This window comes from Haemaphysalis longicornis, unplaced genomic scaffold, assembly GCF_048455015.1.
Source record: "Haemaphysalis longicornis isolate Haplotype H1 unplaced genomic scaffold, Haemaphysalis longicornis Haplotype H1 scaffold_12, whole genome shotgun sequence".
Lineage (NCBI taxonomy): Eukaryota > Metazoa > Arthropoda > Arachnida > Ixodida > Ixodidae > Haemaphysalis > Haemaphysalis longicornis.
Genome location: NW_027526225.1, coordinates 45,423,676 through 45,567,854, shown reverse-complemented (window position 1 = coordinate 45,567,854; position 144,179 = coordinate 45,423,676). Strand labels below are relative to the sequence as shown.

At 49.2% G+C, this 144,179-nt stretch overlaps 2 protein-coding genes across 2 annotated transcripts; one reads left to right on the top strand and one right to left on the bottom strand.

Moving 5' to 3' along the window:
* Positions 1-24,826: 24,826 nt before the first annotated feature.
* On the top strand, positions 24,827-25,963 carry LOC144161582 (exonuclease GOR-like). The gene has a single exon (XM_077692227.1). The coding sequence runs from the start codon at positions 24,827-24,829 to the stop codon at positions 25,961-25,963; it is 1,137 nt and encodes a 378-aa protein (XP_077548353.1).
* A 7,013-nt stretch (positions 25,964-32,976) lies between these two features.
* On the bottom strand, positions 32,977-125,044 carry LOC144161937 (uncharacterized). Its single transcript, XM_077692494.1, has 8 exons — positions 124,949-125,044; positions 98,637-98,652; positions 94,969-95,098; positions 90,145-90,538; positions 82,051-82,206; positions 39,603-39,642; positions 35,202-35,351; positions 32,977-33,222 (listed from the first exon to the last, which is right to left on the bottom strand). The coding sequence occupies exons 1-8, from the start codon at positions 124,985-124,987 to the stop codon at positions 33,170-33,172; spliced, it is 978 nt and encodes a 325-aa protein (XP_077548620.1). The 5' UTR covers positions 124,988-125,044; the 3' UTR covers positions 32,977-33,169.
* Positions 125,045-144,179: the final 19,135 nt, after the last annotated feature.

Genomic DNA, 144,179 nt, shown 5'->3' with positions numbered 1-144,179 from the left:
TCTAATACCTTATCTACTGGCACTACGATTGGCTTCTCTGGCAGCAAATCCCAGTGGGTCCTGCCTAGCCTGATGCATGCGCTCAGCGCCTTGGGCAAGCTACGTGCACTTGCATTTGCACAAGAACATAGAAACCTGGCAGCGGGAAGGCAGTTCGAGGTTAGTGAGAAAATTATACGGGACTGGCGCAAAGTCACCAGCGTGCTCCAGACTATGAAATCTACAAAGGAGGCCAACCGCGGCACGAACGCACGCTGGCTGGAGCTCGAGGATCGTCTGCGCATGCGGGTGCTCGAGCAACGAACCGAAGGCAGGGGGCCGTGTACAGTGCAGCTCGGTCTCAGAGTGAAGACACTTGCAGCAGAGGCTGTTGGAATTACAGGCGGTCCGTCGTGGTGTTTTCGCTTTATGTGGCGCAGCAGTTGAAGCTGGGTTCATAAGGCCGGACTGGTCCCGTCCGCAAGTGGTGACGATGTTGGCGAAGAAGACATCAGTTAGTCGGAGGACGACAGCGATGCGCCTGCGGAACTCCCTTTTGAAGTTGCTGAATTATGTGTTAGCGAGTCGGAGGTAGAAGGCTTCGATGGTTTTGCCTAAACGCCGTCTGTAAGTACATAGAATCTGTGCATCAATAAACCATTTCTGAGAAGTTAGTTCTGTCTAGACTTAGGACGGGAGATGCACGTGTCTAGGACTGTTTACCGGAGGATGCGTCAGAGGCGGCGGCCGCCGCAACGATGTACTTTCGCCGCACTTTTAACGAAGTGATCCTGTATAAGTTAACCTAATTAACAAGCGCGTCTTGTTAATTAGGTGAATGAAGTGTTGCGCTGGTTTTTACTCCACTACAGCTGGGCATGTCACTTTTTATTCGGGCATCCATCTTGCTAAGTTTATTGGCAGCCAACAAAACCAGCACCACTCCTGCTCTTCATACAACTTGTAGCTATAGCACCCCCAGCCGAAAAAAACCATTGGCCGACCAATTGGACCAAATGGCCACCCAATGGGTCTAAATGGAATCCCAATGGGGCCAAATAGAAACCCAATGGGTCCAATTGGACCTATTGGAGAGATCCGAATTGGGCCCATTGGCTCCATTAGGATGGCCAGTTGGTCCAATTGGACCCATTGGCTCCAACCATAAAGTTAATAATACTGACTGCTCCAACATGATGTACCAATTGGGGAGCCATTTTGGACAGTATTTGGATAGTATTCAACATGGAGGAAGAAAATGTTCTTTCCTTCATGGTATTCAAGTACGACAACCATTTGCTGAAATTTAATTCTCTCTCTCACCCATAATTTGAAACCTTCAGAAATGTTCAAAACTTCAACCTTTACAAATGTATATTTATGAGGCAATTATATTGATATTACAATCAGCGATTCAAGATAAAGTTCTCAAAAAAACAACAAGCAAACAATAAAGAAAACTTTCCGACACGAGTAGCAAAATTGTTTTGAAATAAAACCACGATCCAATCCAATCGAATCCAATCCATAGACGTACAGTGGATAAGTGGTATTCAACGTGGTGCTGGTGCTGGCGTGCTGGTAGTGTAGGCGTGTTGGTCGGTTGCACACGCAGTCTTCTCTGACTGTGCATTGCATTGGAAATGTAAAGTGGTCTGCAAGAGTGTGAGAAGTGGCGACGATGATGTCGCACACCCGAGAGAGAGAGAGAGAAATGACCTTTATTAATTCGTCCTGCGAGAAAGGTGCGGGTCAGGCCACGCAGGGCTTCGCTGCACCTCGTCTAACTACCTGCGCTAGGTAGCGGGCGGAGCCCGAGGCGTCGTGCCCGGCCGGCCGCGCGGGTTACTCGGATCGCCCGCGCCGTCGCCGTCCGCTCGACCCCCGCGGGGGCCGGGAGGCGAGGGGCGCTGGCTTTCCTTTCGCCGTTGCAGCGCCAGAGCTGCCTCGAGCCGCTGGACGGCCCTGAGCTGGTTGCCGTGCTCCGGGGAGCCGATCAACTCGCGAATGTCCGGCGGGAGGCGGTCGCCTCCGTCGCGCGCGCACTGTTCGTCGCAGCCCCACATGATGTGGGCCAGGTCCGCGGGCACTCGTGCACACACACAGCACTCGGTCCGCTCGTAGAGTTCCGGGCACACGTGGCGCGCCAGCGCCGGCGTGAGCACGGTCTCGGTCTGTAACTGCCGCAGGAGCACCGCCTCCTCCCGGGACAGGCCGGGGTGTGGAGGCGGAAAAGTCCCTCTTTCGCGTCTGTACCACCGGAGCACTTCGCCGTAGGCGACGAGGGGCTCCCCTGCGTCTTCGTCGTGGTCGTCGTCTGCTTCCTCCCCGGAGTCTTCCGGGGTTCGGTCGAGGCGGGGGGGCGCGGTCCGGCACGTGGCGAGGACTCGGGCCGCGGCGTCCGCCTCTTCGTTGCGGTTGCGGTGGCCGTTGGGCAGCTCCCGGCCCGCATGGGCCGGGAACCACCGGATGCTCGTGCTGTTGGCGGCCCCCTCCCGGATCCGAGAGAGGAGCCGCGCGGTGCTCTTGCACACCGTGCCCCTCGCGAAGTTGGAGACCGCCGACTTGGAGTCGCTGAGGACGGTCCGCGTGCCGGGCTGGGTCAGGGCTAAGGCGATCGCCGCCTCCTCGGCCTGCCGGGCGGTCGTGGCGCGCACGCTCCCGGCGTTGAGCAGTTCTCCCGAGGTAGCCTTCAGGACCACCGCCACGAAGGTGTCGGCCCGCTCGCGGTGCTTGGCCGCGTCCACGAACACCGCTCCCTCGTCCTCGTTGTACGTTCTGGCGAGCGCGCGCGCCCGCGCCAACCGGCGTTCGACGTTTCGCTCCGGGTCCACGTTCCTTGGGAGCGGAGGCACTACGATACGGCGTGCGACGTCGTCTCGCAGCGGGACCAGCTCGTCTTCCGCCGCGGGACCGAGGGGTGGGCGGAGGCCCACCCGTTGCAGGATTTTGCGCCCGGACGTGGTGCTGCCCAGGCGCTCCAGCTGCGATACGCGCTGCGCTTCGCTGATCTCCGCCAGGGTGTTGTGGACCCCCAGGGACAGGAGGGCGGCGTTGCTCGTGCCGTTCAGGAGGCCCAAGGCCGCCCGGTAGGACTTGCGGATGGCAGCGTCGATGCGCTCCCGTTCTTGCGCCTTCCACTGGTGAAAGGCGCCCACGTAGGCCACGTGGCTCACCACGAAGGCCTGCAGCAGTCGGAGGAGGCTGGCCTCGCGCATCCCCCTCGAACGCGTGGAGATCCGCTTCACGAGGCGCGTGGCTATGCCCATCTTCGTGATCATCTTCTCGATCGTGGTGCCGTTGCCGCGGTTCGCGTCCACGTGCATTCCCAGGACTCGAACGCTGGGGACCGTCGGGATGCCCGTGCCGTCTGCCGCTCGTACAACGATGTTGCGCTCCGCCTCCGCGGCGGCGCGCTTTCGATACCGGCCCGGCGGGGGTAGGATCAGCAGCTGCGATTTTTGCGGCGAGCACCGCAGACCCGTGCCCGCCAGGCCGGCCTCGATGGTGCGTACCGCCTCCTGCAGCGTCGACTCGATGTGGCCGTCACTGCCGCCCGTGACCCACAGGGTGATGTCGTCGGCGTAGATGGAGTACCGGACGTCCGGGAGCTCGTCCAGGCGCCGGGCCACGCCGATCGTCACCAGGTTGAACAGGAGCGGCGAGATGACCGAGCCCTGCGGGGTGCCGGTGCTTCCGAGCTCGCGCTCCTCCAGTTGCGTGCCCCCGACCTCCAGCCGCGCCGTGCGCCGGGACAGGAAGGCTCGGATGTAGTCGTAGGACCTGCGCCCCAGACCTAGGCGCGACACCTGGGCCAGGATCGCAGAGTGCCGCACCTTATCGAAGGCGCTCTGCAAGTCCAGGCTCAGGATCGCTCGGTTGTCCGCCGTGGGCCCCTCCGGGAGCGCCAGCACCTCGTGTTGCAGCAGCAGCATGGCGTCCTGCGTGCCGAGCCTCGCGCGGAAGCCCAGCATCGCGTCGGGATACAGCTCGTTATCCTCCAGGAACCGCTGCCACCGGGCGTTCAAGACGCGCTCCAGCACCTTGCCCACGCACGACGTGAGCGAGATGGGGCGCAGGTTCTCGATGCCCGGCGGCTTGTTCGGTTTGGGAAGCAGGATGGTCTTGGCCTTCTTCCACTGCTTGGGAAGGCTGCCCGATCTCCAGCACTCGTTGAAGTACTTGGTCAGCGTCACCACCGCCGCGTCGTTCAGGTTGCGCAGCGCCTTGTTGGTCGCGCGATCCGGGCCCGCGGCCGAGCGGCAGTTCAGGGAGCGGGTCGCCTGGCGGACCTCCCACTCTTCGATGTCCCGGTCGAGGGTGGCGTTTGGCGGCCCGGCGTAGTCGGCATGCGTTTCGTGAGGGGTGGTCGGGAGGTACTGCTCGTTCAGACGCTTGTGCACCTCGTCTTCCCCCAGCTTCTTGGTCGCGGTGTACAGGATCTGCGCCATGCGGTGACGCTGATACTCCTTGCTCTTGCTCTCGTCCATCAGGTGCCGCAGCAGCTTCCAGGTGCCGCCCCGGTGGAGCTGCCCGTCTGCCTCGCCGCAAAGCTCGTACCACTGCTGCGCGCACAGCTGGCGGCTGTATTTCTCGATCTCCCGGCCGAGCACCGCCACGCGCTTGCGCAGCGCGCGGTTGTGACGTTGGCGCTTCCAGCGCAGCTGCAGCGACCGCCGCGCCTCGAGCAGGTGCGCGAGGCGGGGATCCATGCACGGCGTGTCCTCCGTCGTCTCGATCGTCGCCGTCGCCCCCTCGGCTGCGGCCACGAGACCCTCCGTCCACTCCTCGATGTTCTCGATCTCGCCCAGCTCCGCTTCCCGAAACGGTGCCAGTCGGTCAGGCGGTGCTGGACACGGCCGGCGCCGCCGCCGTCCCCGTCGTCAACGGAGCAGAGCGGCACCGTCACCTCGACGATGTAGTGGTCGCTTCCCAGGTTGTGGCCCGTGTTCCTCCACCGCGCCGTCCTGCCGCCCGGCAGGAGCGCGAAGGAAAGGTCCGGGTTGGTGTCCCGGGCCGTCGACGTGCCGATGCGCGTCGGGTGCGACGGGTCCGTGAGCAGCACGTAACCGGCCTCGGCGGCGTCTTCCAGCAGGCTCCTGCCCTTGGCCGACGTCGCCGTATACCCGAGCTCCCGGTGCTGGGCGTTGAAGTCGCCGCACACGACGACCGCTGCGTCCCTCTGCCCGGAGACCGCGTTGCGAGCCTTGTGCAGCAGCGCCCGGAACTTTTGCTGGCGGTGCTGCGGGTTACTGTATACGTTCACGACGAGGACGGCGGTGCCCGTCGCCCGCTTCTTCCGTCTGCCCGTGACTATTGCCAGTTCGGTCGCACAGTGCTCGATGGAACTGCCGCGGCCGCCCAAGAAATTCTCGTGTTTGACGAAGGCGATGCCCTTGCGGACGAACGTGCACACTCCTTGCGCCGCGCCCTTCCCGCAGGCGCGGGCGCTCGGCGGGCTGGCGTGCGCTCTGTAACCTGGCAGGGACGTCGCGTTCGCGTCTTCGGCGTGCGTTTCCTGCACCATGATCACGTCGGGGAGGTCCGGCGCGGTCAGGGAGCGCAGGTGCTGTTGCAGGACTGCCTTCCGGCACCGGAAGCCGTTTGCGTTCCAGTGCCAGATCTTCAGGGTCGTGCGGTCGCGGCTCGTCATGGCGAATGTTGCTGAGAGGCTCCGTTGTCGAAGTGTTCTTGTAAGGCGTTCATCTCGAGCGTCTTCATGTTTTCGGGACTGAATTGTTGCTGCAGCTGCTGCTGTAGCTGGGTCATCTGGCCGACGGCCTGGTTGACTTGCTGCATCATTTGGTTGAGGGCTCGGTCGATCCTGTTGGTGAGCCGCTTCTCCATGTTCTCCAGATCCTTGCCCCAGCGGTTCATCTGGTTCTCCAGCCGACGGCAGCGGTTACTCAGACCCGCGTAGCCCGGTGTCTTCGCGGCGCCAGTCGCCTTCGCCGACGCCGACGAGACGACTGACTCCGCGTCGTCCTCGTCCGCATCGATCTCCTCTTCGGATTCTTCGCGCTCTTCGCACTCCTGCACCCGTGTCTTGGGAGGGGTCGGGGAGGTCTGGCATGCCGCCGGAGACGGCTGCTGCGGTTCCTGTCGCTGCCCGGGGGTGGGTTCCCGTGCCGCCTGTTGTCGCTGGGGTTGCGGCCGCGGAGCCTGCCCCTGCGCGGGGCGCGCCGCCGTGGTCAAAGTAGGCTTCGGGGCCTCGGAGGCGGGAGCGGCCTTCGCCTTCTCCCACCCCTTCTTCGGCAGTCCCCGTAGCTCTTCTAGCTGCTTGGAGAGCCGCTCGATCGTGATGCGCTGTTCGTGGATCGTCGCACGCATTTCGTTCACCATCTCGCGTAGCTCCGCGTTCTCCGATCCGTTAGGCTTCGCGGCCGGCCGCCTCGTGCTGTTGTGGCGCGAACCGGAGCGGTTCGCGCGCCTTCCCCTAGACGCCGATCTCTCGCACACCCGAAGCAGTGTGTTTCAAGATGCATCTTTACGCTGAACGCCGCTAAGCCTCGCACCGAAGGAAGAGTGCCTCTGTTTATGTGAGTAACATAGCTGGTTCAGTTTTCCTTGCCATTTTCACTCCTCATAGCGTGAGCGGTATTATTAAGAACTAATTTGTCTGCCTAAATGTATTTCAGGGCTGTTCATGTTACGATTGACGGGTTCACGACATCGCCACGCAACGGGGTTCGCCATGCATGGGACGTTGTTGAAGAGGTGAGCTCACGCCACTCAACATTTCAGTGCCTTGTTGTTTTAATGCGCGAAACTGCGGTTCGCGTATTAAACCTATTGTTCGCTTTTGCCACTCACTTTGTGAAGGTCCAGCCAGCCTGCGGCGAGCGGAGCACGGCATGGACAATGGCCTGTGGAAAATTGCTTAAAGGACGAACTAGTCTGCATGCTGTGTATACAAACAGAGAAATAAAGATATTCATCCATTCCAAGAGTTCTATTTGTGATACAGGTAACCAACGCACTGCAGCGGCAGCTCAGATGGAGTGGCTGCAGCAATGGGATAGAACCAACTAAAAGTGCAACAAGTAGGCGGCCAATGGGAAGACCTATTGGCGGTCCAATTGGTCGGCCAATAGGTCACCCAAATGGCCGGCCAATAGGTCGTCCAATTGGCCGGCCAATGGGAACGCCAATGGGTGCCTAATACATTATTGGCCGCCCAATGGGCTGGCCAATTGGCCGACCCATTGGAATTCCAATTGGTCGGCCAATGGTTTTTTTCGGCTGGGCCACCAATGCATGAAAATGCAGAACAGCATGCCCCCCAAAAAAGACAGGCTTGATTTGTCTCTGTTTGCAAGACAGGTATTGCGCAACGTAAGTAGGTGTAGTTTTGCTAATGCTTTTTTCACAATATTTTAGTTAAGTGTCTGGACCAGAGTGCCGTTATAAGCAACCAGTCATGATGCCTGAGATGCACTCATAGCTTTTTTCTTTCACCCTATCAACCCTCCTGAAGAAGAAACAACGAGACGCTCTTGAGTCTGATGCTACTAGCCAGGGCGCTGCTGCACCCAGGGCTCAAAAGAACCCCAAGGGACGACGCCGCGATGTGCAGCAACTGGCGCAGACTTTTGCTGATGCCATGCGCCTAAATGAGGAGAAAACAGAGAGGAGGCACAGGGAAAAAAGGGCCCATCTCCCCGCGAGGGGGACTCGAGTAAATGCGTCGCATAGGGGGTGGGTGTATTGCGTTAGCGTTTAGTGTTTGGGGAGTTGGTGGTAGTGAATGCGTTGTATCAGCAGCTTCTTGACGTAGTTTGAATGAGTCAAGGATATAAGGCGCGTTCGTATAGCCTTTCATTCTGTGTCGGTTTTGTGGCGCAGTGGGAAGAGCACCATGTACCTCGCGTTCCGCCCACAGGTAGTGAATGCGTTGTAGTTGCTCTGCAGTGTTCACATTTTTACTTAAAACTCGCTGACGGTAATGCTTTGACTTTTTCCTGTAAAAACTACTTAAGGCCAGCACCACATCTGATGGAATTTATGTATGCCTGTTTAGTTGCAAAAAGCCTCTGGCATGTTCAAACAAAATATTGTGGAAATATCAGCACCTTCTTGACGTAGTTTGAATGAGTCAAGGATATAAGGCGCGTTCGTAGCCTTCCATTCTGTGTCGGCTTTGTGGCGCAGTGGGTAGAGCACCATGTACCTTGCGTTCCGCCCGCAGGGTCGTGGGATCGAAACCAGGCGCCGGTAAGTATTATTTTTTTATATAGTGTAGGGGGAGGGGTGCGGACCTGTTGTTGACAGCGAGGAGGGTAGCGTGATGCAGGAGAGAAGGAGTGGGGGAGAGGGCGCACCTCGAGCGGCTGTTGCGGACTCCGAGGCACGCCGACAACGCCGGGTGACATCGTAAGTTAAAGAAATGCTCTGCATTTAAAAATGGAATGTAGGAAAACCACAGAAGATTTGTTGAGAAGGCTAGTGGAGGCAGTAGAAAAAAAGACTAGCGATTAGTTTTTTTTTTTCTTCTGCTGGCAGAGGATGTGAGGCTTCTTGACGTGTCCCGTTTTCTCCTCTCTCCACAGCTTCTGTAGTATCAATTTTTCTTTCCGTTTCCAGTGTTCTTTTTGATGCAATGTATGACTAGATATATATTTATGTACCTTTGTGGGTGTGCTGTGACCAATGCTTACCAGCTGGAAATGTTTTTTTTAGGACCAGTTTATATGACTGTTTAGTTTTGCACCGCGAGCTACAGCTTTCTGTACGCGTTGCATGTGACTATGCACAAAAGTGCATTTTTCTGCACACTGAAACCGTACCTCCACACCCAGCACATGTGCATATGTATGAAGCCTAACTCTCTCCGAGTCATGCACAGGAGATAAAATGTTGTATTGAGCAAAAGGCAACTCTTTCTTTTTAGCGAATGGATGTGTTTATATATAATTCCGTAAACAGGCAAATAACTATATTCCTAGAGCTTCCCTTCCAGTTTGTACATGTATTTCCTAATAAGTGCGCAAGTAGTAGTGCAGGCATATTCCTAAAGGTTACTTGCCCGGTAGTTACTTGCCTTTTGTTTTGAGTAAACAGTGGTACTCAATGAAGTGTGAGTAAAAAGCATTGCTTTAAAATAAAAGTGCCCATCAGCTTGTGCCTGCAGGGCCGTTTGCTTTGCACGAGAAGTTTTAAATGCAGAGCATTTCAGTAACTCACGATGTCACCCGCGTTGGCGTCCGTAGTCCGCGTCCGCATCGCTCCCCCTACACTATATAAAAAAATAATACTTGCCGGCGCCAGGTTTCGATCCTAGGACTCTGCGGGCGGAACGCAAGGTGCACGGTACTCTACCGGGAGGTTCCCGTTTGAACCCATTCCCATTTCACCCTTACCGCTTGTTCCGTCCCGTTTCAACCCGGCGCAAAACGACCTTCTCGTTTCGCCCTTTCCCACTTGGCCCGTTCCCGTTTAGACCCGTTCCCATTTCAACCCGGGGCGAAAGAACCTTCCCGTTTCGTATTTTCCTATTTAGCCCGTTCCCGGAATAACGTACCTAGTTTATGAAACGTTATAAAAACATTTTCATATCGTTTTTCATTTATTTCCGTTTGTTCACAGCCGCTCCGATAGCATGCTCAGTACATCCAGAGTCCTTGACTGCTTTTCAAACCTGGGCTTCACTTTTTGAATCTATAGACGACGACATTTGGTTACAATTCGTCATACCAATTAACAAATCTTTTAAATTAACAAAGCCTAACAAACAAATTAACAATTAACAAATTAATAAACATATCTTTTGAATTAACAAACCAAAAAATGATAAAATCAAAAAGCCTAGCAAAGCACCGCGGAAGCACAAATAAAAAATCGCAAAAACACCCTCACTTTGAAAGAAATCGTATTTGGCAGACTGACAAATTCTAACATTATAGTAGCACAAGTGTACATCAATGTCGAAAATAAACAGATAAAAAATTTAAAAGATAAAAAGATGTATAAAAATAAAATAACCCTATGTATCTGGATACATATGCCACATCTGGCTAAAAAAATCGCTGTCATGAGAAGCGGCGAAAATTATAAACTTAGCTTTGCATTTTATTGATTCTGTTTATTCCCGTCACTCTAGCGTACTCAATTTGCATGATAGGGCAAACCTTCAAAAACTGAAGCAGCGCAGGGTCGTCTCTAGCCTAAATTTTCTTTACTACAGAAACTTCAAATTGTCGCGGGAATACTACCTCCAAGGGCCTTTCAGACGTTCAGCGAGAAGACATCATAGTAAGACTATTAGGCAGCCAATCAGCTGAATTACTATTCGAAAGTTTTCTTTGTTTCCTCGTGCAATTTCTTACTGGAATAAGTTAACTGAACGAACAGTGAACTCGGTATCGTTAGAAGAATTTTCCCCAGGTATTGTAAATATGTGTTCTGGTTGAATCGTCGTATTTTAAAATTGGAATACATTACGAATGCATATCCTTGTTTGGACCCCTTTGCGTCTATTACATATTTATGTCTTTTACTTATTTGTGTGGGGCGTTTTTAAACTACGCCAACCAATACTGATGTGTTTTTATGTTCACTCCTGCATGAGCCCGACTAGGCCGTAAAGTATCTGTAAATAAATAAAAATATCTGCCCATTACTCACGTAGGAAAGGCATTTGTAGCCAATTCTCAGATTTCTGCACATGATTTTGCCTTTTTTAAAGTCTATCCTACGGACATCTTTGATCTATAGATCTCTCGAACTCGAAGACAAAGCTACGCTCAAACAATGAGCTTAAGAGCGGCTGATAAATAAATTTCAGCCGCACGTACGAACACCAACTGCAGAAAAATCCAATGCGTGCATTCCTCAAGATATTGGGTATCTTTATAGTACACTTTCGCCGCTACAAATTTTGTGTCAAGAGGGCAGTACTATCGGTCTAAGGCATTCGGAAACTTTTATCGGCCGGAAATATCGGTCGATTCTGGAAAATTTGGTGCATACAAGTTTTTGGTGCATGACCCGTTTTTTGTAAGCACATTTTGGGGAACAGTTTTGAAGACGGCAACGCATATTTTCAGAAATTCAAATGGGTTGCAACGATGCGGGTTCAAATGAGAAGTGCGCTTTGGGAGCGGGTTGTAACGGGAAGGGCCTTTTGGGAACGGGCTGAAACAGGAAGCGCCCAAACGGGAAGGTCGTTTCGGGAACGGGCGCCCACGGGACGGGTCAAGCGGGAAGGGCGTTTCGGGAATGGGTTCAAGCGGGAAGGGGTCAAACGGGAATGGGTTCTTTCGGGCTACACCCACTCTACCAACTGTGCCACAAAGCCGACACAGAACGGAAGGTTACGAACGTGCCTTATATCCTTGACTCATTCAACCGTCGGCCAGAGGTGCGCCCTCTCCCCCGCGTTCTCCTCGCCTTCTCTCCGCTCGCAACGCCCTCCCTCGCCGCGTTCGGTTCGGGCGCACAACAGGTGGGGATGTGCGCAACACCCTCTCTCGCCGCGTTAGGTTCGCGCGCAAGAACAGGTGGGGCGCTCGCATCGCGCTCTCTCGCCGCGGTCGGTTCGCGCTTAAACCACATATGTCGTTCGCGCGCGCTGCGGTCGCTAACATCTGTGGCGTGATCGTGACGTCAGCATCACGCGTTCGCGTGGTGGCGATTTCGGCGCTATAACACTCTCTCGTGAGGGGCATTGGATTGGATTCGATTGGATTGGCTTGGATTTAGATTGGATTGGATTAAAGTGGATTGTGTTGGATTGTGTTGCGTCATAGCCGCGCCACGTTGCGTCATAGCCGCTCCACGTTGCGTCGTAGCCGCGGCAGGGGGTTCACGGCACGTTTCACCATCGACTTCATCGACAATGTCTACGCTGGAAGACAACAATTACAACAACAACAACCAATACGTAATCCATACTACTTGCAGGCGCGCCCCCCCGCAGAAATGCTCTGCATTTGATCGTGCCCCTCGCGAGGGGGATGTTTTTTTCTCTCTACTCTCTTTGTAAGGTTCAAGAATGTTAGCAGATCATTTATCAGTGTGTTTCGTGGTTTTAATGCCAGCTTAGTTGATGTAGTATACAAGAGGTGTGAATGGCAGCCACAGGAATCATTCTTGTCTTCGTGTCTTTCGCGGTATGTTTGTAGGAGACTGAGAGGAGAGGAGTGACTGTTATTGACAGCTATTTTTTTCCCGTTTCCTTTGGGAAACCAGAGGAGTGTGTTTTTTGTCAATTTAATGAGGTTAATCATCGCGTTACAGCATGCCAGGAATAGGTGTGTTATGTTAGCTAGAGCTACGAGAAGTCTGAAGTCCCTCAAAGGGGTCAGGATGTATGAATGGAGAGCCGTAACACGGTGGCTGGAAATGTTCAACTGCCCAAAGTTACGGGGTGGTTGGGTCCACAGCTGTGGCTACGCTTTGCATTGACAAGGGAGTCATGGTTCTTTTGTAAAAAGGGTGCGGTGAATGTACGTTGACAACAGGGATGGGCTAAAATAGAATGACATCATTTGCTTGGAGTGCAATTTAAGGCATGAATTCTATGTACACTTCTTAAGGGGTTTCACGGCCGGAGGTTTCATGGTCGTAGCTGGGAGTTTGCAGGTGTTTGGTTGTTTTGCTGGTGGTGGTGTTCACATTGGATTTAAGGCAATCTCTGTATTCCATCATGAGGTAGGAAGTGTTTCGTCACATACTTGTTTGTACATACACATATTCAGTTGTTGTTGCCAATCGGGAACAAATGTGCGTTCCTTGATAGTCCCAGCTCAAGCTCTATTGTGATGTCCTTTTGGGAGGTAGGAATCTGTTCGCAAACCGTGGTGTTTGGTGTTTTGAGGAGAGAGGGGAGTCATCGTGGATGTGGGCCTGGACTTTGCCCATCCTCTGGTCTCCTAAGCTATTCACTTTAAATATTACCTGTGAATTGTTTGCATTTTTTTGGAATAGACATTCGTCTGTAAGGCACCTTCGACCATGAGCCAATCACGATCGATCGATCAATTCGAGTCAGCCCATTTTTAAATTTTTACCCTTTCGCAAAAGTACCACTGTCTTGGTACTTTTGTTTATAGGGTGCATTCGGAACAGCGAAGCGGGCTCGCAAAATTAACGGATGACATATGAGCAGCCGTTAATGCGCTTTTATTAAGCATGTTTTACACTGTCTGCCAGTTTGAGCAAACATTTATTCAGAGAACAGCGGTCAGTTGAAGTGAGTGTTCCGGAAGCAGCTCTTGCAAGCACCAAACTGCGTCGCGTTAGAGCAGGTACAAGACTTGCATAAATCGCTGCTTGGTTGATAAATCTCTAAGAAACTCAAATCGGCTTGTGTAGAAAGCCTAGATTTCCAATAGCCCGTTTTGCATTTCATGGAATGTTCCGCGCTTCGGTAGGAATTCATCCACAGGAACCGAAATGTGGCTCGGGTTGGCTACGGTGAAGCTAGAACTGTGCTGGTAGTAAACATGCCGGCAAGCATATTGGCAAGACACATAGGAAGGAATACATGCCTGTCACATAATGACATTTGTGAACAGTGTGTACATGGACTGATCAATGAAGCATGAGTTGTATATTATTCAAAAAAAGACGGAGAAGTTTTAAAAAAATTATCACAGTGTTATGCTTAAGATTCAGTTAGCGTGTTCCCACTACTCAAGCAAGAACAAAATCTTGAAAATTGTGCATATGCATACAGTTACAGGGGACAACCAGGCGTTGTTACAGGGCGCACTAGGGAGACCCAGAAAATGTGTCTTGAAGGCCACGGTATCTTGTAACGAAAAATTGTAAACACACTGAGGAGTCGCCCTGCATCAGTTATTAAGAATGAGTGGCGCAGTTTTCTTAAACATAGCACAAGAAAATTGGTCATGCTGGCCCAAAAAAGTCATTCAAAGTAGTTTTAGTGACTACATTGGATTCCTTCTCAACTCGTGGAGGTAAAGCACTGCCCTTTGCAAGCCTGGCTACTGCTCACAATAGTGTTAAAGTGCTCAGTGATGGTTATAAGCCTCAACTTCCCGCACTTCCTCCACTGCAAATATCTTCATCGGCCTCCCCTGGTTCTTATCATCCGGAGCAACATTTACTTGCGTGAGGATCACATGATCTCTAAGGTATTCGAGTGCACAAAGGCAACCATCTGCAAACACAAATTCCTCAAGAGATTCAAAACTCTGCGGACTTTTGATTGCAAAGCCACGCTGCATCTTCAAGCCCATAACCCACAAAATCCTTCACATATAAGCCCTTTTTTGCGTCATGCCTCTGCTAAATAGCAAAGAATTTGCTCTAGAAAGGTAAAAAATGCTGTAAGTAGCAGAGGCATCTTTTGTAACCATGTCTTTTGTATGCAGTGTTGGTAACCGCTAACATAGGGAAATCAACCAAAATGTTTCGTGATGTTTCTCATAATGGAGCATCTATTGCAGCAGTGCCTCGTGTACTAAGGTTTTCGAGGGGCACTCACGCAACTATCCAACAACACAAGTATAAATGCAAGATGAGCTTGCATATCAAGGTAAAAAAACATAGCGACTGGAAAACTATGAACCCCTGGTGAAGGCGAAGCGCGCACACACTTCTGTATCGAGGCTTCAGCAAACTGTAGAAATCCCCAATAGTCGAAATCGATCCGAAGCCCTCCACAACGGCACGCTTTGTAGCCTAGTTGTAGATTCAGCTTGTAAAAACATTAAACTTGGATTTTTCATTTTTAAGCTATGCACTTTCACAAGCTTTTCACAGAAGCAAAGTCAGCCCTACCATTTGGTTAAGTGTGGCAGTCTGCAATGCACGCAAAAAACACACATACACTAAACAGTACATGCCAGTAGATATAACAGTGACAAAGAAATCACAACACTCGGAAAAGTAATACCTACCACACGCAGACTTTTCTTGTGTATTAAAATCAACGCGACAATCTCTCCCAGTACCATGCGTGTACAAAGGATGCGTACAGCGCAGTTGTTTGTCTTGCCCGAAATGACTAGAACTGATGGAAAACAGACGTTTCTTGTGTAAGAAACTAAACACGACAATCTTTTCTAGCACCATGCGTGTACAAAGGATGCGTACAGCGCAGTGGTTTGTCTTGTCCGAAATGACTAGAACTGATGGAAAACATACTTTTCTTGTGTAAGAAACTAAACACGACAATCTCTCCTAGCAACATGCGTGTACAAAGGATGCGTACAGCGCAGTCGTTTGTCTTGCCCGAAATGACTAGAACTGATGGAAAACAGACGTTTCTTGTGTAAGAAACTAAACACGACAATCTCTTCTAGCACCATGCATGTACAAAGGACGCGTACACCGCAGTGGTTTGTCTTGCCCGAAATGACTAGAACTGATGGAAAACAGACGTTTCTTGTGTAAGAAACTAAACACGACAATCTCTTCTAGCACCATGCGTGTACAAAGGATGCGTACAGCGCAGTGGTTTGTCTTGTCCGAAATGACTAGAACTGATGGAAAACACACTTTTCTTGTGTAAGAAACTAAACACGACAATCTCTCCTAGCAACATGCGTGTACAAAGGATGCGTACAGCGCAGTGGTTTGTCTTGCCCGAAATGACTAGAACTGATGGAAAACAGACGTTTCTTGTGTAAGAAACTAAACACGACAATCTCTTCTAGCACCATGCGTGTACAAAGGATGCGTACAGCGCAGTGGTTTGTCTTGTCCGAAATGACTAGAACTGATGGAAAACATACTTTTCTTGTGTAAGAAACTAAACACGACAATCTCTCCTAGCAATATGCGTGTACAAAGGATGCGTACAGCGCAGTGGTTTGTCTTGCCCGAAATGACCAGAACTGATGGAAAACAGACGTTTCTTGTGTAAGAAACTAAACACGACAATCTCTTCTAGCACCATGCATGTACAAAGGACGCGTACACCGCAGTGGTTTGTCTTGCCCGAAATGACTAGAACTGATGGAAAACAGACGTTTCTTGTGTAAGAAACTAAACACGACAATCTCTTCTAGCACCATGCATGTACAAAGGACGCGTACACCGCAGTGGTTTGTCTTGCCCGAAATGACTAGAACTGATGGAAAACAGACGTTTCTTGTGTAAGAAACTAAACACGACAATCTCTTCTAGCACCATGCATGTACAAAGGACGCGTACACCGCAGTGGTTTGTCTTGCCCGAAATGACTAGAACTGATGGAAAACAGACGTTTCTTGTGTAAGAAACTAAACACGACAATCTCTTCTAGCACCATGCGTGTACAAAGGATGCGTACAGCGCAGTGGTTTGTCTTGTCCGAAATGACTAGAACTGATGGAAAACACACTTTTCTTGTGTAAGAAACTAAACACGACAATCTCTCCTAGCAACATGCGTGTACAAAGGATGCGTACAGCGCAGTGGTTTGTCTTGCCCGAAATGACTAGAACTGATGGAAAACACGTTTCTTGTGTAAGAAACTAAACACGACAATCTCTTCTAGCACCATGCGTGTACAAAGGATGCGTACAGCGCAGTGGTTTGTCTTGTCCGAAATGACTAGAACTGATGGAAAACATACTTTTCTTGTGTAAGAAACTAAACACGACAATCTCTCCTAGCAATATGCGTGTACAAAGGATGCGTACAGCGCAGTGGTTTGTCTTGCCCGAAATTACCAGAACTGATGGAAAACAGACTTTTCTTGTGTAAGAAACTAAACACGACAATCTCTTCTAGCACCGTGCGTGTACAAAGGATGCGTACAGCGCAGTGGTTTGTCTTGTCCGAAACGACTAGAACTGATGGAAAACATACTTTTCTTGTGTAAGAAACTAAACACGACGATCTCTCCTAGCAACATGCGTGTACAAAGGATGCGTACAGCGCAGTGGTTTGCTATGCGTACGCACGATGCTGTGCACGATACTGCGTGCGTACAGCGCGGTGGTTTGAGTGGAACTTACAAACTAAGAGCTATTTCGTCCCTGAGGTCTCCCGCACAGGGCTGAAGGTCGCTGTCGTCGTCAGGAAGAGGAAAATCCAGCCCTGATGTGGGCAGCTCGGTGTTGTCATCGTCACTGGTGCCTATGCACAGGTTGTGCAGCACGCAACTCCCAATGATGATAAGGACGGCTTGCTTGATGGACAGTGCTTTGACATAGAACAGCCTCCGGAAACGATTCTTCAGGAGACCAAGGGCACCCCCAATAGTGACCCTTTGCTGGCTGTGCAGCCTGTTGAAGTCGTCTTCGTGCTGTGCGAACCCTCTTGTACTTTTGTACGCGGGAAGGAGCCAGAGCAGCAGAGGGTACGCTGAATCACCAAGGAGGTAGCCACCTGCGTTACACATGTGCAAGCACATCACGCATGAAACTGCGTGATGTGCTTGCACATAAGTATAAGCATTTCTGGAAGTTGAATGCCAAAAAAGAACAAAACGGTGTAATGACCCTCATCAATGTTGCGCCAGAAAAACCTTCTAAACACCCCACAGAGTTAATTATTCTGCATATATGCTCCTGTACTCATGTTAAAAAAAAAGAATGCTTTTATACTATTTTTACATCGGACCTTACACTGTACGTGCAACACGCTGTTGAACATTGGCAAGCTCTGCTATTGAATTATTATTCAGGGAACGATGAAGCTAGGAGGACGGTGAGCAAGCAGCTGTAAACAAAACATTAAACCCAGCACCAACTTTTCCACACCAGGGCATGTCTTTAGCAAAAGTAATTTAGCGTGCCAAAGCACTGACATTGTGCTGAGGAGGATTGTCGTTTGTCGCTCTTCACACAAATAGCGCACTCAGAGTGACTAACCTGTAAATTCAGCAGTGGTAAGTGACCCATTCTCGATGAGGTGTTGATTAAAGATAGCTAGATGACGTTTGTGGTGCCTTCAGGCGTTCGTTTGGTGCAAAATCGGGTGTTTTCCCACAAACTGCACTACATTGCAAGATGAAGAGGGTTTATAATTTGTATACATAGTGGATACGTTGGGCTACACAATAACCCTGATTGTACTTCGGCATAAATAGTATGTTCGTATCCGTGCCATTTCGGTAAGTCGGGGCTGTTCCGCAAAGTTTCAAAGAGTTGTGATGATATGCGAAGCTGATCGATCCTTGTAAACATTGTTGCCGCAGTTGTGATCCTCCGCACGGCGAAGTGGATGATCTCTGCGCTGCCAAACTGATATCGGGTTAACGATCCAAAGAGCAGGAAGTGGATTATGCGAGATGTAACGGGAACTCAATACATGGTATTGGTATCGAGGGGATCCTTCGAAGGATCGTAGGTCTGGCTAGAAACGCGCTTTATGGTGGTGGGGGCGTTTTAGGGTAACTTTTTAATAGTTACCCTACAACAGTGCCCCGTTCCCGTGTATGTCGCTTGCTAGTGGCTGTTACGTGGTGACATGAGTGCCCCGTTTTATCTGTGGCTCCTTGGTGCCCGTAGCAGGTCAACTATTCCGTGTCACCATGTCAGCCCAGGAGACGCCATTTTGAGTTTTCTCTTTTGGATACTGGGAACGGGCACTCTAGCTGAACAGCGCGAGTCCACGGCAAGGTGACCCTCTTTTTTCGCACGCAGCGCAAAAGAGATTCCGGCCACACGGGATTCCTTCATCGTGGGCCCGTCCACAGTCTCTACAGACCTGCTGGTGCGGGCAGTGCCTCGCCATATGGCCGCTTTGGTGACATGAGAAGCACACGATTCGCTTTGGCTGATATGGCGAGACTGACTATCACCACGTAATATTTTACAACTTGTGGGACTTCTGGGCCATCAAAAGCTAGGATGGCTCTGTTTGTTTTCCATATTATTTGGGCTGAGAGCACTGCTTTCCGCTCGCATCAGACCCAGTTGAGAATTTCTTCATTCCATTCACCTTCTTCTACAGTTATAACCCCTCTTAAAGAGTTGCTACGATTGGAAATGTGCCGAATTTAAATCGGAAGCGTGACAGTCTGGCCTTTTTTTTTATGGAAAGTCAAGCTGGTCGCCACTAAATTGCGGTTTGCGTGCTCTTGATTGTAGATGGTGATCTGTACGCAACTTACAGATTTATCGTACCGGCACGTTGCCAATTCTGCCATTTCTGTGCTTGACGCTAGTGTCCCTATCAAGTTTGCCAATGGGTTCTTGGGTATGACATGTATGCTGAATTTCTTCAGTGGCCTTAACGAGAGAAGTGCCCGAGGGTGACTTACCCTGTCAATCCGGTTGACGTCGGTCTTCCGGTTGGTCCTCTTTCTTGTCTAAATGTTCCACTTGCCCTCTGAAGAGTCGTATTCGCCGTTTTGGTCCATGTCAGTGTGCTGTTCATATACAGGAGTGGCCACGGGTTCGCCGTTGTCGCGCAATTGTGCCGGTCTGAGACGCAGCTCCGCGATGCCCTGAAAAACGCTGGGGCCGACATGGCGGAGCTGCTGTCGCTGTGCTGGGGCACGCGCCTATTGCTTCTCGTGGCTCCTGGCTCGTGCCGGCGCTTTTGCCAAGTGCTCGTTGTCGGTGGGCTCGCAGGGAGCAGTCACGACGGGGTACGTAGGCACCAAGCCTAACCCAGGTGCATACCGAAAGAATGTCTACTAGCGTCCAGTAAGAGAATTTCACCTGGACGAGTCAGGTATCTTCGTGATGCTGGTCACTCTATAGGTTCACTCTGGTAGCAAAGGCAGGCCGAGAACCGAAACAAAGCCGAACTTATTGCCGTAAAAAACAGGAGCCACGCCAGGCACGTCCGCATTTGAGAACGCAGGTGGCGCCCCGTGGCATTAGAAAAAAATTCCCGGGCCATCTCCACTAACGTTAGACCTGAGGTGGGGCGAAGCATGCCGTGTATAAGTGTACTACTGACACCTTGGCGTTTATGCCCACGGAGATGAAACTGTTGGGGAGTGGAGGTATACAGCCTTGCTGTAGGTCTCGTGTCTTTGAAGCATGAAGCGTTCCATCGCAAGTCGTTGGAAAACGAGTGTCCCTACTCCCGGTGTTTTAGTACCGTGGCTACATGAGATGAGACGACGATGACATAAGACGCCAACAGCCTGATCCCCTAAGGGGCTTCGCCCCTAAAATCGTAAAAACTTCGAGGAGCGAGAAAATGGCGAGCGCTCGTTAGCACTTGCCTAGCGGCGAGCGCGGGGTCCCTGGCTCACGCAGTTGCTCTGGCAAAAAAAAAAAAAAAAAACACCCTCCAGCGCTCTCAGCATTCCCATGATGAAGCGCTCTTACTTGTAGAAGTTGTAGAAGGAAGGCAACCCGCGTGACTGCTGTTTCCCTAGCGGGAAGGCTAATCTTCTTTTCGTCGTCTCGACAGACTTGAAGTTAACTCTTTAGTTACATGTACTCTTTAGTAATAAAGGTTGCTTCCCCGCAAAAAGCCCCTGTGTGCAGAGGTGCACCCATTACAGGCCGCTTGCTTCGTTGTACCGGCGTCACTTCCGTGGCGGATATGACGTCAACGAAATATTCGTGTATCCGGTAATAAAACACTTTAGTGTTAAAAAATACGTCCAGTGCTGTCAGCAATCCAATGATGAAGCGTTCGTACTTGTAGAAGTTGTAGAAGGAAGGCAACCTGCGCATCTGTTGCTTCCCTAGCGCACACGCGGCTTTCCTTCTATAATAGGTTTCGCCGGCAAGTGATACCGATTCCCTATAGTGTTCAATGGTAGCATGCAGGCAGTCAGCGAACGCGGCTGTACAGGTGATCATAAGAAGGGGAGGGGAAGAAAGCGGAGAGGGGTATGTAGCCTGAGACACCTGTAACGGAGAGAATTTTATTTGAGCCTACCGTGAATAGCAAAGCTGTTTATATTTTTATTTATGGGGACTGCAATCCCTGGATGCACTTTAGAAGTGGGTACAAATGAAAAATAAGCATACATAGCACAAGGACACAAATGGAACAATCACTCATATTTTTGTAGTAAGCAGCCATAGAACGCAAAGCAAAAAAAGCGAATACGCAAGCAAAATTGTTTCTGTTTTAATCCAGGCCAGCGGCAAAGTATGCGAGACATTGTTTTGTGGCTTGATATTTGTTTAAACCATTGGAGGAGGAGAAAAGCGAAAGGAAAGGCCGAGAGGTTATCCAGGCTTAGAGCCCGGATTGCTACTCGGCACTGGGGAAGGGGTGTTCAGGGGATAAAAGAGATGGCAGGCGAAAAAGGGGGTATAGGAGCGGGGTCGCGCACACACTTTAGTCCCTTCGTGGGCACTAGAACCTCTCAGCTAAACCTGTGCCCTTCATAAAACGCAGAAGGGCTTTTGTTGCCTTCTGCGAAGTCGATTGTAGGAGTCTTTGTCCTAGAATAGTCTTTAGCTTGAACTGTTGATTGTTCATTCTTCTGAGCTCGGCTGATTTAAAACCATTGAAATCCTGCACGGTTTTAGGGGAAAAACGCATATGAAGAAATTGTCGCGGGTACGGAACGGAGTTATTGTAGGGTCATGGCGTTGTCTAGTGGCGTAACCTGAATAAAATGAAATAATTTTCGGATATCTATCTTGTAATTCCTATTAATAAACTGATATAGATATTTTAAACATGATACATGGCTTCTTTGTGAGAGTGAAATTAACTTTGCTCTTACTAATAGTTCAGTTATGGAAGTTCGACCGTAACTGTTATGTATGAACTGAACTGCTCTTCTTTGTATTCTTTCGATTTTATGAATGTTAGCTTGAGTAAAATGACCCCAGATGACAGCGGAATCATGAAGTATTGGCAGCACTACCGATTTGTGTGCACGAATGCGAACTAATGGAGGTAAACCTTCAAAGCTTTTCATAAAAAAATAGTTTCTTGTTAGCCTTAGAAGTTACTACGTCAATGTGCTTTGTCCAATAAAGGTCGTTTGTTAACAACAACGCAAGGTATTTGCAGGAATCAACTTCAGAAAGAACGACATTATTTGTTGAGTTTTAAAATTTTAATTTGATTTTATTATGAGGAATGGACATGTAAAGGGAAGATCAAAAGAAATGCCAACAACGGAACGCACAGCCTCCGACTCATGCTGCATCATCTGGCTGCAAGGTCAGTAAACTGGGAGCACGCGCACTTCTTCGAGAGCGTTTGAGAGTGTGGCCTACACTTATGGGAAATACTTAATCAAGAAGCGACGACGGTCGTTTATTTCGATGCGCCTTTTCACGCAGCGTCGCCACTGAGCAGCCCGATCGTTGAAGGGCATCATGCTAGCTGCAATTAGACTGCTGCGCACCTGGATTCTAAATTTAGGAGATAACAGGATACTCAGTGGCGACAGAGCGTAGAAAGACGCCTCAAAATAAATGACCGGTGTCGCTTTTTACATACGAAGCTGTTAGTATCTGGTTGGTCGGAAAATTTCGTGTCGTAAACAAAAACTCCCCCCACCTCCCCGAAGGGGATCGTGCGGAAATGCGAATGCATTGGGTGCACCGATGAGTGCGCTGCGACAAGCAGTAACGGAGAGAGGCGTGCACTCCACTGCATTTATATACATTTTCCGAGCGCAGCGAGCGGAGAGAGGGTACGCGGAGAGGAGAGAGAGACCCGCGCAACACGCCCGCCCCGCGCGCGAGCTCTCTCTCCCGCCGAGCTCCGCGATGTGAGCGCCCTCACACGCCTGAGCACGCTCCTCTCCACTTACTCTCCGCTACTCCGCCCGAGCTCCGCGATGCGAGCGCCCTCACACGCCCGAGCGCGCTCCTCCTCTCCCCTTGCCCTCCGCTACTCCCGCCCGAGCTACCACCTGCTCCGGTTGCTAGGCGCGCCACAGCTGTTGCTAGGGGCGAGGAGCAGCGCGGAGAGATAACACCTGCGGGCGCACGCCGACGGAGCACGACAACCCCCGACTGTAGCGGCGCGGGTCCGCCGCGCCGAGACGACGACGGCGACGACGACGAAGGCAGAACTACGAGGCGCGCGCTCACGTGCGCTCGCGCTGGAGGAATGCAGGCGCACGCCGGCCAACGGAGCAAGGCAACCCCCGGCTAATAAATGCATTCGCATTTAAAAACCCAGGCAGGACCCAGCAGTTCTCGCCTAAGACGCCGAGCGCATGCGTCAGGCTAATCGGGCATACAGCATAGGGCTCAGTATTCATTTAAAAAACACAAAACAAGCATCTGAATCGCATTACGGATGATAAGGCGCTTATGACCAATGGGACCCCCACCCCCAAGTGTTCCTGGTAAAGATGATGTTTGCCGAATACATTTGAAGGCTAGGCAGGACTAGTGTCACTAAATAGAGCAATTCTTGCAGAAGATGCCGAGCGCATGCGTCAGGCTCGGCACGCTCCAGCATTTGCCGCCAGAGAAGTCGAGTGCAAGCGACACGCCCGCCGAGACAACGAGGAACATGCCATACCTTCCCCCATCAACATGTGTCGTGGTTTACAACAGCTTCGATAGGCATCCACTTTCGCAAAGCGGGATGGCGACCATTTTTTTATCCAGCATTTATCCCTAACAGTAGGCCACGCTCTCAAACGCTCTGACCTAACTGCGCATGCGCGCAGTTTCCTGATAGTGCAGCCAGACGGTGCGGAATTCGTCGGAGGCTGTGTGGTCCGTTGTTCGTATTTCTTTTAATCCCCCCTGTACACCGCTTTTTCAAAGTTGATTATTTGGCAAGCCTTGTACAAAGAAACAACATTGTTTAGCGACTAGTTTAACAAAACTTGGTCCTTGTGGGATTCAATTTCAGAGTATATACCACAATCGTTGTCATAAAATCTAATATTTACAGGCCTATCAATTACTATGCTGTTAATGAAGTAAATAAATAGAAGGGTCCCCAGCACCAAACGTTGAAGGACGCCAGAGTCAACGGCAACTATTAGTGAGGCCACTTCATCATCCCCGGAATTCGGCGTCATTCTTTCATTGATTGAGGGTTTGCACGTTCTTTCCCTTCTTCTCTACAGTCGCTCTTTACTTCCGCTCGTCGTCGCCATCTTATTTCTATCTCTGTCCTCGCGTTTGAGAGGGATTTTGTGCAACCTGCACATCACTGGAGGTTGGGGGGAATATTATGACCTGAACAAAAATAAAACAATCATGATTCATGGATATTCCATTTTCCCACAAGCACAGAACCACCACTTCCTGCGCTGTACAAAGCTGCAATTGATTTCGATAGTAGTATGGGCACTGCACCTGAAAGCTCCCTAAAAGAGATCTAACCACCGTTATTTACGAAAAACTTGTGTACAGTTAATTTGAAATATTTTCACCTAAGTATCACCTGAGCTCAAAAAGATCCTAAGACTGTTCCTCCAACCAACTGAAGTCGAACGGCGAGCTCCTAAAGCAGTTGGGCTAAGGATGTAGGTAGTCTTGAAAGGGAACTAGTAGTCGCGCTAGGTGCTTGCACAAAGGCTGGGCTAGAAAATTTTCACCGTCGTGTTGCAGATGCTTATAACTGCACGAACATCATCATCACCATCTACTGTTAGTTCTATGCCGGTTAGGGACAGCTACTTTGCTGGTCGCTGAGTGGAACTGGAGCATGGCTGAGGAACTCGGATTCTTGACTGGCAGTGTGTGAGTGGTCATTCTTTCTGCTCTCCTCGGCGCTCTGATCCTCTTACTCTTCTTCGTGCCCAGCAAGGAAGAAGATAATGCAGAGCAGAAACCGTCGGAGACAGACTGAAATTGCTTAAGGGTATTAATTAATGGGTAATTAGGATTTTAATCATGAGGAAGTTTTATTTTACGGCATCTGTCTTTCCGGTAATAAAGTACTATTTTGAGGCCTTCACGAATTTTAACAAGTGAGTAGTCTGGGCCATTTCGCACTGGTGGGTACGTTCCTAAACCTTTGAGGGCATCGTCATCATCACCATCACGAGGAAGAAGAAACTGCCCCGAAAGATCGGCAGGAGGACCGAGACATGAAGGGCCAGCACCCGTCCTCACGCAAGACCGCCACCCGGCAAGGAGAGAAGGCCAATGCTCGTTTCGTGGACGCTCATCGTAACAGAAAGTACCCGTTGGCTACGGGTGATGGCGCCTTTCTGCAGTATGCTTCCAGCGCCGAGGATGATTTGCAGAAACCTTCGAAAGAAACCTCGGCTACACGGCGCAGTGCGGGCCAACTCGCCAACAACTCGCCCCTCCCGCTTCGCACCCATGACCTCTACGACCGGCTACTGCGCTACGTGCTCAGCCCTCAGGAACGGGATCGCTGTGGCTACCCCCGGCTATGCCGTGTAAAGCCCTGCCACGTCTTTTTTATTCAGGGAGGCGAAAAGGCGTACTCAGGACGCAAGATGTGCAGCCGCCTCCGTGCGTCCTTCGTGATCACGCACAGCGCCGAGTACTGTGCCAAAAGCGCCCGCTTCTTCCACACCGGACGGTGCAGCGCAATCGGGTTCAGCTGCTGTGGGGCGTGGGCCGACCACCCCGGATGCAACAGTTCCTACTACCACGTGTGCCCACTCGGGGCTCGAGACAAGTGGGCCACCGCGGCGTTGTCTTTCGTTTGCTCACATCGGCGGCACGGTGGCGTCCGCGAAATGAGCGTCACCATCCGCGGCTTCGAGGCGGCAAGGGTGAGCGTGGTGGACTGCAAGGGCAGAACTGTGTACGACTCGTCCGTGTGGTCCGGAAGCCCAGTGCTCGACTACAACGCGGCTTTCAGGGGCATTATCACAGTGCACCTACGCAACGTGCACCCCACGCTGAAATACGTACAGACGGCGCCCCTGCGACTCTCAAACGCCTCCACGGTGTTAGTTGGCCAAGCGCTGGAGAACGACCTGCGCGTGCTCAGGCTGGTCCACCACAGGGTTGTGGAAACGGCCGTGGTGTTCCCTCACCTCCGGGGCCTGCGACATCGACGGTCGCTGCGGTCGCTGGTCGTTGACTACCTGAATCGCAGGGTTCCGAACGGACCTCTGGTCCACGACAGCGTCGAGGATGCTAGGGCCTTCATGGAGCTGATGCTCGGGAAAGCGGCACATGATCAGGAGCTGCGTGATAGACTAAGCCGATGCGCCGGGGGAAGGCTGAGGCAGCCGTCCGAGTGAGGTGGTGACGTGGACGCTCTTTGCGTTGCGGCCGGGTGGGTGGGGACCGAGGGCTGAGAATAGCCGGGTGCGCTGGGAGAAACAAAGTTTAATGCTCTTACCGGCGCCTTCGACGGGAGTGAATACGGACGAGTACGCGCCTCCTCGTGCGCCTGCTGGCATCGTGATTGGTTCTGCCGAGGATGTTGCTGCATGTCGCAGGCTAGGACTGAGCTATTTTCTTATAACTGGACCGTGACCTTCTTCGGTTGCAGCGGTGGCCCAAGAAGACGCCGTCGATGAAACCAAATCTCCCCGATTAAACAGCGTGTCATTCACTCGTTGCAGTGTTTTGTCATTCCTTATGTTGCCGAGAGATGTCTGCTAAATGCTGTCTCTCGTTTAGGGCGCAAACACGGGAGCCGCAGACCCGCTGGATTCGTCGTCGTGATGGACGAAGCCGGCGGGGCGCGCCTGCGCACTCATAGCGCCGTCACGGCAGCGGCGCGAAGCATGTTCGAGCGGGCGCAGAGGCCTCGTGGCAGAAGCGCGCGTGCATAAAAACGATTGATTGTAGGGTTTTAACCCGCCGATGCAGCGCAGGTGATGAGGCGCGCCGTAGTAGAGGGCTCCGAATTAATTTTGACCACGTGGGGATCTTTAACGTGCGCCGAAATCTCGCACACACGGGCGTTTTTGCTTTTCGCCTCCATCAGGAAAGCGGCTGCCGCGGCCGGGAATCGAACCCGCGACCTCGTGTTTAGCAGCGCAACCCCTTAGCCACTGAGCCACCGCGGCGGGTCATAAAAAAAACGAGTTGACGTCACGTTGAGGGAAACGTCTTTCGCAGCGGGCTAAAACAAATGCGAACCAAACGTGTGTTCTGTCCATGGAGGAAAGAATACTCAGGAGAGGCCCCTGGCATCCCAAATGCATTGCAAAAAGTGTGGAGGAAGTCACGTGATTTTTCTTGAGCCCATAGACAATGTTGCTTACTTGTTTACAACTGCGGCGGCCAAATTTTGGCGAATAGAACGGACAAATTTTTAAGGCGCTTGGTATGTGGCTGCCTCGCTACGCTTGCAAACCAGCGCAGTCGCTACGACAAACGTTTTTAGATTAGGCCAGTTCGAAAACTCTGCCGTCGGAGGCGTCTGCGTTCGCCATCCCGCGAGCCTGTTGCTATGACGACGACAAGCGCTACTTTGCCAGGCTTAAGAGCTGAAAAATCGTCCTCCTATCTCAAAAACAAAGGCCGTTTTTCGATTGAAACTTTGGGTGAGGGTTAGAATGGGCAAATTGAAGGCGAAATCAACAGCTTAGAAGATGACATCGCGCCGAGGAATTAGCGACGAAGCTGTTTTCGCTTCGAAGCGGGAGGGCAGGGCGACGCCATAATAGTCAAATCAAACCGGAGACAGCAAAGGATGATGGGATAGAGTGCTGGGCTCCGTGGGCTCAAGTCATGGCGGGACTTGGCTTCACAAATGTGACGTCAGGGCCTCTCCTAACCTTTTCTTTCCTCCATGGTTCTGTCATCCTAATGGTTGCTAGAGCACTTACAGCAAAGTCGGTTGTTCTTATGCAATGCATAGGGAAATTTCTGGGGTCGGTATTGAATAAAAAAGGGATAAAAGCGTTCACCGCGGAAGTCCTCGCTCTACTTTATTTTGCTGATCGCCCTAAACATCTTTGGGGATATAAACTCAAATAAGGGGACAAGAACATACGGTACACTGGGCTCATTACTAGTGTGGGGGCCCTATTTTCGAATTCCTGAATTCTACATGAATTCGCGAATTCACCACAAGCTTTGTCTGATTGGCATTTTGTTTTGGTCACGTACTTCAGGCTCACAAATGGCTGTGTTTACTACACCACTGGCACCAGTTTTAAAGTTTGCCTTATTTCACTGAACTGGAAGCGCATAAATCTTGTCCGGCATTGAAAAACTAGACGAAACTAGACCGGAACGTACGCCTGCGTTACCTATTCAACAGGAATATGGCTTGTAGGTCATGCCCACTCTGTCATTTGCTGAGAAGACGGGACGTAATAGGAACAGTTAGCGGGCACGTATACGTCACACATTGGCAACTTCAGCGTGCAGAAAAGTGACGTGAAGTTACGTAACAGCTCGCAAATAGCGACTGCAGCCCCGTAAATTAGGAAAAAAAAATCACCTAACCTCGACGGAATAAAACCCTCTTGAATTTGCAACAGGCTCAGTTTCGTACGACGTGCGATTTAAAAATGTTTTCTAGTGGATTAAATAATAGTTTGGAGTGCTTACAACTAAGCAATAACGGAGAATAAAAATAACCTCCCGTGTTTTGTTTTAACGTTCAGCAATAACATAGAAAATAGATTTTTGCGTAGCAGCAAAACAAGAGGACAGTACAAGCCTTTCTATTGTAAAGAACCTAACGCATTGCATTTGTCCATGCTCCTTCTAGTAAGTTGGTGGGTCACATGATCAAATTCAAGATACCAATAGAAAAAATACTGATTGTTGTATTCATTACTGCGCTGATTGAGTTCGACCTTGACTAATGAGTGGAGACCGGAATTTTAGGAAACATGCCTATTTTCCCCTTGAGTCCTAATCAAGCCTATTTAACATATTAGCATGAAAGAAAGGGAAGGGAAGCATTTTAAGCGATAGTTTATTGGGCTTGTAAGTGCCTATTTGAACTTTATTGGCATATGTGGGCTTTTTAGTGCCTAAAAATGCCGGTTTTGTGTTGCATATTCCGCTTTTGGTCTTTTGAGTCGATGGTCGGCAAGGACTGTTCTCGTTTTGTAATCCCGCAAGGGGGTTTTTGTCGCAGCCAGTTTGGCAGAAAAATCTTCGAGCCGTGCAAAACAAACCGAGAAACGCGAACCGTGCACCAGCCACCGCCGCCACGACCTTGCCACATCGGCCGAGCCACCAAAGGCCCGTTGTTGCGACTGGCCATCCGAGCGCAGTCACCGGTGTAGCGGCGTCGCCTTGTTCCGTCCTACCTATCGACGCGGCGCAGAGCAGAGCGATGAAGTTCTCGAGCCGACGAAAAGTCGAAGCAACATTTATGTACGGTATCTACAACGGTAACAACAGCTTTACATGGCTCGCACAAACGCGAGAGCACCTCTCCACTCGGTGTCTCCGAAAAGTGCCGCCGAAGAATGTTATTGTTGTTTGTGGTTGGCGGGAGAGGAAAAGGAAAGAAAAGGCACTGGGGATACTTTGAGCTCGGGCCCGAGAAGTTTGAATGGCTCCAATCAGGACTCTAGCTGGCCGAAGTTTGAAATCCGACGAATAGAGGCGGAGAGGTTGCGTCAGCCGAGCCGCCACGATGGGGAAAGGGAGGGCGACGCCATCGCCGTCTCAGCGAAGCCGCCTCCGAGCAAGCAGCCGCATGTCGGTTGCCGGTCGTTCACCCGATGCATGATTCGGCCGAGCCGCCGCGACGCAAAAGGGCCAGGCAACTCTGCGGCGGTGCATGTTTGGGCCTGTCGGCCGCGGGTGGTTTGGTCTGTTTTGGACGAGGCGTGAATCGGCCCCGCTGTTGGCGCGTCGCCCCGTGCAACACATTTGGGCCGGGCGCTCTGGCACAACACCGTACGCAGCGCCATCGCAGCCAACCTCACCGACACCACCCCTGTCCACACGGGCTGTTTTGTTCTATGTCATTCCAAGTCGCTGTGGGCGCGGACGAGTGACGAAAACTTTTGCCCATGTGCCCTCTTCAATAATAACGTAATAAAAAAAATTTAAAAAACGAAGAGAATGACCGCGATGCAGCGGCGCACATGCCACTTAATGTCCAAGACGGCTCCAAAGGGAAAACCACGTGAAAATGCCGTATTTTCACGTGGTTATATTCATATTCACAAGATCATATTCACACGATAAATCAGGGGATAGAGAAGTGCGCTTAGTATACTGAACCCCTATATATAGCCTTCATAGATTATGAGAAAGCATTTGACTCGTTCGAAACCTCAGCAGTAATGAAGGCATTGCGGAACCAGGGGGTAGACGAGCATTACGAAAGAGTACTAGAGGATATCTACAATGTGTCCACAGCTACCATCGTCCTCCATAAGGAGAGCAGTAAAATACCTATAAAGAAGGGCGTCAGACAAGGAGACACAATCTCTCCAATGTAATTCACAGCATGTTTACAGGAAGTATTCAGGACGTTGGATTGGGAACAGGTGGGAGTAAGGGTTAATAGAGAATACCTCAGTAACCTCAGATTTGCTGATGACGTTGCCTTGCTAAGTAACTCGGGGGACGAATTGCTAAGCATGCTTTCCGCACTGGACAAACAGAGTAGAACCGTCGCCCTGAAAATTAATATGCAGAAAACTAAAGTAATGATCAATAACCTCGGGAGAGAACAGCGGTTTGAGATAGGTGGCGAGGCAGTGGAAGCGGTAAGCGAATATATCTACTTGGGCCAAGTAGTCACCCTGTATCCCAACCATGAGGCAGAGATAATTAGAAGGATAAGAATGGAATGGAGTGCATTCAGCAGGAATTCTCAGATATTGAATGGCAGCCTACCATTGTCGCCGAAGAGGAAAGTGTATAACAGCTGCATCTTACTGGTACTCACCGACGGGGCAGAAACGTGGAGCCTCACTAAGAGGGTTCAACTTAAATTGAGGATGACTGAGCGAGAATGGAGCGGAAGCTGATAGGTGTAACATTAAGGGACAAGAAAATAGCGGAGTGGGTTAGGGAACAAACCCGTGTTAAGGACATATTGGTAGAAATTAATCAGAAGAACTGGGCTTGGACAGGGCTTGTAATGCGAAGGCAAAACAACCATTGGTCGTTAAGGGTAAGAGAGTAGATCCCCAGAGATGGCAAGCGTGGCAGGGGCACTACAAAGTTAGATGGGCAGATGAGATGAAGAAGTTCGCGGGGATAAATTGGTCGCAGTTAGCACAGGACCAGGATAATTGAAGATCGATGGAAGAGGCCTTTGCGCTGCAGTGGGAGTACACAGGCCGATGATGATGATGATGATGATTAGTAGCCCAAGAAAGACTATCACCTAGTAAGGGGGGCGTATACGTAAATGTTCCTTGTGCGCACACTTGAACAGGGGCGAATATAGTGTTATAATATTATCTGCGGGGGTGCGCCCTGTACAGGTGGCGCAGTTTTCTCTTGGCATTTTTTCGCTAACGCCACAGGACCAAGCTCAGTCTTAAAGAGCTCTGCCGTCAATAATTCTAGAATTCACGCTAGCTCAACCTCACTCCCACTAAAACTCGCAAGGCTGAGGTGGAGTCAGATCTGATGTAACTCATTCCGCCGGTCATAACGTTACCCCAACTCTACTTGATATTATAGGGCAGAGTTAAGGTTCATCAGTGGCTAACGCTGACCCCCTAACATTAAACCTTGTGAGGTTGCCCACCTGTGGTGCCAGGCTTTCCGACAGGCCAAATTCGGACGCTCCCAACTTTTCAGTTGATCGGTTCTGTCTTTCGCTTTGTAGTTGTGTTAAATGCCGAGTTTTGTTTTCCTCTCGTCCTCTTACAAGAATAAGTATAGTTAAAGCAGTAAATGTAAATAGTTACGTACATATAGAAGCATGACCTAACGCATTTTTGTTGTCTTGTCTCTGTTGTTGCGTTAGCGTAGTGGAGGTATGTGTCTGTGTGTATTTTTTGTTCTTTCTGATGTTCAACTCTGTCTGTTTACCCGCAGGCTTTTTACGGTATTTCTTGTTTCGTATAAGTAAGCTTTTTCCTAACTCTACAGGTTTACTAACCCTCAGGGTCGTTCGATACGTCCATCCTGTATACCTACCCGATGAAACGTCCACACGCTGGTGTGCTCTCCCAGCATCGCTCAGGCACTCTGCGCGGCCAACTAACCTTTTTAGTGCACATCACTTTGGCACCCGGTACAGCGGTTTGGCGGCGGCGAAGGTGATGTCCGCGTAACCGAGCGAGCGAACGATACACCCAAGGCAGCAAGAAAACAAAAGAGAAGCGTCTCCCGAAAGTATGAGGGGGACGGCGGCCCGCGTTGCTATGGCGTCATCTCCCAGCGCGTCGCCACGACTCAGTATGACTCACTTCCTCTCCCTCACACTTTCGTCATACGCTCCTCGTCCATTCGTGGTTCATCCGAACCCCGGGACATTTGCGCGGGAGGTTCAAACACGATTTGCAACAGCATGCCCGGCGGCGGCGACGCGCTGCGATATAACGGCAGAGTAGCTCTCGCCACCGTGCGTTCGCTGATCCCGCGATCGCTTCCTGACACGCAGCAGCTATGCACCGTGACTGAGAAGACTGCAGTCGGCGCTGCGCACGAAGTTCGCATTAGGAAGTACAGTAATCGTCAGCTGCTTTTTCGGTCCCGTGGGACACCTCTCAGTGCACGTTCAGACTCTACAAACTTTTCCTTCTTAGTATCCCAAACATCAAATTCAGGTAGACATGATGTTTTGTCGTCATAATGACACTCTGGAACTGGTATCACTATCTAGAATATGATTGAGTGACGTAATGGGATTTACTAGTAGCATTCCGTTGCTTCTCAGAATTGACGGCAAGAATACGAGGGGCTACAGAGTAACGGTATTCTAGGGCACTCTTAAAACTGAAGTTAGTTATTCTGAGACGCTCCTTTGTAAGCAGGAAAGTTTTATAAGCCAGGGCGCATTGAATTCCTTGGCATTGACGACTCATGTGTTGAATTTAGGTGAGTGAGCGTACAATTTAGCGCGTGCGAACAAGTTGTTTTCATGTTTTTGTTGGGATTTTGTCCCTTTTGAGGTGCTTATAAAGGACAGTCTTCGATTAATGAGGTTCAGTTGTGGTAGTGCTTTCTTGCGTCTTTTTTGTGAACTACTCGAAGTACACAATACAATATATATATTTCGCGCACCACGCTCCAATCTCACACTTTCATGACATCAACTTCCAGTGTCACAGAGCCTTACGTAGATTCTCTAACTAACCAATGGTTATTCCGCCTTAGCGAGCCCAACGTCGTTTGTGGCAGACAACGGAGCTTTTCGTTTACATGGCGTTCGCTTCAAGTAAAACTGAGACCACGCACACGAGAACTGGCAGAAGAAGCCTTTTTTTTTTCTTGGCAGGGCATCCCTGGCAATGTCCCGTTCCTGAGCGTCGTGGTCCACCCGTCCGTTGTACGATGCCTGTGAAGTGTCATTTGCCGTTCCACTGACGTCCGCCTCGGAACCGGTCTTACTTTCCCCACCCGTACATGCCTAAGCCGTATAATCCGCCGAATCCAAGGCCTACGAGAGAAACCATAGAATCCAGGAGAAAAAAACGAATGAAACACGTGGCTCTTAAAACACAAAACAAGAATTAACCCTGCTTCATGGACTTGACGTCGCGAACGCTAATGTAAGCAGCGAAGCTGTCTGGCGCTCCCTAAGCGCAAGAATAAGCTTCGTAGCAAATCTCAAAGCCAGCACATCGCTTCCCGTTCGCGCGAATTCAGTTTTTCCGTGCCCCGTTGCCAGCACCATCTAGTGGAACCTTCCGCTATTTTTAAACTGTGTTCACGGCGACGAGGCGGTGCCGCGAGCGTTTTTTTGTATTTTAACGTCAAAACATTTATCAGACGGTTTTTTATTTGGAATCGCAAAAATTACGCGACCATGTAGTTTTAATTAAGAAAACAATGCAATTATCCCTTCTGGGGTGATGGCTTGCCGCAAATGTGTTTAATGTTTTCTTTTTGCTTAACAGGGTGTTTAAGTATAAACAGTGCCACCGCATTTAGTAGTTTTGAAATGCTGTAGCTATATAAACGTCTCGGTGAAAAATTTTAACTTCATGCATGCGTGTTTCGCGCTTGCTTTCCTCCTCTCTCAGTTTAGCCCTCTCCACACCGCTGCACCCGAGTTGCCATGCTTCGCTCCATGAAAGCCTCTTCCAAGAACAGCTCCGTTCTTACTATTGGGTGTTGAAAGGCTTTCCTTCCGGAATCTTGACCAAGTTTGTACTTCAAGTGGCTGTTGAGTTCTACACGTGCAGCCAACGATTATAGTTTTTAGAGCGATAGCTTTACTGCGCTACAACTTTCAAGGTCATTCATCGCCTCGTTCAGCGGCCTGCGCGCAAGGAGCGCCTTACTTTCTAATTTCTCCGCTCGCTCGGAGCCTCGCCGCTGCGATACCAGAAAGCAAGCGAGGGTGAAACGCCTGCTTCCCCAGCATTTGAACGCTAAGCGATGGCTAGGCCCTTTGTGCCTGCGCTTCAGACGTAGTGAACCATATAACTTAGAAGGGGCTTACTGGGCTGCTTCATCGGCGCTTGATACCCTGTCTTGCCATCGATGGCGCGCCAGCTGGGCTGAGCTGGCGTGCTCAGCTCAGTATAAGCGAAAGGATGAATCCAGTCATCTAGTAAATACAGCTATACGGTAGGCTTAGAAATCTCAATCAAAGGCAGACTTCCACGAAACACCGTGTGCATAATCTACTTTTGGTGTTGGTAACTAAGTTTAGAAGGGTGAACCCTGAGCCATTTTTTTTCATGGAAATCTTGCTGATCGCAACGAGCGCAATTAAACGTTCACATTATGTCTGAATCACTGTCGCTGTCGTGATGCAACTTAACACACAATATAATTTATTCGATGATGTATCGCACTTTCAGAATCGGCAGCAAACAGCACCGATTCATTTTAAAATTGCTTTCTATAAATAGCCTCTTCAGGGTAATAGTAAGCTATTTAGAGAATAGCTATGTGGTTTTTTTTTTACCCGCCGCGGTGGCTCAGTGACTGAGGCGTTGTGCTGCTGAGCACGAGGTCGCGCGTTCGGTTTCCGGCCGCGCGGTAGCTTTTCTGATGTAGGCGAAAAGCAAAAACGTCCGTGTGTACTAGATTTCGGCGCGCTTAAAGATCCCCAGGTGGTCAAAATTAATCCGGAGCCCTCCACTACGGCGCGCCTTCGCCTGCGTTGCGTCGGCGTGTTTAACCCCCACAGTCAATCAATGTGGTTTTTATTAGCCATGGTCCCATGCCGCCTGCGAACATTAGTTTTTTCCATTTCCTCTCCTCCTCGTACTCTTCACCAACATGAGGCGTTCGGCCTCTCTTAAATGAATTATTGCATCACCATCATCATCATCATCATTACCTTACTATTATTTACATTATAGTTAACTAGTTAGTTGTGAATTGTATAGTTATTAGCAGATGAAGGAAAGGTTCATACGACACCTATTATGCTTCAACAGCGTTCGCGCCGTTAGCACTCACCCATGCCGTAATAGTCGTAGTCAAGCATACCGTAGCCCAAGCCACCAAAGCCTAAACCACCGTAGCCGAAACCGCCGTAACCTAGGCCGAGGCCATAGCCCAAGCCGCCGTAGCCAAAGCCGCCGTAGAAGGGATAGCCATAGAACAATGCTGCAAGGCAAGAAAAACGACAACCACAAGGGAGTGTTTAAACAAGAACGGACAATTTCAAGACGTACAGCGGGCGGCACTGCCTGCTCTAAGAGGATAAGCACCCGTCGTTTGGGTTAGTACAGCAAATACATATGTCGAAGTACGACGAAGCTGCCGTGGTGCTGCGGAGATTCTTACAGCCTAAGTCACAAAACCACAATCCCCGAACCTAAAAAGCATGCCATATAAACCACAAAACATTATTCGACTAACGTGATAAAGTTTACTGGTGCGGCACCCTGTAGGTGGGTGGGTGGGTGGTTGGGTAGATAGATAGATAGATAGATAGATAGATAGATAGATAGATAGATAGATAGATAGATAGATAGATAGATAGATAGATAGATAGATAGATAAGATACATACATAGATAGATAGATAGATAGATAGATAGATAGATAGATAGATAGATAGATAGATAGATAGATAGATAGATAGATAGATAGATAGATAGATAGATAGATAGATAGACAGATAGATAGATAGATACAGTCAGATAAATAGATAACAGAGAGACAGATCGGCCGAGAGATATATAGGTGGATGGATGGATGGACAGGGCCGGACGGTCAGACAGAGAGACAGATACAGTCTTCTTTATCTCACGGACGGCCAGATACAGACACGCAGACAGACGGACAGACAGGCAGAAAGACAGAAAGGCAGATAGACAGGCAGATAGACAGGCAGATAGACAGGCAGGTAGATAGACAGATAGATAGATAGATAGATAGTTAGATAGATAGATAGATAGATAGATAGATAGATAGATAGATAGATAGATAGATAGATAGATAGATAGATAGATAAGATACATACATAGATAGATAGATAGATAGATAGATAGATAGATAGATAGATAGATAGATAGATAGATAGATAGATAGATGGATGGATGGATGGATGGATGGATGGATGGATGGATGGATAGATAGATAGATAGATAGATAGATAGATAGATAGATAGATAGATAGATAGATAGATAGATAGATAGATAATAGATAGATAGATAGATAGATAGATAGATAGATAGATAGATAGATAGATAGATAGATAGATAGATAGATAGATAGATAGATAGATAGATACAGTCAGATAAATAGATAACAGAGAGACAGATCGGCCGAGAGATATATAGGTGGATGGATGGATGGACAGGGCCGGACGGTCAGACAGAGAGACAGATACAGTCTTCTTTATCTCACGGACGGCCAGATACAGACACGCAGACAGACGGACAGACAGGCAGAAAGACAGAAAGGCAGATAGACAGGCAGATAGACAGGCAGGTAGATAGATAGATAGATAGATAGATAGTTAGATAGATAGATAGATAGATAGATAGATAGATAGATAGATAGATAGATAGATAGATAGATAGATAGATAGATAGATAGATAGATAGATAGATAGATAGATAGATAGATAGATAGATAGATAGATAGATAGATAGATAGATAGATAGATAGATAGATAGATAGATAGATAGATAGATTGGCACTATCTCTTGTCGACCAACTTTTCTGTTTTCGATTCTGATAAAACAGTCCATAGTACTATCGACAGTGGCCAATCGGAAGACTATCAATATAACATTACAAATAGCTGTCGTTTTTAATTATTGAGGGCCGGCTATTGCCGAACCATTCATGTGGTATTACCGATTGTTCACTACGGTGGAAAAACCGACATAGTAGTATTTTAACTACACAAATTTAGGTTAACGATACCATGTTGACAGCTTGCGGAAAAGGCCTCCTTCACCTAAAGTCGATTCTCGTAGAAATGTTGATGTAAATAAAACCGGAATAATTTTTGGTAAATATCCTCAATAACGGAATAGCTGTTGAACGGGCACCATTTTGTGTACTGACGGCTCGGCAGTCGGCCATCTATACAATATCACTGGTGGATAGCCGTTTACTTTTCAATATTATCGGGACTCGTTTGCTTTTAAACTGCTTCCTAAGCAGCGTGTTGGTTGCGGCCAAGGAAATAAAACGTATAGTATCGCTTGTTACTGAACTATGCAATTCCGAGACAACTATGTCCCAAATCGCGCTAATGCCAGGTATAGAAATTTCCCTCATCCCTAAAGATACAATTCGCAAGCTTAAGAAACATCTTCGTGGCTTTCGGGGAAGCAAACGGCAAAACCTAGAAAGAGATAGTTACTCCTGCTCGCGCTGTCACGTGTAACAGGGCCGGATGTCGGTATAAGGTTAGGATAGTTTACCTCCAGTCACTCACTAGCTTTCATAACTTTAGAGGTCGTCACGTATTCCTCGCCCAAGGTTTCGTACGCTTTCAGTCTCACTTTAAAACAAAGAGGCAGGGAAGGCAGCAAATCTGGTGCTGAGGCACTTATATCGGCAACAGGCGAATATGCATACGATTAGAAGGGAGACGTTGCAGCCTGCTACTCTCTAGTGCATTAATAGGCTGCTCATTGTACGCGCCACGTCAGCGACTGCAGTTAGGTTTTAGGACCGCTGATCATGTGATCTTTAGCTGTCTATCGTACAACTCTTGAGAATCAACTTTTCAGCGGGTTTATACTCTACCAATTGCCTTAAAAAAACTGTTCATACTGTCGATATTGAATTTACCACTTGCTTTTCGAAGCGGTTGTTTAAATTAGGGCTGCGTTTAATCTGACGGCAGCCGTGAGAATTACCTCCGGGAAATTCTCACGGCAGTATCTATAAAAGCTGTTTGGCCTAAAATTCAGTGGATAATATTACGTCCCAACGTAACCTAACAAATCATAGGGCTGCGTTTAATCTCATGGCAGCCGTGAGAATTACCTCCGGGGAATTCCCACGGCAGTTTCCATAAAAGCTGTTTAGGCTAAAATTCGGTGAATAATATTACGTCCCAACGTAACCTAACAAATCATAACCTCACCGAAACTAACGTAACCTAAACGAACGCATCATAACTTACCCCAATCCAGCCCAACTGCAACAATCTAATCTAACCCGGCCGAACGACACAGAACACAACCTCCACTCAACCCATTCTAGAAGTCCTGTGCGTCGAGCTCTTGATATAGTAAAAACCAGATTAAAAAAAAACATTAACAAATTACGATGACCGAAATATTGAAAACTAAAAAAAAGAACCCCGAAATTCCGGACTCGAACCTGAGCTTTCTTATTATACCACAGCAATATAGGGGAAGCTACAAGCACGGATTTTTTGGGAATATTTATCCCATAGAATCTCCGCGTAGCGTGATAGCCACTGAGAGGCTTCTGCCGTGAGAAATTTCTGATGGTAATTTTCACGGTTGCCGTGATAATAGACCCTACATTAAATTAGCATATAAAGCTTTATTGCGCTTTCCGTTCAATCATTGCTTGAACGCTTCGCGTAGCACACGCGCGAAAGGAATTCGCAAGTAACCCTCAGTATTAGATACTCAATTATCAAAGTAAAGAATAGCAGCAGAAAATAATGGACATTTGTCTCCAAACACGAAGGCCTCCAGGGGGATAACGAGATGCATTGTGGGAAAGCATGGGGCGTGGCGAGTGTGTGCAATCCGCATGGAGGACTGCTTAGGACTGATTAGGGTTGTCTGAGATAAAGAAGAAGACGGGTTTGCATGATATGCGCTTTACCGAGACATGGTTTGTTCCGACACCACGCAATAATTATGATATGCAATCACTATCTTATGGTATTCCACAACTGCCCAACAAATTTGAAGCGTAAAACATTCATAATGCTCTTTTGCCCCCCCCCCCCCTCCAAAAAAAAAACCTTTTCATAATTTGTTTATTTGATACGCTCACATATTTGATTTCTTTTGTTCCGCAACTCATGTTACAACTGTACAAGACGAAGTTGCAGAGAGACGATCCTTTTGTTTCTTTTTGCTATCAGGAATAGGCACATAGATCATATATTTTTATTTTCATGTTCAGTTGTGTTCAATTGAGACTTCAATTGTGTTCAATTTCGTGTTCAATTGCGAGTTCAATTGTATTCCTCCTTGCGTTTCTGATGTGTATGCTGGATTAGGTTCCACGAATGGAAATGAATAACTACGTGCGAGTATGTGCAACTTTACTTTTCTGTTCAAATGTGCGCCCATCACTCGGCCATCCACCGCGTAAAGCTGCTTGAAGCTTTTTGTGATTGGTTCATGCTTTGTAACAAAATAAAAAAATTAAGATGTCATGTGTTTAAAAAATAAATACCTGCTCCAAAAGCTGTTGTCCAGGCGGCACTCAAGACGACCTGCACAGAACCAAACAAGGCGTACTTACGACACATATCCACTTACAGATTACGAGGTTTAACGTACCGAAGCTACATGCAGCCTATGAGGCGCGCTGTAGTGGAGGGCTCCGGATTAGTTTCCACCACCTGGAAATCTTGAGCTTGCGCCTCAATATTGACAACCGCTCTTTTTGGCCCCTACGGCACAGCCGCCAGGTATTCCTTGAGGTCATGGCTCAATGCGACAAATTTAGTTTAAAAATTTGTGCCATACGATTGTGGTTTACTGCTGCTCAACCGCTGTTGAATCAAACAAAGTTATTCGAGTTTAGTACAAGAAATTCAGGGGCCTAACCTCTGTGCGGTGGCGCAATACCCAAAGAAGCTGTGCCGGTTTCATTTCAAGAAGCCGGAGGACACCTAAGCATGCCCAGTTGAACGCCTAAGACTCATTTCTCCCGCATAGAGTTTTTGTAGGCCTTTGTAATCCTGCCGCTTGAGACTATGTGCTTTGCAATGCGCTTGATCACTTTCGAATTGCTTCGATCGGTCTCCTACTCGTTGTGCCGCTGCTGATTCTTGCAGCCGCGTAAAGGGAGAGTGTACGACGATGGTGAATTTCGCTGCTTCCTGTTACGCTCCCTTCATCGGTGGTGAAGGGCCACCTTTTGAGTTTAATCGCATGCTACGGAACACCTTGTGCTATTGAACATTCTCGCCTCTTCTCTCCCTATTACGATTTCGGTGCGGTGGAATTTTTTCAACTGCACTCCGTGACAATCCATGCGGGGAACGCAAACGGGGGCTAGTAGTCAACAACTTCGCCGTAGAAACCAGGAATTAAAACTGGGTATATGAAAGGACACGGGTGCTTGGCCGGTACGGCCATTTTGAAGACTTCCTTTCTTTTCATCCACGAGAAAATATCAATTAACACAAAATGAAACTTCAATAAGAAAACTATAAAATATTGGAATATAAAAAGCAACGCTATTTGTCTGAGTAAACCAAAAATCTCAAAATTGTGAGAATGTCCGACGACACTTAAGCACTTAGGCTATGTAAATGCGGAAGCGTCATTCTCTAATTCAACATTGCTGATTGCTTCATTGGAGTTTTCATTAACGACAATGTTCTTCGAGCCTTCGTGCGTTCGCTTTTGGGTTTTTGCGAATGGTTAGGCTGGGTTATTATGGCAGGAGCACTGGTTCACTAGGTAGGTCGAAAGTTCAGCGTCTTGCTAAGCGCTAGAAATTGTCCAGAGAATTACCGACTGTGGAAAATGAAGAAAAATAAATTATTTGAGTTGAAACAAAACCTTGGTTAATTTCAGCCTTAATGAAAACTGCACTCACGGACTCCGAAATGAGAGACAATCACACTTTAAAAAAACCACCAAGCCACCAAACCTTTAACACTCCGGGTGACCAAACGTAAACCTTGCGATTTTGTCGTGTAGGTCTACGTTGAAACTCGTGTTGGAGTCGCGTATTGAAGCCTCCATGACTCCTTTTAGCCCGCTAAAGCAGAATTAGCAATTAAGCGAGTAGCCAAGTGCGTTCAAGGAAAATGTTTCCTGTGCATTGCATTGCGAATGTGGGCATGTGCCAACTTGATGTGAACAGCGCGGTCATCCGGCATCCACTCAAACCTGCGATCGTTTGGCGCCCGACGACGCGAATGCGGGTGTAGACGCCATCCTGACGGTAGGCTAAAGTTACGCTCTCAGCTCCAATGTCGTAAAATGATACCCGCAATTTGACGTCCACTGAGTGTGGCGTTGATTGTGACATCGCAAGGCTTGGCGCTTCCGCTAAGTAACGCTAGCTTCGACATAAGCATCACAGAGGTGATCCGCCAATGGTCTCTGTCAAAACAACACAGCGCAAAAAGATAAAAACTCGGAGGATAATTAACGGCGGTTCCTTCGAACTTTCCCAGAACGTGTATGCGAAAGCCACGTTCAAACTAATTCTAACCTGCTCTTCAATTTTAGAACGAAAGCTCTACAACGCTGTCACGCAAGGTCATTCATCGCGTCGCAATAACCTTGAGCAGTCTGAGCGCAGATGTGGTAGGTGTGACGTCAGGTCACGTGATCTGCTGCGGAGAGGTGTCGCAGCTGTGCTCGCTCGCAGCCTCACCGCTGCGGTGCGAGCGTTTTATGGCTGCTTCGCAAGGGCTTGGACGCTCACCCTCGCCATAAATAGCGCGCAGGCTGAGTCGTCTGCGCATGCACTTCAGCGCAAGCAAAAAGCTGAATCCAATTATCCATTATCCTAGCTTTAGTGAGCACTGTGTGCACAGTGTTTGAAAAACCGATTCGAACATACCTTGGCTCATGATAACTTGGTTTACCAGTAATCAACATGATACATTTTGACTGTACTTTCATGTTGCCCCTATCGGGCCGCTGCGGTAGCTCTAACAAAGGCTCTTCCTTTCGACAAAGGTAACTACGAGCGGTATTTCTAGGTGCTCAGCCTCTTCCGCCGTGGCCAACATTTCCGGTCTTCCCTGCCCGTGACACATATTGCGCCGTGGTCCGTAGCTATGTGGAATTCAGCTCGGAGACCTCGCGGCGACAAAGGCACGTCCACAACGTCCTACGGTCCATTGCTCTTTCTCAGAACGTTTTCTGCTGTTTCTATTTCCCTGCGTGGTCTCCGTTACTTATTCTCAGAAGCCTGTCTTTGCGTGTCTGTTTTCGTTCGCAGGGATCGAAAACAGACACGCAAAAATTCGCAATGATGCTACCAGGGTGGCCAAGTAGAGGCCCACATCTCGGTTTTTTGTAGGTCACGTGACCCACTCAAGGGCCCTGGTGACTCCCACCAGCTGCTCGGCGGTTGGCATGGAATATGGGGTGCATGTGACGGGGAAGCGGTTTGATGCGGATGAGCGCTCCGATGTTCCGAAGAAGGGAGTGGCAGCTTGTGGATGTCGTAAGGGATGTATGCCTTATGTTTTGGAGTATGTAATGGCCCGTCGCTGTGGTGAAGAGTCCGGTGAGCTGGGCCGTATGGCTGGCCTCGAGAAGTTCAGACATGGTGTTATGGATGCCTAGTGACATTAAGCAATGGGGGTAGGGTCCAAGGGACGGAGGAGATGGGTCGCGCGATATGCTTTGCGGAGCATGACATCCAGGGCGGGCGTGCGTTTGTTTTAGTGTTGGGGATATACACGTAAAGGAGGCCGTAGAGTATGCGGCTGATCACAATGCTGTGTACTAAACGTAGTCTGTCCAACTCCGTTAAGCCGTGATGGTGGTTGGCTACGCGTTTGACGGGATGGGTAGTTTGGGCTGTGTATCTCTTTATGTGGTTGAGTGCGGGAAGCGTATATTTGTTATGTGTAATAGTAAGACCCAAAATTCTCAGCCTGAGCTTATGAGTCAGGGATGGGGATGCCATTCGAAATATTCGTATTGGGGGTTGGGGGAAGGGCGGGTTTTAGGAGGTCACGATGAGTAGGGCCGATTTGGTGGCTGAGCACGTTAGTCCAAGGGGGTAATGTGTGTGAGGACGTGGTGTATCCCGGTTGGTAAGGGGTTTGCTATCTGGCTATCACTGCCCCGGGGAACCCTAGGGTAATGTCACCTGCATAAATGGTGCTACGAAGTTTGGGTGTGTTGAGCAACTGGTGAGCAACTGGAATAACTTTTAGCGGCGATGTTACACCAAAACGTTCTGCAGGAAAGCCAACTTTGCACAATAGGTTTCCACAGAGACACATCAAGGGCCTCAAGAAGAAAACGTTTCCTGTGGTCGGAATCAAACCTAATCAAAGGCGAGGAATCAAAGTTCCTCGCCTTATGAAGTGGACGCCTATCGAATTACGCCATTCCGACATGGTCCTAACAGTTTGTATTTTGAACTTTCATTCAGGCTGCAGGGGCCAAAAACTTCGCCTTTTAACCATCGTTCTCTTAACAAAGGGGGTTCGGTTTTTATAAAAATGTATGCGTGCAGGACAAAAGTGGTATGCTTATATTTCAGGAAGCCGTGGTAGTTTCCATCAAATCGTTTTCCGACGAGGCAGGATAAGGTTGGAGCTACGAAAGATGTGTTATGTACCGATATGTTCCCTCTGTGCGTGTGTTTTACTAGCACATCGTAATCTTGATCAAATGAACGTACCTTCACTGCCGCGAAGAACCGAGGTAAGGATAAGAGTGTATCCCCGTCCACCCGTCGTAAAGGAAACTCGGGGTCAGCGGGCTCCACATTCCGGGAGACGCTCACTTTTGTGCCAACTACCTCCATGAACAGCGACGAAGATGAAGGGGTCATGAAGGCGAAATACCAATTTGCTTCTTCAGACTTATTGTCTTGAAAACAATGAGAACACTTTCATCGCAAACTTCAAACAAATAGTGGAGAAATTGAAAACGACAACATGTAAAGCAGTGGCGACTCAGAAGCCACTTTCCAGTAACTTTTCAATGACGTCACAGAACCTTGCTTATGAAATTTGCGGCCGCCGAACTAAGGCACCGGTAAAAAAGATGAGTGTCCGATTGTAATGAGGCATCTAGTTTCGTCTTATCGCATCACTTGAATCTAACGTGCAGCTGAAACAGGGATAAAATTACACCATCTTCCCGTAGGGGAACCCTGAGTAGTATGCGAAGCAAGCGTGGGGTCGACTGAAGTTCCCATTAGTTTTCAGTTCGTAGTTTCCCTTGACGTTCAACTTCGCGTGCCTTCGTTGTATCAGTAGGTTCTTGACGTAGTTTGAATGAGTGAAGGACACAAGGCGCGTTCGTAGCACATGCTCCCGTCTCGGTTTGTAGCGCAGTGGGAAGAGCGCCACGTACCTCCCGTTGCGGCCAGAGAGTCGTGGGATCGGAAACGGGCGCCGCCTAACTATTTCTTTTTATAGTGGACTGCGCTGACGTCAGCCCAAACGCTGACGGGGCTGAAGAGACGCGCATGCGCAGTATAGTGCGGACGGCGGGCAACGACAACGAGGGAGGGAGGGACACAGCCCCGAGCATGAGATGCTTCGCATCTAAAATGTTTTCAGGGCTGGCTTGTATGACGTCACGCCTGCCCGTAACACCTCACTGAAGCGCAAAATTTGATCTTTTTTCAAGGTTTCCTGCGCTTCTTCAGTTAAAAGACGCCTTGCTGAAATAGTTACCAAAGGTTAGTTCTTTCAAACAGAACACGGTTGTATTTTTTCTTCATGACCTTATTAGAGCTCAAATACCTTCCTTCAGCCTCAAACAGCACAAACAGCACAAAAACAGCACAAATACCTTCCTTCAGCCTCAGCCAATTTTCTGTGCTTCCTCACGAAACGTTACAGTCGGTAGAATTACAATTGATGACTTCCATGTGCCCATAAGTTAGTTGAGCAAACTCTTGTACCTGAAACAGCGCTCATAGCAGTATGTCTGATTCAACAGTGGCTGTGCAGAAATTCTTTCTACATCACTGAAGACCTCCACAGTAATCATTCCTGAAAGAAGTCCGATAACCCGGGAAGGTGCACCTGAAATTTCCAATAATAATGTTCATCCAGGCTCATCAGTGGTGTTTCCATGGGACACAAGTGCGATGTATGCCACGCGGAAGTGGCGGAAATCTCCGCCTTAGCCCTACTGGAATGGCAGACCTAGCCCGTGTCCACCTTTGGGCACATAGCAGCACTCCACTCCGTCTGTGCGTTACATCTTTACATATTTACCGCATTAACCATTCTAAGCATTTGCAACGAAACCTAAATGCACTCGCGCACAAAAACGAAAACATTGGCGGAACAGTGGGTATGATGGGCAAAACTGCATACCATATATCTCCGTAAAAAGCACTACTATGCCCACAGTGCACGTCCCCCCCCCTCCCCCCCAAGTCCTGGTCGCGCCTTAAAAGGTAATACCTTCCGCACTGCTCCCACTACAAATCAAAGGACCGTCGCCTCCTCAACTATTTGAAAGGAATTGGGCTTAAGAACCAAGAGCGACTTCAGCGAAAAGATATCGTTTGTTTTCTATGGACATCTTTTTCCCGAAGTCCCTTTCATTCCCGGCCGCGGCGGCCGCTTTTCTGATGGAGGCGAAAAGCAAAAATGCCCGTGTGTACGAGATTTCGGCGCACGTTAAAGATTAATCTGGAGCCCTCAAAATTAAAATTAATCCGGAGCCCTCCACTACGGCGCGCCTCATCGCCTGCGTTGCGTCGGCGCGTTAAACCCTGCAGTCAATCAGTCAATCCGAAGTACCTTTCGGCGCTTAAACCTAATTCATGTGAGGGTATGCCAATTAGCCCACATCGACACATTGATCCAGTATTTGAAAGGAACGGCGTATTCCTTGAGTAGCGGCCATGTGAACGGTACGTAGTCAGCGACTTTTGCTTTTGCTACCGGTCAGCCATTGCAGCACGTCCTAATCCCACACAATAAAAGCGGCGCGTTCCCGCGTAGTTTCTTTACACGCACCAGAAGAGAGGCGGCATTCCGGGACAGCATCTTGAAGGACCTTTCTTGCTTGCCTCCGTTGGCTCTTCTTCCGCTAGGAACCCTTCTTCACTACGGCACAGCTACGGCGCCCTCTCGTCCGCGGCACTATCGAGTGTCTAATAAACCACGGTCCGCCGCGACTCGCGCCGAGCGCTGCCTCTCTCGCGCCTTTTAAAAACCACGGCGGCGCCCACCCCGCTGGAGGCCACGACACTGCTCTGAGTGTAGTTCTGGCGAAAGAGACAGCTACGGGGCGCCTAACATTCAAGCCCCAAGACGCGGTGAACTGCGATTCGCATCTTTCACATCCATCTTCGGCTTCCGTGCGCTCTCTTTCTCATCAATCCATCTCATCTGTCTATCGCAGCTCTTTCACAGAGGCGCGGCGTGACGCAGGAAAAGCCGGCCTCCAATCTTGGCCCCCTCCTTTTCACGCCTTAAGGGGGCTGCGCTAAAAGCCGTCCGTCGTGAATACGGGCACCCACAAAAGGGGACCCGACGCTCGACATAAAGCGTGGCGCTTTGTGTGTCCACGCTGAAATGCTCCCACACACTCGCACCTGTTCGACTGTCCTAATAAATCAGCGTGTGTTCGCGTAAGCAAGCACGTCGCAAGAAAAGGAAATGGCGTCCCATTTCTATTTCACGGCATCTTCGTTTTCCCCTACTTGTTCATACTCCCGAACAAACCTAAAAGCCGCGACAAGCCGCTGTCCGGAATCCACGTCATTAGCCCCGCATTCCGGGTGGTCAGCCAACGCGGCTCGGTAAGGCCTTTGACGACTCGCGTCGTGCGCCGTTTAAAAGCGCGGCCTCCCTTTCTTTGCTCGTCTTTCTGTGTCCCAGTGTATGCGAGCCCCTATTCAGGCTCCCAAGCAGCGCCGCCACGTGAATATGCCTGCTCACCTTCCCCTCCCTCTCTTTCAATCAAGAGTCTTTCCCAGAATCTCGGCAGTTTCACGCAAGACCTCATTGGCACGAACGATGGCCCACGTGTTTTCTACGCGAGATATGCCTGTCCAGAGGGTTCAAACAGTATTCCAAATAACGTCCCTTTACTAAGCGCGTTTCAAAGCGGCACGCAGCCTCTCACGTCTCAACGTTTTTTTTTTTCAGAGCTCAAAGCTGGATAACGAACTACAATGGCAGCGTCTAGCAGCCCGCTCTTCTTTGGGAGACGCTTGTATCTGAGACTGATGACATCTAGAAACCCCATATTTCACCGGCCTGAAAGCGCACCGCACTGAGTTGCGACTGTAGGCGGCGGGAGAAGAGTTTAGCGAGCTTTGTGTCCGATTCCACGCGAGCATTGTATGTGCCCATGCGATGCCATGTCCACAAGCGCAGTAGCTGTAAAACGTACAGGTCTGTTAGCGGGCGCCCTTAAGCTTAACGTCTGAGGCGGTCGACGTGTTGAAATCGTCACTGCAATAAAATCACTGAAGGTCTCAAAAAAGGCCGTAAAAGATGGCGAAGGCGGATTACGCGAGCTTCCGCGTTTACGGACGGGGCTTGAGAAGAAAACAAGGCAAACGGGCGAAGAAAGGGCCCCGTAGGTGTATAGTGCTGTAAGTCACGCGCCGACATTTCGCGAAACGCGGGTGTATAGGTGACACCTTCATGGTCTGTTTGAGACGAAAACAAGACACACTGACGGCGAAGGGGCCACGTAGCTGTATGCTGCCGTACGTCACGCGCCAACTTTTCACGAAACACGGGTGTTAGGGTGACACCTTAATGGTTTGTTTGAGATTGTCGTGGAATTTTGGAGGAGCTAAGGACGTACACGAACTGCGAGCGCCATGCGGTGAGCCGACGCTCGTACCACGTCCTCAAGCTAGTAAAAACCTTGAAAGGCATAACGTCGGTGATTCCCTTTAGAACCATTGGGATTAGGGCTAGTCGGTTGAACATAACCGTGCATGATACCCGACAGCTTTTATTTCGAAAATACATCAAGCCAATGGAAGGGACGCGGTACACAGAAACATGGAGCCGCGTGCTTTCCAGCCATCCAACATATTTTCAAAACCGGGAACCATTTGCCCCAGTAAGCCATGTAGAAATATTTAAATTCACGTGTCATGAACGTGACGTCTTTCAATGTTAAAGCATTAGTTAACCGTCGGCACCTCCGGCACGCAGGCGGTATAAAAAATGGTCGATGGCTCAAAGAGTAAAAGCCACTGCCGAAAGCAGTGCATGTAGTCCAGGGCTATGCTTTGAAAGGAAGAATGACCTGTTCATCGGAAATATCAGACCTCCTGGCTGTCACCAAACATAACAAAGATCAGGTGCAGAAACAACTAAAAGTTTATATAAATGGCATGCTTCTTGCCAAAGGCAAAACATGGAGGTTTTGGGACCGACCATTGAAAACAACGGTAAAGCTAATTTAACAATAGGCAAGCTCGTGAATCAATGCAACCGAGTCATTCACATGCTGGCTAGTATCCCCAACAGACACACGGTTTTAGGGAAGAGGACGCCTTGCGAATCGAAGAGGCGCTTATCCGTTCCAGAATGTTGTACCATCTACCGTATCAAAATCTAAGTAAAACAGAACTAAAAAACCAGAAACCGGTCTACGCAAAGCACATAAAGTTGCGCTAGGCGTTCCTGTCTACACATCAATGCAAGCCTCGGAAGACAGGGGCACCACGAACACGCTTGGCGAATTGATCACTGTGCTCAAGATCAGCCAGCTTCAGCGACCCCGGGATTCAGAGCAGGGCATCCAGGTTTTTAAAAGCCTAGGGTATGAAGTGACAGAAACAGAATGCCCTCGCAAGGCTCAGCTCACTCCCAACACCAGAGCAAGTATAGAAGTAGCTTCACTACCAGCCAACATGACCAGCACGAGGCACAAGGACAAGAGAACGCTGCGAGCCAAGGCCACCCTAAAAATATTGAAAAACGCTTCTGTAGACTCGAATACTGTACACGGATGCCAGTTTTTCCAAGGAAACAGGTGTCATAACAGATCGCAACTCGGGATTGTAACTTGTCTCTGCCGCCACAGAAAAGGAAATGCATAAAGCGGCCGACCTCCAATCATTTCATTTTATTACCTTAAAGGTCTGTTAAGGGACATTACATAAGGGGTGGGGTTACAAAAAACGTGCAAGAAAGCCATGAATTAGCTTGAAAAAAGGATTGTGACACTCTACATAAATGTTAATGGACAGGTGATTGCTGCAAAGGGGTGAGGGAAGTCATTCCAGACTTTTGGTGAACGAAGGAAAAATCAGGCAGCCAAAGTAACTGTGCGGGTACGCCGACGCGCAACTTGAAAGCTATGGCCAATTCGATATGATCTGCGAAATGGGGAGGGGGGGATGTAAGGTTCTATTGCAAGCGGACTGTAAAAATGTTTATGACTCAAGCAAAGGGTAGCAATGCGGCGGCGGGAAGACAGAGGGGACAGGCTAATATTTACTTTTAAAGACGACACGCTAATATTATAGGCATATGAGGAATGAATGAATGGAGTGGCACGGTTTTGAAGTGATTCGACGGCAGTAATGAGAGACGCGTGTTGTGGGATCCAAATTGACGACGCGTATTTGAGCTTGCTCCTTACGAGGGATTGATAAGCTAGTAGTTTTACATTGCGCGGTGCGTTGCGCAGATGACGTTTTAGAAAACCGAGAGTAAAATTATCCGCTGCGATGATATTCTGGATATGTTTAGTCGGAGTTAGCTCACAACAGAAAGTTAGACCAAGGTATTTATATGAATGCAGCAGTTGAACATGAGTGTTAGAAATTATCTAGGACGTGGTCACCGGGTTATGGCGACGCTAAAACGACATTAGTTTACATTTGTTAAGATTAAGTTCCATTTGCCAGTGTTCACACCAACACTTCGCTTGGTTAAGGTCACTTTGGAGACTAATTTGATCGAATACATTGGTTACTGTGTGGTACAAAACGCAGTCATCTGCAAACATGCGTATGTTACAAGTTAAATTCGTTGGGAGGTCATTAATATGTATTGTAAATAACAAGGGGTGAAGGACGGAACCCTGAGGAACACCTGATGTAACTGGAATGAAATTGGAGAGCTGATCATTTACAAGGACAGATTGGGAACGGGTATTTAAAAATTCTTGGATCCAGATTAAGACTGCGGGGTGTAAGTTTAAGTGGAAAGTTTCAGTAGCCGGCGTTTATGGGGTACCTTATCAAATGCTTTGGTGAAATCTAGAAATATGCCGTCGGTTTGAAGGTTATTACCGAGGTTGAAATGAAGGTCATCGACAAAAAGTGCTAGTTGAGTTCCGCATGAAAACCCTTTTCGGAAGCTATGTTGTGCAGGATGAAAAAAATTGACCTTCTCGAGAAAACACATAATGTGAGTGAGTATGACGTGTTCGATGATTTTGCAAGGCACTGAAGTGAAGGACATGAGACGATAATTTAGAGGCGAGTTTTTGTTACCGTTTTTCAAGACTGAAATGACCTCCCAATTTTTTTTTTCAATCTTCGGGTATGTGGCCTGTTGAGAGTGACTGCGAAAACAATAAACAAAAATATTCGGCACAGACATCTACAGTGTTTTTTAGGAACTTGGAGTTAATGTTGTCTACACCAGCGGAGGACGGCAGCTTTAGGTTGTTTATTATAGATATTATACCAGATACGGAAAATGGGATGGATGGCATGATGAGTTCGACAGTTGAATTCGGCAGGAAAAATGGAGGGTCCGTTTCGTTTGTGAACACTGATCCAAATGCGTTATTAAAGATGCTTGCACAATTCACATCGCTCACTGGTCGGCCGGCATCATCGGTGAAGTTAGTAGACCGCGTAGGGTGAGGGTTGATTATTTCAGAATGTTTGGCAAGCTGCAGTTCACAGTGAACTTTTTTACACCCTTTTAGCCAAAAAGGGTGTAGCATAAGTGGGAAAAAGGGTGTTGGGAGGCCTTTACACCCTTTTTCTTGAACCTCAACACCCTTTTGCCAACTCTCCACCCTTTTTGTGCGAAAAAAAGAGTGTTGATCAACTTCAACACCCTTGGTTTTTTTAGGGTGTTGAAAGGGTATTGAAAAGGTGTTCAGCTGTTCATTGAATAAGGCCATGCCTGGATGCATAATAGTACTGTAATGAAGGAGACATCCCCTCATATACTGCTCTACTCGCAAGAAATTTTCAAACGCAAAAAAATAATTGCTCGTATCCAATGATCGCTCGTTTCCTTAGTTGCACCTCATGCCCCAAGTTTAGCTTTGGCACGGGAGACACGAATTTGAACCTTCAAAATTAAAAACACTATAGTCGTGCGGCGAAAAAGGTGTTTACCGACTGCAACACGCTTGGCTTCCTGTAGGTTGTTGAAACGGCGTGAAATGGGTGTTCAGTTGCAAAAAAAGAACAGCGGAGCTGGGGGTCGACCTAGTTTCTTCTGCTGTTGCTAAGTTTTGTTATGTTTGCTAAGCTTTGCAATGTCCTTTCTAAGCTAGGATTACCGCTGAAGGGTGAGGCCAAGTTTAACCGGATCTTACAAGGCTGTTCCAGTGTGTGTCCCCTCCCCACCCCCCCACTGCCAGGGGATCCGAGGGGCAAACAAGCTAGGTCGGCCCCCAGCTATGCTGTTTCTCCACCCTTGCATCACTATTGCAAGCTGCGCCAATTCTTTTGCCTTTTAGAATCCAAAAAAAGACTAGTACCTTTGAAATGGTATAGTAAGAGGTGCGCATCTAACAAGCTCGAAAGCCGACTTCACTGTTTTAGTACCCTATCTGCGGTGGTCCACCCTTTACAGGTGTCGCAGATCTTTTTTTTTGTTTTTTTTTTGCTAAAGCCACCACAACTAGCTCAAGCTTAAAAAGCTTCAGTGGTAAAAAATTTTGTAAATTCATATTGCTTTAATTATCGTGAGGAACAAAACACCCCCCCGCTTGTAGAAAATGGTCAGTCCACCCGTGTAAACAGGTACAAAATGCCTCCAAAGTTGGAGGTCTCTTCACCTTTTTTCTTAGTTGGTGGTCTTTCCTTACACCCTTTTTCTTACACCCTTTTTCTTTACGCCCTTTTTCTTAGTTTCGAACACCCCAATTTGTAGCATTACATCCTTCTGAGAAAAAGGGTGTTGAAATAATGAACACCCTTTTTGAAGGGCGTTGAGGAGGCGGGGAAGATTTGTTTGGTTTTGAATACAATTCTATAAGTCATGGAACACAAAAACTACCTCGTGATTAAAAAGTTTTTGCAAATCCGCGTGTTGATTTGTATATTCTCATATTAAAATCCATACTTCCAAAATTAGCGCTAAAATATCTGTTTTTTTACGACAAGCCCACCGACTCAATCGGGGGGCTTTCCACTGCTGGATATAAAAGCAAGAACAGCACATGTACTACTAAGTAAGTATGCACTCCCTGTACCGCTTCTATCCCGTTAGTTTTCTTGTTCAATTGATTTGTGTTCAACTGTAACTTGTGCGTATTGACGGTTTGTATTGAATGCTGAGCGCTCCGCCGATTCACATTGCCACTGCGCACGCAATCACCTTAAAAAGGGTGTGAGGATGCTTAGCCCCGCACAACAGAGCAGCGAGTACGTTTTGCAAATTGTGTTTGAATCTCCCACGCAAATGTCATGCGGTTTGGATTAGCGGAGAAAGGAACAGCGTCTGGAGAAAGTGTCAGGGGGAGGGCACTCCTTGGTGGCGACGCATGAAACATGTGTGATGGAAAGGCAGTGAGAGAAATGACGCCGTAGCCGCACGTGTCGTATTCCACCCCACCTTTGCAAGACGCTCTTCTCCGTTTTCTTTCTTTCGTGGCTCCTGCGTTCGCTCACTCGGTTACGCGGGCATAAACAGAGGCCGCTCCCGCGAAGGGCAGGTAACGGTTGCGAAAGGGCTGCCCCTTAAAACCACAGAAATTCGCCGTCACCGTTTGCGTTGAAATTCCACTTCGCCAAGTAGCTGCGAATCCCTCTCGGTTGAAAAGAAACTTGCCCAGTTGGAACGACGGCGTGAGCCCATATTTCTTTTTCAGGTTGGACGGCCTTCCGAGCGACATCTTCGCCGGTGTCTTTCACGCCTAAGTATGCGCCATCACCGGTTACCGATTTATGCGTGCACGGTTTGGGTGTGGAAAAGGGGGGGGGGGCGTGCACGCAAAGCTAGGCTTCATGCCGCTACTGATAAGATGCTGGTTGTGCTGGTGGGAGATTTAGATGTTAAAATTACATGACTCAATAAGCTTAGTGGGCTGTCCTGCTTAATCGAGTGGTTCGGGCGTGGGTTGATGGGTTACACATCTTACACAGCCAGTAAGACGTCTACGAGGGGGAAGACAAACGGACAGCCACTCGCTTGTACGGGAGAATAAAGCTGAAGGGCTTCCAGGTTTCAATTCGTTATGGAACGGATGCATGCCGTTCGTTTGAAGAAAAGCAAAAATTGAAGCGTTGGCGCGAACATAAGCGCGAACGGGGCGCAAAAACAACGAAAAACTGCTGGCGCCGCCATTACCACCTCAAGTTCAGCTAGTCGCGAGTAGCGGCGAATCCCTCCCGGATGAACAGCAACTTCCCCGCTTGAAACGCCGGCGTGAGAGGGCCTTCCGCAGATACTTTCGACCGTGTCTGCCACTTCTAAGCACGCGCACAAGACCGTTGTGCGCGCGCACAAGACCGCGCACAAAACCGGCATAGACCGTTGCCGGTTTATGCATGCGCAGGTTTGTAGCCCAGAATAATCGGAGGGAAGAGGGGGGGCGTGCACCAGCAGCTATAGGTTTCATGCCCTTAATGATGGATGGCACATCCGTCGTGCTGGTACGAGATTTAAACGCGGTCTTTAAACGGTCCGATGGAACATGTCCAGAGTCGTTAGTGGTGGAACGAATTGCGTTCGTGTGTTGCACAAACAGTAAGATGCTTACGACGTCGGAAGGACACAGGCAGCTCCATGTTTGTCTGCAAGAAGAAAGCTTGGTTACTTCGAAGGTTCATTCAGCTAATTGGCTAGGAAGTATGCGCCATCGCAAATTACAACAAACGTGATTCGTTTCGTGCACTACATGGTTTGCGTCCGGCTTTGCAGGTCATCCTTTTCAACAGAGTGGAAAGGCACTAATTTTTTCTATGTAGTCATGTTCGGCTGCACAGTATTTTTCCTATGCGCACTGGCTTCCCTTTTGTTTAGCTAAACGAAAGAGGTGTTTATTTTTGTTTTCTAAACATTTTAAAGTCTCAGTGAACCACGGCTTTTGAGTGTCGAGTGCCGCCAATCTTATGCGCACAACTTGATCGACATTTACTAACACGCGCAGTTCAAGTGAGCGGTCTTGTTTGACTGTTACCTGCCGCGGTGGCTCAGTGGCTAAGGCGTTGCGCTGCTGAGCACGAGGTCGCGGGTTCGATTCCCGGCCGCGGCGGCCGCTTTTTTGATGGAGGCGAAAAGCAAAAACGCCCGTGTGTGCGAGATTTCGGCGCACGTTAAAGATCCCCAGGTGGTCAAAATTAATCCGGAGCCCTCCACTACTGCGCGCCTCATCGCCTACGTTGCGTCGGCGCGTCAAACCCTACAATCAATCCAATCAATCAATTGTTTGACTGTTGCTGTCCAGAGTTACTTGGTGGTTGCTGCCGTGTGCTGATCGTCTGCGAGATCGTCAGAAGTGTCGTCTGCTCACGTATCGCTGCTCCAGTAGACTTGCGAGCGTATTGTTACGCGGGCAGACGATACTTCTGACGTGAGTTAGCTACGGTGCTCTCGGAGGCGATCAGCTCACAGCACACGGCACCAGTGTATCAAAAAAAAATTCCCCCGCATTTCCCCGAGGGGGAGAATGTGAAAGTGCGAATGCACGGTTGTCGGCCCGCTTGCGGCGCTTGCGCTCGGCCCCCGCAGCCCACCGCCTCGCCGCCTTCTCTTCCATCTCTTCCATCGGGTTTGTAGTATCACGTGTACACCACGCAGTTATCAAGCCGCTATAACGCCGCTGAGTCGCCAACGCACGCCGCTGACGACGTAGTTTGAATGCGTTAAAGATATAAGGCGCGTTACTCACACTGATATCAGCGTGGCTTCCGTGGCTTAGTCGGTAGCGCGTCGCGCTGCGGCCGCAAAGTCCTCGGATCGAAACCTGGCGCCGGATGCTGTTTCTTTTTTAAATGTAGAGGAGCACTGCGGACGCCGCCGACGCCGCCGCCGCCGCCGCCGCCGCCGGCGGTGGATGGTTTGGGGTCGCTTATAAAGTGCATTCGCACTTAAAAACACCGCTCGCTTGGTCTGCTCATGTAAGTGTGGATTAAGCTGTGCGAATATTTTGTACATAATGGACCAAAAAACATTATTTTTTCACCACCCCACACGCAACGAAGTCTGCAAAGGTGCGCCTAATTTCGCACAAAACACCTCTGAATGACCTTCTGACAGCTGGATTAATTTGGTTGGTGCCAGGAATAAATTGGTTGACACTTGGATTAAATTTGTTGGCGCCGGGATTAAATTAGATGCCATTTGGATTAAATTAGGCGGGAAAACCTGTAGTTACGAGGGAGCGCTTGTGTTTGTCGTCTTTCTGTCATCCTTGTTGAATCGCGCTCTAAGTTTTACCAAATTCTAAAATATATTTTTAACTTCACTGCAAGCTGTCTAAATATGAAGTGTAAACGAGACTCGGCATTATATTTGAGTCGCCATAGCGGCTAATTGTGATAAAATATTTCACCGTATAGTTTCGAGAATGGAAGAGTTACACTCTTTTTCTGTAATAATACCAGCCACGTAGATGACCATTCGTTTACAACAGCTACGAATTATGTAACGTTTACGGCCTGAATCGGCACTAAATTAGCATGAGAATCAAATACAGCATATAGACATTTTATTTAGTCTGTTTCCGTTGGCTAGTTGGCCTTTATGTGCATTTAAATCATGTACTATACACGTTAATCTACCTGATTTTTCGTCGTTTATACCGTGGCTACCCCTTCTTTGCATTAAATGATAGCCCTTTATTGTAGCATCTGAGTTGTTTTTTTATATTACTCGTGGCATTTTTAAGATAAGATAAGATAAGACAAAACTTTATTTCCGACGAGCGGGGGGACTCGGAAAAAAATAGCAGTAGCTTAGCTCGGCTTTGCCAGGATATACGTAGCGTGAGCTGAGGTTCAGCTGGTTATTCTTAGGTTTCTTGGTTGCCTAGGATTAGCTGATTATCATGCTTACTGCTGCTAAAACGATTTCCGATCCAATCCAATCAAATGTAATCCAGTCCAGTACAATCCAATCCAATCCAATCCAGTCCAGTCCAGTCCAGTCACTGCTCCTCGCGCATGCGCAGCGCAGCACGGCTCTCCAGGAGCCGCGTGAAACGGCAATCAAGCGGCTCCAGCGCACCGTCAGACTTGGCTACTGCGCAATGGAGGTGCACAGGTGGGCACGCGCCGGCGGCAGTGCGTCTGCCGCGGCTATGACGTCACTCCTCTGGAATGCGCAGACCGGCGAATGTGCAGACCCAATTTTCTACGCACCCGTACTCCAACTGGATTGGATTTCTAATCCAATGCAATTGAATTCAATTCAATCCAATATAATCAAAATTCAATCCAATCAAATACAAGCCAAGCGAAGCCAATCCAATCCAATCCAATCAAGAACAACCTAATCCGATTTCATCCAATGCTCCTCGCGCTGGCGCAGCGCGGCCCTTCGAGGTACAAGCGAAAGTGCTCAACCTCGGCCAGGGTAGCTTCCGCTATAAAAGTGAAATTAATTCAATTGACGAAGTCCGAGCCGGAACTACAGTGATGCTGCGGTGTGCTCATGCAGCGGTCCTACGGGCCTATTCAGCCGACCACATGTATCGCCTTTCACCCGTGAGCCGCTGCACAGTGCTGTACTGTTGAATACGCGAATAAAATAAAAATAAGTAAAACAAAAAACGAAACTCGCTTTTTAATATATTCGTCCTAGCGGACAATTTCAGCGCCATTTTTTAAAGGTACGTGCATTTTATTCATAGATACAGAGCATTCAGGGGGCAGTTGGCTTTGCCGTCAAATTTGTCCACACAGTTTCTGTCTACGAACGGTATTTTAGATGTGACGCATCTCTTTCACTCGCCTTGTCCCTCCGGCGTCATCCGGCGTAGTCCGCATCCCTCCCCCATTCTCCTCGCCGCGCCAGCTGCGCTAGCGCCGCTCTCACCGCAGCGCCATCTGCGTGTTAGCGCTTGCCGGTGCTCGCTCCGTCGCCGTGCCAGCTGTGCGTGGGTGCGGGTTTGCGCGCAGCTTGCGCTCGGTTAACACATGCGCATGCGCTGCTATGCGCTGCTCTCTCGCATTCCGCTGCATATAAACGCGGCAACTGCGCCGCTCCCCTCAGTCGTTCCGCCACCGCTCTGCCGATGACATCCTCCGATGACCACCGATGATTTGAATGGAGACTAACAGGCCTGCTATCGCGATGGTAGGCGCAACCGTAAAAAAATTTACACCATCTTCCCGCGAGGGGAACCGTGGGGTAGATGCGACGCATCGGGGTGAACATGCTGCGTAAGATATGGACACACAACAACAATGGACACGCTAACATAACGGAAACGCAACGGAAACCCCCGATGCGTCGCATCTACCCCGTGGTTCCCCTCGCGGGAAGATGGTGTAAATTTTTGTTCAAAACATAGCCTATAACAGCTCCGCTGTAAAATGGACGACCTCCGACCTAAGTGAGCAAAAGGAAGAGTGGGACGGGGAGAGACAGGAAAATGGTTGCAGTTCCGCTCAACGTGAAAAAGCTGTCGGAAGTGTGGAGGGGTGACTTGTGTTATTTTTGGGAGTACCTTGTATTTATCTTGTTTATTTGTGTTTTGCTTTTGTTTTTCTGTGTTTTATCTCTTTCTGTGTTCTTAATTTCTGTTTGCTTGTGTTGCTCTTCGTCTGTGTTCTGGTTTTCGTTGTCGGTGCATTGTTTTTATGTATCAGCTTTTAGCAACTCGGGCGCAATAACCGCTTAAATTGCCCGATTTCTGGCCAGCCTCCCAGACGGGTACGCGCCACGAAGAGAGGCACAAATACAATCATCCGATTAGGCTGCTGGCGACTCACCTGCGGCGCCTAGAACTGTAATTGTCTCTTCCAGTGCTTTTGCCTTTCGGGGGCAGAAAGAAGCTGCGCCATTTTCATAGGGATGCGTGTCGCGCCGAGCACTCCTTGTTCGCTTCAGATCAGGTTGATGTTTATTTTGTTTTCCCACTCCTTCTTTTCTTCCTCTCTCTTGAACTTACAGACGGGATTAATTTTTGTGCTTCCTTCCTTCTACCAGTTTGGGCTCAAATAAAGTTCCTTCTCTCTCTCTCTCTCTCTCCTTATTTTGCATTACCCAATTGGTTTTGTCGACTGAAACAAATTGTTCTTGGCGAATCCCCATAAATGAGTATGCGTCATTTGACTTGCGTGACGCCCAGCGACATTGGAAGTTGCTAAATATTTCTTCATGAGGATACGTGCTGATGGCAGGGCACTCGCGTGGTGCAGTGAATCCGTAGTCAGTTGAACAAGAGTTTGTACATGCGTAGGAAAAAGACGGAAACGAAATATAATCATGATAGTAAAAAATGGCTGACGATTACTATACCCCCTATAATTCGAAATTTGTGCGAAGAGTAGCTACTGCGTTTCAGGAAGTGATCTCGTGATCAGCGAACGCACAGCGACGCGCGGTACTCTGCCGTTATCTCGCAGCCAGCCGGAGCCGCCGAGCACGTTGTTGTAGATCGTGTTTAAACATCCCGCGAAAATCTCACGTGGTTCGGATTAGCCATGCAACGAGAAGCATCTCTCACTGCCTCCCCCTCACCCTTTCCCCAAAGTCGCCGGCGACGAGCGTGTCATGCGGGCGCAGCATACTGCCCTCCCCCTCACACTTTAGCCACAATTTCCTCCGCCGTTTTCTTTGTGCCTTCTCTCCCTCAGCTACGACACCGTATCCGGCGCCAAGCCACAGCAGCAGGCGCCAAAGTACTGCGCACTAAAAGAAAAGTCCAGCTGTTGGATGCTAATGCTTTCGCATTTACCGCTGGACGTGCAGGGCACCAAAGCAGCCCGATGGATGTAGGTGCAAGGCGGCATTCGGCACTGTCGACAGGTTTTGCCGAAAGTTTTGGCAACACTGCGACGAGAACAGCTGAGCGTGCGTTGTGTCGGGCAATGTCGGCATGGGCAATGATGGCTTGTGCATATCTGAATGGCGGCGTGGTGTTCTAATAATGTGTCCAGAGTCAAAGTCCATCCTGGGAAGAAATGAAGTGAAGGCAGGCGGTACTATTATCACGGGGTGAGTTATAAGCGATTGTGATGTAAGCCCCAGCAACGTTCCAGACGCCATGGTTCATTGGAACGTTGATATAAAACATCAGTTAAAGCCCGGCGAAGGCCGTTAGAATGTAAACTAAGGCCGTTCATTTGTTGATAACAAGAACTAGTAAGTTTGAGAGTCGTCCCGCAGGAGCGGAGGATGTCCTGACAGAAAGCATCGTCCGAGGTCTGTCGATAGGAGCACATTGTGTAAGATAACGTCATGTTATCTTAAATGATAAACCCTCGGATGGCCTTCTGTTAGCAGATTGTGGTGCTGGTTGAGGATACCGAAATGAAGGTGCTCAGTCTGCAGCTCAGGGCGTACGTTCTGACGATAGAATACACCATCCTCGAGTTGGAATGACCGCAATACAAGATCTCAAGGGGAGGTGTTTGGACTTCCACTATTCTGTCGCAAAAGACATCTCGGCAATGCTCTTCACCAATGTGGAGGAAACCAGAATTTGACAAAATCAAGCAAACGCGTCTGAACTTGCCGGCTTGTGATACTCGATGGTGTTAATAGAGAGAGAGTGGGCGTCCTTGTTCAGACGACCGGATCTCTAGGCTACAAAACCGGACTCTACCGCCAGCAGAGAGCCCGGAGACCCAGACGCCCTATCAGATGTTTCAAGGGTGGAAGGCACCAGGATAGCGGAAAATGATCTGTCAAGAAAAAAAAAAAAAAAAAAAAAAACCGCCGCGATGTCTTAGTGGCTAAGGTGTTGTGCTGCTGATCCCGAGGACATTGCTCGTTCGATCCCGGCCTCAGCGGCTGCTTATCAGATGAAGGCTAAAAGCGAAAATGCCCGTGTACCGAGACCCGTGTTCTCAGTTGGTCTAAATTAATCTGGAGCTTTCCATTTCTGCGCGCCTCAGAGTTCAGGTGTACCTTCGGTGCGTCAAACCATACAATAAATCAATCAAAGAGGGAAAAGATCAGCCATGGAGGTTTTGACATAGTTCTTTCTGGTCAAAAAAGCGAATCACTCCCGTTCAGTTATAAGAAAATTTTTTTAGCTGGATACAGAAAAAGTGGCGCGTAGATTAACCACCTGCTTAGTCAAAGACCAACCACCTGCTTGGGCCAAACATAAGCAAGGACGATGTTGAAAAAGCCCTGAAAGGGATGAAAAAAGCCAAAGATCTGAAAGATGAAGGCATCACAGTTCATTTACAGCACCATGATGGAGACCTTGTGATAGGTGAAAGTCGTGGAATTGCTCTCTCAGTGCCTTAGCACACCGAAAATGCTAAAAGGACAGAAAATGCAAATCTTCCTCTAATTCACAAGAACGGCGATGTCGAAGGTCGTAAAAATTACGTGCAGTCAACATTTCCTTTGTGTATACGTAAAAAAATGATACTTAATCGAATAAGTCACAGGTCAAATATTTAACAACCAAGGGATCAGGCTCGCTTTAACTAGGGTACCACAAGAATTGATGACCTTCATGCAATCAATCATGTAATGGAAAATTTGGCGAGCTATATAAAACAGGTATATACGGTATTTATATAATAAAAAATTTGACCTTGTGGCTAATACCTGGAGGGTGGAACCTAAGAAATCATGGGAAAACAGGACGTCTACGGAGCGCTGCTCGACGATATTATTATGTGGCTGCAGGACAAATATTACACGAACGACGGGATGGGGTGAAGCAATCTATGTAAATTATGTGCACAGCGGCCATGACAGAGCTCACGTAATGGTGATGATGAGGCCCTCAAGGTTTTGATGATGATGCCCTCAATGGGAGATGGGCCAGGGCTAACTCCATTGTTGAAATTCGGGAGGACCTCAAAATATAATTTATTTCCGGAAACACAGACGCCGTAAAATAAAACTTTGTCATGAATAAAACCCGAATTACCCATTAATTAGACCCTTCAGCAATTCAAACGACCTGTAGCAGAAAGAAAATTTTGAATACACCTAAATATATTCCTTTTTGCATACCCCAAATTGTTGCGCCAATAGATAATATAAGTGTAATCCATAAAGTCAACCCCAAACGCTCAATTGCGTAAGGTGGACGCCAGGAACTTCATCGTCATCGTAATCGTTCTTTGGTGAAGGCGCTGTGAGGCACTGCCCACCGGACTGCCCTTGTAGTGCCACTATCATCATCTTCCTCAGCGCCACCATCATCATGAGCAGATTGGCCAGCTGGCACGGAGCGCTCGGAGCACTCGGCACCCAGTCTGGACGGCACCCCGTTTCTACTCGCCTCGTCCTGACAATGGCGCGGCCAGCGCAACCTAAATAAACGTGGGCTCGGCCACACCGCCTCATCGGCCGCCTACAATTTGGTGTGTCCTCCGTGCCAGCTGGCCAATCTGCTCATGATGATGGTAGCGCTGAAGAAGATGATGATAGTGGCGCTACACCCTAACAATATTTACGATGGATACACTAATACCCCAACTCTTTATGCGAAGACTGCATGCCAATCGGAACGGGAGTGAGAAAGGGAGACACACTATCTTAGACATTATCTGCAGCCTGCCTAGAAGGGACGTTAACAAAAAATCCACTGGGAAAATCAGCATTTACATCACTGAAGAAAACTTGAGCCGATAGAAATTTGCAGATGACAATGTCTTGTTTCGTCAACCTAGACAAAAGACTCGAACGTAATGCTTAGCAACCATGCAGGAAAACGTGTTTCGAGGTATTTAATGACATACTGGTACAGATACATAACCGTCTTAGGCGTATATTGTTCGCACTGATCGACTCATGGAAAAAAAATTCTACAGAGAATTATTATAGGCTGGGCTGTATTCAGTAATGCAATATTCGGGGCTAACCTACCAAAGTCCCTTCAAAAAGGTGTGTACCCAGTGTGTGCCTTGTGTTACGGCATACGAGGCGAAACTTGGGGTCTCACTAATCGCTAAAAAGAAACTTAGATCAGTTCAATGAGCCATCGAAAGAAACGTTATAGTGGTAACACATAGGTACAAGAAAACAGAAGCGTGGGAGGGGAAACGAGCTCCAGTAAATGAGATTCAAGTGTAAATTAGGATAAAGAAATGTAGTGGGGTGCGTTATGTAATGCCGATTGCGGAAGGTCATGGGGACAATCCTGGTAACAGAATGGCCGCCAAGAGAAGGTACATAAAGTGCGGGGAGAATAAAAGTCCGATGGAGAGAGATGGCTCAGGCTCCGTTCCTGCTGTTGCGTGCTGCCGTTCCTGCTTCAGCATGACCGTACTGGAGGCTTACGCGCACTAGAAGCGTCTTCGCCGTTTTTCCACTCGTCCGGGCCACTAGACACGCGACCCACCGAACGTGAGACCACTTGCTTATCGGCCATTGTTCTCAGACTTCCCGAACTGTCAGACTGCGTTGGAACTTTCGAACCACTCGCTGTTCTGTCCGTGTGAACCGAAACCGTACTCTCTGTAACGTCCCGTCGTCTATTATCTTCACGTCCTGTGCACACCCTTCGACAGGTTAAATATAGTCGTCACCGTCTCAACCAGCGTTCGTCTCCTGCCTGCAAGGTCCTTGACCCATTCTTAAGAGTGGTGATGATGGTTATAATAACGGTGCTGATGATGATTATGATGACGACAAAGATGATGAGGAGGGTGCTGATTATGACGATGACAACGATAATAACGACGATGACGAGTAGGGTAGGAGGGTTTGATAGTGGTTATGATGATGGTGTTCTTTTCTCATCCGTTTTTCATTGTTCCACATTCCCTACAGTGTTGTTTTTCTTTCTTCCTCTTCTTGATCAGGTTCTCTTCCTCCATCTCATAATCCAGTGCCACTCTTCTCTCGTCCTTCCCTTCCCATTATCACCCATCATACCGCCCACCGACGATCGGTCCCCTCACATCCACTCCATCTCCCCATTTCCTTCACCACCGTCCATGCTTCTTCTGCTACCTTCATTCTCATCCTCCTACTTTCCATCATGCACCGAGTTTCCCTCCACCTCCATTCAACTGCCTCCATGTTCTTTCACAGAGGGCCCAGACGCGGTCATAGTCAACGAAACCGAGAATCTGTGAGCATCAGTGTATTTTTTCAGTCACTGCCTCTTTGCTCCCCTTTCAATATATGTTTGTTTATATTCCCCTAACGTCATTGCGACTACGCTTCAAACCATCTCCACGTACGATTGTGCATCTTTAAGCTCGCACGTATACATACACGGCCAGCAAACACGGACCATTATCGCTGCCTCAATACACGGATTAAACATTCAGTAGGTCATGCAGATGCTCTGGTGGGCTTCTGACCTAAGGCAATGCTGCTTTCGTCTAAGCAAATACCCTGTACACCGTGGACGGGGCAGACTCGTCATTCTAATGAAAAAGCGGTCGAACAAGCTGCCTTCGCTCGCGTGCTTTTACGGCTGTCGGACGCAAGCATTTGCTTGTTTAACTTCAGGCGGGGTTAAATGAGCGCGCGGTGTAAGGCCATGTTCCCCGTAAGAGGTGAGAGAAGCCCCGAGCTGCGAATAAGGCTTCCATGAATTCTGAAGGCACGTTATTTCTTGTTTGCTAGCGGGCGGCATAGAATTCGCACAAGTTCGTTTATTCGTTTAAAGTGCTTGTAAAAGTTGTCCCTTTAGGCCCTCCGGCCGTACCAGTTCAGAAAGACTCGTGGCGGTGGTCTAAAAGCGGGATGTTTTGTACCCGACTTCATCGCAATCCCCTAATTCCGAGAGCTGCCGGCGTGCAGCTCTTAGAACCTTCGATTCAAAAAGATTCACAGCCAGGTTCCATACTGGTCCAAGAAAACCACGTCCACTTTTTAAATGCAGCTAAAGCAGCGCCTAAACTTCAAATTTAGAGCAGCGGCGTTAACAGGACTGTGGACGTCCGTCCGTGTGCTTGCGTATTTGTGGGCTCGCGCGTGTGTGCAGATGCACGCGTGCATGCGTGTGCGTGTGTGCGCACACGTGATTGTGCCCGTATGTGTACAGACTAGAGCATAAAAAATTATAGGCGAACTGTTCTAGACAAATGAAACCGTGTCCCTCAATGGATCACTGCGCTCAACTTCATAATTATATTTGTCTCGACTAATACTTGGCGTTGACTATACGACTGATTTTGAGTCCTAATATTTGGTTCCGGTATATCCTGGCTACTCACTTTATGGACTGGACGCGCTTAATAGAACGTTCTAAAAGTATTTTAGATGTTCGAAGAAGACGAAACAGGGGTCGAGGGAACTGGTTACAAAAATGATAAAAAATAATATAGAGCAAAAAGAAAAAAAAACAGAAAAGAAAACCCGGAGAAAAAGGGTGCAAGAAAGCTTGACCTCAGTAAAAACTAGAACGACCAAAATAGAAACGCAATGAATGCAAAAGGAAACCGAAAACAGCTAACCAAAATCAAAACGCAGTAGTGAAACTGAATCGCACCTTTCGGGCGATGGAAAGTGGAGGCCGCACTCCGGATGCGGCAGCCAGTGCATGTCTGGCATCGGGCAAGACTCTCGACCAATTCGCCACCGATGTTACGCGCGCCTTGTACCCTGCCTATGACATCCTTCCAGCCAGTAGCCCGTGCCCGTTTCCTCTGTCAAATCAGGTTGGTTCACCGCCCTCTGACGACGCGGCACATGGAACTCAATCTGCTTTCACAATGGCTGAGTTCCTAGCTTCGATTGATCACGCAAAACTTCGGACGACTCTGGGACCGGACGGCATTATGTATGAGGTTTACAAGAACCTCGATGAGCCAGCACTTAGCCATCTCCTCAACTACATCAACGAGGTTTGGCTCTCTTCCCAAATACCAGAGTCGTGGCTTCACGCAGAGATTGTACCTATATCGAAGTGAGGGAAGTCACCCGACCGTCTTCCCAACGTGCGCCCAATCGCCTTGACGTCCACGCTTTGCAAGCTTTTGGAGCGCATGCTGGCAGAACGCCTTCAATGGTGGTTGGACACCTTTCAATGGTACCATCCAGCCCAGATCGAGTTTAAACCTCGTCTGGGTACAGAGGATGGGCTGGGCCATTTGTCGTCAATGGTGCTACTAGGAGGTCGTTCGCACAAAGTGCGGGCAGTCCTTGCCATGGACATCCACAAGGCCTACGACAACGTGAGTCACGGGGCAATCCTGGAAACTCTCCGAAGTCTTTGTCTACCAGACAAGGTGTGCGCTTTCATCGAGACCTTTCTTTCTGGAAGATCTTTGTGTATACGAATCGGCGGGGCAAGCTATGGCCACTTCACACCAGTTCGCGGAGTACCTCAGGGATTACTCTTTAATATTATGATGTTGCCGCTTGCCTGGCATCTGGGCTCCATACCAGACCTGCATTTCCTCGTATACGCGGATGACATAACGGTATGAACCGTCCACCCAGACCTGCATCGCCAAAACGTGTGCCTTCAACAGGCCTTGACAGACACGCAGACATGGTGTCAATACGCTGGACTGACACTTTCAGCGGACAAAACAGCCGTTCTGCCTGTGGCCAGTGTTTGGGGCCCTCGCAAACTAGCGATTTCTCCCCTCATACTGCAACTTTCCGGCTAAACCGTACGCAACGCCGCATCTCTTCGCGTGCTAGGTTTGGAAATTTCTGCGTCTGGGTCGGCTGCCACGTGGCTTCGATCTGCCCGACAAAAAGCAGGACAGATGCTTCACCTGATTCGACGCATCTCGCACAAGTCTGGTGGTTGCTGCTCTAAGATGGCTCGCCTCCTGGTGAGGTCAGTACTGCAGCCTCGACTGGTTTATCAGGCCAAATTCCAGTGCATGACTCAGACGGGGTGGGCTCGACTTGAGGCTATTAACAGAGTCGCAATGCGCAACAGCACCTGCCTACCTGCTATGACCCCAATACCATCGCTGCTTTTATTGCGGAAGCAGCGGCCTTGGCTAGCTATATGGGCTGTTCCCTACCTGCGTCACCAGTTCACCCTGTAATGAAGCCGCCGTGGCGGTATCGCCAGGTGACCGAAAACCGACCACTGAAAACCGCGAAAAAAACCGTGAAACCATCGAACGAAGGATAATCGGTAACTTCAGCAGGGAAACTGTGTACAAACAGCCAATTGGTTGTAGTTTTGTTACATTGGTTTCCAGAAAACTGAAACAGTCGTGCCATCAGTCACGTGGTTGGATAACGTGGTTGGTCACGTGGTTCATGGAAACCAATAGATGCATTAGTTCTAACATATCGGGTTCACAGCTTTAAAGCAGCTACCGATTCGCGCCGTACACCCCAAACCCAAACGTTAGGCATACGGAGTGCGCACCTGATAGTTGCTGTGGGTATTATGGAAAGTGGTGCGTACCTCCAAGAAAGCACGTACTCGCCGTGTGGGAGTGGCCAACCAAAGAATGCATTGCGAGAAAGCTTCGCGTTTGACCATCGTCATCATTAGACGGAAGGATGCATGATTTTTAGGGGCGATGCTCCTTAAGGCCGAGGCTTGCACGGCGTCCGTGCTCTCCGCACAGCAGTGCGTAAATAGAAGCATCTGTGAATAAGAGGTTCACAAAGGGTAAACAAGAACAAAATAAAAGGCTCACAAAAGGTTGGAGAGAGAGAGAGAGAGGGAGGGGAGTGATAAAGGTTGAGCAGTTTTGCGTGGCTCTTGGAGAGCCGTGCTGCGGATTCGCGAGGAGCATTGCATTGGATTTGATTGGATTGAATTGAATTGGATTTGGATTGCATTCAAATGGATTGGATTGGATTAAATTGACTTGTATTGGATTAGATTCGATTGGAATTGTATATACTGTACACACACGTTGTCACTCATTTACATGCGGAAGTGGGCAATGTCACGGGTGATTTATAGTAAGAACGATCCCCAGTGCTTCGCCCACTCGTCATGATTCACTTCGTGGAGATTCGGGATTTTTAGATGCGACTGCATCTCATTCACTCGCCATGTCCCTCCATATGGCGTTGTCCGTCCACACCCCTCCCCCTACACTATAAAAAACAAATAATAGTTAGCGGCGCCCGGTTTCGATCCCACGACCCTGTGGGCGGAACGCGAGGTACATGGTGCTCTTCCCACTGCGCCACAAAACCGAGAGGGAATCAAATGCTACGAACGCGCCTATATCCTTGACGCATTCAAACTACGTCAAGATGCTACTGATAGAACGCATGATGGGGCAATAATTAACACTTGCAATAAAAGAAAAGAAGCTCCCACTTACAGCAACAATGATGGAGTAAAGTTCGTTGCGACAGCGAAGCCCCAAGCATACCACTTAGAGAGATGGACCAAGATTGGCCAATAAAACATAATAATAATCATAAAACATAATAATCATACGCGTTCCCGACACGTTTCACGCGATTTCAGAATCAATCCAACGGAAACACCAAGTGAACCCCACGATGCGTCGCATCTACACAGGGTTCCGCTCGCTGGGAGGTGGGCGCAATTTTTTGTATTTTTTAAGTTCGCGCATAATGTTTGTTCTGCTGTTTCCTAAAGGCCGGATTTTTTTAAGTACCTTAGTTGAACTTTTGGTATTCCTAGAATGGTTACAAAAGCAGACGATTCATGCATGGCAGAAAATTGGAGCCCTGGTAAAGTCATCGTAACGTTGCTTGTGGCGCTGCTAGGTTTTGCGGCAAGCAGGCGACAGTCTTTCGGATGTTGCGCGTCTTGGAGAGTCGGCGGAGGATAAATAGACGGCATAATGACATCAAGAAATTGTGAGCAGAGTAAAATACCGCTACCAACAATAAAATAAGAACTACAGACGCTTCAGCTGCGCCAATCACGAGATATTGTGCGGAACCAGACCACATGCATGCTTACCAAGCGTTGTAAAACGCACCAACGAGGGTACGTCTGGCTCTTTACGAGTGTAGCAGGTTGCTAGGATTCGGAATACCCAAAGGGGATTCACAAAACCTGCCGAGCTTGTGGGAACGCGACCTTAGCACGTTCCCTATCGTTCGGTTTTGCCGCACTGCTTGGTCCTCGCGGGAACTTGCTTGGCGAGACGTCGGCGAGGGGGATCTACCTCCTCACCGAAGGAGTGTCTTGTGGCCGGCGAGCGCGCGCGGGACGGAAGCTGCGAGAGACACATGTCCGTCTTTGCAGCCGGTTTTCGGCGCCGGTAAACGTTCCGGAAACCGCTCCCCACCGCCGTTTGGTGGAATTGGAGACACATGGTGCGCGAACGCCATCGGCGCGCCGGGCCGCTTAGCTCCGCCCCGTTCCGTCGTGCGTGCATGCAGCCTTTGGCAGCCCGCACAAGGGTCGCATTGACGCTCGTGATTTCCTCTCGTAGGTGATTGTTGCTTTAAGTAATTGGGGTCAATTACATTCATTAATAGCTGAAATGGATATGATTGGCCAAGCGGAGTTTTGAAAAAAATTTTAGTTTTTGTAGTACATTTCAGTACTACAAAAATAGAAAAAAAATAATCACAACAGTGAACATACTAAAAATATGTCCTAGATGTTCTCGAAAACGAAGACGTAACTTAAAAAGCCAACAAAAGAACGTTGGAATTACGAAAAAAATTTGAGGAGACGAGCCAGTCATATAACGCCCTGCAGTTCCACAAAATGCATAACTGGCGGAACTAACACATCTAATCGTTGTAATAGCGTAATGAAGTATATGGTCAAACAGAATATCACCCCATATACACAGCATAACCATTTCGAAAAAATGGGGACGAAATTAAAAAAAATGCAGTTACATATATTCCGAAAAACGAAGACTCAACTAAAAAATCCCGGAAAAGAACGCGGCAACACGAGTAAATAATCGAGCAAACGGACGAAACCAGCCCTACGCCTGTCATCTGCGGAAGAACACACTGTTGGTCAAGTGAATGCGCTTAATCAAGATAATGGTGCAGTTTATATCATTGTCGAAAAAAAAATCAAAATAAAATAGCCCAACGTATTAGGCTACTCATAGCCAAATCTCGCTCTAAAAACTCAATAAATACTAGCGGCGTAAGAATGCTAGGCATTATTGACAATTATCTGGATTTCTACAAATGCTTTTCGTATTCAACGTCTCAAGAATATGGTTTAGGTGGTTGTTCTTTTCACATGAACTTTAATAAAACCACCGAATCAACCACGATAAAGGAAGCCTTCACTGACTACACGGAGAAAAAAACACTGCAATGCCGACACTTCTCAGAGATGTTGCTCTTAATTTTACTTTATGCTGCGTGGTCTTTTGCAGTTACAAGGCAAGCGAAAGCGATACGCAGTTGTTTTTTGATCCCATATATTTGGTTCTGCTCGTACCAGAGATATCAGCAGATCGTTTTCGGCGATGCGGGCCGCCCTTGAACTGCTCATGGCTGCGGCGCAGGAGAAAGCCACCTCGCGAAATCCAGGAGCGGAGACCCGCGGAGACCCTTTGAAACCCGCGCGAAACGTCATGAATGACGCTTCCGCGTCTCCTGCTGTTATTGGCTGCCGCCCTCTGTCAGTTAATTGCCCACACGTTTGACGCGTGGCAGCGGAGGAAAATATCTAGCAGGTTTGACGCATGCGGAGAGCCGATTTTGGATGCCAGGCGGGGGCCATTCCGGCTACCGGAACGGGGAACCGCGTGCACAGACGCGTCCCTCTCCGCCCATGTGTCCCCCGCTTCGGGAAGCGAGGCGGCAGGACGCGCCTGGTGACCTCCTTCCGTCGATGATCGGGCAAAAAGGAGGGCGACAATGGCTGCCATCGGCGTCCCAGCGTGGCAAACGCGAGTGCGCTGAGGCGCCCCGGAGATGACTGTTGTCGCGGTGAGTCGAACCTCTCGATTCCCTTAAATTGCCCGGGCGAGGAACTAGATCCTCGCCGTCAACCAGCTAGCCTGCATGCTCTTTGAATGTTTATTATTCAGTAATAAATGTCAATGAGCGAAAGCACTTGTTTCCTTTGTTCTGGTGAGCCACGGCCCGCCGGGGCTGGCGCGGCACAGGGCGAAGCCGCGGGGTGGGAGATAGCTTGCTAGCTGGGCGAAACGGGAAGACAAAGGCTGATTAGGCTCTCTCGTCGCCGGCTTTGCTATTGCAGGGAAAAGTAACCTACCTACTTTTACCCCTCTATAACCCCAACAACCTCTATGGCGGTCGATAGAACACGCCATTTAAATGTCTCCATCTCCACCTCCATCTCCATCTGACTGAGTGAACTGATCGAGTTAATCGGCCGTTTTATAAAGGTTGTTAAATACACTTGTGCGATATATGCAACCGCAGCTTAGCTTAATTCCTTGCCTACAATTTCTCTCCATCGCATTGATATGCAGAGTGTGGCTTAGAGTGTTCGAGAGCATGCTGGCCGTGCGAGTTCAGTTGTGGATAGACACCCAGGACTTCTTGCGGCACCCGCCGGTACAGACTGGGCTCAGACCTCCTCACGCTGCAGGGGAGGGGCTTGAGCATCGTCCGTCGACGGTGCTACCAGGATGATCTATTTTACCATTGTCGCTCGGCCTGTATGAACAAACTTTTGTTGTGGAGACAGCGGTTGGACAGTATACGCTTCGCACAAGCCCGCCTTGTAACCACACCATACTGGCTGTACCATCGTACGACTGACAACTGGCCAGTCACACGACTCCAGTTTCGATCGACCCGAAATTCAGACGCAAATTTTACTTTCATAAGAGTTCTGCGGGCTCAGGCCTAGGCCCCGGTGGTATAGGTGTTTGCGGACGTTGGTGGCTATGATAGAGTGCTACATTGATGCAATGTCCCGCTTTCTTAGATGCCACTCGAACTGGCATCCGTCAAACACTCTGCCCCCTACAATGAAGCTCGTCCATGTTAAAGCTGTTTGGCGCGACCTGCAGGCGCTGACACCGACCCTTGTTTAAAGGAGCCACGAAGACAAAACAGAAGCTTAGTTAATTAGAATGACTATTTTTTCCTGATAACAATGGTACCAATTATATCGTAAGCTTCGAACAAATCATGAGTCTTGCGGAGCAGTGGCGACTCCCTGGCCGCATTCTGGCCGCTTTTCTATGACGTCACAGAATATTGCTCTTTTTATTGGCGGCCGCCGCATTAACCCATCGCTAAGACCCATGATTGGACGATTGTAGTGGTGGCTATAGTTCCGTTTGATCGCATCACTTGAATGCTAACGGGCAGTTAACGCACTGGAAACTATGTTTTTAGTGCTCGTACATACGACGCCACTCCTGCCGATACCAAGGTAGAGAGAGAAAACCATTGTTGAATGCTGAAGAGGTCAGCCCGATATTTGAAAGCTTTGCGATACTTCTCGCGTTTTTTATTGAAAAACGTCCTTCGTAGCTGGACTGAGGCTGAGTGAGGTGTTGAAGCCTGGGTTTTTAAAATTAAACGCTGTTGTATTTAGTTGTCACGACCCTCATAAGGCGCAGGAGGTTCTAGCTTACAACCTTTTTTTACACTTCCCGGTAGCGACACGAGGTTTATACCCTGTAGTCTGCACCTCTACTCTCAAGGGACACCCGCACTACATCACTTTAGTGGACACGTACCGCCGGCCTCTCCGGCTATTGTAGACTCGGCGCAAGGCATTGTCCGTACGCAATGCATGCTATAGTGATTCACAACCTTCTATTATGACACGGTTGTAGTACACAGTTTTGTACCATCATGTGTGTGAAATTTTATTTTTTTTTCTCCTATTTCTTGTTTTCTCACAATTATATCCAACAAATTATCTCAATTTACGCGATTACAACGATTACAGGTGTTACTTCGGCTAAATATGCATTTTTGTGTAAATGCTGGGCGCCACACGCTTCGCCATTTTCATTATTTTTATTAGAATTTTGCAAGTTGTTTTGCGGACTTTTTTCGGTTATTGTTCGATTCTTGGGGAGACGTATAAATTGCACATATTTTTGTCATTTTGTCCCATTATTTATGTGAAAATGTTGTTTTGTCTATTTTTCTTACTTTCAGGTTTTTCACAATTCTGTTCGACCAATTATTTGCATTTACGCCCTGAATTTTGTGGAAATTCAGGACGTAACACAGTCCTAGCTGTGGGGGTACTCAGCCAAGAATGCTGCGCTATAAAAATCATCCATAGAACGGAAGATCTGCGTCACACCACACGTTTTCACCACCCACCGTGTTAAAGGCATCAATCCAGTACACTCGCTCGGGGAGGAGGTGTTACGGCGTGAACTTGGACTTCGCGTTAGAGTAAACTTTTCTTATGCGGAGACTAGGCATGGCGACCGCGTTACTATGCCCCTTTTACTGACAAATGCCCCATCTGTATGGCTCCTGTCGATGAAGCTGACGCAAAACGCCTGCTATGGATGTACCCTTCACTGGAAGCAGCGGGGACGTGGCATCTTCGAAGCACCCGCCTCCATCCAGGAACACCCCCTGACCTCTAGTGGTGGCTTTTCGGGCAGCCCTTCGCACCCCTCGCAGACTACGCCAGCTCCCAGACTACAAGAAGGACGGTTTTCTCCGAATGGAGCACTTGAGGCTTTCGCGTTACAATGTTTGCAACACTAAGTTTCTACTGAAAAAAAAATGGGCCCATCTCCCCGCGAGGGGAACTCGAGTAAATGCGTCGCATTGTGGGTGGGTGTATTGCGTTAACGTTTAGTGTTTGGGGGGTTGGTGCTATCACGTGTACACCACGCAGCTATCACGCCGCCAGCACGCCGCTTAGTCGCCAACGCACGCCGCTGACGACGTAGTTTGAATGAGTCAAGGACATAAGGCGGGTTCGTAGCCTTTGATTCTGTGTCGGTTTTGTGGCGCAGTGGGTAGAGCATCATGTACCTTGCGTTCCGCCCGCAGGGTCGTGGGATCGAAACCAGGCGCCGGTAACTGTTATTTCATTTTATAGTGTAGGGGGAGGCTGGCTGCTGCGGACGCCGACGTACGGGTGACATCGTGAGTTATACAAATTATACAAGGAACCCGTATGGGCTCCGAAACGTCAAATTGTTTCCTTTTTTGACTTGGTCAGTGACCACGATTTTATATTCGCACAAATGCTCTGCATTTAATAGAAGTGTGGAGCATCACTGGGCCAACAAACCCTTTCATTTTTATTAATAAATTTCACTTTAGTTATGCGAGTGTGTGTTTGGAATAGCACTCAGCCAGAGGATTCATTGGTTAAAGCTTCACGCGCTAGAAGTACACACACGAACTTCGATGTCGCCAGGCCTGATCCTGCTCAGCAAGCCGGTACAGTTTTCACGCGCCGGGCTGTGTCCCTGTCCGCTTTATTAAAGACGATAGTCTCTCTTGGGCTACTTAAACCCAGAAATTTTGGTCTGTCTGTATGTCTGTCCGTGACTCGATTCAGCCACCCGCCAAAGCAATAATGCCTGCGCAATAGTCTTATATAGTCACAGCTAAATCTACCCGTCTATATCCGGTGTAATGTTCATACTTATCAACATTGTTGAAGAAGAACAAGACATTACGCAAATATGAGACAACACATCAATAGAGAAGTGAAATTTGCAGCGTTCCTTTATAAAAAAATCAAACATGCTTGACTTTGGCGAAATTAAATACTTCATCAACTTCAAAAAAAGAATTCACTCCGCCGTCGCCTGCTGTCGCCCGCGCCACTATAGCTTCTGGGGGCATTATAAGGAATCAATCGGCAACAGTTACGCAAGGTTCCACTAGATAGGTTCCACGTTCTCCTTGCAACGCACGTGGAGTAGAGAAACGCGGTTCTATGAACGTTGAAGTAGGGCGCATCCATTAACGTGCGTCTCCGCCGTACGGCAGCGTTCGCATCGAGACACCCGGTTTGGAGCAGTGAAGCGCGGGAAATTTAAAATGATTTAAGCAAACCTTTGGCGTCTTTACCTTGGGAGGAGCGCGACGAAAGAGGAACAACATCAGAGGTGATCGGGAAAGCGAAGGGAGGCATTTACTTCGCAAAAGCCGATAACGACTATCGTCTTTTGACGGCATTTGCAACGAAAGGAGCAGATACGCGGCCAATTTTTTCACGTTAAGCTTTTTCGTTTATTAGATAGTTAGTTCGCGCACTCGCTGTCCACTTCCTTCGTTTGTCTTTGTTAAATTGTGTCCTTTGCAACCTAAACTGCAGTCCAATAACGTGCAACACTAACTAGCCCGATTCTTCACCAAGCTGACGTTAAGCTTTGCTATGTAACTGGCGACGCTTTCGCTCTGACGTAAGTACCCGTGGCTGCCTGTCCCTGATAAATAACTTCACAGAAAACAAACAAACAAAACAAAAACCGTAGAAGAAGAAAAGAGGTAAGACAAAAAAGAGATCTGAGGTAAGGAAAAGGCTGAGTATAATGTAACCATGTTCCGCAGAGACAAAGGAGCATGTCTCTAGAAATTACCACGAAAGTTTTCCGCTCGTATGAATTAGCGTTTTATATCACTAAAGTGTGTTCAGATACGGACAGCCAAAGTGCTGTCATGACAATTTATGTTTAACATGACTTTCATATTGTGTAGAACACTGTATTCTCACCATGAAACTGGCATTATTTTAGTGAGAAACACCACAGTTGCTATAGTAACAAAATTCTTAGGAGGCGATTGGGCACGGCTATTTTCCCTATTGCTAGTGTGGCAACTTTGGCGACCTTTAAAACAAAGCGAAAAAGTTTCTAAAGCTTCCTAATTAAAGCAAAGTTTTCTATATCTACCAGCCAATGGTACCTTCGCAGCGTGTGGGACAAGAAACGCCTAACGCGGCTGTAGAAGAGAGGGCGGTTTTCACTAACGAAGCACAGTGTACATGGCGCGGTGAACGCGCGCTATTTCCCAGCGTTCCCTGCGCGGCGGCGAGCGCGACGGCTTGAACCATTCCGTCGTCTTTGTCGTCTGCTCTAGCGATGGTTGTTTTGGGCCTGTTTTGGCGCAGCTTCGCGTCCATTGTGCGCTTCCTTCGCATGGCTTAACGTGTTCGACACTACCTCCTGGGTAACCCGGACCCTACGGAAGTAAGTAGTCGTACAGCAAAGATACGCTAAGGATTGGTTTGCAGGGCGGGATAACAAAATGTCGAGACCACATACAGGCATCTGGCCGCTAGAGAAACGCTACCTTTTGCGGACAGCTTGCCAAGAATAAGACTCCGTTTTCTAAATCTGTGAATACCAATTTGGTTGTGTTTTAAGAGGTTTGAAAAAGGCGAAAGGAGCAAATGGTTCTAATAAATAGCGATAATACGAGTTCCCTCAGCTTTCTCGCAGTTCTCAAACTTGCTAAATTAACAAGTTTAATTTGGTATAAATGCGAATCACTAAGCTCACGTGCCGAATTGTTTCGGTGTCTGCGCTTGTGTCGGGCGGTGGTGTTGCCCCGAGCTGGCTAGGAAGGCTAGGTTCGCTGTCTCACCCTTCGAAAGACGCTCCTCTCCATTTAATTCTGCTGACCAACGGCTGGGCTGTAACGACGGCGTCCGCAGCTCTAGCGTGGCCGTGGCCGACGCTGCTGCGTCCGGGACGCGGCCCCTGCGAATTCCAGGCAAACGGCTGGCCGAATTTCTGCTTTCGCTCTCTGTTGAGCCACGTGTGTGAATTCAAGTAACGTCGCATTGGCAATCGTCGTGGGTGTCGTTTAAAGCTTTGCTTTCCAACCACGTTCACAGCGTGGATTGGACCGGATTTGTTTAGCTAAATATCTGCCAACTTTTCTTCTCGATTCCGCAAAATTAAAATATTTTTTGAGAAAAGGTTTCTGAAACTTAGGTCTGAGAGCAATGTCGTTCAAAGTGGCACTTCTGAAGAAATGTTTTTACACATCGGCCAAAAGGCTGAGCCATCTAGTTTTTAAACATGTTTACCAGGCGCTGCAGAACCCTTCATATCTTGCGCATTGCTCTAAAAAGGAAACTTTTCCAATTACTCTTTTTAAAGTGCCACAAAAATTGAAAATTTGCAAAAAGGGGCCTTCTTTCGACCTCACTAAAAGAACACCTTATCAATCTTAGCGATATTTACACAACATTGCAGTGAGTATCTGGTTATTCTAGAAAGCTAGAAATTTATTGCATTATTTTCGTTATAACTTGGAAAAATGAGGTCCGATTCAACAGATTTCTTAATGTACGATCAACACTTGAGTAGCAGTTAGCCGCGAAAAAACACAAATATTTATGGCTGCTTCTACAGATTTTAGAAAAATAAAGCGACTGATATAAAGAGACTGATCACAGGAGTCATATTTACCCATTGTTGGACTTGTTGCTTGCGGAAGGCGTTAATATAACTGTTAGGGTTTTCGCTCACGTCTTCTACCACAGTAGTGTTGCCATTTTAACAATATTTCGTAATCGCTTTGTCTGAGCTGCGTCACAAACCCATATTCTGCGATTCTAACGCTGATTAATCGCACCTTATCAGTAATTTATCCCCTTGACATGGAAATAACCACGCTGTTAGTACTGAGAATGTTTGACGTGCGATCGTCATCGTCGAGGGCGTATTTCTGTTTTACCTGGTACATTCGAAATTTTAACTGCACAAAGCTTCGTCTTTTCAACTGTTTGCATTTGAGGCTCCATTGGATGCTAAATAGATTTGCTTTTTGAAAAAAAGATGCCTGTTGAGTGTTTAGAAAAATAAACGTTTTGCCACTATACAAACTGTCTGCCTGTACTTTGGACCCTTCAATGTTAACGGGAAGGTGCAGCTTTATACTTCCAAGGACCTCCTAAGTGTCGACCGGCACTGGTCATCGCTGCCACTGGGAGTCCGAGTTTCATACGGTGTACCTAAAATTGTTTCTGTTTGGTTTCACTATTTCCGTGAGAAGATGCGATTCCGAGTGCTGGCGTAACATTTTTGCTTTGCTCTTTATTGTTCCACCTTAATGTGGCGAGTGTGCCATCGTCGAGATATAGCACGACGAAATTCTTCTCTTTTCCAGATTGCTGTCCACGAACTGTTTCACACTTTGGTGGCTTCGCTGGAAGGTCAACGCAAACTATGCACAGCAGCTTGATGCTTCGCAAGGCGATCCGCGTCGTCGTAGGCACTTTTGTCATGTCCGGCTGCAGAAAAAAAGCCGCTTTGTCACTCAGCTCTGTATCTTGAAGGAACTGACGTTTGTTCTTAAAATTGGCGGCACCACCAGCACATATGTGTGTTATTAAAGCGTATATATGGTGCGTGCTCTTCAAGTAGTCCCTTGATTTCGACCATCCTCCAGCATACATGGACCGAGTCAAGACTGGTCGTGCAGATAGTTGTCGTAGTCTTTCCCGATATCGCGACGGAAGAGAATACACTTATTAGTGTCTTCGATCAGAAGTATTCTTTACTTTCGTCGGGCAGTATTTGCGTATAGCAAAAGCGAATGTTCTGACCGGTGCTTGTCGACACTTTGGAGGTCCTTGGTACTAGACAGCTGCACCTTCCCGTTAACACTGAAGTGTTCAAAGTAAATGTAGGCAGATTTTTATTGCGATAAAAGTTTCTCTTTCTAAGAACTAAAAAGATGGTGGTGGTTGGTGTATGGAATCAGGTGGGGTTAGCCTCGTTCGATATGCCGGGAATTCCTCCGCCAAAGCTCCTCCTAAGTAGTCTATGTTAGGGTCCTTTCACCACGAGTTCGCCAGTTCCGTCCTCTGAAAGAAGCTTAGTAGAAGGCGCGACACGTCTCTTCGCAGCATCCAGTATCTCCTTGGGAAGACGATGTGGTCCAGAGTGCTGTATGGGGCTGCCAATTTTTGCATCGTTGAGAGCGTTGCCGTCCGCTCGATATCATGCCCTGGGGAACCCATTACATAGTGGTGTACATCCCCTATCCCTTCACATGACGAACACAGAGGCGACCGCATGAGACCCACCTTTGAATAGCCATGCTGTGGTCTTCGATGAGCCCGTTCGGATGAGGTACAGCAATATTGCATCTGATCTCGTGAAACCCTTTGGGACGCAAGGCTTATGATAGGGAGTAGTAGTAGTAGTATTAAACTTTAATGAGCCTTATAAAGTAGGACTAGTTCCCTAGTCCGGGAATCCAAGTGATGACCGGGCAACCGACGCCCTAGATGCCAGTAGTTGCTGGACATCCAGGTGGTCACTGGTAATCAGGTTCTCCCGCAGCTCAATGAGGGGTAGGGGAAATGAAAGGGTCGGAGGCCGAGGTTATGTGCACACTCTAATACAATGTGGATAAGTGTGTCAGGCTTGGAGCAAAAAGTTCATTGGGCGGGAAATTGAGTGGGAAACATGCTGTGTAAGCGAATTGGATGAAGGAAGGTATTCGACGACTGTTCGCCTGAAGTCGTTCCAGCGATCGGTGAAAACTTTAACAGGAGTTGATAATTGCAGCGCATTCAGTGCCATCTGATCAGCTGTCTCATTGCCCTTGACGCAAACATGGGGTGGAATCCATTGAAACCGCACATTAAAGCCCTGGCTGCTGAGTTCTTGCACAAGCCGTAAGGAACACCGACCGACCTTTTTCGTGGGGATCCCATGCTGCAAAAGTTGTATTGCTGCTATTGGATCAGTCAGAATTAAAACTTCCTGCGACTTATATGACTTAAGTTTCCTCAAAGCAGCCGCGATGGCAATGCATTCGGATTCGGTGGACGACACCACATGATCCAGGCGTGCGGCCCAGGAAACCTAGGCATCAAGAATGTCATACGCCGCTGCACTAACCCCTCTATGCGGACTGACTGAGCCATCCTTAAAAATTTGAAGGTGATTGGGATAACAGTTATCTAAATGTTCCAGAACCGAAAATCTGGCTGCTTCCATTGACGTGTTTCGCTTGACTCATGTGAGGAACATGTAGCTGACACTGAAGGCATTTGGAAGACCATGGCGGCATTGATATGGGAAGTTTCCCAGTCCACTAATTGAAGAATATTCTCAGAGTGTTAAGAGCAGTGTGCGCATGAGAGGCCATCTTTGTTCGAAGCCGCCTTATGGTTGCTCTTCCCGCACTGGTTTCCCCTAGACGCACTAATTGCGTCAGTAACCTTCGTGACGCCATCAAGCGGAGTGTAGCAGACTGTCTCTCCCGTATGAACTTCTCGTTTGCGCTCCCTGAGGAACTCCCATTGGTGTGCTCAGCCCTTTCCTATGCAACGCTTCGAGGCGCTCATACTGGGATTCTGACGGGGAGATCAGGGGCACGGGGTCAGGAATACGACTCAAAATTAGGGCTGAATGCACCTTAACCGTGGACGCCGGGTGATTCCCCCACTTACCTCCAGCAATCCTCCTAAAAATGCTCACACCACGGGGAAGCAGAGCTAAAATAAGTCATGTTGGTTGACCGTCGCGAATACAGTCTGCTGTCCAGATTGACACCAAGGAACCGCACGTGTGTGGCTTGACGGATAGACAGGCTGGCCAATGAAGAACGTTTTCGAGAGGAACATCTATTTGCCCTTGCCGGGAGCTTGTAGGGCGCAAATTTGGAAACTCGAAGTTTTTTGCAGTTCGCATGTACCGGGTAGAACGGAAATACACCCTTGACGATGGCGATCACATTTCCAAAAGGCTTAGTACCAGCAGCGTTGTTACTTGCTTGTAAATAAGGTAAATTAGTAGCACTGGGCGATTAGGCAGCGTCAAAAGCAAAAAATGTGGGCTTTTGACACAGCTAAGTTAAAGCGATAAAGAAATATTGTTAAAATATCAGCCTTACTCTGATAGAAGACACAAACTGAGCAACCTTACCATTATTTTAATGCCTTCCGCAATTACAAGTTCAAAAATAGGCAAATAAAACTACTTTGATCAGTTTTCTTTATATCAGTCGCTATATTTTTCTAAAATCTGTAAAAACAGCCATAATTATTTCTATTGTTACACTGAGAACTTCTACTCAAGTGTTGATCGGACATGAAGAAATGTGTTGAATGTGAGCTCATTTTTATAAGTGAAAAGAAAAATAATGCCATACATTTTTAACTTCCCAGAATACTCACTCACTGAGTGGCATTTGTTGTAAATATCACAAAAAATTGATAAGCATGTGACGTTTAAAGGTGGCCCTTTTTACAAATCTTGATTTTTTTGTACAACTTTAAGAAGCAGTATTTAAAAAAATTTCTTTCTAGAGCAATGAGCGCGGTATTAAGTGATCAGCAGCCCCTGGTTAACAAGTTTACAAAACTAGACAACTGACCCTTAGGTCCATGTGTGAAAAGGTTTTTGGAAATGTCACTTTTGAACGAAATTTCTCTCGCTACTATATGTCAGACATATTTATTCGAAAAATAAAATTGGAGGAATAACCTTTTTCTGAATCCAGCAGAGAAGTTTCCAAATATCTAGCCGAAAAATTAGGAAGATTTGGAAAGAGAGAGAGAGAGAGAGAAAAATTTTATTTCTCCAGCAGAGGCTGATGTGTAGGCGTCGCCCCGTGGAAGGCGTCCCTAGTCCGGGATGCCTTGACTTCGGCTGGCCGTCCGTGCTCGGGTCACCAACTTAAGCTGGATATCCGGGTCCGGGCTGGCCAGGGAAGCCCTCCACTGCTCGAAGGTTGCGTTGGAAAGGGGGGGCAAGTCTGGAGTTCGTTGGCACTTCCATATGATGTGGTAGAGGGTGCCAGGCTGGGGACAGTAAGCGCAGAGGGAAGGTTGGGTGGGGAAGATGAGGTGGAGGCGGGTGAGATGTGGATAGGTATTCGTTTAGAGCCGCCGCCAAGTTGTAGCGTCCTCTCTGGAGAGGCGCCAGTGTGGTGGTGGGAGACGACGGCGATTTTGCCGGTAATGCGCGAGAATCTCCGTGTAGCCACTGAGTGGGTGGAGTTGATCGTGAGGGGGTAAACATTGGCCACCGTCGGCAATGGCTCGGTGTATCATATCGCGAGCCGTGGCGTGAGCCGCTTCATTGCCGGGGATGGAGGCGTGTCCAGGAGCCCAGACGATGCGGATGTCAGGGGTCGTTGATCAGTTTTTGAGGATGTGAAGTGCTGATGAAGAAATTCGGCCAATTTGGTAATTTCGGCAGACTGTCTGCGAATCGGTGAGGATGGTTACTTGGTCAGGGCGGGAAATGGCGGCGAGGGCAATGGCTATTTCTTCGGCGACATCAATTGAGCTTGTGGTAGTAGTGGCGGCAGTGACGCATTGGCCAGTATGAGTAACTACGCAGGCTACGTGGCCGGCGCGCCCAGGGTAGGCGGTAGCATCTGTATATAGGGCGCTGGGGTCTTCGCCGTATCGCGCAGTCAGGGCTCGAGCACGGGCAGCCCGGCGGCCAAGGTGGTAGTTGGCGAATTTTTCGCTTTGTTTTACAAGTTCCCAAAGTTGCCACACCAAACAATGTGGAATGTAGCCCTAAATGATCGCGTTCTAAATAGTTTTTTATTAAAACAATTATGGTGTTTCTCACTAAAATAATGCCACTTACGCTGTGAGGGTACAGTGTTCTACACAATATTAAAGTTTCTTCTCAAACAAAAATATGGTCATGGCACCACTTTGACATGACCACTTTGGCTGTCCTTATCTGAACACACCCAGTAATTGAAATTATCCCAATACACATGGCACGTTTGCGCAGCAAAAGTCACGCGTGAGTCATGAGAAGTGCAGCATCATTCGAAAGAAAATGAGTTTGAATCTTTTTGGCATATTTTATTTAATTCAGTAGAATCCAGGGATTTCTACAGGTCTGTGTCGGCCGTCAAGACATCACTGTGAACGCCACCTACTGACTTCGTCAGTCCGCTTACAGTTATTTTACAGTGGGTTCTGTTCACCCACTGCAGGCCTTTAACTTTGCCGCTGAATTCACAGACGTTCTGGAGGTGGCGCACTCTTTTGCCTTCCCAATGTAGCCACGACATGATGTATCCTTCCAGGAGGACTTCGGCCTCCCACGAAACAACCTTTACGTTGGGAGAAAAAAAAACAGAAGATCGTAAGTTTCACGCTGTGTCATTGTAACTGAAAAGTGTGGGAAGAAACTTTCTCATATATAGCACATGTGTCTTTTAAAGAGGATAGCCTTTTTTGGGATACCTAAACGCAATAATTTGTGGTCTGTCTGTCTATATGTCTGTCTGTCTGTCTGTCTGTTCTTTTTAACAAGAAGTATATAACCAAAACAACTCCAAAGTATTCAGACTGTAACTATTGTTCTAAATGAGGGCACCAGACGGTCGAAGCAGTGGGGAAACTCAGACCACAACCAAAGAATACGTCACGAGAACGCTTCGCGTTCAACCACCGTCGTCGTTAAACAAAGGGGTGCATGATTTTTTGTTTACTCTTTACATCATCGGTAGTTGGTGGTCTTAAGCTACCTTTCCCTTAAGTGACTGCTGATGTATGCACGCGAAATAAGAAAGTTTATTATATTGTCGTTTTTTCGGTAAAGAACGCCCACGGGGGCGGAGATGGGAAAAGCGAACGATAAAAAAGCAAAGGAGAAGAGTGCCGCGAAAGTGCGAGGAGAGGGTGGTTCCCTGCGGTGGCGCCAGCGAGCGCTCTCTGAAAGTGTGCAGTGGGGGAGGGGGCAGCATGCTGTGCCCGAAAGCGCTCGTCTGTGCGACACTTGGCGAAAAACACGTGAGGGGCGTGTGACTATGATTTGTTTGTATTGGAAAAACTTTTATTGGGCCGGCGGTTAAAGCCTTACACTAAGACTTCAGACTTGGCCGAAGTCGCCCTCACCGTCGCCGCCAGGCCCGAGCCTCGCTTCCCGTCATCGGGTCGCTCGGGCTCCTGCCTGGTCAACGCTACGAGGACCCGCTGGACGGCCTGGATTTGGAGGTTTTGGTCTTCGGATCGCTTCGCCTCCTCAAAGGCGGGTGGCAGTCTTCCTGTCGTGGATTCTTCCGGGAAGTTGAGACAGTCCCAGACAATGTGCTCGAGGTTCGCGGTGGCTTTACGACACACCCTGCACGTATCGTCTGGGTGCGTCTCCGGGTACATCTTGTGACTTAGGGACGGGCTCATGATCGTTCTTGTCTGGAGCTGCCTGTACACGACTGCTTGCTCTCTGCTCAGCCCTTTGCAGGGCGGTGGGAGCGTTCGTCTCGCGAGTCGATAAGCCTGGATTATTTCCTTGTAGCCCGTAATTCTGTCTCTCATGCTGTGCCACGAGCGTTCCCCGCTTGGCCAGGCGCGGCCTGTTAGTTCGCGCGCCCGGGCGTGTGCGGTTTCGTTGTGGTTCGCACTGACGTCCGACACATCTCCTGCGTGTGCCGGGAACCACTTGATTTTCTTCTTTTCCACGATTGTTGGCGCCCCTCTCAGGATTTTCGCCGCAGCTCAGGAGACCCTTCCTCGTGCGAAGTTCCTGACCGCTTGCCTTGAGTCGCTGAGAACAGTGGTGCACCCTAGGTCTTTAAGGGCCAGTGCTACGGCCACTTTCTCAGCTTCTTCTGGTTTGTCGCTTTTCGTACTGGCCGCCGCCCTGACGTTGCTTCGGCGTCGACCACGGTTACGGCGAAACCGCTTCCGTTCTCGTACTCGGCTGCGTCTACGTAGCGGGCACCCGCGTCTCCGGCGTGTAGTTCCACCAGTGCCTTGGCCCTCGCTTTTCGTCTGCCCTCGTTGTAGTCGGGGTGCACGTTGCGCGGGATCGCATCCACCCGGATCATGCCCCTGACCTCGTCCGGGATCGGCATCTTGACTCCCTGTTGCTCGTGGTATCGAAGCCCCAGCCTTTCGAGGATTTTCCTTCCAGTCTTAGTTGTTGCCAGACTCTCCAGCTGCGCCGTTCTCTGAGCTTCAATCACTTCATCTAGGGTGTTGTGGATGCCTAGGCTGAGCAGTCTCCCGGTGCTTGTAGACTCGGGTACCCCGGTGGCCGCATTGTATGCCTTTCGGATGGTCCCTTCCAACTTATTCTTCTCGCCATTCTTCCACCTGTGGAAGGCGGCCACGTACGTGATGTGGCTCATTACGAAGGAGTGCACGAGTCTTGTGAGGTTCTCCTCGCGTAGCCCCCTCTTTTTGGTTGACACTCTCTTGATTAGTCTGATGGAATTGGCCGCCTTGCCGACGACCCGTGCCACCGTCTTCCGTTGTTTCCGCGTTCGTTGAGGAGCATGCCCAGGACGCGGATGTCTGTTACCCTGGGGATCGCTGAGACGTCTTTGGTGTAGACCGCGATTTCTTCTCGTTCCCTTCTCTCGGCGCGCGTGCCTTCCTTGGGTCTGTACAACAACAGCTCGGACTTGGTCGGTGAGCATTTCAGGCCTGTGCCGTCCAGGCTGTCCTCGACTACTCTCACCGCTTGCTGCAGGGCCTCTTCCACTCGAGAATCACTGCCGCCCTCGACCCACAGCGTGATATCGTCAGCATATATAGTGTGACCGACGTTCTCCACCTCTGCGAGTCTGTTGGCGACTTCGATCATAACTAGGTTGAATAGGAGCGGCGAGATCACCGACCCTTGCGCGGTGCCTCGGCTCACGAGCTCTTTGACATTCGTTGCAATGTCACCCGCGGTGATCTCTGCCGTCCGACCCGTCAGGAAGCTTCTGATGTACGCATGGGTTCTCCCTCCCATGTTCAGCTTCGATACTTGACTTAGAATCGCCGAGTGGTTGACGTTGTCGAATGCTCCCTGCAGATCGAGACCCATTATGGCCCTCCAGTCCCGGGAGTCCCTGTCAACGATTAGGTGCTTCAGCTGGAAGATAGCATCCTGCGTGCACAGGTGTCTTCGGAAACCAATCATGGTCTCGGGATAGAGGTCGTTGTCCTCCAGGTAGTCCTGCCATCGCGCCATCAATACATGCTCCAATACTTGGCCCACGCATGACGTGAGCGAAATGGGCCGGAGGTTGTCTGTGCTCGGCGGCTTGCCTGGCTTGGGTATCAGGATTATCTTCGAGTGCTTCCACTCCTTCGGCACGACTCCCGTTATCCAGCACTTGTTGAAGAATTTAGTCAGTGCCTCGATAGATGCGTCGTCAATGTTCTTGAGCGCCCTGTTCGGTACGCGGTCCGGGCCCGGCGCGACCTGCTGTTGAGTTCTTGCAGGGCAGTGCGCACTTCTTCTACGTTAATGTCTCTATCTAGCTTCTCGTTGGGTATTCCGAGATAGCCTCCGTGAAACACCTTCTGCGTGGTGAGAATGTACTTCTCCAGAAGCTTCTTTTCCACCGCCACCGTTCCCTTCTCTTTGATTTCCGCGTGTATGATCTTCGCCAGCCTGTCCCTCTGGTGAGACTTGGTCTTGGTCGCGTCCAGAAGATGCCGGAACAGATTCCAGGTCTTTCCGTTGTGCAGTTGTCCGTCTGCCGCGTTGCATGTCTCGCCCCATTTTTGGCTGCGGAGCGTGCTGCAGTGCTCCTCTATCTTGCGGTTAAGTTCAGCGACCTTCTTTCGCAACCTCCTATTTAGCCTTTGCTTCGTCCACCTCTCCTGTATGGACTTCTTAGCTTCGATAAGATGGGCCAGTCTGCTGTCCATGCCGTCTACCTGGTTATCCGTTTAGATCTCGCTCGTGGCTGTCTTGACGTCACCGGTGATTCTTTCCATCCAGGCCCCGATGTCTTCTATCTGTTGATCTCTCTCCGCACTTTCATTTCTCTGCTTCTTGAACGCTTCCCAATCGATCCACGTGTGTTTTCGCGTCTGTGCCGCTTGGGCCCCCTTCATTCGAATCGTAGTTTCCACGATCATGTGGTCACTGCCCAAGTACGTCCCGGTGTTTCTCCGCACGACGTCTTCCGCGGCAACGTTCTTGACGAAAGTGAGGTCGGGAGTAGTATCCCTGGATACCGAGTTTCCCGTTCTCGTCGGGTTGGCGGGGTCCGTGACGAGGACGTATCCGCTGTCGATCGCGTCTTGCGCCAGGTTCCTGCCCTTGGCGCTGCTCTTGGCGTACCCCCAGGACTGGTCAGCGGCGTTGAAGTCGCCACAGACCAGCAGCTTGGAGCCGTTTGCCTCCGAGCTCGCCCTGTGCAGGAGTGCCCTGAAGCGTTGTTTGCGCTTGCTCGGGTTGCTATACACGTTGAGGACGTAGACGCTCTCCTTCCTCTTCTTGCCAATTACCACCTCGGCCAGTACGTGGTCGACTGCGACATTTTTTAGTTGAATTTCCAGCATAGTGTGCTCCTTTTTGGTCATGATGCACAGTCCCCTGCTGTCTTTCTCGTCGGACCAGATCGCTCTGTAGCCGTGATGTGGCCGATGCGTCGCCAGTGTTTCCTGCAGTAATATCATGTCCGGTTTCTTCTTGCTGTTTTCGACGTGCTGCAGTAGTACCGCCCACTTCCTTTCCAGGCCGCGGCAGTTCCACTGCCAGATGATCACTGTTGGTTCTGGGTCCATGCTTGTTCCGTTCTAGCGATGCCTCCCTGCGGTGCGCTGCGCGGATCCTGATATTGGATAACTGCTTGCATGTGGCTCTGTAAGTGTTGGACGGCCCCCTCTATTTTTACGAACCGCCCGTGGTCCAGCCTGCTCTTCTCTGCGATGGCCGCCTTTATCGTCTCGAACATCCGCTCCATTTTCGCTTCCAGCTTGTTCAATCCGTCGTCCATGCGTGCCTCGATGCCGCTCATTCTTTCTTCCATGCCGGCGTCGATGCTACTAATCTCCTGGGTGGTGCGCTTTTCCGTCGTTCTCTTCTTTATGGCCGGCTCTCTGGGTTCCGGGACGTCGCTCTTTATATCCATCGGCTGCGCTTTCGGCGGGGGTTCCGCCGTCGCCACGACCGGGGGCTCGGGGTAGCAACCAGGTTCTTGGTTTCCGTCATGCTCTGTATGGTCTTTTTCATCTCTTCCAGCATTCTACGCAGTTCCCTGTTCTCTTCTCGAAGGGTCTCCATGGCTTCGTTCTCTTTGCTCTGCTTTTGTTGCTGCTTCTTGGGCTTTTTTTCGCCGGTCCTCCTTGTACCCTTGGCCTTGTCTGCCCAGCACACGCGCTCCTTCGACGGTAACCTTCCCTTTCGCGTGACGCTGGGACTCCGACTTTGCCTCCGTAGAATGCCGCCGCTGGAGGGTGATCTGCCTCTCGATTCCGAGGGCCCCCTGGATGGGGACCTCGCCTTTCTTGCGGGGTTCAGTTCCGGGATATGTAGCTCCAACGGCAGCCGCTCCTCTTCTGCGGACGCGAGGCGCCGCTCCTATTGTCTTTTCCTGATCACGTAGGGCGTTTTGAAGCGCGCCTTGCAGGACCTGTCGCCCGTCACGTGTTCCCCGCCGCATAGCTTGCATTTCGGCTTGCACGGGTGTTCTTCCCCCGGGGCAAGCTTGTCACATCCCGGAAACCGTTTTTCGCTCGGGTTTGGGCACACGTCTTTTCGGTGGCCTACTCGACCGCATTGGTAGTACACGTCGACCTTCTTGCAGTACAAAGAGCATCGTAGCAGCGCCGATCCGTACCTCACGTAGTTTGGCACCTTCGTTCCCTTGAAGACGACGATGACCGTCGTCGTCTCTCCTATTCTTTTGGTTCCCAGCGCCAGCGGGTTGCGTCGGTTGACCACCCTTTCATCGATGCCCTCGGGAGTTTCGGTTGTCGGGATTCCTTTCCCTTGGTCGTGTCGTGTGGGGCGGTTCTGTAGGCCCACACCTCGTACTTCTGCCCTCTCACTGCGATCTCTTTGACTTGGCTGTAGCGGCTGGCTCTTTCTTCCTGTGCTGTGCAGATCACGATGATATTCTGCTGCGCGTTTACGCACAGGGTGTCTTTGTATTCGGCTTCCTTGGCGGTTCCCGCCGCCGCGTGAACGGCCGTGGTCACTTCGACCAGGCCTAACTTGGCCACGTTGATTCCGCCTCTCGGCTTCATGACGATTTTGATATTATCCCTGGGTAACGCTGGCATTCTCGCCGCTTTGATTGCTGATGACCTTGTTTTTCTTGTAATATTTGCCGCTTTCCTAGCCGCGGTAGCGTTCTTGTCTGTTATCGAAGCGGTCTCTCGTTGCTGGCTACGGGCGAGTCGGTCACCGGCAACTTTCCATCCTGCCTCGTTCATTGCCTCCGCCGAAATGTCTTCGCCCTTCACTTGCACACTCATCTTGCCAAAATTGCTAGTAGACGGAATGGGCGGCTCCATTTCTGCGTCTAAACTTGTCATCTTCGAAGGTTGAGCCAACCCCGACCGGCGCGGCGCAGGGCCGAACCTCGGCGACCACGCCTAGGCCTAGCGCCGTTCGATGGCTTCAAAGTTCCACAAATCGACGAAAAAGCACTTGCCTTAGTCGATATTGGTGTCAGTCGATGCCTTGCGTCATCCCGAACACGCTGGGAATAACAGATTAGCTCTTCACACGAATTCGAACTGTTAATTTGTCACTAACTGCGGAGCCGATGTTGAGCACGTCAGCTCACGCGCAGCCTCACGTGAAAAAAAAAAAAAAAAAAACGCGTGACTATGAGCCCTTCGCGCCGCCGACGCAGAAGCTCACCATCGCTGCCGTCGAGAGACACGAGTGAGTGCTGCCTCAGCTCACTGCGGCTGCGCCCAAATATCGCATTAGGGGGTATCATAATCACCAGCCAAGTTTTTTGTTTACAGGGTACAACAAACGTTGGTCGCAGTTTCAATTTGACTTTTAGTTTTGTGGTGAAAGACCGACGTGGAAGGGTGTGCTCACAAAGCACCGCTAGGAGCAGTAACTGCGCACAAATATGCTACGGCTAACTATATGATAAAGACTCAATATACTTGTAGAAATTTGCTCACCATCATGCATTCCGAGTACATGTTACGCATTTGAGCCAAAAATATTAATAAATTTCTCTCAGTAGAATCGTCAGGGCTTCTTTCAGAACATGTGTGCTTTAACTGAGGCAGTACCACCTGGCGTTTGCGCAACAAAGAAAAAAAAAAGAGCCCATAACGTCATGACGGTTTTTTGCTGCTTCACTACGACAGCCAGGGAACTGACCCAACTGACACGCGAAAGACTAAAGCCTTCATTATTAGCTTTCGAAGTCAATCCAATGCTGGAGTAGTGGCACGTCATTACGAAGACGCTCGAGGCAAAAAGCCTTAAATCTTTGTTTTGAACTGTGCGCGTTGTTAGGTAACGAATACAGGTGGTCCAAAATAGTTGAATCGGTGCGGGCCGGGGTTTGCAATAGAAAAGCAGTGCGAGAGAAGAGGGCTATAAGAAAGTTCTACGCAGTGCGCGGCGGGAAAGGGAGGCAGCCGTTGTAATGAAAGGTAGGCCGCTTGTGAAATGAAGGCACCGAGGGGGGCAAACAGGATGGTCCTGGCGGTTGCAAAAGCGAGCGTAGGGAGACGACGGGCGCAGTCGGGAAGTAGAACAGAAAGATCTTCAGCAGACCATCAGAAGACTTTCGGCGATGGTGAGCGAGCGGGACAATGTTTGAAAGATACTGTCCAGGGGGCTCGTGAAGTGTTGACAGATGCGGTTGCAAAGTTCACCAGAAAGTTACACAGCAATACGACAGAAGGTCCAACTATAGACTTTCGCCTTCACATTCACAGAAAGCTATAAACGTACCCCGCAACTTTTGGCTGTGGACGTTGCCTCAGAAGACGCTACAATACATTCTGATATCACTGCAGCCGCACGTGTCCAAGCAGCTAAGAGTAACGTGTTTTGTGCTATTCGGATCACTAAACTTGTGTTCTTGAGTTCTGCTCAATTCTGAAGCTCATGATTGCATGGATTATACTACACAATGTATCCATGAAAAAAGATTCAGAAGTTCGCTTGAGTGCCCTTAAAATAAGGCAACTGTCCAAATGATATGCAATACTAATGTAACATTACATTGCATATTGTAACGCATTGTGTAACACCGAACAACTGTTTTCGAAGTACACAATATTCATTTCATCAAAGCTAAACCTTCAAAGTCGCAGATAGAAAGCATGCATACCATCATCCGCTCCGCGATAACCCAGCGGACATAAGTCGCCATTCCAGCGGGCACTGTGACCGTCTGCTCAACCTTAAACGTTTCAGTATGCGTAACCGTCTGCGACGTTCTGTTTCGAACGTCGATGACAGCGGTGATTCCAGTAGCCCCCTTGGTAGATAATTCAGTGCCCGGAATGTTCACGGACACTTCTCCTTTTAGTTGGCTCCTGACACCTCGGATAACTTGGCTCAGCACGGTGCTCGAACGCTGCATAGTGCGTGATAGCCTGACTTTCAGTTCATTTCTTTTCTGATGGTTCTCGTACGACTGCTCGAAGGCCACCACTGACGTAGTTACGTCCACCGTCGTCTGCGAGTAGGTGAGTTGTCCTCGGTGCAGTCTCACTGGTGGGCTGCACAAAGAATCACACGTGAAACGTTTCGTTTAAAATAAAGATTTTCTTTTTTTTTAAATGCTCTCGTACGCCTTCCTGCGCGCGTTCACGCAATGCGAGGTGGGCTGTGCTAGAAATTTCTCGGGACACTTAGGTCTCCTTATGTGCTTTGAAAGTGAAAGCCTGGCGTACTATTGCGACGGGTGCCTTTCACAAACTTGAGCACCCGTCTACACAACGCCTACGATATTTTACCATGTCTACTCCACCTCATTCCCCGTTAATCCACCTTCATACATCTGAGTCTACGTTACTTCCTGGATAAGAGGAATATCTTATGTTTTCTTATGCTTTTCTTTCCTTCGGGTTATCTTCAAATTGTTTGTATAACTTTTGGTATTTATTTCAGGCTTACTTTTTGAGTGTCTGTACATTATAGATGAACTTCACTTGTCTTTTATACTGCTTTAATTATATGATGAGCTCTCACGTCCATTTGCTGCTTTTACGAATTTGTTTGTGCATTCATAATCGAGGGTACCCTTACAGTCTGTTGACTCTGGGATCCTCGTCTGTATATCAATATATTTGTACTGTTTTTTATGACATAAACTCCCCCCTTAAAAAAACCCACCTCAGTTCATATTATTCCATCATAGTCTACCCTAACGCCACGTTAATTTAACTGAACCGCACCTGAATCCGCCTTTTTTAATCTTAATGAGCATAACTTCATTCCAAATCACAACAATCCACCTTAATTCGCACATTATAAGTCAATATTGGCAATAATTAGTTATTTTAATTTATTTTATTCACTTAAGTTTTCCCTAATATACCCCAATTCACCCCAATATCACTTTAACAATCATTATTATCAATCGCTAATCAATCGTTTCTTTGCTGAACATTAGTAATGTCCTACAGGCGGATGACATTTCTTGGTTCGCTTCTTTCCTGTTTATGTAGGGGTGATTCAAGGTAGTTTCCCAATGATGCTTAGTTATGCCCTATAGGCGGATCACCTATCTTGGTTCGCTTCGTTCCTGTTTATGTAGGGGTGATTTAAGGTATTTTCCCAATGATGCGTGTAAGGTTTGCGCCTCAAACCCAAGCGAAATACTGAAAAATTACAAAGTTGTCGTTGCCTCGAATGATTATTTGAACAGGTGCAATGTTACGTTTTCCACAAGCACCGATGAGCACGAGACGCTTGCGATAAGATGAGGAAGGTGATGTCAATCTGACGTCATGCGAACGAAATTCCTTGGGGCACGAATTGCCGGCTGGCGTTCTTAGTAGGTGAAAGCCTGGCGATACTTATCAATGGCTTTGATACTGATGCATCGTGTTAGCGTTTCTCTTCGCCAGTTTCTTCATCTGTGGGCGTGAAATACTTCAGCATGCTGCTCGGAGATACGCTACCCAGATTCCTAAGAGTCACAGTTCGGAGCGGCTGCGTTGAACCTGTTATACTTAGATGCCGTCACGTTCACTTCTTACGCAACATGCACTGATATAGCTTCAGCTCCACCGTATCTTCATGCGGGAGGTGTCGCGGCGGCAACGCATTCTGCTCCTTCTCTGAATGTTCGTCGACTGCGCTTGAGTTTACCAGAGGCACACTTTTTAAAGAAGGCAAACGGGCGACGTGGACAGCACGAGCACAAACTAGCAACTGATTTATTAAAACAGCAATATTTATTTAGACATCAAAACACGTAGAAAGGGTTGCAAGGTGCAATCGGAAAGTGTGTGGAGTGAGAGACACATTTATTGATGCACACATGCGCTAAATGTCGTCATCTGGTGAATGGCTGTTTATCTTTGTTCATAGATGTGAGTTGCAGCGTGATCTGTGCCTGACGCTTTTGATTTCCTAGCTATCTTGCTACAAGTTGCTCTATATGGATTGTGTGTCAAAAGGGGCGAGCACGATTGAGCAGGCGCTCAAGCATTCGGTCTGCTGTGTCGATATGTGAAAGTCTTCAGATTTCGCATCTGGCCCTAATGTGTGATTGTGCCAGAACGGAAGAAGTTTCCTCAAACAAAGATTTACAGTGGGTCGCCAAATTGCTTGAGGGGGCCGTTTGCTGACATGCGTACCGCTGCTCTTTAAGCCTCTCATTCAGGCAACTTCCTGTCTGGCCCACGTATGCTTTGCCGCAGTCCAGAGGGATACTTCTCACGGCCCCTACTTCACACTCAACAAACGTAATTTCATGCCGTGCTGTGCAGCCATTCTTGGTGGCTTACAGCAGAGCGTTTCCTTTTTGGCACATTCCTTTAGGTTTCCCTGCGGTGAAAAACACTACATTAAGATCATGGCGCGTGTCTATCTTTAATTTATGTGAGGCCTTGTGTATGTACGGGACAACAACGTGTTTCTTGTCATGGCTCCTGGGGACCGGCTGTTTCTTTCCTTTCCTGCTGTCGAAAATTTGATTGATAGATTGTATACGGTTTAACGCGCCGACGCAACGCAGGCGATGAGGCGCGCCGTAGTGGAGGGCGCCGGATTAATTTCGACCACCTGGGGATCTTTATCGTGCGCCGAAATCTCGTACACACGGGCGTTTTTGCTTTTCGCCTCCATCAGAAAAGCAGCCGCCGCGGCCGGGAATCGAACCCGCGACCTCGTGCTCAGCAGAGCAACGCCTTAGCCACTGAGCCACCGCGGTGGGTGCTGTCCAAAATTTATTCGGAAACTGGGACTAGTGTACTGTTTGGGTAGCCGCTTGCTTGTAGACGTCCCACCAGGAGTTTAAAGCTTTGCTCTCACCTGTGTGCACAAGACCGTTTAAGCGCTTTCGTCAAGCACGCATAAGGAATGGCCCTCTTCACTAACTCAACCTCAAGCGCAGTCAACGAACATGCAAAACCTACTAGCCCAATTTCTCACCTTGCTGACATCCATCTCTGAAGACACATCGATATAACAGTATTACCAGTGCCATAGGATTGTCTATCAGATCCCGTTGTCATGCATCTTTTGTGATATTAAGCAAACGGGCAGTGTGTAAATATATGCGTATACAAACACTATCATTCGTTACAAAATTGTTCACTTTCCAATATGGTGTAACATTGCGCCTCCTGTGGTTGTAACACTGTTGTTTCTATCACATACGCCTATTGTGTTAAAACCCTCGACAAAGTTACCCGAGTAGTCTTGAAAGCCTTCGCATTTTGAAATGCTCAAAGATTGTGCCAGACAACCTTGTGTAACGCTGTAAACTAAAAAAGACGACTTTTCAAGTTGCAGAACGTGTGAATTCAAGTAATATGAATTCTCTGGTATTTCGGAAGTCAGCCTTACATGGCATTCCGATTGTTTTTCCTATTCTGTACATAATTTTGTGTTTCTTGCCTCGTCCAATTTTTTTTTTGCGCTGGTTCCGTCAAGATGAATATTCAAGCTTGTTTCTGACGAGAGATAAAACTGAGTGGTCTGAATTGGAGACGGGTATTGCGCAGATTGTGCTTTACAGAACCTAACATTTGTTAGAAGATCATAAGGTGTTGCTTTAGGAGAGTGCCTGGGTAAGTCGCTGCGCTGCGTCACACATAAACACTTGAATTTATGGACTCTGGGAGATCTGAGGAAGGAATAAATGTGCAAAATGCCCTTGTGTTAGTTGACAAGCGTTGGGACCTAGCGAATTTGCAACGAAAAATACGAAGGATTTCGTGTGGGCTCTGACCGGCGACGATCGCAAATTGGCCAAATCGCAATCTCAATGGCTTGTGAGAGGTTCGCAGGAATTTGCAAAAATCTGAAGATATGGAACCCCGCTTTTAGGTATTCATTGCGTCAAATTTTTTAAATTAAATTTTCAACGTTTTTGTGAGTGCCACTTGCAACCAAGAATCAATTCTGCATCTCAACTTGCTTTAGGTATGTTGAAGAATTTGTTGAAACACGGAAGTTACCATGAAATCCTGATTCTCCGAACTACGGGTAGCTGAGGATCACACCACTATATGACTGCCGGAATATTTTCAGCAGGTGCAAACGTCAGCCGTTTTCGAATAATTGAAAGTGCCTGCGAGATAATCAGGAATTTTCTGATAGACATATTAGGCCGGGTCACTTCTACTGAGGTGTAGTGCCAAAATATAGGCTCCTCAACTACTGCCAAAATTATGGCCCTTGGTGAAGCAGGCAGCGGACCAGCCAGCTGCTAAAAATTTTAGGCCTTGTGGAGCCAGCCAGCCAACAAGCTTTGGTTGTGACTTAGTACTTCAGTGATGAAGTAAAAAATCGCAATGAATATAATCAGCAGTGATGAACAGTAAACTCAATTGAGTAATGAGCTGCTTATAGCTGGAACTTTGTTTGGAGAACTGTAGGCAAGCAGTATAAAATGTGAAGCTCGGGTTGTAAGTACTTGACTTGTTGAAAAGCTAGAATCCCCCCTCCAGCGCAGAACGCATCGTGTACTTACCGGTTCGGTGGTCGTGGATATCCCTTTCTCTCTCCAAAGTCGTAGTCCACGAGTTGTTGTTTTTCTCTTGCGTATTCCATTCGTAATGAATGAAGGAGGAGATTATCAAGATCGGCGTCTTGGCCTCCGGCTGTGGTGATAGAGTCGGTTTCTGAGTAGCCAACTTTTATTTGATTTTTCGCGTAATTGGGACGCACATGACTACATCGTCCAAAATTGTACCCGTGGAACCAAATGTCCCATGCAGAAACCATACACGGCGTTTCTATTCTAAAGAACTTGTAATTTATAACTCTGTCCACTATAATCGCTCTTCAAAGCAGAGTATTTGGCCATAAGATACAAAACTGAGGCAAATTTTTTCTCTTACAGCTAGAAATACTACCAAGGATTTGTTTAAGCTAGTACAGCCCATGCAGTTGTTAAAGAGGTTTGAATAAACCGATCTGAACGGAACACTACACCCGAGCAATCATGCTCACTGCCAGTAGATATTGTACACCGCTACCAAAATGACGAGCTATTTCTTGCGACAGGTCACCTTCCAGAAATCGGCAAATGTATCACCACTTTGTATATATATTTTTTTGCTTTTTGGACGGTAGCCTATCTTGGGCTTCCCAAAAGCGAAAAGGCTGGCCTGTTTGCCTGTCGGACGGCTGTCACTCGCTTCAGCCGCCCGGCCAAAAAGTAAGAGTGGTTGTGCAAGCAGTATAATGGGCATGACTGTTACAAACTACTAATACTCGTGGCACTTGATGTACACATCAACAACGTTCGGGTAAAAGAAAACATCAGGTGCATTTAGGGTGAAACGTAAGTCCATGGCTGACAATAGCCAGGTTTTTTAAATTAACAGGCGCCGGATTGGGTTTTCCGGAAGCAACTTAAAAATGCTGTTAAAACGTGGGTCAAAGACAGGGTAGATAGTTGTGCATGTTAATTCGTTAGCTGTTCCAAGAACAATGGGGAAAAAAAGGTCCCTGCAGATGGCTTTCGAGCGGTGCGAACGCGGGAAATTAAATTTAATTGAAACAACTTCCATTCCATCAGTTATGAGAAGAGGGAGCGGGGAGACGAACGGTGGTGGTGGTGGGAGGGCGAGGAATGGAACTCACGTGGGCGGGCGCCGGAAGACTACGGTCTTGCGACGGCATTTGCAGCGGAGCGAACAGATACACGACCAATTTTTGTTAACTAGCTTTAGTGTAATAGGTTTAATTTAAAACTGAGCGCCTTGTTATTGGAAAAGGTGTCTGTTTCGAAGAATCAAACTTGTAGTTCTCCTTTATGGTCTTTAGGAGGTGCAGCTTTACTTGCGCATGATGTCGTAGCAAAAACCTATGAGTTGAACGGAGAGAGAGAGAGAGAGAGAGAGAGAGAGAGAGAGAGAGAGAGAGAGAGAGAAAGAGAGAGAGAGAGAGAGAGAGAGAGAGCTCTTTATTAGAGGAAAGCAGAGAGGTGCCGTGCATTTTAACGCCTACATGCTACTCTGCGGCGTGGGAAGGAGGGAATTAAAGTGGCAACGAGAAGTAAGGCGGAAGGGAGAGAGGAAGAAAATAAAAGAAGTGAAAAAAAAACTGGAGGTAGAGAGTGTGTCGGGGACCGTCAGTGCGACACGTGAAAAGACTTTAGACGGTTGCCCAGTGCAAGAATGTTGTGGTCCCATATCATCTCAGCGACACCAATGTCTTTGAGGTATTGGAATAATGCGGTTAGCACTTTACGCTGAGGCGAGGAAGGTGGCCATGGTCCAAGAAGTGCTTTTAAAGGGACCTTGCAACACTTACCATCGACTACTCAGAATGTATTTTGGGGTGAAGTCTATTGTCCCAGAAATTCAAGCATTATGAAAGCATTATGAACATCATTGAAGCATTATGAAAATCTGTTCGCTATCACTTGAACTACGCGCCATGAGAAATCGGGCATAATTGTTCCCTCTCAACTCGACCCCGGGACAACGCCATGAAAGCTGCGCGCTTTCTCCAGGATAGGGGCGAGGGGGGTGGGGGCGGCTCGCGGCGTTCTCTTCGGCAGCCTTCGATATATCACAAGCCAGGAAGTTTTCTCCCTTTCTCCTGAAAGTGAAGGGGGGTATTTCCGGTCTGGTGCCACAAAAAAACAGGCATGGCTGCCTGCTCGCAAGCGCGCGCTTAGGCTGGTAGGGCGTTATTGAAGCAATAAACGTTTGTTGTCGAACGGTCTCGTTGAAATTAAGTATTACGTTCGTCAGTCAAAGGCTCCCCGCGCACTCAAAACATAAAAGAAACGCCGAAGCTGGGCGTACAGGTTCAGGCGTAGGAGAGGTTGGTACACAGCGCCGACGACGGCGGATCGTTGCAGGAAATGCGAGAAACAAGCCGCGAAGTTGACCAGCGACACCCAATAGGACAGCCATGGCCCAAATGACGTCATTTAGGCCATGCCAGGGGTGCATAATGAGGAGAATTGAAGAGCGCGCGGTTGGTCTTTCCGCTTCTTTCACAGCGATTTGCGCGCTCCCCACTTGACGTGCACGTGTAATATTTGGCGCAGGCATTCCTGGCAGTGTATTCTAAACGTCGCGCACGTTTACTTGCACTGCCCAAAGAGTTTTGCAGGGTTAGAAAACTGTGGTTGAGGCACTCGATCTTCTGTGCGAGGTCGTTTCTTGCTTGACTGTATGTAGGGCACTCAAGTAAAATATGCTCCACTGCTTCCTGTGAACCGCAGTTGTCGAAATACGGGTTCGAGGTTAGGCCAAGGCGATACCGAGGTATGTGTGAGCGCTAAGTTGAGACGTCATCGATAGAATACAGTCCCTAGCCGAGGTGGAAATCTCTCCTCTGACCTCAGTGCCAAAGTAGGATCGATGCTTCCGCATAAATTTGTACTTTAGTTGCAACATTGGGGGCTTTGAATTCTTCCCTTTGGAATTTACACAGACCTCTACCTGATCGCAGATCTACCCATAACACACTGCTTGATGTGGTTAAATGGGTGACTGCCAACGTACGCGGGCAACTGTTTGTCATGATTTACCGATTGACGGTCTGTTCAGTGGATATTTTTTTTTAAATTTATACACTATGCGGATTTTAAATTGGTTTGTACTGATCTAGCGTTGCTACAGCGAAAATGCAGCAACAACAGAAGAAGAGCATTCGACACCGCTTGTTACTTCATACGTGCTTGCACTTTTGGCATATTAATCCTCACATGCTGCACATTTCTTCTATCCTACTTTGTTTCTGGTGTTTGTGTCTTAGCCTGCCCTGATGATGATAATATGCGGGTTAGTAAAGGGGCAAAATATTTCTGATTGAATTGCTTTGGTCTCACTGTGCGGTGGAAGACAATTAAGCATGGAGTTACATTGTGTTCAAAAGACTTTCTTTATTGCAAACTAAACAGTAAATTACTGTTGAAGAACTATTTGTAAATCTAGATGAGTGTCTAGGCAAACTAACATACTCTTTATTGTATGTAACTTTGCGCACAAAGCACAAGGCTTGAACCAAGGACGCGAAATAAGGCGTGTAGCTCACGCTCAATAAAGCAACCACGCGAATTCTTTTAAACGAAGAAAGTGGCACGAAGAATTTGACTTGTGTCAGACAATCATGTGGGGCCACTCATCTATCTAAAGTTGTGTCTTGATGATGATAATAATGAGTTTGGCTTACCTGAATGGAGAAGTACCTGTTACAAAAATGTAAAAGTGGATGGTTATTAGTTATTTAGATCAAATGAAGGTATACTACGTTCACTTCTCGGTTAAGGTAAAAACACAAAGTTCCCTTCGGCGCTATAAAGGTACACCTTATCCCACTATTCTTGCAAAACGCACGCCACCCACGAACACAAAAAGCCTGCAACAAATTTAAAACACCTGTGTTGAATAATCAACTGCTGAGCGTAGCAAATACACGTGTAGCAGTTCTCGCCATGCGGTCGTGAAATGACCTTTATGAACGCATTATTTAACGCTAAACACTTGAAAATTACGTTGTTTTTTAGGGTAATGACACTGTACCGATGCACTGCACGGATTGCTGCTGCAGCTCGTGTCTCCGTGGACGTGTCTATCACGTTTTTCAAGTCACTGTGGGCGCCTCCCACGATATCACGAATTTAAATCTTCCAGCGCGTGGTATACTAGCCTGACACAAATGCTGTGGAATTGGTGCGAAGCTTGCCAAACTTTTCCTTGAGAAGATGAAAATGTAACTCAATATATGAAAAAAAAAATCTACCACCGGGATTTCCCAGCCAGGCACAATTTAACCATGCACTAGCTTTCTATTCAAAGGCACCCATTGTGCAGGTTTACTGAATGCAACGTGTGATAGATGATGAATTCCTCTGTGGGGTATGTACTAACAACATCCTCATCATCATCATGCTGTCAATAGGATTGTTTTCAAATCTCAGAACCCCGTTCCGGTCAGCCATGAGCCCGAGCCGTGCTTTTTCTCTTCTGCATTAACATTTGGTGCCGAAATCTGGGAAAAAAACCCAGGAACCGACCGGGAGAGCAGCAGGGATTCCAGTGGCTGCAGTCTAGTGAGCCCAAAAATCGTTCGCCGCCGAGGCACCCTGAAACAGCTGGCTCCAGGGCTGGCCATGATACAACAGCTACGAGTGAACCCCTCGAGGACACCGACGTCGACTCCAGCGCATCTATCATCTTTCTCGAGGGTCACAGAGCTAACCGGACTAACTCGCCCGGCACCGTGCGTTGACATCCCCACGAATGACAACAAAGATTGATTGCAACTCACACCGAAGCAGACACGCCCCGTGTCGTCCAGTCGACCACTACCCCTAACGTTAACCGAACCCCGAAGTGGTGAGCTGGGCGCTCTGCGTTCCTTGCAAAACAACGCCAGTCAAGAATTCATAGCTACTCTTACCGATATTGACCGATTCACTACTCCGTTACCCGCCGTCTGCAAACTCGAAATGAGCCTTGAAAATATCGAACGTAAACGGATAAAAATAACAAAATGGGGTTAAGACATAATAGACATAGTCCATGATGAACAGGAGGAGGAAGTAGAGCATGCCTAATAGAGCATACCCAAAAGGTTTTACTGGGCAAAAGCACCCCGTACTCATTACAAATGTTTTGAAAGAAAATAGTGCTGCCCGAGGTCAAACGAATGACGCTGAAAGTCCGAATCGCCAAACTTGGCTTTTGTCCTGGCTCTTCACGGACAAGGGTTTCGGGCGTAATTTGTACGTGCACCGTAAGGGCACTTCTATACGAGCCGACGCATCACAAGCCTGCTACAAGAGACAGCAAGAACTTGCCACCGACGAAGAATCTTCGGGAAACTCCAGCGGCCCTGTCGTGCTGAATATATCGCGAGATCCCGAAGAAGCACGTATTGAGCAGCTATCATATACGATGGAGTACATCTTCGTTGCAGACTTCATGAAAGGCGTTGCAGACTTCATGAGGCCTTGCCGTAGCTTCTTGGAACCCTACCGACGAATGCGGGCAACAACAAGCCCTAAGCTCAGGCGTTACACGTAAGTCTGCTTGATAGCGTATGCCCAGAGACCGCGGCCCGCATAAGGCCTGCCCCTGATGGCATTGCTAATTGCGGGCATGGTTCGTTTCAGAGAAAGCGTCGTCAGCCTAGAATGTCCCTGCAGTCGAACGTTGCCAACACCGTTGGAGCGTGGAAAACATTGCCCAAGAGCAAAACACAGACGCGGAAACCGGTAAACCGCCCTACAGTAAGCGCCTACCCCTGAAGACCAGCTTCCGCAAAAGAGGGTTCAAGATTGAGAGCAAATCGCAGGAGGCGGCATTTCCATCTCCTGGAGACGTGAATTATGGGCGTCGAATGCACGAAAACCTGCAGTCTCGTCATGTGAATACCAAAACAGATCCTCTCTCCTTCGTGCCACCATTACGACGCTCGGCCCTCCTCAAGATGCAGTGAAAGTGGAAGCACCGATTGAAGAGAAAGGTACCAGTTCAGCGAATGTCATGTGATTGGTACCGACTTGAAAAAGTGCAACAAAAGGTTATGACGGCGGACTTATTGCCCATGCAATCATAATCTTGCGGGCAGCAGTAAAAGAACTGAGAATCCTTTTGAGCCGGCAGTATTCGGTTACCTTTTGGGGAGGCGAGTCTTCATCAGAGCCACCCCTGCCTATGCACCCCAAAAGCACTCGTTGCTTGCAGTTGCCGAGCCACCACACCCACGAACTTTCTGCTACTCTGCGAACCTACAGGCCTGGCTGCAAAGTGCGCTGTGACTCGAGAAGCGAAAAAGGTGCGAAGACAGACCAGACTTCTGCACCGAAAATTGGCAGGGCTGGGGATCCCGAGCTTCAGCTCAAATCTTCGGACAGGCTATGGTATTAGCTTTGCTAGCATTGTTCCGACAAGGACTTTCTGTATAATCTACAGGTGGAAGAACTTCCAACGCTTCAACCTTATCGAGACGCAGTGCCAGCAGAAAAGAAGTTCCGAACTGCCAGTGAGATTGTCCTCGCTGCGCGATTTATGCCTGTAACGGGTTGTGGCAGACGCATAGTGCGGCGGCAGGAGTATGTTGAATCCACCATGGGGTATGTGTTAGCAACATCCCCATCATCATCACCTTGTAAATAGCACTGTTATTAAAGCTTAGAACCCCGTTACGGCCAGCCATGACTCTGGACCCTGATGTCTCTCTCTTGCCGTAACAATGGAATTCCTGGGTGTGCTGCTGACTCGATGTGTAAGTGTTCGAAAATCCCAAGGCATCTTTTGTTTTTTTTACAAAAAATTGTCATCGACTCATTACCGCCAAATTTGTTATCACGAAAGTGTTTGATGCCGATGTGCACAAATATCACCGACGTCATATCCGCCACAGAAATGACATCACCGGGCATGAATTCATGGCCGGGTACCTGTACGAACGCGCCTTATGTCCTTCCCTCTAACTTGTCCATTCAAATGGTGCTGCCGTCTAGGAGAGGTGAAACTAAGTAGTGCGTCATGGCGCTAATGAGTGCCGATAGTTGGCGTCTCGGTAGGCGCACTGTAAAAGCTGCTGTGTTTAACCGACCGCCGCCTATGTGGAACGCCGCTCAGCTTGAGGAACGCCGCCGTCGCGTTCTACATGCTGAGCTCGTCGCAACGCAAGCGACTGGCGTACACGCCACGGAGCATTACAAATGTGGTCACACCTTTTCCTAAGCAACCCGCCCGCATGACGTCGCTCGCCAAGCACACCCACAAGACAGCTGCCCACCGGAAATCAAGCTCGTTTCGCTGTAGCGTACTGTGGCTTCACCAAACGATTCGCTAACAACCCGTTCGGTTTCGTTCGTACAGTTTGCGAGCGCCTGTGGTTTCAATCAGATTTACGCAATGCACCGGCACATGTAATCCGGTGTCTAACGTTGATGTGTATAACGGTGCCGTACCGGCGAAATATATATAGCGGTATGCAAGTTCAAAGCGATGCACAATGAACATTTAATTGCTCCTGTGAAGGCACATTTAACTTTCGTGTTTTACTGATTCCTGTGAAAGAAGGATCAACCACATTTTTTCCCTATTCTGCCATGACCCCGGTGCCATACCTAGAAATGAGCGATGTCGTCAACGTAGGGCAAGATCGCCCAGCCGTCTAGGACTCTACAGCTAAACCTGCCTTCATATATAATATTGTAAAATATGATGTAGTCTTGGTGCCCCTCGTTGTTACCCCATCAGGGACATAATGCTATCCGCCCAGTGATCTCTTCCCTAGCGGAAAACATGCCAACCTAAACCTTGGACGTCGGAGGTTCCTTCGAGCAGAAAAGCGTCTATTGGTATGAAGTCGTCATGCGAGTCAGTTTGTTTTAGTATGTCCGTTGGCCAAGAACATTGCAGCGCCATTGGGTCAAGGAAATGTTGATTTGCTTTGACCAGTGCGTGAAGACGTCGTTGTGCCAGGGTGTTGTCGATTGTGCTATGCGCGTAGTGCAAAGACATTCGCTAAAAGTATTCATTGCACAAGAACATTACGTCCGATGGCATGTATTATAGATACAAAAGAGTAAACATGAATACAGTATAGTCAAACCGGGATATAATGAAGTTCACAAAAATGCAAAAATGAGCATTTTTTCGTTACATCCACGTTTTTGTTATATGCAGGTTTGGAGTTAAAGCTCGCATGTGAAGCCGAAACGAAACCAATATGCTAGACATCAGTGATGCGTAACTCGGAGGTACTTTATACTGAAAAACTGTGCGGTCTGCGGCTGCTGCTGCTACCCGGCCCCCGTATTCGCAAACGTAACCTAAGCATCAGTTCTGCTTTTTAATACTTTTCGGTGCCTTAATTTTAACGCGTTTGTAGAACCAAACTTATACTGAAAGGGCGCCTTTTCGCGAAATTGATGCTCTTTTCTGCACTCAAAATTGTTGAGGGGATGTTAGAAATGCTCTTCAGGCGAGAAAACGTTTGGCCGTGTTGGTTCATAGTCCTCGCTTGTTTTCTGTTTGAGGGGATGTTAGCTGGGGCACTGTACCGGGTGGTGGCGTTGTTCTGTCTCGCTGGCGGGGACGGCCTCTCGATTATCGAGTTTGACTTGAAAAGACAAAACGTTTTTTTTTCTGGCAGAAGAACCCATCACCGAAGAACCGACACCCCATATATCAGTTGAGGCGCGCGACTACACGCCGAGGCGCAGGCCAATCGCCTAACCGACACTACACTCACAGGTGTAAACGCGCGGCAGATTGCGACGCGGGCAAAATTCGCTAAATTCGTGCATTTCGGAATCTCATTTTTTAGAAAAAGTGCAAAAAGTGGCACATAACTGTAAAGAATTCGTTACGTCGAGGTTAACCGTCGCAACTCCTTCGTTGCATAGAGGTCACAAGCACATGGGCTTCAAAGGAAGTGGAAATGGGGAAATGGAAAACTTCGTACACCGAGGAATTCGTTACAGAGGCTCGTTAAATCCAGGTTTAACTGTACACGCCATTTAAATGCACAGTACGAATTGGCATGTACAGTGTTACGCAGGGCTTTAGGACGAAGGCAAAAACAGTTTTTCTTTCAGGATGTTAACATGGTTCTCTATGCTACTCTGTTGGGGTAATTCACGCCACGTAGTGCTACTATAAGTGCAATGATAATTTGAACGTTAAGATGGCCCAAGCGCTAACGAATGACTCTATCGTATTCCGTTTCGCTCGTAAGAAAGTCTTAAATTTAATTTACTTGGTCTCCAGGCGCGAATAGCTTCGAACGAGGGCTTTTTTTCTGGCTGTTTGGTTGAACCCTTGAATCATGGCACATACCCACTCAGGGGATTGGCAAAAAAGCCCCCCGGAATCCCGTTTTGCTAGTAACAAATTCTTAAAGTTACTGTAGTGTGCTTGAGTGCTTTATAGGCGAAAGCCTTGCTGTACTTTACTTCTTCACTGCCACATCACACTTGACTCTATCCCTTTGCCTTCATTTCATGGCCTCCTGACGCGAGTGGCTCCGAATGAGTGTTTTTTCTAGTTGGTTGGTTGGATCCTTGAATTATGGCGCATATCCACGCAGGCGATTGGCCAAGAAGCTGCCCGTAATGATCAGGTTGTGACCCGGTTTATTTTAGAGAGATAAAAAGAAAACAAAGTGAGTGGAAAAGATTCATTCAACAAAAAGACATCTTAGGATAAAACAGAAATTGTCCGGAAAAAATAATGAATGAAGAAATAACTGTACTGCAGGATAGCCGGCCTGCCGCCGCGGCAAAGGAGTGAAAGGCGAGCGCAAGACCTCTGCGGCAAACACCTAGGACTGAAGAACCCAAGGAAAGAACAACAGTAGAAGATAATGTGAAATTAAGGCGATTAAACGCGTATTCAAGTTGCGTGCGTCGCATCAAGGAAAAGCTGCGGCAATTAAAAAAAGTGTTTTCTGGTTTCCGGAACCTTGCAGAAAGGTCATTGAGGAGGTAAAGCCTGACAAAATTTCCGTAGATAAAAATGTAAAGGGGGAGTTCTGCATCGAAATTTTGTGATTGCCACCTCGAATTTACGAGATTCGCAGAATTTAGGCTTCCGTAAGTGAGAGATGTGAATATAGTCGAAGCCTGAACGAAGGGCATCCTGGCGATTAATTTGAAAAATTTGAAGGCGCGTGAACCTCGCCCTTAACAGACTTCTGTCTTAACTGTCATCAGGACAATTCACGACGACAGGAATTGGTGTGCCAGTTCATTCAAGATTATCCCTGCGTGGACAGAAACCCACACGAACCGGACCTCGCGAAGCTAGCAAGAAACGAATGAACGGAATGAAATCGAAAAATCTTTATCATTTGTTGAAGCGGTGCACACGGAGACAGAATCTGATAGAATAACCACGCCCTCAAATTTGTACTGTGATTTATTAAGGGCCAAAGTTATCGCAAATATGTCCGCCTGAGAAGTCAGGGTGTAGTCTGGCAGCCTGATTGAGAAAGATAAATCTAGAGACTGAGAATATATTCGTACACCAGCCTTCTCATCACTTTGCGAGGCATCTGTGGCAATGACGGCAGGGGTATGTAGAGTAGACAAATGATCTTCAAGTGAAATGTTGAGTAATCGGGGAGGCAATAATTTTGCAGGCGGAGGAAAAATGTTATCCAGGAATATTTCGACAGGCGACAAGCTATCATGATAGGGCGGAGTAGAAAAAGATCTGCATAAAGAGGCTGCAGCCATGCCTGTACACAATCGAATTGAGGACGCTCAAACCGAGGTTACGTAAGTCCTCGAAAAAGGTCAGGCCTCTCGAGGAAAATGGGTTGAGACCCGTAAAATGGAGATTCGAACAGTTTTACAATCGTTAATACAGTTAGCAATTTAAATCGATTCAAAAGGGAAGGGAATCGCGCCTAGAAGTACAAATCAGAGTAAGCTACATCCCTAAACACAAACGCAAAGCCGATCTCTCAATCAGAAATAGGGGATGGAGTTTTGTTGCGAAATCATTGGTAGGGCGCCTCTACCCATACTGAATTTATGATTACATAGTGTACGCAGCACCGCAACATCTTTTTCACCTTCGGCAGTAATGTGCGAAATATGAGGACGCCATGTGAGGGGGTCGACATAAATTAGAACCACATATTTAATTTCTGTGGCCTGAGGAATCGGTTACAACCGGTGTTTTAGGCACAATTTTGCAGGGAAATACAATATTGGCACAATTTCTGACAGTTACCGATAGCTGCAACGGGCTGACCCAATTATCCAGGACAATATTGTGTAACTCTGAGGACAACCACATACTTCTGCAGTCACTGTTAAATCTCGTGGATTTCGTTATCCGACGAGAAAGAAAGCACTATCATCGGCATACACATAAGTAGATATACCGTTCTGCAGTGGGATATTACTGAGGAGTATGTTAAAAATAACAGGAGAAAGAACGTATCCCTGAGGAACTCCGCTAAATTGATGATACTGGGATGTCGATAAACCACCCCTGAAACAAAATAAATTTCTTCCCTTTAAACACTGTGACTTCCGCTTTCCGCACTGCCTCAACAAGCGGTGTGAAGGAGTGTTGCCCCGACAGCACCTGAATGTAGCGTTTCTCGATGTTTCAAGTTTAAAATAGGTTGGGATGACTCCCCCCCTGTGCCCGAATTGCTCCGTGCATGACTGTATATCACTTATTGTGCATCTGGCCTCGACTCGCTGTTGTGCGAATAACTGCGGTGAGCTCCCTGTCTCGTGTACGTCATGGAGGCATGCGCGAACTTTGCCATGTCATTTTTGTGTAACCTGGGCCAATAGTGCTGCCAGTACCTTGGGTACAAAAATTCTGCTCTAGTTCCTACGAAACTCTGAACTAGACAAATCTATGTAGATCATAGAGAGCGCAAGTGTCGCACGATATATGCACTTTCGCGCTCTGGTGTTCATCTATTTATTTTTCTTCGGTTGGTGTTGTTATTTTTTGCGCCGCTTACTTTGCATTTTTAACCAGCGTATACATTACGATTTTCTGTTGAACTGTATTTTTATGTACGCACTCTGCTGACAGCATTCCCTTGTCTCCCGTTTTTAACGTTTCTTGTTTGTCTTCTTCCTGTCGTACCTCTAGTGTCCAACATTCAGCACTCATCATTTTAGTCACCGTCCATCTGGCATAGCAAGCCTTGTCCTTATCACGGCTGACCTCACCAGTTCACATTAAAGAGCCCTTTCTCTTTCTCTTCCCTTTAAAGACTAACCGATCCAGGAGCGAGTGCACCTCGGAATCTCGCTAGACGCAAGGCATGACACCAACGCGCGGTACTCTACACTGTCGTAAGCCTTTGCTATATCGAGGGTTACAAGTGGACTGACAATGTTTTAATCAACGAGCTGGTTTAATACGGCTATTGATGTCGACGCGGGCCTTCCAAATAGAATTCCCAGGTCTGAAGCCAACCTGGGTGGGGCTTAGAATATGATTACTGTTCAGACACCGCATAAGCCGACCATGCAGTAACCTTTTAAGCAGCTTTAGAAGGTTGCTAGTCAATCAAATCGACCTTATATTGTCTTGGCCGAAACCTAAACATTCATCCCCCAGAGAAGTCAGGGTTCAGAGAAGGAAGAAGCAGCATTGACAAGAAGCAGGAGGTCGCGTGGTTGCTTGCTAGGACGTAGTTTCGCCCTAGAGGTTTGGCGCAGCAGGTGATCGGCCAACCGTCAGGCGGTTTTTGTTTCTTTGGTCGTTTGTCGCTTCTCTGTGTTGCCTTCCAGGTGCACGTAGCTGCGCAGGGATGTCTCGTGACTCGCCGGGCTGGGGGAGTTCCCCCTGGGCGGCCTCCATTCGACCTCAGGACTTGCCGGTGGAGACTCTAAAGCGCAGTGGAGTGACTTGCATCCCGGTAGCTATGGTCCCAGTGAGCGGCGGAGCCATCCGGTTAAAGAACCCCCGGATCGTGCAGGCGGCGCTTCGGGCTGTTACCGAGAGGTTTGAACAAATATCCGAGGTTCGGCCGTATGGAAAGGGCGGCATCCTCTGTAAGTCATCAGATGAGACCTGTGTGGCAGACCTCCTTAAATGCACAACATTCGCTTCTCACCAGGTGAGTGAGTGCATTTGTTCCCCCCCACTTGGCATGCGTGAAGGGCATTATTCGCGGTGTCGATGTCCAGATGACTCCGCACGAGATTCTCGAAGAGTTTGCGGTGGCAGGAGTGACATCAGTGTACCGTTGCAGCCGCGTTGTGGAGAGCAACAGGGTCCAAACAGAGTCCGTGATCGCCACATTTGTGGGCTCCTCATGCCCCACTGAGATTAAAGCTTGGCCTTTGGTTTACCGAGTCGAGCGCCTCTCTCCTCGGCCTCTTCAGTGTCTCAGTTGCTGGCGTTTTGGCCACACTGCAAAGGCGTGCAAATCGTCTACCCGCTGTCGTTCATGCGGTGACAGCCATTCTGCCGACTCGTGCTCCTCTGAGAACGTCAAATGCTGTTTGTGCGGCGCTGGTCATCCAGCAGATTACTCCAATTGTCCTGTGAGGGCTCAAGAAGCCCAAGTGCTTGATATTATAGAAAAGCGCCGCTGCTCACGTAAGGAAGCGTTCGGCATTTTTAAAGAAAGGGCGCATGGCTACGCTGGAATAGCCGCCAAACAAACTTCGTCGCTGACCGAGCCCGCTGTGTTGAACGCCATCGGTGCGGCAGTTGAAAAAGCGGTGTCCAAGGTTCAACAGCCTTCGCTAGCTGATCCAGCTTTTGCTTCGCTTATAGCAGCGGCTGTAGAGAAAGTTGTGTCCTCAGTGGTGACTCAGTTAACAGCTAGCATCACGGAGTGTGTGTCCCGGACAGTAGTGGCTCAGATGGCGCCATTCCTGCCGCTGGCTCCGGCCACTTACAACTCTCCTCCAAATAGCATTCCACAGGTGTCCTCAATTGCGGACATTTCGTTACCGCCAGCAGAGTGTTCTGCCCCCAGCTCCGCTAACGAAGTACCGGTTGTCACGCCTCCAAGAGATGAACCCGAGCAGCTTCCTTGTTCAGATGCAGGCTCCTCGTCTTATCCCAAAACTGGCTCGGAGTGCTTACCTCCGGCTTCCCCCACTTCAGATTCGGACATGGAATTTCAAAGTTGGCCTCTGGGTTCAATCTCTCACTCCAGTAAACGATCGGGCTCCCCAGGTACTGGGTCCCTAGATACTCAACCGGAACCAAAGAACAAGAAAAATAAACCGCGAACAGTGATCAAAGAAAGCATATTAGACGCTGCAGTTGCAGCGGCTGGTCTCCCCGAGTCATAGGGTCCCTTAAAGTACTCCAATGGAACTGCAGATCTGTTACAGCCGGATTCGCGGACTTGCTTTGTCTGAGCTCCCAGTTCAATCCAGATCTAATTTTGCTTCAGGAAACCTGGCTCAATAGCAACCAAAGCTTTAGCTTATGTAATTACCACACGTTCAGACTAGACAGACTTTCACGAGGGGGAGGCCTTTTGATTCTAGTTTCAACAAAATTCGCTCATAAGGCCAAAGTATCCTTCCAGCTTCGAAGATCAGATTGTGAAATTTTGGTATTGGAGATCAGACTCCCTGGCTGTCTTCCTTTCTCTTTGGCGAACGTTTACTTTCCACTTGGGGTTATTGATTCGGAACCCCTAGATCTCGCTCTTGCTGCGGCTGTACCTCCCGTCGTTGTTGCGGGAGACTTTAATTCCCATCATATTTCTTGGGGCTACCGAACGGATTCCTGCGGTCTTGGCTTGTTAGATTGGATTACGGACAACAATTTGGCATGTATAAATTCAGTTTCTCCTACCTACATACAGGGAATAACTCGATCTGTTTTAGATTTAACTATTTGCTCTAGGGGTGTTAAAGTTTCTTCATGGTCTACTGTTGACTGCGGGACTAGCAGTGACCACATTCCAATATTGTTTGAGATTCAGTGCCCTGTTCGCTCTCTCGTCCGGCGAAGTTGCACTTTTGTAGATTATAAGAAATTCCAAATCTCTCTGAAGGAGGCCGTATCTTCTCTGCCTGCAGAAGACACAACTGAACGGGTGACGGGTCTTTGTGCTGCCCTAACCACTTCGGCGCAGTCCTCGTTATTTGAAGTACGGTCTAAGCGAGCTGTGTCACCTAGCCCCTGGCGGAATGAAGAATGTACACGCAACTTTAGACGCAGGAAGGCAGCCTGGAAGAAGCTTTGCTATAACCATTGCCCGCTGAACTGGAGCAATTATAAGTATCATTCCGCGATTTTCAAACGAGCAGTTTCTAATGCCAAACAGGCCTATGACTGAAACCGCGGCTCAATTCTTTCTGAACCCACTAATAAGCGGGCCCTTTTTCGATTTCTTCGGTCTAGGAAAGCGGTTCCCCAATCTGATAATTTAGACTCTATAGTGTTATCTTCCAATGAAATCTCCGAGTCTCTAGAGTTGATTGCTAGGGGTCTGCAAATTCGTTTTTCGTCTGCTCTAGCTACCTCGCCTCCTCCACCTATAGTGGTAGAGGACTTCACAGAAATTACGCATGCAGAGCTTTTTGATACTATGTCAAAAATGCCAGCAGCGGCCCCTGGTCCGGATCACATTACTACTGAAATGTTAAAACTACTATACGATCATGCGCCGGATGACATGCTGAGTATGATTAATTATTCTCTCAGGAATGCATGGATTCCCGATGTGTGGCGGATAGCTAAAATACTTCCTATACCGAAGACTGTTGGTCAGGGCCTCGCTATTGATAATATCAGGCCTATCTCTCTGACTTCGAACGTAGTAAAACTGATTGAGCGGATTTTACTTCACCGAATTATGGAATTTTTGTCTGAGTATAATATCCTCAGCCCAAGTCAAATTGGATTTCGCCCAGGTTGTTCTATTTGGAGTGCCCACATCGACCTTGAAAGTCGTATAAAACTTGCCCGTCGATATAAACAGGTTGCGGCTCTAGTGACCTTGGATATAGCAAAAGCATACGACAGCGTGGAGTACCCTGTGTTAATGTCTCGCTTGCAGAAATTAAATTTCCCTAGATACATTATAGCATGGCTGCGTGAATTCCTAAAGGATAGGCAGTTCTGGTGTGTGAGGGGTAACATTTGTTCCTCTCGGCACTCACAGAAAAGAGGTGTACCACAGGGAGCTGTCCTTTCGCCGGTTCTTTTTAATATCCTGTTAAGCTCGGTCCCTGTGGTTTCGGGTGTCCAGACTTATGTTTATGCCGACGATATCGCGTTTTTCGCGTCAGCTTCGGACATACACGAACTGTATGTATTAATGCAGTCATATCTGAATTCTTTAGATTCCTGGTTAGATAGCATCTCTCTCACAATAAATGCCAGCAAATGCTCTGTGCTAGCTTTTCAGTCCACTTTTTCCTTTAATATCACTCTCTGTTACCGTCAGCACATCATACCCCAGGTTGATTCTTTAAAATACCTTGGGGTAGTATACACCAGCCAACTTGACTGGAGTCCACATATAGAGCGTATAGCTACTAAAGGAGCACGTGCTGTTGGCATGTTGAGGCGCCTCAGCCATAGAAAAAGGGGAATGCGCCGTGAATCTCTTCTGATGATATACCGTATGTACGTGCGGCCTATTTTAGAGTTCGGGTGTGTTCTATTCTCGGGTGCTGCTACGTATAAGCTCCATCGCCTAGTTCTCCTGGAACGCCAGGCTCTTCGCTGCTGTTTAGAGCTACCTAAAAATGCATCTAATGCGTTACTTTATTTGGAAGCCCGAGTTCCTCCTCCGATACACCGATTTAGAATACTCACTGTGGATACTTTCCTGAGAGCCTATGGCGCGGGGGTTAACAGGGCACAATTTATCTTTGTAGCTGAACCAGCTGTGTTTTTGGCGGCCCAGTGGCCCAGGTCCTATCGACCGCAAGTTACTCTAGCACAAAGCTTGGTGTCTCCATTAGGGGTTGCGCTCAACAACGTACTTCCATCTCTTGATAGGGGTCATACGATAACGGTCAACTTCCGGAACATCTTTCCCCAAAATGCTAAAATGCTACCTGCCAGACTGCTCAATAGTATCCTACAAGATCATTTGGCCTCAATTCAGCAAGGTACTATCATATATACAGATGCTTGTCAACGAGATGAAAAATCCGGAATAGGTATAGTTTCCCCTTCCTTAAATTTGTACTTTTCGGTTCGTCTGGTGGATTTTATCCTTATATTCTATGCGGAATTCTTGGCAATTGTCTTGGCAATACGAAAGCTTGACATATCGGTGTCGTCTCCACTTATAATTACAGATTCCCTATCCGTAGGTTTAGCCCTTTCTTCTCCGAAAGACTCACCTCTTCTACGGACGTTTCGATCCCTTCTACCACCTCATATTACTGAAATTGACCTTCTTTGGGTCCCTGGGCATGCGGGAATCACCTTTAATGAAACCGCAGATTCACTGGCAAGGGTAGCACTCTCCGGGCCTGTTGTCGATGTCATTGAGACAACGCCTTTATTAGCCGCTGTAAGATTCCGTAGATTGTTGAAGCTGCAAGGGCAGCACGAATCAGTCTTATTGTCAATGCGAGATTTTTCTCATCTAAAATTCTCCTGGAATCCGAATTGGTGCCCCTCACGCGACCTGGAGGCGATTGTAACGAGCCTTCGATCTCGTGTGCCCCAGTTGAACAGATACCTCCACAGGTCTCGTCTGGCGCAGACTGCCATGTGCAGTTACTGTAATGAAGAAGAGTCTGTCGACCATTTCCTTTTGTCATGTCGGCGATTTTCAAGCCTCAGACGTCAGCTCCTTGAAGTGCCGCTTCATCGCCTGGGGTTGGTATTATCAGTGCCGGCTCTTTTATCATTTGGGGCTTCAGAAACGGGATATTGCAGCCGGGATGTTTGTTCTGCTCTTCTGCGCTTCATTGAAAATTCCAAAAGATTTACAACCTAATTCGTATCTTGTTCTGGCTCCTCACCTGAGCCCTCCAAAAGCATCCATTTCTGATTTTTTTTATTCTCCTCCTCTCCCTCCTTCTTCTTCTTCCTCTTCTTATTTTTCTTTATTTAATTATTTATTTACTTATTTCCTTTTTTTGTTTCAATATTAACCAAATTCCAAACTCAATTCCTCCAACACAAGAAAAAGAAAAGCTTCCAAATTTTATAATTTTCTTTGAATCATTCTAATTTTCTAATTTTCTTTGAATCTCATTCGAATTAACGACTGATGTTTGGCCGATCCCCTGATTGGGTATGCGCCAATATACAAAGAAACAACAACAACAACAACAACAACGTCATTGCTTTGGTGAGGGACATTCATCGGCAAAAGGTTGCGAAAAAGATCACAGTAGCTGTGTTCCTAGACATCAAGGCGGCTTTCGATAGCGTTTCTCATGAAGCTGTTATTAAGGGAAATGGCGTTTGTAGGGCTACGAGGGCGGATGCACACTTGGCTCTGTAACTACGTGCATAAGCGGTACGTCTATATGACCACCAAGGAAGGCGACACAAGGCGGCATGAGATTACACAAGGCGCCCCTCAAGGCGGAGTCCTAAGCCCTGTGCTGTTTAGCATCTGTCTCATCCGGATCACAAAAGTGCTACCCCAAGGTGTTAACATATCTCTCTATGCTGATGACATCTGTATCTGGGTTTCTGGTAAAAACCGGAGAAGTATACGATCAAAACTGCAGAAAGCTCTTCTTGCAATTCAAAAGTATATTAGCACCTGCGGCTTGCTAATTTCACCCGAAAAGTGTGCCGTGGTCGCCTTTACGAGGCGGGATTTATCCCGCTATTCTGTGGTCATAAATGAAACAGAAATACCGTACGTTCACAACCATAAATTTCTCGGAGTTACATTAGATCGCTCACTATCTTGGGCCTCCCATATCCGTATTCTTAGAGAACGCCTGCACTCATTTGTGCCCATTTTCCGGATGCTGACAGGAAAAACATGGGGCTGCTCAGTGCCTTCGATACTACGACTTTATAAGGCACTATTCCTTGGCCTTCTGCGGTACAGCCTCCCAGCGCTGACTGGTTTGTCTAAGAGAAACTTCAGAGTGATAGTGTGTGCACAGGCTCAAGTTCTGCGCATCTGCCTGGGCCTTCCAAGGTGCATATCCACGAATGGAACTCTCTGCGAAGCAAGGTGTATGTCCGCCCAGACACTCCAAGCCCAAGACTTCCTTCGCACCAGCCTCCGTCACGTAACCCGGTGTGCTGACCATCCTCTAGCACAGGTGTCTTCCCCGCATGTATGGAGCCTCCTACCGGCCAACTTCGAACGCCCAAGCAAGCCTGCCTTTCCGCCATGGAAAGCTGCACCATGGGATATAGGCCTCACCATACCAGGTATAGGCAAGAAATCATCTCTGCCTGAGCCAGCCTTGCGATACTACACGCTGGAGCATATCAGTTCACGTTATCTTGGCCACGTTCTGGTATATACAGACGGATCCGTGATGTCTGACTCGTCAGCCATTGGAGTTTGGATTCCGTCGGTGGGACTAACTGTGAAAGAGAAACTCAGTCACAAGACGTCGTCCACCTTCACGGAGTTAACTGCTATTAGGGCGCACTCCTTCACATCACCAATAGTCCCGCTCGACAATGGGTGATTTTTACCGACTCGCGGCCTGCCTTGCAAGCACTGATGAAGCCATCCCACCGCTGCGGCCAACTTGTGCGTGAGCTAAACGCATTGCACACACTAGGGCTACGAGACGGGCACCGCATCTCGCTTCAATGGCTACCAGGTCATTCCGGCATACAGGGGAATGTCATCTCTGATGCAGCAGCGAAAGAGGCGCACAATCTGCTTGTGTCTATTGGAATCCGGTATTCCAGATAAGACGGAAGTACGGCCGTGAATGCGCTTGGATGGAAACTGCAGTTATCAGATTGGCAGGACCCTCTTAAGATACCCTTGCCTCTGCACGTGATTGACCCTCAGTGCAATTTCCAGTTTCCGCGAGGTCTACAAAAGAAAACTAAGGGTGTCCTTCACCGACTACGCCTGAACGTTGCCTTCACTGGTAGTTTTCTTTTTAAGATAGGCTGGGCGGACTCGCCATTGTGCACTGTGTGCTCTTTGAGAGACGAAATACAGCATGTCTTGTGTTACTGCCCGAAGCATACAACTCAACGCGAAACAGCTAAAAGAACTGTAGTGTGACTGCTACGAGGACACTCTTTAGAGCTGCGTCACTTTCTTGGTCCGTGGCAAAATCACGCTGACGCGGCGCGAGGGACAGAGGCTCTCTTAACTTTTCTGTCTGACACGAGACTAACCGATGTTCTTTAAACTTGGGATCCTCAGATTTGTTCTCCTAGTGCTGTAAATTTTTTATACGTTCCGAACTAATTTTGTTTTCTTCTCCCTCTTATTCATGATGTTCACCCCCATCTGAAGTAGCAAGCTCCGCCATTTGTGGGGCTAACCTCTTCAGTATTCATTAAAGTTAACTCTCTCTCTCTCTCTCTAAACTTTCATTTTTCAACAATGGTACTGCCTTGACAAGTTTCCATTACGAAGGTATCCAGCTATAATTTACCGACATGTTGAGCATGTTTAGTAGATGATCAGGAAACTCCTCAAACAGAAATTTTAGCATTGAAGTCGTAATGCCGTCTGTACCTAGATCACACTCAGACAGCTGCAAAACAATATGAGCTAATTCCGACCTTGTCACAGAAGTGAAGCCCACATTTAAAAATTTGCACACAAAAAATTTCTGCTATAGCGTGTTTGTGTCTTTCTTCGCTGCCTTTCATTTGTCTTACAGCGTGAATTACGGCAAAACGAGAGTGGCAAGCACCAGAGCTGTCCTAGACGAAGGGTTCTGCGAGGCTGGTATGCGCCTGTTCTTGTCACGTGCAATGTGGGATGGCACGTGAGTTGAGGTGTCATGTGGGATGCAGTACTCTATACTTTTGTATTTCCAGTTCATAGTTTTGTGAATTTTATGAAGTGACCTCATTAGCCCTTTAAAGCTCCCGATCGCTGAGCAATCCCCCATTTGGTTTGTGCGACGAAGAATGTATAAACAATAAAGGCAGCTTTTGTTCCATCGCTGGCGACGTGCGTGAGTAAGTCAGTGGGAGCGCTCGTATTTGTAACAGCAAGGTGATATAGTCTTTAGGCTGGAAACAAATAATATCAGTTTATAACTTTGAAGTCAATTTTACCCTACGCTGCACACCGCTGGTATTTCACCACAGGAATACAGCCCTACCTGGCGATTTCATACTACACGAAATTTTATTAGTGCATTTATTCCGGAACGCTATGGTGAAAAATGGTGAATACTGGGATTTATTCCTAAACATCAAATGCTATACCAATTTCCCTCGAATTTTACCATGTGAGCACAATGTAAGTGGATAAGTTGGCGACGTCCTGGGAGGGCAGGAGGACAGGCTACTTTCACAAAATCAGGTTGTCGAACCGGAACCGAAACGAACCGAAAACTGTAACCGAACCGATATTTTTGCTGAAGCTGAACGCCAACCCGAGCGGTTACTTTTTGGCACACTGAACAGACCTGAACAGAAAAATTAAATAAGGGTTACTTGTTGACGACGACACCTTTCGACCATCCGTTGTTCATATAGCGCGGTCAGTGTCATTTAGGGAGTTTTCTTCTTGACATACCAGTAGCTTCGTGACTGTCCACGGCCTTTTACCCCTTAGATCAATCAGAACGCTATCAATGCCCTCCCGATCAGTGGTGGCAACTGGAAGAAAGAAATGCACACCAATATTGAAATTGTATGTTGCTGAAGGTCGCCCGCAGACGAAGTATCACAAACTCAGCTGCGTGCAGGTGATATGGAACATATGGTTTGCGCTTCTAAGTGGAGGTCTCGCAGCGACTGCAGAAGCATTTTAGATCAACGTAAAGGAACGTTAAATTGTCTGCAGATAGATTTTTGATAAGCGCCTCGCGTAATATTTCTCTTTTGTGCATAGCACAGGAAATCAAATTTCAAGGCTAATTTTTTGACCCGTGATACATTATTGGCAGGGCAGTGGTGTCTTGTGAATTAATCCGCCTAATAGATAGATGAATAAAGTCTTGATGTCGTCGTTGTGTTGTTGGTCACAGGGGGTGGCGGCAGGACAATGCCTTCCAGCAACATCCAGCGCTCTTGTCACTGCCCAAACCTATCAACAGCACCACGCCCTTCCACTGCTCTGAATTGGGTAAGTGCAGACCGCTAGCTCCACGGGGAAGCCATACAATATATGAGCTAAATATGCTCTTTGGGCTTTAAACGGGAAGTATTAGGGTCGGTAAGCTCCTGGATAAATCAATGACAATTTACAGCCGGTATAGATTGTATTTGTTTGAAGGCGCCTGCTGACGGCTTGCTGCATATATTTTTTTTTTTTGGGGGGGGGGGGGGCGTTTAGAGATGAAGGATATTGATAGACAGACAGAAAAATTAAAGCCGTTCCACTCAATGTGAAAGCTGTCGGAAGTGCGGAGCAGTGATTCGCCATAATGGGCTGTACCGCCGTTATCCACCTACTGCTACCACGCCATGCAAATAATATTTCCCGCCTTCGCAGTGCTCGCGCGCCCTCCACCTGAAACTGCGCCAGCGGGAGTTCTGTTCTCTTTGTTCTTTTCTCCCCGCACGTGCCGGTGTTGGACTGCCACATTTTGTTCAAGCTCGAGGATTAGATTGCATTGAATTGGATTGGATTTGGATTGGATTATAGGCAGCACTAAGCATGATAATCAGCTAATCCTAGACAACCAGAAAAGCTAAGAGCAACCAGCTGAACCTTAGCTCACGCTACATATATCCTGGCATAGCCGAGCTAAGCCACTGCTAAGGGCCAGCGGTTAACGAGTTTCGAGCGCTTATGACTATATAAACCGCTTGACTTTCGAAGCCTCTGGGGTACGCCGCGGAAAAGGGACCGCGACAGGCTACACCGTAAGGCCGTGTCGATATGCTTGGTTCCAGCGAGCGAGCTTGGACGACAAGGCGAGCGCCTAAAGTGCTCTGCACTTAATAGAAACTTTATTGCTCATGGGGTGGTGGGGATGAATCAGCCGTCTCGGTTTAGGCAGCCGCTAAGAGCCCTGGTGATGTGGGCGCCAGTTCCCGTTGCTCTTGGAGACTAGCCGCAACAGCAACCACTCTCCGGTGTAATTGTGTTGTAGGGTAAGGTTGTAGGGGCACTACCACAGAATGTGGCCATGCGTAGAGGGAATAAGGCAGTGGAGACAGAGTGGGACAGGGGTGTCTGGCGTGCGTTGAAATAGGTGGAACCGACTGGGTGTGTGCAGTGTATATGCTTGCGCCTGTCGAATGACTACTTGCTCGCGACGGGTAAGCCTGGAGTGGAGGGGAGGGAGCGTGCGGCGTACGATTAGGAGGTCTGCTAAGGTGGGGGAGCGGGGGCAGTACAAGGATTCGTGTCGCGGGCGTCGAGAGGGGCCTGGAGGAGAGTTTCGCGGGCAAGCTGATGAGCGCGTTCGTTCCCTGCAACGCCTGCGTAGCCTGGGATCCAGTGCACGTGAAAGGGTCCTTTAAAGTTGTTGAAGAGGGACAGTGAGGAGGGGAAGGCGAGACCCTGGGCCAGGTGGCAGCATGCTGACCTGGAATTGGTGTAGATGCTGCTCGTGTGGACGGGTTATGAGTGGTCAGCATTTTCACAAGCGATGGCGAGAAGTTCGGCTTCTTCTGGGGAGGTGCAGCGTCGAGTGAAGGATATTGATGTTTCTATTGATGTTTCTGAAGGCGGTAGTGCACAACTATCTGACGGTAAGTTTTCATGCGTCCTCTGTCCGATCTGAGTGAGAAGTCACTAATTGCTTGTTTGAGTAAAAAGCACATGTAATAGAAAAAAATTAGCAGTGGCTTAGCTCGGCTATGCCAGGATATACGTAGCGTGAGCTATGGTTCAGCTTGTCATTCTTAGCTTCCCTGGTTGTCTAGGATTAGCTGATTGTCATGCTTAATGCTGCTAAAACGATTTCCAATCCAATCCAGTCCAGTCCAGTACAATCCAGTCCAGTCCAGTTCAGTCCAGTCACTGCTCCTCGCGCATGCGCAGCACGGCTCTCCAGAAGCCACGCTAAACGTCTATCAAGCGGCTCCGGAGCAGCGTCACACTTGGCTACTGCGCAACCGAGGCGCACAGCTGGGCACGCGCCGGTGCCAGTGCTTCTGCCGCGGCTATGACGTCACTCCTCTGGAATGCGCAGACCACCGAATGGGCAGACCCAATTCTCTACACACCGGGGCCCTATTCTTGACTGCACAAATTGCCGGCAATTCGCCATGTTTTTCTGCGTAAGCACGACGTAAGCTATCAGTGACCTGCTGCACCTATAGCTATGATGACATGCAGTGTAATTTGACGATTCACTCATAAAGATCGCAACCAAGGTATCAAATATTGCGCAAGAAAGATATAAAACCACTTGGCATGTACTATGAAAATTAACACGGTAGCTGAGGCTGACAAGAAAAAGTCATTTCTGGAGGTCGATATTGGCGTCAACACCACAAGGCGATCGAGTAACGTTGATCCTAAAGGGAGCGAAAGGCGGATGTCCAGCTAAAGAACATCACACAATTTTTTACCGTATCTATTTATTTCTTTCAATCGCTTTTAGTAACATAGCTGGGCTCTCTGATTCAATGCAAGCTTTGTTGCGTTATCACCTTCCCTGCCGCCACCCCCCGCCACGCCATCGTGTGCTGCTATGTTACAAGTTTATGGCGTGATCACAGAAAAAGACGGCCGCGACCATCGCTTGTATGACACATGAGCAGCGAAGCGCTATACGCCTGACAACCGCGGAGCGCATCGATGTCGCCGATTCACTCATTTATCAATCTCGACTTGAATCAGCGCTGTAATGAACCACAGTCACTTTTTTTGTTATCTTTCTCTTGAGTTCGATCATGTGACTCAACAGCTTACTAGGACGAGTGCGGACAAATGCCATGCATTGGGTTCTCTTTGTCATGGAGAGGCTTGTACTGTCCTCTTAATTTGCGGTTACGCCAAACAAATAATTGTTATTTTATTTCCAAACATAAAAGCAAAATACTGCACGTTATTTGTATGCTCCATAATCGCTGACTTGGAAACAGTTGAAACTATAATTTGTTTGGGTAGGAAACATGCTTTAAACCGCGTGCATGCGAAACTGCGTCGGCTGCAAATTCGCGGACATTTTGCGGCGCGGAAAGCCGGGGCAATTTTTTGCCCTATTTTGCCATTATTTTTCTACAAAATCAGCCGCCATTTTCAAGCTGTTACGTAGCATTACGTCACTTTTACGCAGGCTGAAGTTGCCAATGCATGACGTAATCGTTCCCGCCAACTGTTTAAATTACGTCATGCCTTCTAAGCCAATCACAGAGAGGGCGTGTATTACAGGCATTATTGTTGTTGAATACCTAAGACAGGCCTACGTTGTTATGTCTAGTGCTTTTAGTCTGGTGTTTCATTGCCGGCCAAGAATTATGCGATTTCAGTAGAGAGAAATAAGGCAAACTTAGGAACTGGTGCCCGTAATCGTCACAAAACGTCAAAATGACGACAGCACACACAACCGCTTTGTCAACTGGAAGCACGTGACCAAAACTGAAGGCCAATCAGAAAAGACTTCCTGCAAATTCCCAGATTTGCCGGCAATTTGTGCAGTCGAGAATAGGGCCTCCGTACTCCAATTTGGTTGTATTTCCACTCCAATCCAGTACAATCCAATTTAATCCAATACAATGCAAATCCAAGTCAAACCAAGCCAAGCCAAGCCAATTCAATCCAATGCTCCTCTCGCTTGCGCAGCACGGACCTTCAAGGTCCACGCGAAACGGCTCAACGTCGGCCAGTGTAGCTTACGCTACAAAGGGTACTGGGACGGGCATGCCAACAAATTGCAGCACTGCGGAACAGCGACCCACACCCCAAAAGTGCCTACTGGTTGAATTTTATAATTCCTGCGTATACAGAGGGATACCTGATGCGTTAATACTGTGGTATAAAAACTGCTTTCATTACTCTTGGTAAAACGTTGTCCCACCTATTCATTTCTGAATAGAGGTGAAGCCAACTCTATAGACGCTCGTTACACAAGCGAGTTGCTGGAGAGAATGTTTCTGCATGGTAAACAACTGCCCCATTATTTTTGCAACCACTTTTTTGTAGGTTTTTAGTGGTACAGAAAATCGGGTCGAGCTTCCTTTTTATGGGCGCGATAGGCAGCTCCATACGGAAGTCGCTTAACGTCATGGTCGGCGATATTCCCCTGCTGCGTCTACTTACACGTTCTGCATAGGGCATCAAAGAAGCCACGGAAGCCTCTTTACTTTGCGCCCCCTTTCACAACTGTTATTCCCCTCGCCACCCGCGATTCCTCTTTCAAAAGTCGCAGCTGACAACGGCCGTAGCGCCGTTATCAGATGATTGTGGAGAATCAACGGATGCGCTAATGGGTGTAAAACGAAGGTGCGCCATGGCCGCCGAACTTACAGCCGCCGTCGTTGCCGCCTCATTCCACGTAACCGAGTAGCTGCGAATCCCTCCTGTATGGAAGGAAACTTGGCCGTTTAGAATTCCGACGTCAGCCCATTATTCTTCTTCGCCTTGAGAGGTTTTCTGAGCGACATTTTCACAGGTGTATTTGCGATGGCATCACTGGTGGCCGGTTTTACGTGCACGGCTTGTGGGGTGGAGGTGGGGGGCTTGCACACACACCAAGTTTTCAAGGTGCTGTAGATGAGGGGCCCGTTGTGGTGGTGGGAGATTTAAACGTGGAAGTCTCATGGCTTAATGCGCCCGTCCACCTGTCCTCCGTAATCGAGCGGTTTGGGTCTGGGTTGATGTGCTACACGGACAATAAGATACATCCGACGCGTGAGGGATACGAAAAGCCACATGTTTGTCTACAAGAATAATAATGAAGAACTAGAATAAAGCTTGAGGCCTCGCAGGTTTTAACTCGCTATGGGCCAAACGCATGTCGTTCGCTTGGAAGAAGAAGAGCGGCAATGGAAGACACGCAGCCCCGAACAGCGGAAAGCCGCTGCCACCGACGCTGCTGCCTCAAGTTCCAGGTCCTCTAGTAGCGCTGATATTTGTCTTTTTTCATTTCGCCCGAGCAACTAGCAATCGTGGAACGCCGACGTGAGCCAATATTTCTTCTTCAGTGGTCGACCGAGTTGTGTTGGTGTGTTACTCTGGCAGTAAGATGCTTTCGACGCCAAAGGAAAACAGACAGCTTCGTGTTTGTGCGCTAGAATAGACCTCGAGTCCGTCCAAGTTTGATTCAGCTACTTGGCTAGGAAGCATGCTCAATCGCCAATTGCAAACAAAAGTGTTTTGTTTCGTGCACCTCCTCTACGGCGCTCAGCTTCGCTAGCCATCCTTCTCAACAGAGTGAAGGGCAATAATTGTTTTTAAGGAAATACTGTTTGGCCACTCGGTTTATGACATGCCGGCACAGCAGGACGTTGTGTTTCCCCAAAAAAAACACTACAATTATTGAACGACCTGCACGTATGACCCAACTTAAGCAGTGCAGAAAAACAGATATATAAATGCGTCACTTCATTTTCGCAATCAAGAGGTCCTCTAAAACAACCATAAGTGGGTAGGCTCACTCACAAGTGCACTGAGACACCACTCTTAAGTGAGTGGTGAGTGTGCCTCGCTATCGCTTTGGACTGGCGAGTGTGAGTGCGAGTGAGTGCAAGCCCCACTCGCCGTTAGCACCGCTCACCCCTCGCGAGTGCACTCACGCTACTCGCGCCGTTTGCGGGGCTTACCGCGGTGAGCGCCACCATTGCGCTTGTACTCGCTGTTTGATATTTTTCGCAGGAGCCGCTCGCTGTGACGGTTGTTAATGGCCGGAATGCTTTTAAGTGCGAATGCACTTCTTAAGCGACCCTGAACCTGCGTCCACCGGCGATGTCCGCATAGCATACCCACGTGGGGGATTGGCCAGGAATCTCCTCGTCTTCCTTGGCAACGGGGGGAGATGGGCGCGCGCTGCCTGGCCGCTGACATGGCACATACCCACGTGGGGGATTGGCCAGGAATCGGGCGTGAGAAGGGCTAGTGCACCCGCTTAAAGGAGTACACACGAAATTTCAAAGCTGAGATCCGCTCTAGCAATCAAGTACAACGACAACACAAATAGGTGTCTGTGAATAAATGCATCTTTCTTTCTTTGTAGTTGTGTGTGTGTGTGTGATCTCTCTTTCGCGAACATTACCGAACCGCGCAAATTCAACTCCTGCATTTGCACTTTCACATTCTTCCCCTCGGGGAAATGCGGGGAATTTTGTTTAGCTTGGGAATTATGTCGTCACTGAGCTCTTGCTCCAGTGCACCCTAGAATTAGTTCACTGGTGGCATGTTGATTTAGGAACATGATTTGCATGGCCTTCTGACGTTGTAATGCACTAATACTGTTCGGTTTTATGACTCATGGAAAGTCTGCTGCACACACTCGCGTGCGAGGGGAGTCGGCGTGTGGTGAGCGCGAGCGCGACTGAGTGGGAGTGGTGATGGCGAATGGTGAGCCTGAGTGTGAGTGTTAATGACGAGTGGTGAGCGTGAGCGCAAGTGGGGTCGAGTGGTCACGGCGAGTGGTGGGCGTGAGCGCGAGTGGGTTCGAATGGTGGAGGGCGCGTAGTGAGCGTGAGTTCGACTGAGCGCGAGTGTTGAGGGCGACGGGTAGCGTGAGTGTGAGTGATTTCGCGAAGAAAAATATGTTCTTCTGTGTGAGTGCGAATGAGTGGCGCCCAGTTTTGCCTAGGTATGAAAATAATTCTGGTGGCGGCACAAAATATTACACACCTGATTTTTAGCAGTAGCTTCGGTCGGCAGTTGCAAATCGTACAAATATACGTCCCATTGACGAGATAAACGCTGTGCATAAAGTTCCAGTTGAAGGGCTACAATATCATTAATTTTTTCTCGGTATGTTCTTTATTAATTGGACCTTGTAAGCCTAAATACAAAAAAAAACTAAACTTGTGATGCAAGTAATTAGCGGTGTACAAGCAAGGCATTTAATTTGGTCATAAGGCAATAAAAATTTAAATATACACCAGAAAAAAACGTTTTTGCTTCTTTTCCTAAATTTTGGAAAGCTGTAAGCCCAAAGACTAAACATAAGCCTGGTTGCAAGTATTCTTAGATTAACAGGTATGTCATCAAACTATAATTTCGGTCTTTGGGGTCATCCTGACGTCAGTTTGCCCTTCACTTGAATGCCTTCCTCTTTGTAGCGATTAGGAATAGCAAAAAACGAACAGTGGTGATACCTATCGAAAGAGCATTCCCTAAAGAACTATTTCCCAGAAAACTGCCTGTCTTGGTTTTGTTCTCCAATTGCTAGAAGTCTTTTGGTTCATGTCCTCAGTGTAGCCCGCCAGGGCCGAAAGGGTTAAAGTTGCCAGTGAATTGACATAATTGCTATTTGGTTAATTCCATCTTTTGAATGACTCAAAGTTGTATATTTCGGTGACGGTCCCTTTGTACTACCTCGTTACATTTTTTGCTCTATGTTATATTTAATCTTTCCGAACCGATTCGCAAAGCAGTTCAGGCTTGCGAAACCGTTCGCGAACTGGTTCAGTGTCTAATTTTGTCGAACCTGAACTGAACGGGAACGAAATTATTTCACCATAACCCGAACCTTAACCGAACAGGTATTTTTTTTCGGTTCAACACACTGCATTAAAAAACTGCCATTGTGTGCTTTAGGTGGCATATGCGGATGCTACGGGTGTCCGTTTTCTGGTAAAACAGAACATCCAACAAAATTATTGACTTTTAAAAAATAGACGAAGGCGTTGTCGGTCGCCGAACCTGCTACTCCACTCGATGTTAAGAAATTTTGAATCGGCTACCTGGGTTTGTAACAAAACAGCTGTACAGAAGATTCTTATGTGAAAAAAGATACTCGAACTCAAAATTCTTAGCTTTGATGTCCTTCATTATAACAGTGCAGTTACTGTGTACGAATTATAAACCTATAATATGCTACTCACGTTTGTGAGTAGAAAAGTGGTTGCCGGGAACTGCGCCATCTGGACCCATACATCGTCAGCTAGAAACTCGGGTTTTACTTCATCTCCTTTATAAGCGTTGCGTCGCTCTTTTAAGTGCTCAGGAATGAATCTGAGATGGTATATTGCGTTGATCTTCAAAGAGACAAACTGAGGTCCGTATTGTTCACATTATACACTTTCGGCTGCACGGTAACGCAGAAGTATCACTCGTTTTGAAACGACTATATAGAAAAGCTAAAAGTCTCGGTTTTCTTTTTCTTTGAAGCTGTCTTGAAAGGTCGTGTTTCTCACCCGAAATCCACGAAATATATTTTATATAGTAGCACCCAAAATTTGCGAGCAATCGACTTTGCTCATGACGCACGTTTTTCAATGCCATCGGCTATGTCGTCATCAGGCACAAGAGAGTATTGGCCCGTCGGCCGTTAACACACATGTTGAGTGCACTTTAGCATCTGGGATCGGTGTCAAGCCTTGACAACAGTGAACACTCTGGGAGGACGACAAATAACCTTTATTCATAGTCAAAAGAAGATGGAGATATACTTTAAGTTTTCTGCCACCTGATCCGTCACCCGCCGGTTTCAAAATTTTAGTGTACGTTGGCTCGAAAATAAAAGTGTGATTGTTCCTCTGTGTTGAAACAATTGGCCAATACAACAAAAGCTTCGCAAATAGACGGTTGGTTCGTATGTAAGGCGTACTATGCTTTTAAGGTGGTAGTTGAAATTACTAATTATTGCAAAACAAAAGATAATCAAGAGGGGTTGCTGAAATTTATTGGCCAAGTTAACTCCGCACTTTACACCCAAAACAGTGCAAAGACCACCTTTCTGGGCTTTGAGCATGTAAACAGTACAAGATTGCCGTCATGCATTTATGTGTTTACGATGTTCAAATAACCTACAATTAAAAATATCTTCAAAACGCTTACGCCTGCTCACGTGCTTTGAAGGGGACAGCCTGGCAATACCTTTATTCTTTGCTGCAACATGGTATTTGCATCTCTTTCATAGCGGTCGTTTCTGTGTACTTTGACACGAATTCCTTGTACCGACTTTTCTTTCTGTGGTTGTTTTTCTTCCTTTGTTATCTGCACTCACGCAATCAGAGGATCAGCCAAACATTAGTGGTTGGAGAAAAAAAAGGTTCTTATCTGGCTCGGGCACTCAAGGAAGTTAACTCAACTGATTTAAAAGTTTTTATGGCTTACTTCAGAAAGGGAGAAAAAATAATAATGATACAATAAAACCGAAAAGAAGCGTACCGAAGTTGGTACATTGGAAGAAATTTTATGAGGTGCTTAGCGGCACCTCAAAAAGCTGATGCCTGACGCTCGAAAATTGTCGAAAGGTCAAAAGGTAGTGGTCGACAGACTAATATTCTGTGCAGTAATGGCACAGAGCTGTTCCTGCCAGAAAATACCAGTATAGATACTTATGTAACTGGGTAAGATGTGTATTACAACGAACTCCCGCAATAATAACCTCTAGGTGGCGTGAAGGCTACCATTCATATTTTCATGAGGGTCTTGAATAGTGCAAAGGGAAGTTTGACATCCACCTGAATGCAGCCGTCCGGCTTCAAAGGAGAAAGCTATACAGCTTCTTCATAAACTTCGCAGTTGAAGAAAAATTCGTCCTGGTCCAGGATTTCCAGGACGAATTTTTCTTCAACTGCGAAGTTTGTGAAGGGGTGGAGGAGGATACACTTTATTGACAGCATCGTAATGTGGTGTGGGGCCCTCAGTCTAGGACTCCATTGGAGACCCCTGCCGCCACGGCCCTTTCCTTTCCACCAGCCTAAGCTGGGAATCGAGACCGGAGCTGGACAGCTCCTTCTCCCACTGCTCACGGGAAGGGTGCGCTATTCTTTGAATTTTGGGGTTTGCGGAACACTCCCATACCATTTGGTACAACGTGCCCGGGGCAGCGCAAAATTTGGACAGTGGGAGTACTGAGTAGGATGGAGCAAGTGAAGTTTTGACGGATGAGGAAACGTATTTGTTTGGAGGAGCCGGAGGCAGTGCTTCTGCCATTTGGTTAGAGATTCATGACCGGGGGGATAGATCATTCTTTGGCTCTTATAGTACCCCGTTATGTTTTGATATGTAACAAACGGACACGCCTTTTCTAACCTACACCCTCCTGTCGCCTGGCGGGATAGATCTCGGGTGATGTCGTGGGCGGTCGTATTGCCCTGGAGGGTTGAGTGGGTTGGCGTCCGGAAGCTGTATAGCTTTCCTTTGTAGCCGTACGGCTGCATTCAGGTGGATGTCAAACTTTCCTTTGCAGAAACTTACTCCACCTTGAGGCTCTCCCCTACATCTGGTCGAGTAGGATCTTGAATAGTCGAAATCCTTCAAAGATTTTAGAACTGACTCTTGCTGCCCTGGCAGCTTTAAGAACTGCGGTACTTTGCGGTGGTTTCAAAAAATGTTGGTTGGATGACGTCGACAGAGTGCTATCCTTGCTAGGGAGTCTGCGGCTTCATTAAAACTGAGCCTCGAACGTCCAGAAACTCAAAGGCGGTGAATTTCAATAAAATGATGCTATAAAACCAACCAACCAACCAACCAACCAACCGACCGACCGACCGACCGACCGACCGACCGACCGACCGACCGACCGACCGACCGACCGACCGACCGACCGACCGACCGACCGACCGACCGACCAACCGTCCTAGGTGGAGACTGCCACCGGACCAGCCGACGAAGTAGTGAAGGCCTGCTGAGGCAAGGGTGCGGTACAAGCGTATTTGCCCTACGCCGTTAGGTCGTCGGAAGGCGGCCACAAAACGGATGGTGCGATTGCTACTGAATGAAACACTGTAAGGGGTTGTGGTCTTTGCTTTAATGGTCTTTGCTTTACAGTGCCGTCCAAAACAGCCTTGAACTGCTGGTGTCCGGCTGCTCCCTCTCTCCTGGGCTTTGCTGTCAGTATGGGAAGAAGCTAGGTCGACCCCCAGCTCTGCTGTTTCTCCAGCTTTGCATCACTAGTTCAGCTGCGTCCATAGTTTCGGAAAGATGTTCCGGAAGTTGATCGAGAGTTGAGTACTGCTGTGAAAAGATTGAGTAACCTTACATATCGCTATACCTAATGAAGATTGAAAGCTTTGTACTAAACCACTTTGAGGATAGGTACGCCAGAAACGCAGCTGGTTCAACGATAAACTGCGGCCTGTTAACACAAGCGCCATAGACGCTCAGAAAGGTTTGCACGGTAAGTATACGAGACATATTTAACAGAGCAGGAAAGCGCGTTTCCAAATAAAGTAGCACATTTGCTGCATTCTTAGGTAAGCCTAACCAACAATGAATAACCTGGCGTTCGAGGAGAACGAGGAGACGAAGCTTACATGTCGCCGACCCCGAGAGTAGCACACACCATAAAACGGCTTACGTACATTCGGTATATCATGATTAGTAGGGAATCTCTGCCCATCTATTTTTTTTTCAATGTCTGAGCCACCGCAACATGCCGAAGTAGCTATGGGCGTTGTATGCCAGTCAAGCTTGCTGTTCTGTATTTTTCGAAGGTATTTTAAAGAACCACCTTGAGGAATGGTGTGGTGGCAGTCACAGAGGGTGATATTGACACAAGGCACCTACAGGCGACTAACAAACTATGTGGTTATGGGGGGTTTGTCATAGGGTAAACGAACGGGGGTTGTGCGACGAGTTTCGTGCAAGAAGAGGACGAGGTGTGATGGTTGCGCATCCCTCAGTGTGTACTAGCGGCCCCCCCCCAGCCTCTTGCGTTTTGAATATTGCAAATACATTTGTCTACGGCATCCTCGCCTCGTAACATCGTGTGGTGGTGGTGCTGGGCCTTTTGAGAAGACGGAGCGTCGCAGCGGTCGGCAGATTTCGTTCATCGAGCTTCGCTCCGACCACTCAGGGGCTACTGCAGCCATGACAACCCCGCTTCTCCACGAGGTCCCAGCGGCTGCTGCCGCTTTTACAAGCCCCCACATCATTCTGTCGCTTTCCCGGGACCCTGCCTTCTATGTCACGGCTGACGAGGATGTGGAAGACTGGATCATGATGTACGAGCGCGTCAGTGGCCACAACCGCTGGGATCAGACGATCACGCTCGTCAACCTGTCTTTCTGCCTCAAAGGTATGGCCCTAACATGGTTCCTCACGAACGAGGCACGCCTCACCAGCTGGGACGTTGTCAAGGAAGACCTGAAAGCAATATTCGGGACGTCCGCTATTCGGCAGCTAACAGCAAAGAACAATGTCGCTTCTCGCGTGCAGAGTCCCACTGAATCCCCCGTCACGTACATCGTCGACGTACAGGCCCTTTGTCAAAATGTTGACTGACAGATGTACGAGGAAGACAAAGTGCGACGCGTTTTGAAGGGGATAGCGGACGACGCGTTCAAACTCCTGGTTTTCAAGAACTTTGACAAAGTAGACGGTATTATCGCCGAATTTCGCCGAACACGGGCTGCGACCTCGTCGTACGCCGACAACGTCCACCCAACACCAGCTCAGTTCCCTTCGACAGAGGCGGCCCCGACTTCCGAAAATGTTACCAGAATAGTGCGTCATGAACTTGAGGTCATGGCTTCAACCGCTGTACAGCTTAACCCACAACCCTCCAGTGTGCCTGCTGTATCTTTGATACGAGCCGTTGTACGCGACGAACTCACCCATCTCGGATTCCAGCCTGTTTGCGCCGTCACTCATTCAAATGATCGCCCTGTTCCTTTCTTTCAAGCGCCTCGACGCGACAATATACCGCCGTGCTTCCGGTACCGCAACCCACGTGAGTGCAGGATGCCCGATGACCGGTCAATTGGCTTCAACTGCTGCCGTGCCAGCCACGTCGCCCGCTACTGCCATAACCACTCGTTCCCATCACGCCCGACCAACTTCTCCCGGCCAGCCGGGAGAAGTTGGTCGGGCGTGATGGCAACGAGTGGTTATGGCAGAACGAGTGGGAACGAGTGGGAACGGACGCCAGCCGTCCGACGCCACCGCCCAACTTCTCCAATTCTACCGACGGTCACTGGTCCGGTCGCTCGCCGTCACCGCAGACCTGTCAGTCCCGTTCACCCCGCCACTCTTCCTCGCCATACCCACGCCAAAACCAGGAAAACTAGACGATACAGCGCCCAGAGGTACCGCTGAATTTTCCCGACCACTCAAAAATCCTCTAACAACGCTGCCTGGCCAAAAGAACTTGTTAGACGTCAAAGGTAACGGTGTCCCTGTTAGTGCACTGATCGGCACAGGGGCGCAGGTGTCCGTCATGAGTGCGCAACTTCGCTCCCGCCTGCGCAAAGTTTTTATGCCAGCCACTTCTTGTCTCCGAGTCACTGACGGAAGAACTGCTGCCATCGCGGGGATGTGCACTGCACGCGTCACGATTGCTGGTCATGATACCTCTGTCCTGTTTACCGTTTTAGAGCATTGCACCCATGACCTCATTCTCGCCCAAGATTTTCTGTTGGACCATTCTGCGCTGATCGATTGTTCTCTCGAGCTGGTCCACCTTGACCTACCCCCTGTCTGTACTGCCTCGAAGACACCCGTTTGCCGCCTCAAGCTCTTTCTTACGTACCACAGTGGGTATCTCCCTCTATTCCTGACGGCGATTACGTCATTTCTCCTATACCAGCCGTTTTAATGGAGCGCAACGTGACCCTCCCCCCACACAGTCGTCACGATCACGCAAAATCGCACTTCTCTCCCCTTCCTAAATTTCAGTTTTTCTACCCAACGTCTGCCGCACGCCATCACTCTTCGCGTGCTCTCCGCTTTAGAGGAATGCTATGTTTCCGCCTTGGCCGTCAATTGCCAACAAAATAGTGGCCCTCGCATTCCGGACACGGCTGACCGACCGAACCTTTTGAGGAAATGTTGGCCCCAGATTTGCTGCCTGCCCAAGCCGATCAACTCCGCTGCCGCCTGGCTTCTTTTTGGGACATTTTCGACCTGAACAATCGCCCTTTAGGGAAAGCCTCCTCAGTCACCCACCGGATCAACACCGGCAGTGCAAGCCCCGTTCACAAACGCTCTTACAGAGTCTCTCACGCAGAGCGGCGAATTATCCAACAGGAAGTGGATAAGATGCTAGCGAACGACATCATTGAAAGCTCTTACAGTCCATAGGCCTCTCCAGTAGTGTTGGTGAAAAAAAATGGCATATGGCGTTTTGGGTTGATTATCGACATCTCAACACAGTCACAAAGAAGGACCTGTATCCCCTCCCAAGGATAGACGACGCCCTTGACTGCCTTTACGGCGCCAAGTAATCTCATCCATTGACCTTCGGTCTGGATATTGGCAAATCACCATATATGAAATGAACCGTGAAAAAAAACCCTTCATAAAACCCGATGGTCTGTACCAGTTCAAAGTGATGCCATTCGGCCTTCGTAACGCTCCAGCTACATTCAAACGCATGATGGACTCGCTTTTCCAGGGCTTCAAGTTGCCTCTGCTCAACCTGCTCTGTTCAACCTGCCTCTGTTACCTGGATGACGTTATCGTGTTTTCTCCCTCATTTACTACCCCTGTCGAACACCTTTAGGATATTCTGACCCTTTTCCGACGCCCCGGTCTCCAGCTGAATTCCTGAAAATGCCATTTCGGATGTCAGCAAATCACGAACCTCGGACACCTCGCCGACGCGAAGGAGGTTCGCGCAGTTCAGAACTTTCCAGCACCGCGGTCGACGAAAGACGTTCGAAGCTTTCTCGGACTTTGTTCGCACTTTCGCCGCTTTATCAAGAACTTTGCTGATATTGCTAGACCCCTTACCAACCTCTTGAAGAAAAACGTCCCGTTTTCGCGGAGCTCCGAGCACGCTGCCGCTTTTACCAACCTCATCTCCGTACTCACCCACTCTCCGCATCTGGCTCCCTTTGACTCTTATGCGCCCACAGAAGTACGCACAGATGCCAGTGGGTACGGAATAGGGGCTGTCTTGGCGCAACGACAGGATGGTCTTGAGCGGGTTATTGCCGATGCCAGCCGTCTTCTTTCTGTCCCAGAGCGAAACTACTTCATTACGGAACAATAATTACTCGCCCTGGGGCGGTCTGTCGCCAAGTTTCGCCCTTATCTGCATGGCCGCCCATTCAGAGCCATAACAGACCACCATGCGCTGTGCTGGCTCCCTTCGCTAAAAGATCCCGTAGGCGGGTTAGGTCGATAGGCATTGGGCCTACAAGAATATACATTGATGTAAACTACAAATCTCGACGCTGGCAACAAGATGCTGATTGCTTGTCTCGCCTTCCGGTCGACCCACCTCACGCTGATGATGATGATTACGCAGTCTTTCTGTGTGCTATATTTGGACTCCTCCACATTCCAGAAGAACAGCGTCGTGACCCAGCATTACGATCGATAATCGACAACATCTACTCTGCCTCACCTGACGCGTCGACGGGGATGTTTCCGCTTCGCGATAACATTTTCTATCGCCGCAATACCCGTCCTGACGGGCCAGAACTTTTGCTCGCAGTCCCTGCGCACCTGCGCTCCACTGTCCTCAAGCAGCATCACAACATGGCTACGACTGGTCACCTCGGCATTTCTCGCACGTATTGACGCATACGCCAGCACTTTTTGTGACACGGCCTGTACCGTTACGTCCGCTGCTACGTCAGTTCTTGCGATCAGTGTCAGCACCGCAAGACAGCAACATCGCTTCCTTCGGGAACACTACAGCCACTCGACATCCCGGTAGAACCTTTTTTCCGTGTTGGCCTGGACTTGCTTGGGCCGTTTCCCCAGTCGATATCGGCAAACAAGTGGGTTGCTGTCGCTACGGATTACGCCACACGCTACGCCATCACGCGTGCTTTGCCGACTAGCTGTGCTACTGATGTGGCAGATTTCCTTCTTCACGACGTCATTCTCCAGCATGGGGCTCCACGTCAGTTGCTCACCGACCGTGGCCAATGCTTTCTCTCACAAGTCGTTGACGACATCCTCCGATCCTGTTCTACTAAACATAACTACAGCGTACCATCCCCAGGCAAACGGAATTACTGAACGCTTAAATCGTACCTTGACCGATATGCTTTCCTGCTATGTCTCGGCGGATCACCGCGACTGGGACGCCTCGCTGCCGTACGTGACGTTTGCCTATAATTCGTCGCGGCATGATACGGCTGGGTATTCGCCGTTCTACCTTCTTTATGGCCGTGAGCCCACCCTACCACTGGACACCCTCATGCCTAGGTCGGCAGACCAACCCTCAGTGCGATCGGAGTACGCCTGGGTCACCATTGCTCGAGCTGACCATGCTAGGCAGATTGGCAAAACCGGCTTTGTTCCTCCCAAGCTGACCAGAAAACGATTTATGACTGAAGACATCGGGTGGCGCACTTCGCTCCGGGATCCCTTGTCCTCCTGTGGAAACCTACCCGCCGTATCGGCCATTCTGAAAAACGTCTACCCTGCGACTGTCGTCCATTTCGCGTCCTGCGCCAAGTTACCGACGTAACGTACGAGATCTCCGCGGTGGCGTCGACACCGTCGAGTCACGCTACTTCTACAGACACTGCACATGTTGTACGACTCAATCCATCTTTTCCGCCGGACGCTGTAACCTTATAGCGCCGCGACGGCGCTCGTTACGCCGGGGAATAATGACACGAGGCACCGAAAGGCGAATAACAAACAATGTGGTTATGGGGGGATTTGTCATAGGTTAAACGAACGGGGATTGTGCGACGAGTTTCGCGGAAGGAGAGGACGACGTGTGATGGTTGTGCATCCGTCAGTCTGTACTAGCGGCACCCAGCCTCTTGCGTTTTGAATATTGCAAATACATTTTCCACGGCATCCTCGCCTCATAACAATATTATCGTATTTGCACGATTCAAATGCGAACCCCTTTTACGAAAGTCGGCGTTCGAGGTTCACAGTTCATTTATTCAGCATTGTATTCCCGTACAAAGTTGTTTAAATATAAGGGCAGAAACAAAAAGCTGCTAAGAAGCTACTTGACAGGGTTTCTGCCCCGTTTTCTGACAGTGAAAAGAACACCAGAAAAATGAATACAAATGGTTGAACTTTTACAGAAATTGGATAAAAAGAGCATACAGAAAATAATAATGTGTTTACACGTGTATGCATCTGGTCTGAAAAGTCCCAATCTCAAAATCGAAACCATGAACTTCAAACCAAAACTAAGCATCTCGATGAAGGGTGACGAACCACATCGTGATTGATATCAGCAAGTCGTCTTCGTCATTCAGACCGTTACCATAGAGTTTCATACTAATATATTAGTATGAAACTCTATGACGGTTACAGGAAGCGATGTTAGAGCCAACGCCTCCTTTAAAAATAAGCCTGGCAGGTCTGCCGGTCACCCATTGGAGACAGACGGCCGTTAGGGTGCGCTCTTTTGCCACGCGGCGGCGCTGGCGTCCGAAAGCCTCCTTGGCTGCCCTCTCATGCGCGTAGCATGGGTTGTCGCTTAGAGCAGGCCCAGTTGCGCATTCTCAAAAGCTTTTCTTAAGCTCGGTGAACGCGAAAATTTTGGTGTGTCCATCAATCATTTGAACAGCCAGTAACTTTAATGCTGCGTCTGCAGGTTAGTGCGCACCGAGTCTTCCATTTACGGCGTTTTGAAGATCTGGAGCCCACAGGACTCCGTGCCTCGGCCACTCGATTTCCTCCTTTCGAGTGGCCGTGGCAAGAAAAAAAATAAATTACACCATCTTCCCGTGGGGAACCCTGATGAGAATGCGAAGCATCGTGGCGGTTCCGAGTGGTTCCATTGTGTTGCCGTTATGCTGAGTGATCTGGTTTTTACTAGCGCCAGAGGGAATTCCGCGTCCGGGTCCACACCGGTGGCAAAGGCACGCAAATGCTGTTGTGTTACGGTGAGTAGGCGGTGGTTCTCGAGGCGCCGAAACTCGTCCATCATGTTCTTGTCGATGTTGTCTCTGTGGTAGAATCGGTAGTCTCCGTCAGCGTTGGTGAGGTAAAGGTTGTTGACGTTGGTGCACTGGCTGAGAGCAATGTACACGCCCTCCTCTTCGTCTTCTTCGGCGGTTCCCCTACGGGAAGATGACGACGGTGGTTGAACGCGAACCTATCTCGTGATGGATTCTTTGGTTGGCCAATCCCTAGGGGCATCCTGCCACAATCAGCATCAGAGGCGCTGCGGACGGGGCTGGTTGAGCTGCAAGGCGCGTGGCGCTTCCCGACACAGCTTTGCCACGGGAAATTCAGCATCCCCATCTAAAGTTTTCAGTTCGTAGTTTCCGTTGACGTTCAGCTTCGCGTGCCTTCGTTGTATCAGTAGCTTCTTGACGTAGTTTGAATGAGTCAAGGACATAAGGCGCGTTCGTAGCACTTGCTCCTGTCCCGGATTTGTGGCGTAGTGGGAAGAGCACCGCGTACCTCCCGTTGCGGCCAGAGAGTCGTGGGATCGAAACCGGGCGCTGCTAACTATTTCTTTTCTTTATAGTGTAGTATCGCGGAGGTGTGGGTGTCACGAGGAGAGTTGCGCATGCGCAGTGAGCGTGTGGACGGCGCCGCCATCAACGACGGAGGACCAGGCGAGCCTAAGAAATGCTCCGTATTTAAAACTTTCCGGCGGTTCCGGCAGGTCGCGTGGTACCAAAGGGCTCCACCCCGAGAGAATAAACGGTGGTCTGGAGCCCCTCATGAAATTAAGTGACGTGTCGCTAGAATGAAAAAAACGAACTGTGGGCTCTGGCTCGTCCACGGCAGCCGAGCCGGTGAATAAATTGAAAATTTAAAGCCCCATTCTGAAGGCGACGCGGGATACCTGAAAGAACAGGGGGAGGGGGGTGGAAGAGGGTTGAAGGGAAGGTGGGGGGAAGCGAGCAGCTCTTCGATTTTACAGTCTCAGACTCACCACGGGTCGTCCGAAATTCCCTGCGCGTGAAAAACGAATGCCAGATTACCTGCACGGTGTGTCCGCGGTGGCCCGGAACTGCAAATCGAACAGCCGCAGTGTGAAGGAGTGGAGCAGAGAAGGATGAATGCATCTTCTCTGTGAGCAAAAATAAAACGGATGCAGACAACATTTGATTGCGTTGGGATTACAGGGGGTGATACGTTCCCCTTCATCGGAAATTTTTTTCAAGCTGTCATCTTTTAGGCCTTTTATAAGAAACGCATGTTCTAGCCATTGTACTCTCATGCTGTACTGCCGTGAACTGGCGAGCGTCAGCATTGCTCACATGGATGCCCTGTTCCAACTACTGACATCTATGGAGAAAACCACTTCTAAATCATCGCTCGTGTGTGTAAATGTCGGCGGGAATCTCGTTGACGAAGACACCTTGCTTCCTTTTTTCTTTTTCTTTGCATGCAAGGTGACACAGTATCGCATGACTGGACACCGTAGCACATAGCAGTCGCTACTGCTGTAAACTGAACACAACTCAAGTAAGATGAACTATAACAAAGCAAAGTACTTTAAAAGACAGACAAAACCACGGCCCCTATGGCCGAGCGTGGTCTGGTTAGTGTCAGACTCCAGCGCCTCTAGCGGCAGTTTCCGCCTTAAAAGAAAGAAAAACAGCACATAGCGTGGCATGGTGGTGGCTGTCATTGTGACAGGCATATTTGAAAGATGATAGTCTTTCTTGGGCTATTTTTTGTCTTTGTTGTCTGCTTCGCGACAACACAAAACACACTGCCCAGTACACAAATTAGTAGCTCCAGCCACAATAGGCTGAAGGGAGTGGCTTAAAACATCTTAGATTGCGCTAGAACATCCAGAATCGGTACTAAGGCGGTACTAAGGCGGTACTAAATCGGTAACCACTCATGTTCTTACGGCATGACTCTGCAAACTTCTCTTATATAAGCAACGCTTTCAATGAAGTACTCTCGCACTGTGCGAGCATCCTCTTCGGCATTTTGAACCGCCATGCGAGTTTTCCACATAGAATGCAGACTAAGTGCTATGAACATATCATAGGGCACGCCTCTCTCATTGTTTACGGGGAAAAAGCGAATGCCATAAGGCGTTATGGTAAGTCTTTTTTCAAGGTTGTTGGAGAGAGAGAGAGAGAGAGATGGAACTTTATTCAAGCATCCGGCGTGCAAAGGACACGATTCCCGGCCACGCAGGGCTCGGTCGCGTCCCCTCTATCTAATCACCCTAAGTCGCGAAAGTCCTAGGGCGTCGGGCTTAGACCCCGAGGCGGTTGGTCTCGGCGTCCGCTCGAGCTACTCGGAGCGCTCCCGGCCGCCACCGTCGGCCCTCGACCCCCCCTCCCGCATGGGAGGACGGAGTGCCGGGAGGGACGGGCGGGCGCGGGGCCCCCTTTCGCCTTTGCAGAGCCAGAGCCGCCTCGAGCCGCTGTATGGCCTTCCTCTGTTGTTGGGGCTCCGCAGAGCCCACGCATTCGCGCACGTCCGGTGGGTACGGGTCCTGTGGGTCCTGTCTATCCCCCCCACCGTCGCGCACTGCACAGTCACAGCCCCACATGATATGGGTCAGGGTCGCAGTTTCGCGTTCACACACACTGCACTGAGCACTCCCGTAGAGGTCTGGACACACGTGCCGCGCGAGCGCCGGCGTCAGGTCTCTGTCTGTAATTGCCTGAGCTTCACCGCCTCCGCCCGAGGCAGGTCCCGGTGCGGGAGCGGAAAAGGACGCCTCTGGTCCCGATGCCAACGAAGCACCCCGCCGTAGTCGGTGAGGGGCTCCGCTTCTTCGTCGTCGTCGATGTCAGTTGTTTCACCGCAGTCCTCGAGGGATGACGACAGCGGACGGGCTGTCGCGACCCGGCACGTGGCGAGACCACAGGCCGCAGCGTCCGCCTCCTCTTTGCGGTTGCATAGTCCGGGTGCCAGCTCCCGGCCCGCGTGGGCCGGGAACCACTTAATGATCGTAGTCTTCGTGACCCCCTGCGCTGCCGCCCCCGTCATCCGCCAGGACTCCAGGAGCCGCGCAGTGCCACCACACACCATGCCGCGAGCAAAGTTGCGGATGGCCGTCTTTGAGTCACTGAGCACCGTGCGCACACCCGGCAGGCCCAGGGCCAAGGCGATCGCCGCCTCCTCTGCCTGGCTCGCCGACCGGGCGCACACGCTGCCCGCCGTCAGTAGTTCACCGGTGGAGGCCCGCACGGCCACCGCCACGAACGTGCCTTTCGCCCACGGCACTTGGCCGCGTCCACAAACACCGCACCGTCGTCCTCGCTGTACTGGTGAGCCAGCGCGCGCGCGCGCGCGGCCCGTCTGCCGGCGTCCCTCTCCGGGTCCACGTTCCTCGGGAGCGGGTACACGATCAAACTTCTGGCGATCTCGTCCCGAAGGGGGACCAACTCGTCCGCCTCCGAAACGCCGCCGGCAGCCGATGTTGCCGTGGGCCCTCCGCAGCCACCCGTGTCAGGAGGCTGCAGGCCCGCTTGTGCCAGGATGCGGCGTCCCACGGCAGTGCTGCCCAGGCGCGCCAGTTGCGATTCTCGTTGCGCCTCGCTAATCTCCGACAGGGTGTTGTGCACCCCCAGAGACAGCAAGGCCGACGTCTTCGTGCCGTTCAGGAGCCCCAAGGCCCCCGTGTAGGCCTTGCGGATGGCCGCCTCGATGCGCTGCCGCTCCCCCTTGGTCCAGCGGTGAAAGGCCCCCGCGTACGCCGCGTGGCTGACCACGAAGGCCTGCAGCAGCCGCAGGAGACTCGCCTCCCGCATGCCTCGCGAGCGGGAAGACACCCGCTTCACCAGGCGCGTCGCGATGCCCATCTTCGTCACGATGTTCTTGACCGCCGTGCCGTTGGTCCGGTGCGCGTCCACGAACATGCCCAGGACCCGAAGGCCCGAGACGTGCGGGATTGGCGCCCCGTCGCCGGCACGAACCACGATGGTGCGTTCCGCCTCCTCGGCGGCCCGCTTCCTCCACCGACCGGGCGGGGGCAGGATCAGGAGCTGCGACTTCTGCGGCGAACACCGAAGGCCCGTGCCCGAGAGCGCGGCCTCCACGGCGTCCACCGCCGACTGCAGCCCGGCCTCGCCGTCGCCGTCGCTGCCGCCCGTTGCCCAGATAGTCACGTCGTCCAAGTAGATGCAGTACTTGATGGCCGGCCCGAGCTCCTCCAGTCGCCGCGCCACCTCGATCATGACTAGATTGAAAAGGAGCGGCGAGATCACCGAGCCTTGCGGGGTCCCCACGCTGCCCAGCTCGCGCTCCTCCAGCTTCGCTCCGCCGACCTCCAGCCGCGCCGTGCGCCGGGACAGGAACGAAAGGATGTACTCGTAGGAACGGCGCCCCAGACCGAGGCGCGACGCCTGAGCCAGGATCGCAGAGTGCCGCACCTTGTCGAAGGCGCTCTGCAGGTCCAGGCCCAGAATCGCACAATTTTCCTTCTTCGGGAGTCCCGCGGGGGGCTCCAGGACCTCCCGCTGTAGCAGTAACATGGCGTCCTGGGTGCCAAGCTTCGCGCGGAAGCCCAGCATCGCGTCCTGGTACAACTCCTCTTGCTCCAGGTACCTCTGCCACCGGGTGTTCAGGACATGCTCCAACACCTTGCCCACGCACGACGTGAGCGAGATGGGGGGCAGGTTCTCGATGCCCGGCGGCTTGTTCGGCTTCGGTAGCAGGATGGTCGTGGCCGTCTTCCACTGGCGCGGGAGACAGCCGCTGCGCCCGCACTCGTTGAAGTACCGGGTCAGCGACGAGATGGCCGCATCACTCAGGTTCCGCAGCGCCTTGGTGGTCGCCCTGTCGGGGCCGGCGGCCGATCGGCAGTTCAGGGACTGCGTCGCCTGCCTCACTTCCCACTCCTCGATGTCTCGGTCGAGGGCGGGGTTCGGCGGGCCCGCGTATTCCGGGTGGTCTTCGTGCGGGGTCGAAGGGAGGTAGCGCTCGTTCAGGCGCTTGTGCATCTCTTCTTCGCCCAGCTGCTTGGTCGCCGTGTGTAAGATCTGCGCCATGCGGTTGCGCTGATATTCCTTGGTCTTGCTCTCGTCCATTAAGTGGCGCAACAGCTTCCACGTGCCTCCGCGGTGGAGCTGTCCGTCGGCCTCGCTGCACAGCGCGAACCACTGCTGCGCGCTCAGTTGACGGCTGTAACGCTCGATCCCGCGACCGAGAGCCGCCACCCGCTTGCGCAGCGTGCGGTTGTGGCGCTGGAGCTTCCAGCGGCGCTGCAGCGAACGCCTGGCCTCCAGCAGGTGCGCGAGGCGAGGGTCCATGCTCTCCGTGTCGTTCGACGTCTCGATCTAGGTCGTCGCGCCCTCAGTCGCGGCCACCAAGTCAGCCGTCCACTTCTCCATGTCGTCGACTTCGCCCAGCTCCGCGTCCCGGAACTTGTGCCAGTCGGTCAGTCGATGCTTGATGTTCGTGCCGGCGCCGCCGCCGTAGCCACTGCCCTCGCGGGGATGTCTCAGCGGCACCGTCACCTCCACGATGTAGTGGTCGCTGCCAAGGTTGTGGCCCGTGTTCCGCCACCGCGCCACGCCGCCGTCAGGCAGGAGCGCGAAGGCGAGGTCCGGGTTGGTGTCCCGAGCAGTCGACGTCCCTATGCGTGTCGGGTGCGCCGGGTTCGTCAGTAGCGTGAAGTCGGCCTCGCTCGCGTCGTCCAGCAGGCATTTGCCCTTGCCCGTCGTGCGCGTGTAGCCCAACTCCATGTGCTGCGCGTTGAAGTCGCCGCAGACGATTGCCGCGGCGTCTCCTCCTCCCACTCCGTCTCTCCCGGACTGGTCGACCGCGTCTCTGATCTTGTGCAGCAGCGTCTTGAACTTCTGCTTGCCGTGCTGCGGGTTGCTGTAGACGTTCGCGACGAATACCGTGGTCGTCGTCGTCTTCCTCCCTTTAGCGTTCTTGTCTCGACCTCTGCTCTTCCTGCCGGCTAGCACCAGCTCGATGACGCAGAGCTCGATGGCGGTGTCCTTGTTGCCCAGGAACTTCTCGTGCTTGATACAGGCGATGCCCTTGCGGACGAACGTGCACACTCCCTGCGCCACCCCCTTCCCGCATGCGCGGGCGCTCGGCGGGCTGGCGTGCGCACGGTAGCCGGGCAAAGTCATCACCTTCGGGTCTTCGGCGTGCGTTTCCTGCACCGCTATCACGTCCGGAAGCTCCGACGGATCCAGCGAGCGCAGGTGCTGCTGCAGTACTGCCTTCCGACACCGAAAGCCGTTGGCGTTCCAGTGCCAGACGCGTAGCACTCCTCCGCGGCGACCCCCCATTATGGCGATGGCAGTGGAGACTCGGATGCGTTGTAGTAACGTTGCACGGCGGTGTCGACGAGCGCCTGCAACCTCTCGGGGCTAATTTGCTGTTGGATCTGCTGTTGGAATTGATGGAACTGCTGTTGCATCTGCTGTTGCAGCTGTTGCTGTTGCTGCATGACTTGGGTGATCTTGTTGAGGAGACGGTGCTCGAGGTTCTCGAGATTCTTCCCCCAGTAGTTTGTGATGTTGGTCAGTTGATGGATGCGGTTGTTCAGGCCCGCGTAGCCCAGGGGCTGTGTCGCGGCCGCGGCATCGACCGCAGTCTTCGCCATCGCTGCCGACGACGTCGACGTCCTGGCAGTGGCGTCCCCGCCGTCGCCGTCGTCGTCGCTTGCGCTGAACACCTCCTCGTCGTCTTCTTCTTGGTCTTCTACCTTCCTCCTGTCCTCCCGCTCCGTCTCCTTCTTCTTAGAAGACGATACGATTGCGGTGAATTGGAAGGCCCTTGACGTGGTCGGTTGCGGTGACGGTGCACCCGAGGTAGAATCCCTCGTTACAACCGCCATCGCCGGCTTCTTCTGCTGTTGTTGTACCGCCGCAGTTGTTGCGACGGCTGGGCCCGGGCTCTTGCCCGCCTTGAGTTGCGTGATGGTGTTGCGCTGCTGATTGATCGTCAGCTGCATCGTGTTTATCTTCGCTTGTTGGCGCTGCATCGCTGCGCGCATTTCTTTCATGGCTTCCCGCATCTCCTCCATGGCTGCTCTGTGGTCTTTGTCGCTGCTGCTGCCGCCGCCGCTTTCTTTGCCAGCGCGGCGCGACGTCGAGTCGGAACCGCGCGCGTGGCTATTAGAATTCGAAGCTGAGCCGGAGGTGCTCGGCTTACCTGGTTGCGAGGAGCCCTGCTGCGACGGGGCTCCCGATGTCTTCAAATTCTTCTTTGCGCGGCGGGAAACCACTTGAGTCCACCCGGCACACAGCACCACAGAGTCCTCCCCACCTTCCGCGTCGTCGGCGAGTGTCACGGCGGCGGCGGCAACGGAGTCGTCGTCGTTGACGCTGGCGGCACGCTCGGTAGCGGTCCGGACAATCGACAGTTTAACTCAGAAATTTTGGTCTCTCTCTCTGTCTGTCTGTCTGTGACTCGATTCAGCCACCCGGCCAAAGTAAAACGGATACAGCGCAATAGTCTTATATACCCACAGCCAAATGTAAACGTCTAATCCCGGTGTATATGTTCATACTTGCCAACTTTGTTGAACAAGAACAAGATATCACGCAAATATGAGAGTAAAAGGGGTATTTACAGTGTTCCTTTATTTAAAAAATCATGAATGCTTGGTTTTTCGATAGCAAATGATATTCTACATCTACTGCAGAAAACCGCTGCCTGCTGTTGCCCGCGCCACCTCCTATCGGCATATGAGAAATCACGCGGCAACAGCAACGAAAGGTTCCACTAGCTTGGTTCCACGTTGTGCTTGGAACGCGCGTGGAGCACGCCAACGTGGTTTTATAAACCTTGAAGTAGGCCGCCTCGATTCACGCGCGCCTCCGCCGTACTGCAGAGCTGGCAACGAGGAACCCAGCCTGTTGCAGTGGAACGCGGTAAATTCTAATCGCCTTGAGCAAACCTTTAGTGTGTTTACCTTGGGATGAGCTAGACGGAACAGGAACACCATTAGAGGTGAGCGGGAAAGCAAAGGAAGGCATTTCCTTTGCAAATGTCTACAAAGACTATCGTCTTTTGACGACATTTACAACGAAAGCAGCAGATACGAGGCCAATTTTTTTAGAGGAGGCGACGGTTGAGCATCTCTCGAGCGTTTTTTGTTCGCCGTCTTTCTTCTTGCAGCCGTTGCTCTGGTGTTACCCTCCGAACATCATCATCATCATCATCATCCTCACCAGCCTATCTACGCCCACTGCAGGGCAAAGGCCTCTCCCATTACTCTCCAATTACCCCGGTCCTGTGCCAACTGTGACGAGTTTATTCCCCCAAACTTCTTGATCTCATCTGCCCATCTAACTTTCTGCCACCCCCTGCAACGCTTGCCTCCTCTAGGGATCCACCCTGTTCCACCCTCCACCCTCCGTGGGGGTGGAGGGTGGAAAAAAAAAGTTCTTGTATTTTTGCAGGCGCCCCTTTCCATAGGGGCGATTTCCCGTGCAAGCCAAGTGAACTTCCCAAGCTTTGTAGTCCCACACAAGGGCCGAGCGGCAGGCCGGGGAGTCGCATGTACCTATTTTACTGGTAGGTTCCCGGCGCCACCAAGGCACAGGAATGCACATGGTGCCTTCCACAGCGACGGTCGACGCTCAACTTCTAACCGCCAGTGGCAGGACATGCCGCCAGACTCTTTCACCCCCGGAAATAGCGCAACGCGGCATGATGGCCCGGGGCCCCGCCAGATGGACAAGGGTCAGGCGCCCCTCGCAAGTGTAAATACAGCTTTCCAGACGTGAATTCTCCTTTCAAGGGTCCGCACTCGACCAGGGACGCTTGTACCCGATAGAGAAACAGGTGGGTTCCCTGCGGTACCAGGATTCGAACCCAGTACCTCCCGCATACGAGGCGAGTGCTGTAACTCTGAGCCATCGCTGCGGTCTGAAAAAAAAAACCGCAGCGATGGCTGGCGATCCTCCTCCACCCCGTGGTGTCGACCTTTCTAAGGTCTTGTGAAGGCCATTTGCTTGGAAGCGCAGCTGAAAAGTTCGTTCTACTGCACGGTGTAAGAATGTTCTACTGCTTCCGCCACCAATGCACGTTCTTCTCATCCATGCTGAAGCCGCGGTGTGCTTTTGGAGATTTGAGGTTCTCTTTGCCTCCAAGACTACCTTCTGCTTAAAAGCCACAATGTAATGACACCGCTTGGTCGGCACCATTGTGCTGCGAACACAGGCGCTTCTCAAAGTCACGTGGTAGTGCGCACAAGGAAGTACGGAACATTTACAGCTGTTTCCACGAAGTTTAAATAAGCGAAATGAAGCCTGTAAACCTGCAAGCTGTAGTCCTCTGGCTGTGAGATGGCGTTGAATGTCAAGGAAATACAGAAAACTCACATCCTTG

What these genes read in the sequence shown, in the direction of transcription:
- LOC144161582 (XM_077692227.1), top strand. Translation starts at nt 24,827, where the DNA reads ATGAAGGGCCAGCACCCGTCCTCACGCAAGACCGCCACCCGGCAAGGA.
- LOC144161937 (XM_077692494.1), bottom strand. Translation starts at nt 124,987, where the DNA reads ATGGCGCAGTTCCCGGCAACCACTTTTCTACTCACAAAC. An exon ending in TTATCGCGGAGCGGATGATG is followed by an intron (nt 82,207 to 90,144) that starts GTATGCATGCTT and finishes CCCAACGTAAAG; the next exon opens with GTTGTTTCGTGGGAGGCCGA. An exon ending in GAACCCACTGTAAAATAACT is followed by an intron (nt 39,643 to 82,050) that starts GTAAGCGGACTG and finishes GGTTCTGTGCAG; the next exon opens with GTCGTCTTGAGTGCCGCCTG.